This window comes from Meriones unguiculatus, chromosome 1, assembly GCF_030254825.1.
Source record: "Meriones unguiculatus strain TT.TT164.6M chromosome 1, Bangor_MerUng_6.1, whole genome shotgun sequence".
Classification (NCBI taxonomy): Eukaryota; Metazoa; Chordata; class Mammalia; order Rodentia; family Muridae; genus Meriones; species Meriones unguiculatus.
Genome location: NC_083349.1, coordinates 190134033 through 190278211, shown reverse-complemented (window position 1 = coordinate 190278211; position 144179 = coordinate 190134033). Strand labels below are relative to the sequence as shown.

The following is a 144179-nucleotide window of genomic DNA, read 5'->3' as shown; positions in this document are numbered from 1 at the left end:
ACCTGTGACCTTTCCGAAGTTGGTGTGAAGCTGAACACGTAATGGCATGCATACTTACCACATCCACCAACTGAGATATTGCAAGGCCAAACTTGATTTTTATTTTGTCACTCAGGCGTTCCACAGGACGAACCCACCTTTCATAGTCTTCAAACAAATCCTTAAACAAACTGTCTTCGTGTTTTGCAGCGGAGGACAGTTCAGGCAGTCCTGCATACATAACAAGATTTTAGAAATTAGTATGCTAGCTGCTCTCCCCTAAATACCCATACTCTAAGAAAATCAACATCGTTAATGATCCAATTAAAATTTAAGTTATTACTGTTTTGGCTTATTTGTTTGAAATAGGATATCATTTAGCCTAGGCTGGCTTTGAATTCCCTATGTAACCAAGTACAGCCTTGAATTCCTGGTCTTCCAGCCTCCACACCCAAGTACTAGGGTTATGGGTATCCACCACTGCATCCATCCAGCCAATTTTTTAAAAAGCATTCTAACTTCTCTCTCTCTCTCTCTCTTTAAGATTTATTTATTTATTATGTATACAATGTTCTGTCTGCATAAACACCCGCCCGCCAGAAGAGAGCACCAGATCTCATTATAGATGGTTGTGAGACACCTTGTGGTTGCTGGGAATTGAACTCAGGACCTCTGGAAGAGCAAACCAGTGCTCTTAACCTCTGAGCCATCTCCATCCCCATCCAGCCAATTTTTAAGACATATTTTTATTTTAAATTGTGCATGTGTCTGTCTGTCTGTCCGGGAGATAAGTGCACTCCATGACTGTAGGTGCCCATAGAGGTCCTGTGTGTGTGTGTGTGTGTCGGGTTTCTCCTGGAGCTGGAGCTATAGGTAATTGTGAGCTGCTTGATGGGGTGCTGGAACTGAACTCAGGTCTTCTTCAAGCACAGTACAAGCTCTTAACAGATGAGCCACCTCTTCATCCCCCTTGCGTGACTTTTTAAATGAAATAGTAATACAAAGACCATGGCCAAATTAGAGACACTCTGGTTCAAATATAACTCTTAGTTAATCAGATTGCTTAATGTTAATTTCTTAACTTTCAGTGTTTACTATGGAGTGACTACACATGTAAGTACCAGGGCTGAGGTTTATGTATGCATGCATCTATGTTTTTCCATGTACACTGTAAGAACTGGAATGCAGCTTTGGGCTTAACCCTCTCACTGCCAAACAAAACATGAACATACTTAATAAATTCTAACTTCACTTCACACAAAAAGCTATATTGAAGTAAAATTCATTTGTTAGCTAGAAATATAAAGACCTGTACTTTAGTTGGCCTGATTTTATATATAAAATATTATTTTATATTTGTATTATTCAGGTTGTTATTAGTAGTAGTATTTAGATTTGTATTGCTATATATTTGTATAAAACTTTAGGCCCTAAGGAAGCTCAGTAGTGGGGGTCCTGGCGTTCTACTCTATTATAGTCAGAACTCCACAAGATCACTCCCAAAGGCATAATCACAATCTTCCCCCAAATGGCCCTGTCAGTTTTCCCCATCACAGTGAGTGGGCCCATCATCTTTCCGGCTCTGTAGTCTAAAAACTATGAGTTACACTTGACACCACTTTCTCCCTCACTGCTATACATAATCTACCAGTCAAACAGACTTTGTCCCGAACAATCTCTAACAAACCTCAAATGCATGTATTTCCTACTTTCTCTACAGTCACCCACCTGCCACAGGCTACCTGAATCTTTCTCCAGAACCAGAGAAAGTCTACTGCTAGAAGCAGTCTCCATGGCTGGAGAGATGGTTCAGCTATTAAAAGCGCTTGTTGCTCTTACAGAAGACCCGGATTCAGTTCTCAGTACCCACTTGGTGGCTCACTACCACCCCTAACTCCAGTTCTGTAGGATCCCATGCCCCTCCTGACCTCCCAGGATGCCAGGCACACATGTGGAACATATACAAACATGCAACAAAACACTCATAAAGGTAACATACGATAAATCTAAAAATAACCAAACTGGTCTCTAAGTGATGCAAATGAGGGGATCTCCCCATGCCCTGGGGCACTGAGCAGGCATTAAGTGTTGTTAAAATCAGCTACCATTAGTTACGATAAGGTCTTTAAATGTACATTGTAAGCACCCATCTGCTATCATTGTCTAATAAATAAGCACACATTGAGGCATGGAGATAAGAGTCCCTAATTAGCAGCTCTTGGACTCTCCCTTGACCCTGTAGATGCCTGAAGCAAAAGAACTAATGGGTCTGACAGAGAGCCCGACTGCCCTGAACACTCCAGAGACCTCCAGAAAGATCTAGAGTGACTGCAGCTGATCACTTTGGCTCCTGAAGGGGCACCCTCAGGACTGTTCGAAACTATTTGTACCAGACTCTGTTTCCACAACCTCAGTGAACTCTAGACCACCCTGCAGCCATTTCCACTTTGGCCCGGAGGGGAGAGCACCCCTGTCACTTTGGCAGAGAGATTTCTGTGGCCGGTGAGAAGGCCAAGCATAATGACCTGAGCTCCATCCTTGGGTCCTGCATGGTGGAAGGAGAAGACGGACTCTCCAACACTGTTTTCCTGAGTAGCCCGTCCGAACACCCCAGTCACATTGGAGACAGGCACCCTGAATGGTTCCAGCAGTGGCTGATTGGGGCAGCCAAACAGTTCATGAGTGGTTGAGGAAAGGGGAGGGGAAGCATAAATAGAAACAACAAGAATATAGAAGGCTGAAATGAAGATCATAGGCTGTAAGGGGTCAGAACCTGCAGGTTCTGGTTGACGCAAAGTTCCAGAGGGCTATCAAGTCTTTGGGGCTCAGCCCCCAAGCCAAGAGCTGTAACCACAGCCACTGCCAAGGGCCAAGAGCCTGAGGGACCGGACGCTCAAGGATGTCACTTGACAACTGCTGCCTGATAGCAGCATTTGAGGAGTTTCCCTGCCTGCTGGGGAGAGAACCACGGGCCAGCTGAGCAGTGACACAGCCATCTGTGCAGCACCCTACCTGCTCAGTACGGCTTGGTTCTCAGCAAAGACCCAAATAACCTTTCAAAACATGGACTGACTGATGCTCCACATCAGCCTAACAGCCTCCTTTGGCTCTCCATGGGTCTGTCCCTAGCCTCTGCTGCTGTTGCTCTCCTTGGTTCCAACTGTACTGAAGGATTGGGTCTTCCGTACCACACAATCCCATCTGAGGCCCTGCCTTCCCATGCCCTGGTTAAGCCACTCATTCTTGGGATCTCGGGCAACACACCTTCCCTAAAACCTCTCTCCTGTTCCTCTGCATAAAGCTATGTTCCTCGTCTGTACTGTAGCTATACATTCTTAAGAGTATGCGATTAAAGTCTATCTTCCTCACTGTGTGTTTTTCTCATCACTGTCAAATAGTAGCCATTCAGTCTATTCACTGAATAAATATGTAACCGAATACGTGAATCAGTAATTACATATTGGCATACGCTAATCTTCATTTTTCTCTAGTGGCTCAGAATGCTACCTTTGGCTGTGGAACAACTGGCATGAGAGCTATGTTAATTTTCTCTTAAGTTCACTAGACTCACCTTCTTAAAATTATAGAGGCCTTTTCTTACTCAGGTTCGAACAGAAAGAACAATGTAACACCCTCAGTTCAAGAGTTCAGACTGGCATCGTAGTCTCAGATACTCAACAGAAAGAACAATGTAACACCCTCAGTTCAAGAGTTCAGACTGGCATCTAGTCTCAGATACTCAACAGAAAGAACAATGTAACACCCTCAGTTCAAGAGTTCAGACTGGCATCTAGTCTCAGATACTCAAGAGCAGTGGTTTTCAACCTCCTTAATGCTGCAACCCTTTAACACAGTGCCTCGTGCTGTGGTGACCCCCAACCAAAAAAATTTTGTTGCTGCTCCATAACTGTAATTTTGCTACTGTTATGACTCATAAGTATCTGATATGTAGGCTGTCAGATATGCAGCCCCTATGAAAGGATCATTCAACTCACAAAGGGGTCGTGACCCACATATTGAGATCTGCTGCTCAAGAGGCTGAGACAGGAGGATCACTTAAACCCAAGATTTAAGGCCACCAAGACCCCATCTCAAAAACAAAACTGGGGGAAGGGCAGCTAGAGAGATGGCTCTGTGGTTAAGAGCCCTGGCTGCTCTTCCAGAGGTCCTGAGTTCAATCCCTAGCAACCACATGGTGCCTCACAACCATCTGTACTAGAATCTGATTTCCTCTCCTGGTGTGCATGAAGACAAAGCACTCATATACATGAAATAAATAAGTTTTAGAAAGCAGACTTGGAATCTTAAAATACTCAGGCTAGACCCCATTCTGGTCCCTAATATTTACTATGTGACTTCATGACAAGTTACCTAACCTGTGTGCAAATGGACCTGTGTGTGAAGAACAGAACGTACTATAAAAGGCTGTTGTGAAGGCTAGAAGTTTGTGTGTAAGTGCCTCACCAGCTTGTTCTTATTCCACAAATAATTACTGCGGTAATAGAAAGCAATAGGCCTCTATACACAATTCTCCAAAAACTCGGCAGTAAAAGCGAGCCACTCCTGCAGACCCTATCTGACGCCTACCACTATCCAACCAAGGCGGTTTCCAGGCAGTCTAAGGCAACAGAACCTTGAAAAGATGCAGAGGAAAAAATGTGTTTGTGGCACAAGGCACCCTCAATGTGCTACGGTGACAAAGCTTCCTCCAAATCCTCCAAATTTGCGGGTGCTATTTTGGTTTTTTGTTTGTGACTGTGTTTGACTTTTGAGTCGGTGTCTACCTCTGCGCTTGCTGACTCTGCTGCCTAGGTGCTAGGGTTACAGGGATGTGCCGGCACACCTACCTTCAAGCCTCTAGTCGTTAACGCTAATCAGTGTATTATCAGTGTACTGATCGTGCGTAAATCACATATCCCAGGGAAAACAGGGAACCAAGTAGGTAAGCAGAGCAGGAGAAGAGCATAAACTCTCCTCAAGTCTTTGACAGTACAACAAAAGAAAGCTACGCTGAACAGCCAACTTGTGGAAATGCATCATCCGTAACGCCCTGAAAGAGTTCCACTGTGCTTTAACACATTCAGTTTGCATTCTGAATACCAACTGTCTCATGTCTGAAGAATGGGAATAATGACACTGAAAATTTTTTCATAAAACCAGGGATGGCAGCACCTGTATGGAACTGTACCATTCTGGTAGCTAAGGGGAGACTATCAAGACTTCCAGTCCAGCACAGGCTACGCAGCAGGTTCAAGGTCAGCTTGGCATGTCTAAAGACAAAAAAAATCAAAACCAAGTAATTTAGTAAAACTACATTTATTTTCAAAGAAATAATCTTGATCCTTAATTTTACTATGGTAAAGAAGAAAGAACACAGAACTGCAGAGCCAAAAACCTTCACTGAGTGCTTGCCATTCCCCCAAGCCTCCGACCTCTACAGGCTACAATTTCTAATCTATATAAAATTAGGAATATCCTATCAGCAAAATATAGTTGCTGTCGATGTGTGGCAAGAACTCTTAATCCACCATACTAGGCCTTCCCTCCTCTTCAAGCGCCACTCCGCAGGCACAGAGGACTGAACCTAAGGCCTTCTACCTGCTGGGCAAGTGTCTGTCTAGCACTAAGCCACATCCTCCACCCTCCTCTTGCTTTCAATAAATTACTCCAGTCTTAACTCACTCTGTAGCCCAGGCAGGCACAGAAACCATGACCTCCTGCCTCAGTTTCTCATTTAGCTGAATCTACTGGCCTAGGCTATGAGGACTGACTACCCTGGACCAATTTTTATATGTTTTAACTTTTCATTATAAAATACCAATAAACTATGTGATGATCCACACCTTTAACTCCAGAATGAGGGAGGCTGAGACATGAGGATCATGAGTTCAAGGCGAGCATGGGTAACAATGTACGATCCTGCATCTAAATAAATTTTAAAAACCCATTAATTTAAAAGAAAGATAACCTCTGCTTACCCGTTTTGGCGTCTTGCAAATCAAAACAAATTAAATAATGTTCTTGTGATATTGGGCAGTGTCTATGGAATATTTCTTTCTCTGTGCTTGCTCAAGAATACCTCTGTGACACATATGCCTGCAATGCTTGCAGAGGCCAGAAGAGGACCTCCGACCCCGGGAGATCTAAACCATTGACAGTTGTGAGCCTCCCTGTGGGTACCGGAAATCAAATCCCAGTCATCTGGAAGAGCAGTCAGTGCTCTTAGTCACTGAGCCATCTCTCCAGGTCCATGGCTAAGTAAATTCTTAAAATTAACATCTTCCCCACTATTGATCCTATATAGTCAAAAAAAGAAGTTAGGATTTGAAAAGCCACTTCTTGGAGTGCTTGACAGTATTCTCTACTGTCATTCTTCCATGAAGAATAATGATTGTCCTCATTGAAAAGTAGGGATTCTGGAGAAAGTCAGCATGTTCTGCAGCTAACTACGGATATTACCAGCCTTTTCCCAACTACAGGCAAAAATCAAGACAACACCTGCTGCACCATTCAGTTTCCTCCAAAAGTTCTTAAGTCTTCAGCACCTGCTACAACTTGGAAGCAGCCAGAACCCAAGATGGTACCTACTTCAGTGTATCCATCCATCAGCTTCTCAGATTCTGGATGGCTGTGACCACAGCAGCCTCTGCACCAGGAGCAGCACAGAACACAAGGGCATAGAACATGCCCTACCGGGATGAGAACTTATCCACATCGGGGTTAGACTTCTGTGGCCATGTGGAGGGCACAGTGAGAACGGTGCTTTCTGGCATTTTCCCAACACACAACCTATAAGCTTAAATATGGCTGCAGCCTTCTAATCTAAACATAAGATTTCTTGACTTGGCACTACAGACATTTTGAGTCCAGTGATTCTTTGTTGTGTGGGAGCTCTCACAGACTTGTTTTTTCCCCCTTCTATCCACCAGATACACTCTCTCTATGTAACAATCAAAAGTGCTTTTAAACACAGTCAAATAGGGGAGGGGCGTCAGGAAACGCTCCTCCCAAGAAGACTGCTCTAACAGCAGCAAATAAGAAGCAGAGGCCCCACTAGGTCCCAGCTTTGTTTTGTTTTATTTTTCTTCTAAATGACACATTCATTTAGACACAAAAATAAGGTATGGTCATTGTTACAATTCAAACCTAGAAGTTCCTTTAGTAGGGATTCTTCCTCTCTCTCTGTCTGTCTTTCTGACTCTAGGTTAACTATTGTTAGGTTTGAAGTGTACACATTTTAATTACAAACACACATGCATACCATATACGCGCAAAGGAAGAACAAATATTTCCCTTTTAAAGTTCTTTGGCTTTATTTTTTTCATTCAAAACTATGTTAGTGGTTATCCATCTAGCTCCTTTTTCTTCCTAACCATAAAGCAGTCTGTATTATGGGTACATGTCATACTTTAAGCTTTCATGGGTGGGCACCTATGTAGTGTTCATCCAAATTAGTCTCCAATAATGATACTGTGGAAAATGCTGTAACTAACATCCTGTACATCTCTCCTTCCCGTCTTCTACAGGGACTGAAGATGGGATGCTGAGTCAAGGGTATGAATGCTTTAAACTGTGCTAGGCACTGCCAAGAGCCTTCCCTAACTTCTTCAAGGCGACATAAGAATGAAATAAATCACGAACCTAAAAAAGATTTTCAAAAGTGATACATGTGCCATATTCTCGATCCATATTGAAGGCATCTGTGGAGTGGTTAATCTTCCCTTCCCCTCTAACTCTCCTTGTATCTTTTTTTTTTTAAGTTAACAAAAAAGGTGACTTTAATACCTTTAAAAAAATTCTCCTTGCTGCAGTCCTAGGAGAGCTATTTTAGGAGATGTCAAGATAAAGCAGGAAACATAACCATTTAGTTAATGCGGGGGAATAAATAGTACTAACTCAGCACTCTCAATGTGACAAATAAGGAAAGTGCGCTTACTAATCATTGTTTTAGTATTACGGATGAATGCAAGGGTGTTGTTTTCACTATTTTCTATTGATTTTTAACACAGAATTACAGGGCACAGTTACACTGCAAGTGCTGTTACTGAGCTCAATTCTACATCTTTCCCTGACTCTCAGAACACGAGGAGCAACACAATGACCTTAGGTGGTGTTAAATTTAGGCCCAGTCAATAGTTCTTGAGGAGTTAAAAAAAAAAAAAAAGTTTAAACATTATCAAATCAAATAAATGCAGAGTCCACTATTTTAATTTGACATTCAAGATCGTTTGATGGGTAATAAATACATATTTAAGCTAGTACATTTTGCAGTGCTGGGAAATAAAACGTCTAACGGCATAAGGAGCTGCAAAGCCTATATGACCTTGACAAGACTTGACAATTTCTTCCCCAAGAGCCAAGGTGGTAGCACACTCCTGCATCCCCGTGCTTAGACTGTGGAGGCAGGACAAGCAGGCGCTGAAGGTGATTCTTGGCTAGGCCTTGCCTCCAAAATATTTTTTTCAGAATTGTCCAGTTATGAACAAATAATGACTTAAAGAGATAGAGAAGGTTGAAGATAAGAATCAAGCATAGTGGCACACACCTATAATCCCAGTACTCAGGGGGCTGAGACAAGGAATTCCTCAGGGGTTCGCTGTTGCTAGAATTTAAATTTTTATGTGTATGAGTATCTTGCCTGCAAATATGTATATGCACCATATGAGAGCCTGGTCTCCGCAGGGCGGAAGAGAGAACTAGATCCCCTGGAAATGGAGTTTGGAGGTTGTGAGCCACCACGTGGGTGCTGGGAATTGAACCTAGGTCCTCTGCAAAATAAGTGTTCTTAACCAATGTACCATCTCTCCAGGCCCAAGCTTGAAGCCAATCTCATCTGCCCAGTGAGTTCAAGGGCAGCCTAGGCTACATAGTCACAGTGAGACCTTGTTTCCAGAAACAGGAAAGGCAAAAGGAGACAGAGAGTTGATTTGTGTGAATAAGGAAGTAATGCTTATTTTCTGGTTTCTATTAGTCTTTTTAGATTAAGAAAAGAATCTGTCTGTATGTGGATGTGACACACTGTGAGGGAACCTACTGAGGCCAGCAGAGAGCACTGGATTCTCTGGAGCTAGAGTTACAAGTGGTTTAACTGCCTGATGTGGGGGCTGAGAGCCATATTCAGGTCCTCTGGGCCAGCAGTAAGTACTTGTTGTTATTTTGGTTTTAGTTTTTTTTTTTTTTTCTGTGTCGCCCCTGGCTATCCTGGAACTCACTATGTAGACCAGGCTGGCCTTGAACTCATGTACAGACATGGCTGCCTCTGTCTCCCAAGTGCTGAGACTAAAGGCATGTGTCACCACACCCCGAGCAGCAAGTGCTCTTAAGCCTAAGCCGTCTCTCCAGCCCCAGGTTTCTATCAGTCTCATTTAGGCCAAACTTCACTACTTTCAGAGGATCCTGGGAATGACACTGATTGGCATGAATGGGCATTTATCTAGAAGCTTTCCTACTTAAAGTGTTTACTCTCAGCAACAGTGGCTACATGTGAAAATGACACCAACATGGCCTACATGAGACCCTGTCTCAAAAACAAGTGAGGAAGCAAACAAAACTTCAGTACAGCATGAGTTTCACAAACTTTCCTTCACTTCTTAGAGACATTCCAGCCTCAGGCCCTGCCTCTGACCTTCTGAATCTCCACACAGCCTTAACAAAACCCTAAAGGATCCCTTCACACAGCAAAGTATGAGAGGCTTTGCAACAAAACTGCAAGTGGGATCCTCATGAGTGAGGGGAGAACAATTCCTGTGGAGAAAATAATATCTGAACGCTCTGGAGACACTCTTCAGTGGGGCACTGGTGGTAGCTCACGAATAGAGGTCAGGAATGCTGTAACACACCAGATGGCCAGGACCCTTTCTTCCCAGCAACAAACCCTTCTCGAACCCAAATTTCAGAGACTGAGAAACTTTGACACAGAAGAAAAGTTCTGCCCAATTTATGTCACATCACTGACAAATTTTAAAGGGATTTTTTAAATCCAAAAGTTTATAATTTTCCTCTTGTCAGAACAACTGAACTCACATATGCTTTTCTTACTAAAATAGTTAGACCTTTCCTTCTCCTCAGTCCTACTTTATAAGAAAAGAACATGAGGTCAAATTAAAGATGTTAGAGAGATGATGTAACACACACACCGGCAAGCAGGCAGGGAAGCAGACATGCAGACACACACACACGTGCTTACACATAAAAGGTTTTTAAAATGATGCTCCATCACACTGCTTCTTCCAGCATGTCTACCTCAACTTGCTTATTTAATTTCAAACTAAAAATATCACCTAAAAGAATTTAACTCCAATTGTTACAAATGAAAAACGCTATCAGAAGAAAAATGCTATTCTGAAATTACTGTACTAGAACTCAGCCTAATTTTTTTAAATAGCTTGATAAATATAATTTGTAATTATGAATCAAAAGGAGCCCTCTATTCTGACAACCATATCAGAGTCCCATCCACAGGTACTTTAATAAACACAGGCAAAAGCACAGTGAAACACAGCTGCGATCCCAGCATTTGGAAAATAGAGCAAAGACGAGCAAGCATTCCAGGTCATGCTAGACCATACCTCAAGTTGAGGCCAACCTGGGCTACATGGAACCTGCCTCAACAAAGAAATAAACACTCAGGTCCAGCTGCACAGTCCAGAGAATTGTGACCCTACCTTGCAGGTGCTCACAACCTAGATCATAGGGCGTGTTCAGCATTTTCAAGAAAACAGCTATTTTTCCTTTTATAAGACAAGGCCTGCACAGTCCAAGTTGGTGGTGAACCTTACAAAGTTTTTGGTGGTGAACAGTCAGTGTGCATAGTGATGAGTTACATGCAAACATTTTTATTCAGGTGTATGACCATACTCATCCCCAAACCCTTTATTCCCCTCCCCTCCTGCTCGTCCCCTTCCTTCCCCCAATCTCATTTCTATTTTCATGCCTGTCCCACGGTTTTATGCAGTTCTCATCTACATAAAAATTAGAATCTAAAATGTGAGAAAGTATGGTATTTGTCTTTCGGAGTATACTTCAATATGCTCCTCAGTTGCATTCACTTGCCTGCAAATGACATAATTTCGTTTAAGACTGAAAAAAAAAAAACTCCATTGTTATGTGTGTATCACGTTTTCTTTATGCATTCATCTGTTGACTAAACACAGGCTGAATCCGTACCTCAGCTATTGGGAACAGTGGCAGAATACACATGGATGTTCACGTGTTTCTGTGCTATGTTGATGAGGGTCCTGTGGGTAAATACACAGGAGCAGCATATCTGGGTGGGATAGTAGTTCTACTTTTAGTTTTCTTGAGAAATGGCCACATTGATTTCCATACTCATTGGACTAATTTACATTCCCAAAAAGGTTCCTCCACCCTTCTTGACAACATTACAAGGTGTGTGTGTATGTGTGTGTGTACAGGTACCTGCAGAAGCCAGAAGAAACCATCATGTCCTTTGGCACTGGAGTCACAAGTGGTTGTGAGCCACTCAGTGTAAGTGCTGGAAACCAAACTATGCCCTCTGCAAAAGCAGCAAGAATTCTTAACTGCTGAGCCACCATTCCAGCATTCATTGTTTTAATGGCTTCCTTTCTGAACAGAAAGTGTCAGTGTAGTTTTAATTTGTATTTCTCTGATGGCTAGGGATGTGAAACATTTTTATATGTGTCCCGGCTATTTGTTGTTTTGAGAATTGTCTGATCATTGCACTAGCCCACTTATCAACAGGATTGAGTTTTTGTATTTAGGTTTTTTTTTAAATATTCTTTATATATGGCAGGCATTAATATTCTATAAGATGAAGAGCTAGCAAAGCTTTTCTTCTGTTCTCTATGGTCTTGAACTCCTCTTGCTTCTGCCTCCCAAGTTCTGGGGAGACAGGTGAGTATCTCCATACCTGGCCAAAATAATTTTTAATTTCAAAGAAAACTGTGTGAAAAGCTGGATTTTAGCTTATGCACAAAAAAGACTAAAGTGGCTTCCACCCTCGGCGCAGACCCAGCTAGGTTCCTTTCTGTGGGCCCTCTCCGCTTTCCCTTCTAGCTCATGCCCAACACTGGCTTGCCTGCATGATATATTGTGCCATGGTAGCACAAACATTGAGGAGTAACTAACCATCCTTTGACTGGATTTAAGGCTACACAAAGCCCATGCCTGACACTGTTCCTGCAGCCAAGAGCCTGAGGCTGGATAGGCCATGGGCCCAGAAGAAACATAGCAGCAAACCTTTGTGGGGTAGGGTGGGAGGGAGGACAGGGCTTCTCTGTGTAGCCTTGGCTGTCCTAGAACTCACTCTGTAGACCAGGCTGGCCTTGAACTCACAGAGATCCAACTGCTTCTGCCTCTAGTGCTGGGATCAAAGGTGTGCATCACTACTGCCTGACAAATAAAATGACTCCTAATGACATTCAGCTATATCTATAGTCAGTGTCTTGCTCAGCCATCAGAGAAACTTTTTTTTGCAGTAGATGGAAACTAACCCAGAGACCCACAGCTAGCCAGTGTACAGAGACAGAGATTTTGGAACACTCAATTCAAAATAGGATGTCATTATCCAACCACTCCCCTAAGGGCTCAGGGAACTACACAGAAGAGGCAGAAAGACTGAGAGAGTCAGAGGGGACAGATGACATCAAGAAAACACTGCCTTCCAGACACAATAGGACTGACACTCATATGAACTCACAGAGACTGTGGCAGTATGCACAGGGTCTGCACAAGCCAGTTAGTATCCCAGCACTGGGAGGGGGAGGTGGACACAGGCTCCCACTTATAACCGAGAAGGTACTTCAAATTGACAACCGCTTGTAAAGGCAAAAACTTCTCCAATGGAGTCTCACTGGGTATACAAATCACACTTAAGGGGAGGCCTCATGCCCAGCAGTTGATGTCATACTGTTTGCGTGCTTTTTTTTTTTCTTTCTGGTCTTACTGGTCTTTTGCTTGCACATTATGGTTTCTGATTTAGTGAGTTATTTAGTGAGTTGTTTGTAGTGCATGTTTGTATGTATATTGTATTTTTCTTTTTAAAAAAATTCTGGTTTGTTTGTTTGTTTGCCTGTTTGTTGTCTAGAGAGAGAGATTATTTCTCTCAAAGGGCACAGAGTTGGGTGGGAAGGGTAGGGATGATCTGGAAGGAGTTGAGATAAGCAGAAACCGTGATTACAATATATAGTATGAAAAAAAATCATTTTCACTCAAAGTATAAATTAACCCCCCAAAATTAAATACCTGGTTTGACTGTTCCATCTATGTTGGTTGATTGATTAAAATAGGAGGTGAGCTGAGAATGGTGATTAAAAGCAAAGCCCCAGTCAGATTCGTCAAGTTCAAATTCAGATTCTCTCATTTACTAGCTCTGGCCTAGACCAAATCACATAAATTACTGTATGTCAACCTCGCTGTCCGTTAAATCAGGCTCTAAAAAGGCAGAGCCTTTGTTTATTGTCAAATTACCAGCACCTAAAACCCTGACCTTTCCTAAATGAACGCCGAAGGGTAAGCCTGTGGGAATAGGAATTCATACACTGCGTATTGTTTTACAGGAGTTAAAACATACAAAGCCAGTGCACTGAAAGCATGCTCAATAAATGCCAATACTTTCTAAAAAAAAAAAAAAAACAAATGAATAAATTATAAAAGTGAAGTTGACAGCCACTTTGAATGTATTTCTATTAGTTTCTGAAAGTGTAAATAAAAACAGCTAAAGGTGAGAAGAAAAAACCTCCAAAGCTCGAATTTTCTATGAATTATTTTACCTTCCTTTGACTGAAGAACATATACTAAAAAGTTTCAACCATTTAAAATGTAGCACAGCTAAGAACTATACCTAACTAATGACCGTTTAATTTCCATAAATGTCCTTATCACAGGTCAGTTCAAAGACCTATACTATCTTAATGTACTCGTAAATTATATTTCACGGCAGACAAAATTGCCTTCCAGGCTACTTTCCACAGCTCTGTGACCTTCAGTCAGCCAAATAGGTACAGCTGCTGTCTGGGAATTGGTTCATAGGAAACCGTAAGAGATGAGAATCTAAGAGGAATACAAAACCAATAAGACATAAATATAGAATCAATTCTCTGAAAAACCTCTACCTCCACTCTAGCATCTTAAAGGGGAGGAGAGATAAGGCGTCAGCAAAGTTCACTGTGTACCAAACCCCACAGCCAGTTCACAGGTCTCTTGGCTACACACAGAACTTCAGCCACTGGGAATTCAAAGGTAGAACACAAAAGCATAGGAGTACTCATTTGAAAGAGTGCAGCGGCAGCGCTCTGAAACACTGTCTTCTTCACCGTGCTCAGTCAGAATGCACAGAGCTTAAGAAGCTGAGAGCTACACAGGGGATTATTTCAGGGCCGTGTCTTCGAACTGTCCGGGGTGACATTACTGTTCCGGTCGTTCAATTATAGACATTTACTAGTCTCCTATAATAAACTAGGCATTGGGGACACAAAGATAAACAGAAAAGAATGACAGCTCTTGTGGGCTGGGAGATGGCTCCTCTTCTTAAGTGCACGACCACAAGGACCTCAGTTTAACCCACAGCAAGTAAAGTGCCTAGCGAGGGGCCCAGTTTTAATCTGTAAAAAGTGCCTTTGTAATCCCACCACTAGGGAGGCAGAGACGGCAGATCCATGGAATTCCGCAGGACTGTCAACTAGCCTATCCTAATGCATGAGCCCCAGGTCGCAGTGAGAGGGAACAAAACGACAAAAACCAAGCACAGTGGATGGCTCTGAGGAACAACACCCACAGCTGACCTCTGGCCTCTACCAGCACATGTGCATAACCACACACAAGGGAATCGTGGATCTTCAGGAGCGCACACGGGACAGAGAAAGATCAGTAACAAAAGAGGGTTATTATTAAAGAAGTCCCAGTGAGTGGGAGCAGAAAGCAGCAGGCCATCAACTCTGGTCAAAACACCAAACCCTGCAAAGGAGTTGGCTAACTCACACCACTGAAGACCCCGCAACAACGATTTATCCTAATACAGAGAAACCTTTTAAAATTCCCAGCTCCACCAAAAGAGGCAGCCGCTACCATTTTCTAGGCTGTTGGGCACTGCCTAGCATTTTAGATGCAGCAATCAATCCTGAAAATAGCTGGGGAAAATAAGCTGTGTTGTCCTCATTTTTCAAAGGAGTGCAGAGAATTCTGTCCTAAGACAAGACACGCTGGAGACATAATCTGAGACAAGGACATGCCTTCCTTTCTCTAAACCATTAACACTCTCTGCAAAGATTCCACTGCTTCAGCAGACCCATCTTGTAATCGAAAATTCTAGTCTGCGAAGTTACCACTTTCTAAAAATTAAAAAGAAAAAAAAAAATCAGGACCCACAGTTTAAGAACCTTAACGAAAGAAAGACAAGGTCCTCCAGGCTTCCTCTTCTCGCTAAAACTGAGCTTCAGGTGCGGCGACCCTCGGATTATTGGTGGCACGCCCTCTCCGGCTTAAAACTCACCACAGGTGCTCCATAAACGGCAGCATTTTTCTCCAAAGTACTAAAAGGACTGGCTACAATATGCTAAAGCACTGGGGATCAGAGCCCTGGGCTCTTTTGTTCGTTTGCTTGTTTCTATCCCAATCCACAACCTTTTGAAACACTGACGGGGGCGAGGGCGTGCGCCAGCCACGCTCCAGAGGAGCGAGGAGCTGAGGTGCAAGCGATGGGTCCGTTAGCCGGGGCTGTGGACCGCCTCGCTTCAGCAGACGTCGGCGCCTTCCAGCAAAGGCGCTGTGGGAGCGACGGAGGCGGGCAGACTGCAGGGTCCGCGCCGCGAGCCTCCCGCGAGGCGGGAGCCGGAGGGCGGCCGCACGCTCTGGGAAAGTTGGACGGAGGCGCACCCCACACGGCCCAGCCGCCCCGACGGGGAGAGCCCGCGGACGAACGCCCTGACTGACCTCCTCTTCACGTCTGGATGGACGGGGCCGGTGCTAACCTGGAGCCTCGGCCCGACTTTCCAGAAGACAGGGAGACGCCGCGCTGCCCCGCGGCCCGCGGCCCCGCCCCGGCTCACCTCCCCGAGCGCCCCGCGCCGCCCCGGCCAGCAGCTGCACCACCAAGAGCAGCCGCAGCGCGCGCCGCCGCGCCCCCCGCGCCGCCATCGCCCGCCCGCCGACGGCCGCCTCGCGGGCAACGCTGGGCCCTGAGGGACCGAGCGCCCGGGCCGCCGCCGAACTCCCGCCGTTCCCTCCGGAGCCGCCCGCCGCTCGCTCTTCAGCTCCGGACCGCAGCCCACTCGCAGCACGGCGCAAGGCCCGCGGCGCCCGGGGGCGGAGCCGAGGCGTTTGGCCCCGCCCCTGTGGCCCGCAGCCCCCCCCTAGAGGCCGCACCCAGTCCCTTTAGGCTCCGCCCCTGGTCCAGCTTCATCCGCTGCTCGCTCCGCCTTTCCCACCTTAGCCCTGCTTTGCCAACCTGTCTCAGCCTCGGGGCGCGAATTCTGAAAGGTGCGAAGAACGTCCTGACTTTAGTTTTGGTACGATTTTGTTTTGTTTGGTGCTGTAGGTCAGTTTGGCTTCGAGCCCACGGCAATCCTCTTGCGGCAGCCTGTGGAACTCTGGATTTCCCGCACGAACCAACAAGACTGCCTCCCTGCCGCTGACTCTCATGCCCCTGTTGTAGATCCGTATCAGGAGAGCTATATTCTAGATCTGCAAGGCCACCCTGGTCAAATCCTCCTTCCTTTGTGGTCTGTTTTCTCTTCCTTTGAAACGAGATGGATAAACTAGAGGACTCTGAAAGGGCAGGTGTGACTGACAGCTCTGACATTCATTCAAGCCTTCCGCAGAAATGATAGGCAGCTGCTTCCAGGGTAGGCCATGCCCCCAGTGTTGCCGTCACTTAGCATTGTAAATATTAGTGCCTTCGACTGCCGCAGCCTCCTAAGAACTTTGATGGAGATCGATGCTGACTGCGTCCCAAATCCCTCTAGACCCTATGCTGTATCTCATTGCTTCTGTTCATAATTGATTAGAAAGCTTCATTTGGCTGAAGAGATCCAGGCAAATTATCTTTAAACTTCAGTGGCAAAGCATGCCAGATTTTTCACAGAAAATTATGGAGTTGGCACCTCTACAGTTCATTATAGGCAGAAATCTCACTCCAAGCTTCAGACTGCATAAATCTGTTAAACCTGGTGGCAAAAGAATATCAAAAGCAAAATTCACTTACGACTTTTTTTCCTGGCTCTAAGTATAACCAGGGAAATGGAAACACTGTCCAAAGAAGCTAGTGTGTTTAAGCAGGTAAGTGAAGGAGCCAGATGGGCAGTAATGGGCATAAAAATGTTATGGTGCTCACAAGGCCAGCCGTTAATTACACCTCTGCACAGGAGTGAGGCAGCGCTTAAGCCCCCTGCACAGCACACTTACACACTGAAGAAATTATAGGACTTACAGCCACTTGTACCCTTTGTCCTAGCCAGTGTTTGGGTGACTTTAAAGTGTTGCTCTGCTTTTACAGCTGAGGGGTTTGGAGGCAGGAGTTGAATAAGGGATTCAATGGCTGTTAGCTCAGCCACAGCGAGCATAACTGGAACTTCTGGACAACCCCCCCCCATGTGTTACATCTAAAGTCATGGGAAGATGGGTACCACATCACCCCTGCAGAACACCCCTGCCAGTTACCCTAAAGTAACTGAAGCATGTACTGTCTTGGGCATTTCCGAACCCAGGCAAATAATCACAGAACACAATGCATTTGTCTGAGATGCTTTCCCCTCGGGGATGGTGTGCTAATCCTTCACATTTTCCAGGTGAGTGTCTGCACCTAACAGTTAACAGGCATCTCCACATTGCTAGGAGATGCTGGCTGATCCAATGACAATGAAAGCTGCTGCTGCTGCAGCCACCACCGACGTCCTCCTGAGCAGCTTCTCCTCACTACATTTCTAAGGTTTAGCTAAAGGAGCTATTGTGCAGTTCATTTTTTGCTTTGTCCTGATTTTGCTTTTATTTATGTTTATCTGTTGTGTGAGTATATGTGCTTGTGCATACAGGTGCCTGAGGAGGCCAGCGTTAGGTCCCTTGGAGCTGGAGTAATGGGCAGTTGTGAGCTGGAATGGGGTTTGGTGCTGGGAATCGAAGTGTAGTCCTCTGAAAGGATAGCAAATGTTCTTAAGACCTGAGCTTCGATCCCAGCTGGGTGTGGCTGCAGAAACACTCCTAGAACTCCAGTACTAAGTGGGCCAGAGACAGGAGAGTTCCTGGGGCTTCCTGGCCTCTAGCCCGACTCCAGGTTCAGTGAGAGACTCTGTCTCAAAGGAGGAAGATGAAGGGTGACACAGCAGGACATTTGATATCCTTCTCTGGCCTCCGAACTTTCAAGCATTTGAATACATACTCATGTACATATACCCACACCCCAGAAAAATAAAGTAGAATGTAGTAATTATCATACTAATCTGGCTAAGCATGGAAATGTGATGTGTATTTTAAAATATGCAAGTTAACTTACTCTCAAGCAGCAATATTAGGGAGGTACTTTTATTTCCCCCATTTTTTGTCTTGACTAGATCTTCATCCGCTTGTATGCACCTCCCTTTCAGATGCCCACTGGCTTCAATAATCTTTTCCTTTTTCCTCTGTAAAGACCAACTACATGCTGGGTGGAGTGTGCATGACTGTAACCTTAGCACTCAGGAGAGGCTGAGGCACAGGCATCATGAGTTCCATGCTAGCTTAGGTTGCATAAGGAGATTATCACACACACACACACACACACACACACACACACACACACACACACACTATTCTTTCCTGTTAGCCTTACCATCACTGTCCAACAAATTACTCACACTCAAAGTCTGGATATCATCCCAGTCCCTCCCCCTTGCTTCACTTGGACTCAGTTATTCTCAACCTTAAGTGCAGGGGGCAGCGCCAGGAACCTCTGAGAAACCAAACCTTAAATTCTTGCCGTGAGTTCTGGGAAAATCCTGCCGCCTTTGATAATTCTGTATCACCATCTCATCCCATCCGCTCTTAGTTCCAGCCACACTGGCTCCTCCAGTTGACAGAGCAAGCAAACCAGTCCTGGCAGGGGATTTTCACTCTGCCGTTAACTCTGCCTAGACCTTTCTTCCTTCACTCTTCCTGTTCCCCACATTGTCCAATTCCTAGTCTAGCTCCAGCCCTGGCATTATCTATCTGTCCTCCCTGAAAGATAAGCCAACTTGTCTAAGTTGCATCTTCTGCTCCCTCTGGCTGGCAGTGTTCATCAAGGGTCCATTTCCATCCTTTACTACTGTATGAGTCAGACTGACATCCTTGTGGAAAGGAGAGAGAGAGAGAGAGAGAGAGAGAGAGAGAGAGAGAGAGAGAAGAAGAAGCCCAGCAGGAAAGAAGGAAGGTTTATTTTGGCTCATGGATTTCAGAGGCTTTGATCTTTACTTGGCCACGCTGCTTTGGGTCTGTGGCAGCACAGCACACCATGATGGGAGCAGGTGGAGGAAGAAAGCTGCTGAGCCCACAGTGGCTGCAAGCAAACAGGACAGAGAGGAAGGGGCCAGGATCCCAACACCCTCCTCCAAAGAAATGCCTTCAGTTACTTAGTGCCTTTAATTAGGTTCACCCTCTAAAACTTCCACACCCCTGTGGCAGTGTCGGATAGGGAGCAAGCTTTCCACACAAGAGTCTTTGGGGACATTTAGGATCCAAATCCTAACAACAATTTGTCATTCTCTCTAAACGCCTGAGCGTCTGATTTCCCCTGATAGGCAGCAGCTGTGCCTGGCTTATTTGCTAGTATGTTGAGCACACGCTAGATGCGCCAAATGGTTACTGGATGAATAAATGAATGCTAATTTGTTAACCCACTCTTTCAGAGCTGGTGAACCAGAATGTGAAGTAGCAATTCTGCTCCAGCTGACCTGACTTCAAAGGCGTCGCTGTTTGCTGAAGTGAACTCTCTCTCCCCACTTTAAGCCCTATTAGTAATCTTTAACATAGTCCCTCAAGACTTGCTGGGTGGGCAGTAAGGCTTGTAGAGTGTTCAGTCCAGCACCCGAAGGCTCAGGAGGTAGTAGCTAGAGCTACGTATGAGGTGATTCTTTTCAGATGGGCTTTTATACTTACCAAACTCCTAAGCAAAGGGAATTTGGTGCTTTGGAGTTAAAACACAGTGCATGGAAGTAAGAGGCTAAATAATTAAAAATAGACACTGTCATCTGCAAATGGTGTGACCTAATGAGTTGTCTTTTAAATTGATGCTGTTGACGGCATTTCCTCTCAGTAACAGGGTCATCTGGGCTAAATTCAGAGCTAAGCAGTGTCCTCAAATCTTCCATTCATCGCTTTCATTATAGCTTGGTGATAAATTTTGCTGTGAGCCTCTAAAATGAAAGCCAAGCTGAAAAGTTAATTAAAGATAAAAATGGATCCTATCAACTTTATTGCTGAAAGTAAAATGAGTTGTCACGGATTAGAGGAAAGAAAAGCAGGAGTGGATATTAAAATTCAACCCCTCCAAACGGATGCTCTAAGAAGCAAAGGTCCTTTTCAGGGTTTATTTCAATATTGCAATCAAAATGTAAAATTGCAAACACAGATACACGTAGAGAGCCTGGTTCTGTCACATTTATCCTTGGTTGTGTGTGTGTATTCACACAGAACGCATGAAACTCAGAGCACAATTTATGAGAGCCAGTCTGTGGGCCTTTCTTTTCCAGTATGTGGGTCCCAGGGATCAAACTTTACGCTTTTATTAGATTGCAAAATCTAAACTTAATTGTGTTTAATTAAATATGATGTATAAATATAAAATACATTTACGTCATATATAAATGAAGTCACTATATTTAAACATACATTTATATATAGACCATACATACAAGTCAGCTATCCTAATAGAGTAATCACATAATGTCGCATAATGTCACAGATCTGATTGCCAGTAGAGAAACAAGAGTTAACAAGCAAATGGTAATTCACTTACAAAGCAGTAAATTATAATGTATCCTGAACAAAAGACAGTTCTTGTTTAGAACGAAGATGCTGGGGTGGGGAGGTGGCTAGGTGGGTGAAGCACCCACTGTGTGAGCATGAGGAGCTGAGTTCAGATTCCCTGCACCCACACAAGAAGCTGCAGAGACAACAGGCAGAGACGGGCGCAGATAGCTGGGGCTCACTGGCCAGACAGTCTAGCCAAAATGTTGAGCTTGAGACAGTGAGAAACGGTGTCTCAAAAAAGAAATTGGAGAGAGGTGAAGGAAAGATACCTGACATGAACCGCTGGCCTGCATCATATAGTGAGCACAGCTGCACACACATGTAGCACACACACACAATGAAGATGATATTCTCACATTAGGAGGGTACAATGTAATATCCCAATATCCTCTAAGTGTGAAAGTCCATAAAGTTGGCAGTGATGAGTTGTGTTATGAACAAATTTTTTTCCTTTAAGACAAATCTGGATTTTTGTAGATGAAGCCGCTCAGCCTATCTGCAGTCACAGCCAGGCTTAACAACGGAGACCTGTTCCTGGAATTTGCTGTTATTGTGTGAACAGTATAGAGAGTGCTTTCACAAAGGCAGCCATGACACCAGTAACTGATGTCATCTTGAGGAATTAATATGTCACATGTGGAGTCCCTTAACAACAAGGACACTGCCTTATTTAAAGTAGAAATTGTGTACTATATAAGAGCTCGACATTTATGATGAATAAAGACAGTTTATTACAAATATTTTGTGTTCTACTCACATGTAAGTGGATATTAGCCATAGAATATAGGATAAACATACTAAAATCTACAGTCCTAAAGAAGCTAAACAACAAGGAGGACCCTAGGGAAGAGGCTTAATCCTCATTCAGAAGGGCAAATGGGATGGACATTGGAAGAGGGAGAAGACAGGGAACAGGATAAGAGCCCACCACAGAGGGCCTCTGAAAGACTCTACCCAGCAGGATATTAAAGCAGATGTTGAGACTCACAGTGAAATTTCAGGCAGAGTGCAGGGAATCTTATGGAAGAAGGGGGAGATAGAAAGACCTGGAGGGACAGGAGCTCCACAAGGAGACCAACAGAGCCAACAAATCAGGGCCCATGGGTGTCCTGCAGAGACTGATGCACCAACCAAGGACCTTGCATGAAGAGGACCTAGATCCTCTGCTCAGATGTAGCCAATAGGCAGTTCAGTCTTCATGTGGGTTCCCTAGTAAGTGGAGCAGGGGCCATCTCTGACATGGACTCTGTTGCCTACTCTTTGTTCACTTCCCCCTAGTGGGGGTCCATTGCCAGGCCACAGAGGAAGAAGATGCAGGCAATCCTGATGAGACTTGATAGGCTGGGGGCAGATGGTAGGAGAGGAGGGCTCCCCCTTTCTGAGAAATAGGGGGGAAGAGGGAGGGACTGGGAGGAGACGAGGGAGGGGGCTACAATCAGGGTGTAAAGTGAATAAATTATAACAAATAAATTTAAATTACAAAACAAAAAATTTTGTGTTAAATAATGGGTATCCATCTATGATACTGTTATAAATTTAAACAAAAGTATCAGGCCATTGTTCTAATCTGTATAAGATGAAATTGCTGCAATTGCAAATATGGAATTCTGTGCAAATGATAGAAATTAGGTCTTCTTTTAATTTGTTTAATTTTATTTTATGTGCATTAGTATGAAGGTGTCAGGTCCCTTTGAATTGGTGTTACAGACAGTTGTGAGCTGCCATGTGGGTGCTGGGAATTGAACCCTGGTCCTTTAGGAAGAGCAGACAGTGCTCTTAACCACTGAGCCATCTCTCCAGTCCAAAATTAAATATTCTTACCAAATGTATATTCTATCTCTTTCTCCATATTTATGTTCTAGATAGGGCATTTATCTACAGCTACTACTACATGTGTGAAAAGTGAATCCAAAGTAGTTATTACACTGCAGGTGTGACCACAGGTGTTCCGATGTTTGATGTCGCACACCAGACTCACCATCTCAGAATGTAATTCATTGAACCAGGCATGGTACTGCATGTCTGTAATCATCCATGGTAGGGAAGAAGATCAGGAGCTCAAAGTCATCCGCAGAGGCTTCAAGGCTAGCCTAGCTACCTGAGACCCTGTCCAAAATAAAAGACGACCTCCAAAATGGCTCAGTGGGTAAAGGCACAAGCCTGGGAACCTGAGACTGACCTCTGGAGCCACACCCGTGGGAAGGGCAGCCACAACGCTGTGTTCCGACTTCCACATGCACACATTTTAAATGAATTTAGTTGACTGCCAGTATAGTTGTTTCCGGGCATTCCCATGCTGATTTATTTATTGCTTACTTATTTACTAGTTGTTTTAATATTCATGGGGGGGGGGAGTGTAAACACACATGGGCCGTCACAGCACAGGCGTGGAGGTCAGAGGATGACTCTGAAGGGGAGGTTCCCTCCTTCCACCTTGTTTTGAGCTGGGTCTCTCCTGTTTCGGTTGTGCTGCCTGATTCTGTTTCTGTCTCCCATCTTGCGTAGGAGTTGCTGGATTTCTGTGGATACCACAGAAATGGGCTTTTTATGTGGGTTTGAGGGGTTGAACTCAGGTTGCTGACTTTGCTGGTTGGCCCTTTAGCTTGCTATCTCCCTGGCCCTAAAATCTTCAAAGGCCACAGAAGTCATTTGTATGGGTGAGGAGTAAACTGTTTTCTTTGTTGCTCCCATCATATACAGACCTGGAGCAACTGCGGGAAAGATTCAGTTGGGTCCATGAGACACAGTCCAGGACCAGGGAAAGCGTGGTTGCAGGCAGCCCCACCGCAGAGAGAACGCCTCACCCTCTCACTTTGCATCAGAACGGGAAACAGGGAGGGGCGAAGCCTGGTCCTCATCAGGTTTTCTCCTTTCCTCCATTTCATTTCTGGCTTCTGGCTTCTGGCTTCTGGCTTCTGGCTTCTGGCTTCTGGCTTCCAGTCCCTGGACCGGTGCCAGTCATGTTGACGGAGGTCTTCTGGACTCAGTTAAAGTTTCTGGGAAAGCCCTTGCAGAAGCTCTCAGAGATGTCTGCCAGGTGATTGTAAGTCCGGGCAGGAGGGTGAGGAAGTTACCATCACCTCACGCCTTCGCACTTCCAGGGAAGTCAAGATACAAGAGAACGCCAAAGGTGCTGCTTCCTTAAACGCTCTGAGCCTTCTTCTCTCATCCGCTCTTCTAAGCGGCTTACCAGCGTTCCCTTTCTCACCGAGCTTCATTTCCTGTGGAATAGTAATCAACCTCAGAAAGCAAAAGCTTCCTTGGAAGGTTAGAGTAACGAATGGTATTAATCATTCCGGAGAATCGATTGTCTTTAATCTAATTCAGCCACCTGATCCAACCATCCTAAAGCTGAAAATCATTTGGTAATTCCCAATCCTACAACCTCCTCATAAAAGACAGGCTCTTTTCTTGCTCCTCTGTAATAACACACCCAATTAATTTGAGATGTTTTATTATTTTTTATTTTTGAAAACTGAAAATTTCTTGAAATCACTTAGATGGAAAAGGCTACTTTAACCTTTGCTTTTATTTGGTCTTCTCAGTTGTTGGTGAATCAGAGCTCACACACACACATACACACACACCTGTATCTATATCTACCTGTCTGTTTACCTGTCTGCCTACCTAACCTTTCCAATACTCTATGGGATAATAGATTGATCATAACCAAACTTTGGGCAGAGTGCAGGGAATCATAAAAAAGAAGGGGGAGTTAATATGACCTGGAGAGGACAGGAGCTCCACAAGGACCAAATATATCTGGGCACAGGGGTCTTTTATGAGACTGTTTCTCTAACCAAGGACCATGTATGGATATAACCTAGAACCTCTGCTCGGATGTAGCCCATGGTAGCTCAGTATCCAAGTGGGTACCCTAATAAGGGGAACAGGGACTGTTTCTGACATGAACTCAATGGCGGGCTCTTTGACCTCCCCCCACCCCGAGGGAGGAGCAGCCCTGCTAGGCCACAGAGGAGGACTTACAGCCAGTCCTGAAGATACCTGATAAACCAGGGTCAGATGGAAGGGTAAGAGGTCCTCCCTTATCGGTGGACTTGGAAAGGAGCAGGGAGGAGATGAGGGAGGGAGGGTGGGTTTGGGAGGGAATGAGGGAGCAGGATACAGCAGGGATACAGAGTTAACAAACTGTAACTAATATTAAAAAAATAATAATAAAAAGATTGAAAAACATAACTTTCTTGGAATAGTAGGAACTGTGCAGCCTTTACTCTGGTGTCAGACAAACCTGAGTTTGAATTTTCACTCTCACTTTCTAGCTATTTATTCATTCAATAAACACTTGAGTATCCCCTTTATGACAAATTCAAAGGAGGGCACAAATAGAAAACGATGCTGTCTTCACAGGACTTATTGCTTAGGGGAAAACAAACATGGCAGTGTCCGAATCTGATAAGAAGTCCTGAGGAAATTCACAGAAAGTGCTGAAGGGAGAACGGTGCATGTGTGTGTATTTGGGGGTGAGGGACAGTCTACTAGAGATCGAAATTAAAAAAAGAAAAAAAAAAAAAAAGCCTTTCTGGCAAGGTGATCTATGCTAAAGCTAAAGATGGAGGCGGCCATACAGGACCCAGATGGAGGGGAAGGGAGAACTTGATATGAGGAAGGCATAGAGAGAAATCCATGCTATATGGTTGCAGGTTCCAGAAAGAAAGAAGAGAATGAGCTCCAGTCCAAGGACATTTGAGCACAGGGGCAGGTTCAGGTTTACACGGAAGCCTATATTATCTTGGAGGTGGTTCTTGGCACTTGTCTTGTTCCTTTGACAAAATCTCTGACCAAAGCACCTCAGGGAAGGAAGGACTGTGAGGAAGTCATTGTAAGCAGCAGGAGCAGGAGGCAGCCCACAGTCCTGAAGCAGAGATGAATACTGATATTTTCCTTTTTATTTGGAACCCAAGTCATGTAATGGTAGCACCCGTTTTTAGTGTGGGTGTCCCACCTCAATTTACCTGTTAATCCCCTATAGACACCGCCCAGAGATTTGTTTCTATAGTGACTCTAAATCCTGCCAAGATGACAAAATAAATCCCCACAAACTCTTTAAGTAAAATACAGCAATACAAACACAAAATTTCATGTGAAGTTTGATACTCACGTAAAATAAAAAAAGAACTCAGCAAATTAGACAACCTTTGTTTGTTGTTTTTGTTTTGTTTTCGTAAAGACAGTGTCTCACTAGCTAGCCCTGGCTGTCCTGGAACTCACTATGTAGACCATGCTGGCCTTCAACTCAGAGATTTTTCAGCCTTTACTTCCCAAGTGCTAAGACTAAAGGCATGTGCCACCACGCCTAGCAAAAATTTAGAAACTTTTAAAATACTGACAAATATCAGAACATCTAGGAAACTGAAGTTTGACTAATGGCCTGACATACTGTATGGTTCTCTCTGTCCCTACGTTTCTTGGTTGGTATCCTGGGAGCCAATTTTACATGGAGATGGATAGCAACAACCTCATTACACATAAAGACAACTGTGAGTAAATATATCCCATTTCACTGTGACCATGCCAGTATTTTATTTTGGTTTTTCCAGTCAGGGTTTCTCTGTGTAGCCCAGGCTGTCGTGAACTCCCTTTGTAGATCAGGCTGGTCTCAAACTCACTGAGGTCCACCTGCCTCTGCCTTCCAAGTGCTGGGATTAAAAGCATGTACCCACACACCCAGCTTTCAGATTTATTTATTTGTTATGTATAGTGTTGTCTGCATGCACACCTGCACACCAGAAGAGAGCACCAGATCTCATTATAGATGGTTGTGAGACACCATGAGGTTGCTGGGAATTGAACTCACCACCTCTGGAAAGCAGCAGTGTTCTTAACCACTGAGCCACCTCTCCAGTCCCCTGGTTTATGTCTTAAGACCATCATTCTGGCAGTTAAAAGAATTGGATGGAGAGTGAGTATGAAGTTTAGGGATGACAGTGATGGCTTGCACAGAAATGGTACCCCAGGAGCTGCAAAACATGGCAAAAATCACTCAATGTTTTTGAACTTTGGTTTTGTCAACCGCACCGTAGACCTGTGTGCACTCACTGAGTGCTAGGCAGGCTGTCAGTAACTGAACACTGCAGCTTTCATTCCTGGTCTACAAGGCTGTGTGAGAGTAAGTACTGAGGGTCTTGAAATGACTGGCATAGGCTGTTTACTCAGCAAATGGCAGCTTCACTGCCGTGTAGAGAAACAGGGCTTTCCAAAGAAGCAAAAGAAAAGAGCAAGAAAAAGAAAAATGTCCTTTAAATTCTCCTTCAAGATTAACTTTAAGACAGGTATGGTGGCACACCCACATTTTTAACCCTAGCACTTTGGAGACTGAGTTCAAGGTTAGTTTGGTCTACATACTGAGTTCCAGGCACTGCCTGTCTTAAAGAAGGGCTATGTTTTAAATGGCTTGCCTCCGATTAGCTGAAGGTTACCATTACTCCTTCTTGACACGGGCAGAAACTGGGCCAGTGAGATGGTATCCCTAGGTAAGATGCAACGGGTGATTTAAATTTTACTCACTGTGTATTTTCCAAAATGATCATGTCTTGTTGTTGTAATCAGAAGCAAAGTTAATTATTCTATTCTTCAAGACTTAGGAGCCACATCCCCTTGGATTCTCCCAGCTGCGTGCTTCCAAAATGTTCATTACATAAGGACCTGCCACTGAACTACACCTCCAGCTACACAAGGTTCTTAGGTGCAAAAGCGAAGACTTGGCTTCTCCTAGCGCTATGTATGCAGGGGCTTGGAAGGGTTCCTTCTGTCAGTGTGAAAGGAAGTGAGAACCCTCTCCAGACGTGAGAATACTTCACTGACAAAAATCTTAGACACTCAACCAACCAACCCACTTCCCAGTTTTACTGGGCTACTTTAGAAACAATAGGAGAACACAAACTCATAAACTGTAAACCTAATACGAGTGTAGGGTAGATTAAAAAGAAACCAAGACAGGCTGGACATGATGGCACGCACCTTTGATGCCAGCGCTTGGAAGGTGGAAGCAGGTAGATCTCTGTGAGTTCAAAGCCAGCCTGGACTACATAATGAGTTCCAGGATAGCCTGGGCTATCTTATGAGAAGAGACTCTATCTCAAAACAGAGAAATAAACAAACCAAGATGGACCTTTGAGATGGTTCAGCAGGTAAGGATGCCATCACCAAGCCTGATAACCTGATTTGCATCTCTGGGATGCACATGACAGGAGAGAGTGAATTCCCACAAGCTGTCCTCTAAGCTGCACGTGTTCACTGTGGCACATGTACAAACACACACAATATAAATTAAAATGTAATCAAAACATTATTAATATTAATGCCAAGATATGACTCCAAGGAATATTCTCCTAAAGAAATGAAACATGTCCACATAAAAACTTGTACATGACTCCATTTTTCTGAAATATCTAGAATGGACACATTTGTAGAGACAGACGGTAGAATTTGCTGTATTCTGCAGATGGTAGAAAGTAGGTTAGTATTTGTTCAGGGTGAGCAGGGACTTGGGATGGTGGGTACAAAGTTCTTTCTTCATTAAGGGAAACATTCTGAAGTTGGTTATGGTAATAATTATATAATTCTGTGTTGTGGTAAATAAAAAAGTGTTGAGCTATATAATGTTTATTATCAGCCCTAGGGTTATCACAGTGGTATTATTTAACCCGCTATCACAAATAATAAGACACAGATACCTGTTAGATTTTGTAATTGTATTTTGTATTTACACAGATGACAAAGGGTGTTCTTAAAAAGAACATTCAAGACTCTCTCTGACATGAACTGATTGGCCTGCTCTTTGATCACCCCCCCTGAGCGGGGAGCAGCCTTACCAGGCCACAGAGGAAGACAATGCAGCCACTCCTGATGAGATCTGATAGACTAGGATCAGAAGGAAAGAGAGGGGGACCTCCTCATCAGTGCACTTGGGAAGGGGCATAGGGAGAGAAGGGGAAGGGAGGGTGAGATTAGGAGGAGAGCTACAGGGGCGATACAAAGTAAATAAACAATAATTAATAAATATAAAAAAATAAATAAGTAAATAAAATAAAATACAATTAAAAAATAACACTTAAGAGCTAGAGAGATTGCTCAGAGGTTAAGAGCACTTAACATTCTTGCAGAGGACCTGGGTTCAATTTTCAGCACCTTCATGGCAGCTCACAACTGTCTGTAACTTTAAGATATGACACCCTCACACAGACACAGATGCAGGCAAAACACAAATGCACATAAAATAAGAATAAATTATTAGAAAAAAAAAAGAACACACAAATGGTGTTCATGGCAACAGCAGGCATCCTAAAACTGACAGGATAGAAGATTAGCATAGCCCTGCACATGGATGACATGCAAATCCATCAGGCCTTACATATTTCCATAAGGAAAATATGTTCCATATACACAACAGATTTTTTCAGCCATAAAAGAAAATGAAATGACATATGCAGGAAAATGGATGGAAAAGAACTAGGAAGTATTACGTTACACAAATTAAACCAGACTCAAAACAACAAATTCAGTGTGTTTTCTCTCGTATGTAGAATCTAGATTTAGGCATGTGTGTGCCTGTTCCTGAGACTGCAGACTAACAGAGGAGCAGCTATTACTCATCCACACACACCCCATCACCAAAAGTTAACCGGAAATGTTAACCGGAAATCATTCAGTTTTTCCCCAGGGTGAAATTTTTTTTCAAGATTTATTTTTTAGGGGCTGGCTCTGAGGTTAAGAACACTGGCTGTTCTTTCAAGGGTTCTGAGTTCAATTCCCAGCAAACACTTGGTGGCTCACAACCATCTATAGTGAGATCTGGTGCCCTCTTCTGGTGCACAGGCACACATGCCCAAAGAGCGCTGTATAAATAATAAATAAATGTAAGAAAAAAAAGTTAAAATTTTTATTTTATTTTATGTGGATATGTGCCTGCGTGTAGAAGCACGTGTGTGCAGTGGCCATGGGAACCGTGAGTCAGATCTCATGGAACTAGAGTTATGGGCTATAAGCCACCCCACCCATGTGGGTGCTGGGAATAGAACTTGAGTCCTCTGCAAGAGAAACAGTTGTTCTTAACCCCTGAGCCACCATCTTTGAAAGCTCAAGGGGATCTTTCCCCCTGTCTCCTCTCTCCTTCCCTCCCTCTGTCCACCTCTCTCCCTCTCTCTCTCTGTTAAGACAAAGCTTTAGAACTTTCAAAGTGCTAGACTGTAGAAATTCCAGAGATTCATTTCCGATTAAGATAACACCAGAAGTGAAATCACACACGGGAGCACACAATTTGCCCCCACACTTCTACTTTTAAAAGCATGATCTGAAGCTCTCTAAAGTGAAATCAAGAGCTTTGGTTTTAAAGTTTGACTCGGATCTTAAACCTGAGCTCTCTCTGGTTTCCTGTTTCTAGCAGAGGGCTGCAGAGGTGGGAGTGCCCTCTGAGAACCATCCACTTCTGCCCAGATAAGAGAACTCCGTGGTTGCTCTCGGGAAAGGCGCCTGTTTGGATGAGGGCAGCTAAGGCTACAACTGGGATGCATCAGACAGCACCCTAGAACCAAAAAGCCCTGTAACCGGGATAAAAATATGCCACAGAGCAGCTGAAAGGAGGTTGGCTGAGATCCTAGGCTAGCTAATGCCAAAGCAGGAAAAAGCAACTCACAATTACAGGTTAGCCTTGGCTGTCCTCACTACCCTTAACCTCCCACTGTAAAGATAATAAGAGACAGTGTGCTGAAAATTGGCCACTGTCCTCGCAAACTCTAAGACTGGTTTCTAATGTGGTGGCAAATACCCTGGGCTCTTTTTCTGCTAATCTCTGAGGTACCCTAACTTTTGGGGTGCGAAAGGGGTAGTCAGGACATGGAAAACCCACGAGTTCTACTAACCTAAATGGAAAAAGCGTTCTCAGAATTTTGCAGAGTATCAAGGAGGGACACTTTATCCAACACTTTATCCTTGAATGTGTCAGTTCCTGTTCATGGAAGTAGGATATGGCTGCTGAAAGAAAACAGTCCTTTCTCTGGAAACACAGTCCAGGTGATAGACAAGGAAGACAGCCAGTGAGAAGGGTTCCTTTTGTGTAGAGGAATTTTAATCCAGCACACCTTTAACCCCTCCAGCTGGAATGCAGACACACCCTTAGTACACACCTTTAATGTAAAAAAAAATGTAGGTAAGGTTAGTTTGTAGAAGGAAGCGGCCATGTTTGAAAGTGATGTCAAATTGAGGGGCACACAAAATGAGAAATCAGAGAAAGATTTGATAGAATGAGTCAGGATAAGATTTGCTCAACTCCCAGGAGAACAGAAAGGAAGAGAGGTGACTTAAGGGAGCAGCTCAGAGTGAGTCAGGTGGAGGACAGCTCAGTGGATGCAGTCAACTGAATTCAGAGAGTGTGTGTGTGTGCATTGGGAGTCAGTGCAGGAGGCAGTCAGTTTGTCAGTTGAGTGAGTGCAGTAGAATTTGTGAGTTCCCGCAGAGGCAGAATCCAGAGAATACGAAGAAGCCAGAAAATTAGAACATATTGCCATAGTTTGAGCCCAAACAGAGAAATTCAGTAAGCCAAGAGAGAAGCCAGACTGAATCAGTCAGCTTGGAGAAAAGTTGGGGCCAGAACTGCTAAGTTGAACCAGCCAGCCAGAGTCCAGAAAGAGCTAGAAAGGGCCACTTACCCTGCAGTAAGGTTCCAAGATGACAATTACATCAGGCAAGTAAAAGTTACTTTTACGGTTATGGAGAAAAACAGCAGGGCAACAGACTTAGAGAAGGGACAGCAGATTGCTCTTCTGTAGGAGTCAGATGAGAAATCATTTAATTAGAGATGAGGGAGCAGAGGCAGACACCCAGGGGAAGAGTGTCCCCAACGCAGAGAAATGGCAAGTATATGAACAAGAGATGAGAGCTAGTGTGCTAGTTCATTTAGATGAGGGCCAGAGTACAGGGTGCTTTCACAGGCCCATGTAAGGGGCTAAAGAGAGGCAGCTGGCTATGGGGAGACCAGTCCTGGGCCACTGAAGTTCACGTGAGATCGTGGTATCTCAGTGCAGCCCGTTCCTGACCCCCACACAGTACTAACTGGATGGATTCTGGGCATAAGCTGCAGAAGCGACCAAGACAGTTCAGGGAGTCACTTCTCTACCCACCATACTTTCAAGAGTAACAAGACTGAAGGATGATCACTAAAAGATGTATAGTCAATCCTAGTAAGATTTGGGGGCTTGTCTGTTCACAAGCACATGCTTGTGACCCCACTCAATGTGTATGGGACAGTTTTATGTCACCTTGACATAAGACAATCATTTGAAAGAGGGAAACCTCAATAGAGAAAAAGCTACCATAGGATCAGGCTGTAGACAAGCCTGGTGAGCATTTTCTTAGTGACTGATGTGGGCGGTCCCAGCCCATTGTGGGTGGTGGGACCCTGACTGGTGTTCTGAGTTCGCTAAGAAAACCATAGGGAACAGGACAGTAAGCAGCACCCCTCCATGGCTGCATCAGCTCCTGCTTCTAGGTTCCTGAACTGACTTCCCTCATTGAGAGACGTTATCTGAAAGTTTAAGATGAAATAAACCCTTTCTTCCAAGTTGCCTTTGGTGATGTTTTACCATCAAAATAGAAACCTAAGACAACAGTGCTTTTATTACTGTTGTACAGTATGCTTTGAGTAGTCTGAGGGGATATCTAACAAGGTGACCTTTGACCTGTCAGCTCTCAAACTGAACTTAATACCTATCTTGCAACATGTTTTCATGCACGAGTGCTGTTGCTTTTGGTTGAAAATGATCTTCAGGCATAGTGTACAGTGACAATTTTGGTTTCTTTAAGAACACAGAAACATAAGAATGTTTTTGTTTTAATCCCAAGTGTGGGCATATGGGGCCGCTTCTCAGCATGTCACTATGATTTGCCTCATGCTCTGGCAGGGGCATGATTTTGAGAGCTGCAGAAAGTTTCTGTGGACTTTCCAGAGGGTATAAAAATGCTACAGCCCCAAGAGTGGGGTTGTTGGTTCCTATTAGTTGCAGTTTGTTAAGTAGCTGCACACAAGGAAGAAACAAGAAGAAATGAGATATCTCGACAGCGAAGATCAAACTTGAACAGAAAAGCTCAACGCCCCTAATCAGCAGGAAGTGGTCTAATGGCAATGTGGTCCCCTTCCCAATCCCCAACTTTATTCAGGGATCTATTTCCTTTCCTCTCTATCCTTTTCTTCTCTCCTAACTAGTGTTAGGGGGTTGAAAGGGAATAGGAAAAGGGGTAGAGAATGGTGGAATAAAGAAAAACCATAAAGTGGCAAACAATGCCTACAATCGTGCTTGTTTAAAGGAAGGCTGTGATGTGCCTCGAGACAAATTCACCCCTAAAGCTGTGGTTGGGGCTCCTACAACTGTACAGTGCACACACCTGTTACTGTGCTATCTCAGCACTTAGAAAATTGGGGAAGGACTATGAGCTTCAGGCAAGCCTGGGAGGAAGAAAAGCTCTTACAAACCAAAACAAGCAATAAAAGGTGCCTTTTAAGTAGGTACAAACAGATGAATACACTATACACACTTGACTTTTGCTAAAAAGGTCAAAAGTGATAATCAGCTGTATAAACAACACAGTATTTCAGAAAAGTCATTAAAACACCTTGGGCTGGACAGCTCAACTCTTATAACAGCTTTTGCAGAGGAACTCAGTTCTAATTGGAATCATGTACTTGACAGACACCAGCTAAGGCAGCTGGCTCTTATTCAGCTGCCATGGAATAACCCAAGTTTTTTTTTTTTGTTGTTGTTGTTGTTTTAAGCCAGGCCAATGTCTGGGTCCCTTGCCAAATACCGAGCTAATTGGTATGGAGCCCAGCTTTATGCTCAACTTTGAAAAGCTGTGCAGGCAATTCTACTGCGCAAAACTTACCCCTCAAACTTTAGCAAGCATAAGACTCCCAATCTACGGCTTGTTAAAGCAGGGTGGAAATGCATCTTCATGCCCAGCTTGTCAGCTCACTGTGCTTGACTTGAGGTCCAGCGCCCGGGGGTGGAGGTGGAGGCAAGTTCCTGGACAACAGGATGAGACTGAGCTTCAACTCCAGAGATTTGAAGTCAGTAGGTCTGGGGTATGGTGCCCCACTTTCTATTCCTGTAACAGCTGACAGTGGTCCATGAACCACGTTTTAACAACTGCACTCCATTTTTCTCTCCAAACACAGAACCCCAAGTGGACAGGCTGAGCAACACCCAGCAAGAAGGCTCCTCCAGCCTCACTGGAGCTGCTTTCTTGTTCCCACTTCTCAGGCTGCAATTCCTCCAACACCATCTTCTATGAAGTTGGAGCTCCTGACTGTGGGCAGCCTCAGTCCGGGACTGAGGACTCAGGACTCTCAGTATTCTTTACAGAGACAGATACACACACCCACACACACACAGAGACATACACTCTTCTGGTTGTGCTTAGTCTGACTCTTCAGTCTCAAGACAGAGACAGACAGACAGACACATGTACACAGACAGAGATTCTTCTATCCCTGCTCAGTATGACTGAACAGTCTCAAGCCAATCCTGGAGAGCAGAGAGAGGAGGTGATGTGCCCACTTGGGTGAAGTCAGGGTATTTCAGGTATACACCACAGCATACACTTCTCACAAAAAGAAGGCAATGATCACCTCAGCAACCCTGGTATCTTTTTATTTGCTCATATTTCATTACGCATGTCTGTGTGTGGGTACTGGGAACTGAGTTCAGGTCCTCCGTAAGAGCAGTGTGCACTCACACCTGCTGAGCCATCACTCCAGCCCCAACTGTGCTATCTTTGACAATTATTGCTACAGAAAAATTTTTCCTTCACCATCACCAATCTTTCCAAGTTTTATTCCAAAAAATTATGTTGAAATTAAGATGTTTATAAAGATGTCCATCATTACAATAAAGCATCCAACTGGACAGACATGACAAGGACCCAATTCAGTATGTAATGTCCTATTTCCCCGATGGGCAAGTTAAAGAAGAAAAACCAAGAAAACCTTTCCGGGGTGGAAGGCCAGGACAGCTTCTAACTGAATTGGTTCCTCTAAGGAGTTATAAAATCCGTGATTTTGTCTATTTATCCTTTTCTTTCTGTTCTTTTTCCTTCTTTTCCCGTTCAGCTTTAGCCTCTTCCTCTTCGTGTTTTTTGATCAACTGTTCCACTTCCTTTTGCTTGAGGACTCTGATCACCGTCTTTCCACTCTCTCTTGTTAGTGTGGCGATTTCAACTAAAACACAAACATGCATTTGTACTCAGCCAACAAGTGTCAACATGGCTTACTCTGTTTCTGAGTCTTGGCTTTTTTCTTGCTCTCCCAAGTTTTTTTTTTTTTCCAAGTTTTACACTTAATGTCGCACCCACATTTTTATAGGAACAGAACACCTTTGATCTTGTGGTACCCTGACTTTTTCCCGAAGATCTTTTCTTCACCCGATGACTTCTCAGCCACCACCTGTGTCACTCCAAGTCCAGCTGGCAGTTGTTCTCACTGGCACACACAAGCTGTGCTGACCAGAAGGAACAAGACACAACACTCAAAGTAGCATTTCCTTACGGAATTTTCTCATTTCTTTTCAAAACAATGACCTAAGAAGCAGCTTTCACTGGCATGATGGTGCACACCTGTGATGCCAGCACTAGGGCGGCACAGGCGGGGGGGGGGGGGATCAATGCTAGTTTGAAGCCAGCTTTGGTCTAACAGTGAGTTCAAGGGCAGCCAGTGACACAGGACCCCCAACTAGGAGTTCTATTCAGGCTCAGGCCATTAAGCCTGCCCTATGGCGTAGGCCGCAGCTCTACAATTCATCAAGGCTGAACTTAGTCAAGGCATGGAGTCTTCAACGTCCCCTAAGCAGCAGCTTCACCGATCTAAACCTGTTAAAGACTTAAGGTTGGGACTACTCAATAAATCCCTCCACTCAACTGGACAAAGCAGGAGCACAGGGATTACCTTTTTCAGCTGACAGTTTACTAACATCCATTGTCTTATTCAGCACCTTGATAGCTAGAGCAAGCGCTGACTTCAGAGTCATTTCTCCTTCCTTGTAGTCTTGTTTCAACATTGACACAGCTGCCTAAAAAAAATAATCAACAGAGAATTTCCTTCAAATCTGTGCATTTGAGGGGGCGGAGTATAGACTGGTCCATAAGAATTAATGCCTGAATTCACACTAACAATTCTGACAGCAGGGAAGGTCAACAGGAGCTGGGGCAGGGGGAGAGGGAGCCAATGTTCTAGAGGATCTTTAATCTGGAGCCCCAGTCTCAACAGAGCTGTCCTCACAGTTCAGGCGCAAATTACATGTTCTGAAAACTTATAACTGAAAACTAGCATTTAGCTGCAAATGGCATCAACAAACTGCAGCACACGGCACTAGAACCACAGGTATTTTCCTTTACACTGAGGCTGCTATGAAACTGCTGCTATTAAATGCTACGTTAACTACCCTAACGCCCACTGCTTTTTCAACACTGCAGGTCTTCTTAACCTTCCCTGCATCTCAGTGTCACAGGAATACTCACAGCACTGTTGTTCCCAATGCATGTGGCTTTCCATCCCCCGTAATTCCCACTTGGGTCACTCTGATAAAGCTGAAAGCCGTAGTGCTTATCCCAGCCAATATACAGCAGAGAAACACCAAAGGGACGCTTTCCTTTAACAAAGAAAAATAAATAAATCAAAATCTCAATTTAAAAAACGAACAGTCTCAATGTAGAGCTATCAGCGGAGTGGCCCGACACGGCCCAAGCCTTTCTGTGAGGTTAAGCCTGAATAACTGCTTTGTGTTCTGGCCACCACAGATAAGCCCCGTCACAGATTCCACCCGTTTCTAGGGGCTGGACTCCAGCTGGGGAGAAAATGGACATAGAAGGCCAATGCTGAATTTCATTATAATGCAAAAATAATTTGTTTCCAGACTTGAAAATGTTACTTTGGCCTTGCAGTATCCTGCTGATGAAGCTGCCAACTAACATGTGGAGGCAGATTTGCTCACAAGGAAGTAGATTGCAGTGAAATCCAGAGAGGCTAGGCTACACTGTGTGATGTCTCCCAAACAAAACGAAGTGTAGAGAAAAAGAGACTTCAGAGTGCTCAGCCCTAAACAGGACATCATATCACTCCTCCAATGCTCAAGGATCACAGAAGGGACAGAGAGACTGTAAGCCAGAGGTGCTAGATGACAAGGAAAGCGTTTTCCAGGGCTGGAGAGATGGCTCAGAGGTTAAGAGCATTGGCTGCTCTTCCAGAGGTCCTGAGTTCAATTCCCAGCAACCACATCGTGACTCACAACCATCTAGATCTGGTGCCCTCTGCTGGTGCACAGGTGAACATGCAGACAGAACACTGTATGCATAATAAATAAATATTTTTTAAAAAGAAGGTGTTTTCCACATACGAGTTCACAGCAGTTGCGACATTTACAAGGCCTGCACCAGACAAAACCTCAGTACAACATCCCACCTCCAGCTGAGGAGTTACCAGCAATTGGTAGCTGCTGGGAGAGAAGGTCAGTTTTCTACACGGGTGTGAGCCCTGGCAGGGCGACAGTGTTCAGTGCAGGTCCCACACCCAAGAGTATTTGGATAGCACAATCAAAACTGAGGATTTAAAAGGGGGAGGGGACAGGAAAGAAAAGAACATGAAGTTGGGTGGGTTGAGAGGTGGGAAGATACCTGGCAGGAAATGATGGGTGAATATTATCAAATTCCACTGTATGAAATTCTCAAATAAAAATATTTTTCAAAATCTATTTTCTAAAACTCCAAAACCAAAAGAAATCTAGCAAAAACAAAATAACCACCTCAAAAAACCTTAATGCAGAACAAAACAAGTAAGTTTACTCTTCATAAAATATTTTCAGTTTTCAGAGTATTTCCAGAGAAACTCAATACCTCCAAACTGTGTATACGCCTGTTTGATATCACACAGTGCTGTAACCAGCTGCTCACACGGAATTGGCTCCTGGTACTGTAACAAATACCTAGGGTAAAGAGATTGACATAGTAACAGGCTTCTCTAAAACATACACAATGCAAGAAAATGCTCTCCGAAAAGAAATATATATATATTTTCCTAATATATATATATATATATATATATATATATATATATATATATATTAGGAAAAACTGCAGAGGTCACTTTAATTTGAATACGAATGAGAGGGCAAAAACATCCAACATCCTAATATTCTTATGTGTACACAGTATTTTGTAAGTTTGATTAGGAAGAATATTTTTCAAGTAATGGAAATAACTTTACACTTTGCAAAAGAAAGCTTTCCTTGGAGACACATCTGACTCACATGCTCTCTGTTACACCATTTCCGTCCATACCTTTGAGCAATGAGCCTCAGCTCGTTAGTCAGAACGTTAGCATCAGATGTTATGCCTGCCACACTGCAAGCCATGTCCCTTGAAGGAAAAAAAGAAAAAAGCCACTGTAAGCAGGGAAAGATGCTTGACTTGTAAGTGGTGAGAGGCACCTGCATCTGTTAGGGATTCACCAGCTCTACCCCACAGTGACTCCCTGCGGGGAAAAGGCTATCCAAGTATGATCTTCTTAGATGTTTACCTAATGTCACTTAGCATAAATGATATGTGAACACAGCCCAAATTCTCCCACAGATGTATTTATTCCTGTCCTCTAGAGACGGGGCAAGCGGAGGAACACTAAGCAGCTAAAGTAGAAACTGAAGAAAAAGGTTTTGTTGGGCAGATAACACACTCCCACTCTTCGGGGTGTAACTCTCAATGACCGGGCTGACAGGCTGGGGTGAGGGGACACGTGGGGGGGTTTCAGAAGTTGTCTAGGCATGCACTCCCTTTTCTGCCTGTTCCCCAAAGCCCTCCCTGGCTCTCTACAATCTAGACATCACTTTGATTATGCTGAAACAAGCCCACAGGCTGCTGAGTAAAGACTAAAGTGATTGTGGAGGTAAGTGTCAAGTGAGTGTACCAAAGGCCCCATGGGAGGTACCAAACCCATGCAGGGAGTACACTTCTATGGCTAATTAACCAGACACAGAACCCTTCTAAACTCCTCTACTGTTACAAAAATGGATTCCACCTTTAACCAGAGAAGCCTCAACTTACAATGAATGCTGTAAGTGCAAAGAATCGTGGTTGCCCATGATACAAAAATAAATGACAGTTGTGGGACATCCCTAAAGAAGTCGCTTAAACCACTCCCTCTCAAAGGCTTATGAACATTGGAAAGGGGCTGGCTACTATGTTAAGAGTACAAAGACAGAGTAAAGGGCTGCAAAGTACCATACTGTAGACCCTACAACTAAAATCATGAATTCACAACTGGTTTGGGCACAGACAAGAGCAGCCCTATTAAGAAGTGGTTCATAGGATCCTACTCTTTATATCAGAACTACTGGCTCTTGATAAAGTCTGGGAAAGACTCACTGTCCCTGGTTATGTACCCACTGCTGAGCCCAGCCGACTCTAACAGACAGCTCTCAACCCATGGTCACACAGAAGGCCCTGGTAATGTCACTGAATCAAAACAGACAGACTAAACCCAAGAGATTTGGGGAGAGAAGAAAGGGGAACGGAAATGGCAGTACAGGATATGTGAGTGGTCAGTCTGCACGGTGTAGATGTCCAAACTGTAACAAAGAGACAATGAAGCATGCAGTACCCCTGAAGGCGGTGTGCGGCAGTCAGGCCTCCCTAACAACAGAGTTCCGAGTACCAAACTGAACAGACATCAGATTGCACCGTGTGGCTGAGCTGAGCCCACATCTCCACGAGCCTTCTTCTTTGGTAAAGAGTCAGTACAAGTCTACAGAATTACTGCACAGTTCTAAACAATAACTTGAGGGCCTGCTTTATGCTAGGCTCTCACTCATTTTTTTTGTTTCATTAGATTTCCACAACCACTCTGAGTCCTCGAGATATTAAACAATAGGTACAACATCACACCTCGTATTGATGGACCACAAGTACCTATTTCGTCACTGCACAAAGCTATTTGGTGCTAAGTGCCTAGCTCTGCACTTAAAGTGAATTATACACACACTGAACATACTGAAAATAATGCAATAAATGGGCTTCAGTGAGGTTCCAAGCAAAATAAAGCAAACACACAAATTTGCACAAGAAAAAAACCCTGCTCACTTCATTTCTACCACCTCACATAAAAGACCTCTCCCTCCAATACGCAAATCCCACTTATGTTGAAAAGTGCGGCAGTTCAAAGCCTTCCCCAAGAGCTCACTTACTCATTAAGCTTATAAATTTTTTCAGAAAAAAAGACTTCATCAAGAAGCTTGTGGATGTTGCGTCTCTCTGCTGCAAGCAGGACTCCATCATTGGCGAGAATTCCCAAACAGGTGCCCGCATGGCCAATAGCTTCCATGGCGTATTCCACCTGGTATAAGCGCCCTACAAAACAGCGAAACACCAAGTTTCCTCTGTGTTCTTGCACCACTGACCCAAGAGAAATCAGTGTGGCACTATCGGGTAAAATCAACTGCCCTCCTTTTACTCAACAATGCATGACATTATCAGCCTGGTCACATAGTTAATTCAAAACTACATAAAGAATGAACTGTACTCCAAAATGTGTGTAGCTAAACAGCACACTGAACCCCAAGAATACAGGACTGAAACAAAACAAAACCAACAAACAAGCCCAACTGTCTTTGGAGCAGGTTAAACTTTCTAATTTACCTTCTGGAGAGAATATTGTGGTCCTGGAGTCATATCTTCGAGACTGCAATGGGAAAACAGAGAGATGATGCCTGCTCACTGAAAGCACCCACAAACCTTACACAAGGAAATCCTGGGCTGAGTTCGGTGGGAAGAAGGAAGACACCACTCGACTCCCCCTACCCGCTTCTGTTGCACTTTTCTCATGTTAGCCTCAAACAAGCCATAACATTCATCAGGCAAAAGTTAAATGAAACGTGTCATGAACTCACCATGGCTTCTGAACTTTATGTAATTCCTGTGGGGGGAAAAATGGGATCATTAAAATAAAAATCCTAACTTAAGAAGTAGCTTCTACTTTTTAGACCGTTTGATCCACACACCATCACTCAGCTAACACTAGCTGTGCACAGACAACTGTTGGAAACTATACCAGAAGATGGGACAGCACAACAAAGGGTCTGCTGCCGGCCTAGGCAGCCCAAGTCTGTCCCGAAGAGCTCAGAATACAGCAGCCAGATGAGAGGGACAGAGCTTATAAAGCAACATGGAAGGGGCACCGAGGGTGGGAAAACGGTATGGCCAGCAAGTAAGTTTTTGAGAAACCAAATCCAGAAAACGAGAGTAAACTGGAGATGGGAGAGGAAAATAAGTTGCAAAGTCTTAAGTCAAAGAGGAGGAACTGGGGAAGGGTGAAGGAAAGGACATTCCAAGTAGAACAGGCTGAGAATCTATAAAATTCAACAGATTAATTGCTTAAGTCAGATACGGTCCTCAATTTGGGGGTGTAGGGGAAGGCGGTAAACTTGGCCCTCGTTTCCGTTTCTTTGAAAGACAGCAATGGAAGCTCTGCCTTAGTAGGGGGAAAAATGGCACCTCTGGGTCCAATTCCTATGTTGCCAAATAATGGGAAATCAGGAATCGAGGCTGGAAAGCTGAACAGACATCTTAAGTGTCTGCTCGCCCAGGTGAGCGTCTCTCTCACTCAAGACGGCTCAATCGAAGGGCTGGGCGCAAAGACCACAGGAGCTGACAGTTTAGAAAAGTCAGGCCGAAGAGAGGCTGCGGGAAGGCTAACCTGCCGGGAGTCGGCTCCAACATGTAGGAGAAACAGAAAGGTGGCCCTGGGCACAACAGGCAGCAGGCCACGGCGGGTTTCGGATTCGACTGTGAACAAGGCTACCTCCACGCCTGGCGCCCGCGCCACAAGCTCTGGACCTTCCCCGCGGCTCCACTTTCCCGAATGGGCTCGCTGGGCCGCAAGCCGCCCCCACCCCTCGCACCGGCCCGGTGGGTCTCGGAGCCCGGGCTCGCCGTCCAGGCCGCGCGAGGATGCCCGACGGCGGCCGGTGGGGGCCAGTCCCTGGCAGGCCGGTCACCGAGGAGGCGGGTGCAAAGTCATCGTGCCCACGGCTCCTCGGTGGCGGCCGCGGGCCTGGGCCGTGGTCTCCACGCAGGTAGCCCCAGCCCGGGAGACGGCGACCTCGCCTCCGCGGGCCCTAAAAGACTGAGCCTCACCGGAGGAAGACAGCGAGGGTGCAGATCAGCGCCGCCTTAATCCGCAGGAGAAGAACCAACCCGGATGGCCAAGCATCCGCGGCGAATATGGCTTCCGCGCGTGCGCAGAACCACGAGGGGGCGGGGCGGCGGCGACGCGGAAGTCCTCCGGGAGCCGGGGCGGAGATAGGCAGCCCACGTGGACGCTGGAGAAGCACAGCCTTGGCTTAGGCTGGCGTTTGTGTTAAAGGAAGACTGGAGGAAGGAGGGAAGAGCCCGTCCTGCGCCAAGCGGAACCCAGATGCCTCCTACGCTTCGCGATTCACTTTCGCTTTCTCTCCATTCTAATGGAGGCCAGAGGAGCAGCTGCTGTATTCGCCTACTAGTCCAGCCTGGGCCCGGAATAGTTTCCTTCGTCCTGCCTCTTAGCCTCGTTTTCTCCTTTCTCAGATCCAACTGTTTAAGTGGGGTAACTTTCTTTTTAAGTTTAAGAATCCTCTTCGTCCATTTCTCCTTTCCAATCTTTCCTAGTTTTTGTCGCTATGTTGGGGTTTGAAGAGCTAGTGGGTTGACTGTGTTTGGCTTAATACTGTAGTCATTTCAGCCCACTGGACAGGGGCATTGTCTTCTGTGTAGGGTGCAAAATTATTGGATCTGGGTTTTTGAAAGGGGGAAGCTTAGAAATTAGTTGCATGTAGGCTGGACCTGGCCAGTACTCAGGGCCTGGTTTGCCCTGTGAATTCCAAGCCATAAGGAGATTTTCAAAATTGAGAAGAAGAAGAAAAAAAGACCAAGTAGTAAAATATCAATATAATTCAGTATATATTTAATGTCATAACAGAAATCAGCAATGTTTGCATTAGGAGTTTAGTGGAGAGAATCCCTGTTAGCAAAAACAATCGAGAAAAACCTGCAGGGTTTCATTGTATAACAGGATGAACACTGATCTGGAGTGAGTGAAACCAAAGTTTCAGCCCATTTTTCTGGTCCCCAGTTTCCTGATTAGCCAAGTTAAATAAAAACCTTAAGTGTGAGCATCCTAAGTGTTTCGTATGTGAATGATCTCATTTGTTCTGTCTGTCAATCTCTGTGTGCGTATGTGTGTCTTGGAAGAGGAAAGAAGAGGCAGAAGAAGTTTGAGATTCTGTACTGCTTAGGAACAGGTGTTACAGCCCAAAGACCTAATTTAAGATCTAAGCCTGGGCTTGCTTTTGAGTCAATTAATCCAGCTTTAAAAGGCTCTATTTCTTTATCTAAAAAATGGAGATTAATCATCAGAATATCTATGATTCTTTTCTGGATTAAATAAGGTAGTGCATGTAAGATGAGCACTGGGTTATAGCATATACTACTGAAAAATTAATGAAGCCACAAAGACAGACCTCCTCCAGGTTTGTTAACCTAATATCCTTGACTTGTGAAAGCAGCAGAGCTCAATGACTGAGTCTGAGAAAGCCAAGCAACATGTCATGTCTCACCAATATTTTTGAGCTTGGGTAACCTGGAATGTGATCCATTATTTAGTAACTATTATGCCTTTACTATGTGGCATAGTCCATGCTAAGAGGCTGCCATAGTCTCTTACAAAACCCTCACAATTAACTATCTGGGATAGGTACATCCATTATCTTGATCTTCCAAAAAAGAAACCAAGACACAGGAGTTAAAATGCCTAATTTGGGAAGTTTAGACAGCAGACGGGGAGATAAGGCAGGGAGGCAGACAGATAGGCTGTTACAGGATCAGGGCACACTTAGACAGAAAGATAGATACCTACTGTCAGGTGTTGACATGACTAGAGTTCTGGACCTGAGTGGTCTGTAGATGAATGTGCTGAGTGTGGTGTGCATGCTTATAGTCCCGGCTGCTTGGTTGCATGGGGCAGGATTATTACTTGAGCTCAGGAGTTTGACAGCTTGATTCCAGTATGGACAGCACAGTGGAATCCGATCTTAAAACAGGAAAAACAAAACAAAACACTTATACTAAAGAGACATGAAAATAAATTAGTAAAGGAAATACTGAGGTAAAATTTAAGCCAAATATGCAATGAGCTTCATTTCACTAATTTTACAGATTTCTATAAAGAGCAATCACAGGCTGGCATGGTGGCACATGCCCTTAATCCCAGTGGGATTCTAGAGAGGTGAGATCAATGAGGAGTTCCTAAGAGTTATGTGTATGTAGGCTAGGTATTTAAAATATGTGAATTATTTCAAATACATGAATTATTTCAAATATGTGAATATAGCTATATATCTATATTCTTTTCAGTTTTAAAGTCATTGATTTAAGGACTGGAATAGGCCTCCTGAGACTGATTACAAATCAAACATCATCACGTATGTTCCTGGTTTTTTTTGTTTTGTTTTGTTTTGTTTTCTTTCTTTCTTTCTGAGACAGAGTTTCTCTGTGTAGTCCTGGCTGTCCTGGAACTCACTCTGTAGCCCAGGCTAGTCTTGAACTCAGAAATCTGCCTGCCTTCTGACCATGGCCTGGCTATCATGTTTCTTATAAAAAGGCAAGCAAGACCTGCACAAAGACATGCTTAGTTGTGCCTGTGTCTTTCTTTTCTGTGGTGTTGAGGATGAGCCCAGGGCCTTCTGTGCTAGACAGGTGCTTCAGGTAGAACTTTCTTAAGTGTAAAAGATGGTCCTAAGATTGCTGTAAAAACCAGACCTTTCTTTGCCTCTTCATATTTAGAGTGGACCTGTTTTATCATTTTAGTTTTAACACTGCATGAAAATCCTTCATAAATTTGATCTGAGCCCGGCTGAGTTTTAATTGCCAAAGGAAATACAAACTTTTCTCTGGTCACATGGAGATCCCAGATTCATAGGACTTGGCAGTTTCAAACCAGATTTCTTCTATGGCTTTCTGGCCCATGTCAAACATCTGCTGTAAATGCTTCCATCCAGTTTTCGCTGTAATCATGAGGTATTCTTTGTTCTCTGGGTACAGCTGGCAAGTGTATGCGGCCATGACGAGGGACTGACTAAAACGACTACAAACCAGTAAAAACAAAACACTCCTCTCTACAGGGGTCAGAGGGATCACACTTTCAAACCCTGCAAGGATGTGCCCTCCCACTTGTATAGGGTCTGTGCTTTCAATCATCATGTACATGATGATGATGGCCACTTCAAACACGTAGTAGCCATAGCTCATGTCACCAAAGTCTAAGATGCCCGAGACTTGGTACACAGCATCTCCAGAGGCCGACTTGCTGAGGTCTACTAAAATGTTATGGTCATTAAGATCACCATGATTAATACCTGAAATCAGAAAAATCATGTAGAAAGTTATTTACAATGCCAACTCATTCTCTTTCTACCTTTCTTTTTTTTTAAAAAAACGAAGTCATTTTCTAAATAATTTGATGAGCAAGCAGACATAAAGGCACAAACTCTGTTTTCTTAAAATAAAGCCATTTTCCCTGCAAAGGACGAAGGCAGCGTCTTGGCTCTTTGTTCTTGCTTCTCACCTGTGCAGAGGTTAAGACGGAAACTGGAGTACTTGCAAACACCCTGATGGAGAACTGCTCAAAGCCAGAGATGTTTTAAAGGAACAGAATCACATTCATATCACTATAAGAAGCAGAGACTCACATGGACCACATGGACCTTTATTTATATCGAGGCTTTAAAAAAAAAAATCTCTGATAAGCCTGGTGTAGTGATGCACACCCTTAAAGCTAGACTCAGGAGGCAGAGGCAAATGGATCTCTCTGAGTTTAAGATCAGCCTGGTCTACACAGAGAGTTCCAGGCCAGACAGGGGGAGAGTGAGAAAGAGAGAGAAATTAAAAAATAAACTAGAAACTGAGAGTATTTAGAAAATGTTGTAAAACTTTGCCATCCATGGCCCTGCCTGTAGTCAGGGCACAGTGCACCTGGAGTTATATGTAGTGTAGTTAGCTGCATGTGGTACAAGCTATGAGCCAGGCATGCACAGTAGACCATGCATCAAATTGTAATATGTTGGGAGAAAATGAAACCCCAAACTTTTCTTTATCATAGGAAATTTCAAAAACAATGATTAAGCTACTGTCTAGAATTAAAACACTATTATTTTGTTCACAAGCATCAAAACCCTGGGAGTCCCACACCTTAAAATAACTAGGTGATACAGAATGTGTCTTTTTAACTTACAAACTTTTTTCATGAGGCAGGATCTGACTCTGTAGCCCAAACTGGCCTGTACTTCATGACAATCTTTCTTTCTGCCTCAGTCCCCATGGATAGGGATTAGAGGTGTGGGCCACCATGCTCAGCTCAATTTCTATATGATTAAGTTTATCTAAATTATGCTTAATTAAAATGTATCACAGTGAGTAATACAAATGAACATTATTGCAAACCATACATTTCAAATTTTACATTTCTTAAATAGGAATGTAGCATAGAATTAAGTCAAGATATATATATATAACAAAATTAGAAATGCAAGGAAAAAACAGAAAATCGACATCACAGAGATTGAAGTATGCTTTACTCAGCAATTATTAGAACAAACAGACAAAGGTGACCAATAAAAGACACAAGAAATTTCAATAATATGCTTGACAAACTTGATCTAAGAGGCACATACCCCAAAATTACAGATATACTTTAATTCTAATCACACATAGACTTTTGATAAAAATGTAACAAACATCACATCATAAAGATTTAAGTATTATGAAATAAATATGAAATCATATATATATATATATATATATATATATTCGTCTTGTTCAAACTCCTAGCCACTAACCACAGGTAGTCATTTCAATTCATAAAGATTTGAGGCTGGAGAGAAAGCTCGGGAGTTATGAGCTCTGGCTGCTCTTCTAGAGGACTGAGGTTCAATTCCCATAACCCACAAGGTGGGGTCATAGCTGTCTGTAACTCTAGTAATAGGGGATCCAACACTCTCTCATACAGACATATATGTAGACAAAATACCAATGCACATGAAATAAAAACAAATCATTAAAAATAAAGATTGGGGGGCTAGAGAGATGGCTCAGCAGAACACGAGCTGTTCTTCGAGAGGTCCTGAGTTCAATTCCTGGCACCCACATGGTGGCTCACAACTATCTATAATGTGATCTGATGGCCTCTTCTGGCATGCAGGTGTGCGTACAGATAGAGAACTCATAAATAAATCTTTAAAGAAAAAGAAAGTTGAAAAAATTGAATAATGTGGAACAGCCCACTTCCTGAACTGTTACACAAGTCATATTTCAAGTACTGACTAACCTGAGTTCCATCTCCAGAACTCACAAGGACAGACCAAACTCAAAAGTTTTCCTATGACATCCATTCAACCCACCCCAGCACATGCATGTCCAAAAACACATGCATGCACACATGTGCACATGCACAATGAATAAATAATTTAACCCTGAAAGAGTTTCCTGGGGTAGAAATGCAAGGATGCTTAGTGAGATAAAACAAATAAAAGGGCTGTCTCACCTGGCCTGGTTTTACACACTTGTAAACCCAGAATTTGATAGGCTAAAGCAAGAGGAATGTGGGTTCCAGGCCAGGCTGGTCTATATGGAAAGATGTACTCAAGGGGGGGGGGGGCATTTCTTCTTTTATAGAACATTTCAGATAATGTTGTTATACATATATAAGTTCTGAAGTATCTTGAGATAAGTTATTTAAATGATGTGTTTAATGTCAAGAGCCTAAGAGATAGATCAGTGGATAAAAGCACTTCCTGCTCTTCACAGGACCTGAGTTTGGTTCCCAGCACCCACACAGGGTGGGTGCTACAGCTACAGCTACAGGAGATCTGATAACTCCTATGGCCTCAATGGGTACCTGCATGCGGCACACATACACCACACACACACACACACACACACACACACACACACACCACACACACACACACACACACACACCACACACACACACACACATTTAAAATAAACTCTACGGATATGTTGGGAGCACAGCATGAAGTCCTTGTGCCCACAGATCTCCACTGAAACCAGGGATGTTAAGCATGCAGGATTGTCTTTCCAAGGAAAAGGATGTTAAACCTGTTCCTTCATTCTGAAAGCTGGGAATTGATAGCGATTAATAGCCTGGTGGTTTGCATTATCTTTTGGACCAGGCCACATCAAGGTACTAAACCAGGACGGGAAGTGGCTAGTAATCTAAATAACCCTTACAGCCAGGACCCCCATGCTCCCACAACCAGGATCAGAAGTAGCTAATAGCCCAGACAACAACAAAATCAAACTTCAAATATAGCAAACTTACAAGTAGCAAAGACATCATTCTTGTAAAAGTTATAAGAACAAATGATGAAATCTTATTACATCAGAAATCTAAGCTGTACCTCCATGTTTTCTTGACAATGTGAAATTTGCAACTTAAAGGTTGAGAAAAACACATACTTGATTGGGAAAATACTTACATTCTCGAAAATGACTTAATTTGGTCATTACTTCTTCCTTGAACAGCTGAATAACCTGTTCAACAATCTCCCGGTTTCGGCTCTGGCTCAGGGCACCCATGTAGTTCTCTAGAAGAGGAACATTTTTCAGATTCCAGATGAAGTTCTCTCGATGAAGAAGGTTTAACTTTGGGTGATGGAATTCCTAAGTGAAAAGCAAGAAACAGGGTAGGATGTAGCTTAGGCAGTACAGCGCTTGCTTAGAATGCACAGTGCCCTACCATTTGATCCCTGTGATAAAACTAAGCATGGCAGCGTATGTCTATAATCCCCAGCATTTGACAGGTGGGTACTGGCAAATTAGAAGTTCAAAGTCATCCTCGCCTCCATAGTGAGTCTGGACTTGCGTAAAAAAAAAAAAAAAAAGTAAAAATATATATTAAAGCAAGAAACAGCCTCTTGACATTTGAGTGGGCACTACAGCTACAAGGTATCTGATACCCTCTTATGGCCTCCATAAATGCCATGTTTTTAGTTTGCTTGTTTTGTGGTGCTGGATATTGAACAAAGGGTCTTCCACATGCTAGACAAGCACTCTGTTCCTGAGCTATGTCCTCAATCCAAAAGTTTCTTTGAATATTCAAAAAGATGGATTTTGTAGCTGATCATTCTGACTTTTCTAGCCCTTATTTCCTTTAGCTCCTTGCAACCCAATCTGAATTGCTGGCATTTTAACCAGTGCTGTTTGCTAATTCATGTTAGCCTATCTCCCAATTAGTGTCCTCACTCTTTCTCTTACCATTTCCTCTAGTACAGAGCTAGGCCACAGTCATATTCACAGAAAGCCCTATGCTTTCTTCTCCATACTTGAATCTCCTGAGCCAGACCAACAACCTATCTGTCAGTCAAGCTGCAACCAAATTCCAGACTGTCTTTGATGTCAGGGCTCCTGTCTCCTCTGGAACCCCCTGGCCTGGAAGCTGCTAGAATTTTCAGTGGACCAACTATATCCTTGGCAGATTATTCACAGCCTGTATCACAGGGACGGAACTGAAACAGCATACCTTTACAGTATCATAGACACTGCAGCTTTTACTACTTACAGGAAGGTTAAGGGATGCGGCCTGCCATGCGCGATGGAAGGTCAGTGAGGGCCTAAGCAGTGTGAATAAAGTAGGCCAGAAGGCACTGAAATACCAAGTGGAGAGTGGGTCTCTCTCCCCAGATCCCCCGTTCCCCATATGCCAACTTAAGAAAGGCTGCACAGCACAGCAGCAGTGACAGAACACCCAACATGTGCAGACGTCTCCTCTAAAACTGCATTCGCCATCTCTAGCAAAGAAAAAAGAGCTGAGGCTTTGGGAGGGGGAGGCATGGAGTGAAGCCCACAGGAGAAGGGTGTGAGAACCCACAGACAGGCTGGAAGGAGATATCAGTCAGTGATAAAGGAGTTGACAAAGGCCCTGCCAAAATCCCAATAGCATTCTTTGCAAAATTATGGGGGGAAACCACCTTAAGATCTGCATAAAACCATGAAAGATAGGGAGGGGGCTATGACTGGGATACAAAGTAAATAACCTGTGATTAATGTAAAAAAATAAAAATTAAAAAAAAGAAAGAACCATCTCTGAAAATGTGATTATGAATAGCGCTGTTTTCATTAGAGGTACAAATATTGACTTAAGTTTAAAAAATAAAATCATCTTTGCTTAGAAAAAAAAAACATGAAAGGCTCTAAGTACTCAGAGGGATTCTGAGGAGAACAGCAAAGTGGGAGGACTTTAATCAGATTTAAGATTATAGTACAACCAAAACAATATGAGTGCTGAGGATATACATCAGTGGTAGCTCATGTACTTAGCATGAAGGTTGCCCTGGGTTCAATGCCCAGCATGAGAAAACAAACAAAAGTAAAAAATAACATTTTACTAGTATAAAAGCAGGCAAAAGAACTAGTGGAACAGTGCAGAGAACCCGTAAATAACCTTAAGAGCACAGAACCAAGCAGTATTCAAGTAGGGCACCATAAAGACACCATGGGAAAGATTAAGGTTCCTTAATATAGTTCTGGGAAAACTGGATTTCAGCATGAAAAACAACGATCTTGGACATGTATCTTATACCATACACCAAAGTCAAACCCAAAATATAGACATGATCTGAAATCATAGAGCTCCTTGACAATGACTTTGTCAATGATTGCTTGTCTATCATACCCAGAGTAAAAATAAACAGATGGGATTATATTAAATTAAAAACATCTGCACAGAAAATCCAGCAGCACTGGGGCTGGGGAAATGGCTCAGAGCAGCAACGACAGGCACAGGCCTCTACTACCAACACTGGGGAATGGACAGAGGAGGATCCCCTGGGGCTTGCTGGCCAGCCACTGGAGTCAACTAGAAAGTTTCAGGCTTAGGAGAGAACTGTCTCAAAGGGTAAGCAGGAGGGCTAGAGAGCTGGCTTACCAGAAAAAGGCATTTGCCAAGCCTGGTGACTGGAGTTTGAGGCTCAGAACCCCGGTAGTAGGAGAGAACCGACTCCCGTAAGTTGTCCGTGCCTCAGACTTCTACACATGCACTATGGCACGGACACACACATGAACAAACACACACAATAAATACATAAGTGTGAAATTTAAAATTAATAACAAAAGATGGGTGCAATCAAGAAAGACCCCGACATCAACCTCTGGACATGCAAGTGCACACCCACACATCATGTACACATATGAATACATTCATACAGAAAGTCAACAATTTTAACCTGAATTGAGTCAGTGAAAAAAATGTAGAAAAATGCTAGTATGCAAGATTTGTAAAAACAAACAGACAAACAAAAACCCTAGTAAACCCAATAGCAATAGAAACAATGTAACTAAATTTTAAAATGAGCAAAAGACAAAATACAGTACATTTTCCCAAAGACAATACAAGAATGTCCAACGGGTACACAAAAAAGTGCTCACACCTAAATAAACATCAGGGAAACAAAAACTGGACGCACCATGAGATATCACCTCACACCTGTGAAGAAAGATGCTGTCGGATATATGAGTGATAACTAGAGCTGGAAGGGTATGGAAACAGAGAATCTGTGTATACTGTTGACAAGAATGTACGGTCACTTTACTAACTTTCCATAGCACGGAAAGTTATTTTAACATTTAAAACCAGAACTGCTATGTGACCCTTAAGTTGAGCCTTTTGGAGGCACATACCTAAGGAAAATGAAATATGTTAATTTTAATTGGTTACAATAGACAGGATAAAAAAAAAAAAAAGGTGTGTGGAAGCCAAAGGTTACACTGGAGCAAATATTTAGTAAAAGGCAAAATATTTACAGCCTCTGAAAAGAAGTGAGAGTAGCAAAGTAGTCAATATTTAAGACTAACAAGTTGATCATCTAACAACATGAATACCAAGGCTGCTAAGTGTCCTCAGTCAGCATTTTTTGCTAAGTGCATATGTGGGAGACAGGAAATAAAATACATGAGTTAATTGAGTGTCACCGGAAGAGCAAATGAGGCAATGTTCCACTGTAGCAGTTGTTTTGCTATATGTGTATCTTATAACATGTTTTATACCTTAAGTATATCACAATACATTAATTTTTTAATGGTAAAAGAGAAAGATATAAGAGAAACTTATTTAAAAAAGCATATTTGGAAGATATTTTGAGGATATTATAGACACAATATAGATATAATACAGAGCAGTGTAATCACTAAAAGGGTTTTTCTGAATAAAATTAACATATGAAAAAAACCTAAAAATATACTTAACCCAGGTATAGTGGCCTACACATGTAATCCCAGAACTCAGGAGGCAGAGACAGGAGAACTGCCACAAGTTCAAGGTCAACCCAGTCTAGACAGAGAATTCTGGGTCAGTCGGGGCTATGTAGCAAGACCCTAGAGTAGGGGCTGGACTGTGACTACGAGCCCTTGCTGCTGCTGCAGAAGACGGAGATTCTGTTCCCAACATTCACGTGCATTCACAACCATCCATCACTCTAGCTCTAGGGGTTCTGCCACCTTCTTCTGGCCTCCTTGGATACCTGTCACATGCAATACACTTACACAGACGCAGGCAGAACACCCATACACGTAAACAAATTGATCTTCTCCAGAAACACCCTGTCAAATGAAATAACTACTCAAACGAAAAGCACACTGATATTCTAAGTGGAGTGTGTGTGTGCGTGTGTGTGCGTGTGTACATGCTCATGTATGCATGGGTACACCTGAAGGCCAGTGGTCAACACGGGGCACCTTCCTCAGTTGCTCTTCATTTTATTTTACTTTTTCTTTCATAGTATTTACATGTGGCTGTGTGAGCACATGTATGTACGTGTGTGCTATGGCATTGGTGTGGTGGTCAGAGGAAAACTTCTGGGAGTCAGTTCTTTGCTTCCACCATGTGGGCCTTAAGCTTGGTGGTGAGAGTCTCACTGCTTGGCCACCTTGCCAGCCCCTCCATTTTTGTTTTTGGGATGAGGTCTCAGACTGGAGCTTGCCAGTTTGGCTAGACTGGCTGGCTAGGAAGCCCCAGGGAGCTTCTGTCTCTGCCTCCCCAAGGCTGGGAGATATTCTGCCATTCTTTTATGTTGGTGGTTGGTATTGGCGTCTGAACTAACATCTTTGTGTCTGTGTCAAAAATCTTTGCAGCCCCATAAATGGACATTTTAATAAACATCTACAAAAGAATGTGCTCAAACTTAATCAAAAGTTTTCTGATTGATGCTTAATGTGCTTACCACCCAAAGCTATATGAAGTACATTTTTTGTTGAATAAGTGAGCATAGTGCAGTATAGAAAAGGGTTATAAACGTTTATTGAACATTATTCCAGAAGATGAGATTACTGGAAACTTGTGGTTTTTCTTTGTATTTTTATTAGGTTTATTTTTTATTTTTTATTTTTTAAATAATGAGTCATAGAAGGGTTTTTGTTTAACCAGAAAAGAAATAGGTTATTTGTACTTGGGGATAGCAGGGTAAATTAATACTGTTTAGATGGTCACATTGCCTTGATGTTCTGGCCAAGACGAGTAACAGACTTGGTGTGCCCAGTTATAAAAGATAAACCACTGAAAACAATTTAAGTCACTGATATTAAGTAACAAAGACAGACAAGTAAACGAGTTTGTCCCCACCTTAACTGAGGACTCAGCAGAGAGGGAGGACCCAGGAAGAGCCCCTGAGCTCAATGAGTTGAAGAGATAGAGCTGAAAGTCCCGGAAGACAGAGGTGGCTAGAGTTTGCTGGACAGTCTCCCAAAGGTCAGAGCTGCAGAGAGAACAGCAAGTCCTCCTTGAGCATTTGATGGGTTGGCACATGACTCACGTGTTAAGTCTGAGGAAAGGACCACCTGAAAAGAATTAGATTAGGCACACATGCAAAGCTGGGAAGTGTCTGTGGCTACTGACCACCCTGGGAAACATCAGTTTGTAGGATATTGGGCGGAGAACTCAGAAGGGTTTTGAATTACATAATTTTTAGAGCAAACCTAGCTCTGGCTCTCCTATAGGAGGTTAAGAGTGAGACCCAAAAGAGTCACACGGCTTCCAATCAATATAACTGCATCTCCTCAAGGAAGTTCAGTGAATATGAAGCACAAGAGACAGGCAGGAGTTGGACATGCTCACCCACATCCCAGTGGAGGCGGGGGAAGTGGCCTGATTATATCAACTAAATGGCAAAGACTCTCGGTTTCTTTGTTTCTTTGTTCATGTGGCAGAACATAGCCAAAGCTGGGCTTAAATCTTTCATCAATTCTCCTTTCTGCCTTCGCCTCCTAAGTGCTGGGACTACAAGCATACGCCACCAAGCCTCATAAACACTGTCAGGTTGCATTCAAAACAAACAAACAAACAAACAAAAACAAAACAAACAAACAAGACCCTAAAAATTCTTCCTGGGCTGGAGAGATGGCTCAGTGGTTAAGAGCACTGTCTGGGGGCTGGAGAGATGGCTCAGTGGTTAAGAGTACTGTCTGCTCTTCCAAAGGACCCAGGTTCAATTCCCAGCACCCACATGGCAGCTCACAACTGTCTAACACAAATTCCAAGGGATCTCACACCTTCACACTAACGCACATAAAATGAAAATTAAATAAATTATTTAAAAAAAAAAAAGAGCACTGTCTGTTCTTCTGGGGTCCTGAGTTCAATTCCCAGCAAACACACACAGTAGCTCACAACCATCTATACTGGGATATGATGCCCTTTTCTGGCATGCAGATAGAGTACTCATATATGTAAAATAAATAAATAAGTCTTTTTCAGGCCTGGCAGCGCATTCCTGTGATCCCAGCACTCTAGGAGGCAGAGGCAGGTGGATTTCTGCCAGCCTGGTCTACAAAGAAAATCCAGGACAGCCAAGGCTACATAGAGAAACCCTGTCTCAAAAACCCAAATAATAATAATAATGATGATGATGATGATGATAATAATAATAATAATGCTAATAATATCCTTCCTATAAAAACATTTCAAGCATAAAGACTACCACATAAAGCAGTATTCTGTTTTACTTTTACTAATTTCTATCAGACTACAAATATGTTTCTGAGATTGAAAGAATTATCCTCATCTCGTTCATCTCTTATTAATTGCTTCTTGCTTTAGAATGAGACTGTACCCCAGTAAGTAGGTTTTGCATGCCCACACTTTTGTTCAGTCCTTCCCTAGTCACAAGCTTAACACTAAAACAATCACTAAAATGGAGTTGCATTATCTTCTAAACCTCCTGAAACTTTAAAATTTGTGTGTTTGTTTGTTTATTTTGAGACAGAATCTAGCTACATAGTCCCCACCTAGAACTCACCCTGTAGACCAGACTGGCTTTGAACTTGTGGTGATCCTCTTGCTGCCTCCCCAGTGCTGGAATTGAAGGTCTGCACCACCACATCCATCTTAAACCTTTCACTGATCTTTCCCTTAATCAGTTTTTACTAATTATTTATTATCTTACTACTGAATTCACTTCCTAGATGTTTTCCACCTTTCTGGACCTCAGATTGCTATAATTAGTAGGTTTTGTACATTAAGAAAAACCTCCCAGACTGCCTCCCAGTCAGAGGCAGAAGTATCACTGTGAGTTCGAGGCCAGCCTGGCCTACAGAGCGAGTCCAGGACAGCCAAGGCTACAGAGAGAAAGCCTGTCTCGAAAAGAAAAGGAAAAAAAGAAAAATCTCCCAAGGATCACTACTGCCTGTAAGATACAGTTCAAACTCCTTACTTTTGAGGGGTAGGAAGAAGGGTCTTACAATATGGTCTAGGCTGGCACAAACTGATGAGACTCCTGTATCAGCCTCCCAAGTGTTAGAAACAAATCAAGCCCTTACTGTGATAGAATGTATATCTTATAATCTGACTGCATCTTATACTTTCAATTCTATCTTTTGTTTGCCTTATGTATTGCAGCCACAATGAATCATCCAGAGGTTCCAGAACATTCTCATTCATTGTATTTAATGTGCTCTTTCCTTCCCCTGGAATGTCCTTTCTCTTTTTCTTTCTGACCAGTGCAGTCCTGAGTTTAGAATCCACTTGGTGCTACTTTTTAAAAATTAGGTCTTCCAATGTGTCAAATGGACAGTGCTATGCATTAAGGATAAAAGGTGAATAAATCCTTTGGTGTGTAGTTGGTAGAGGGCTTCACTATCCTGCACAAAGGTCAATCCCCAGTACCATATAAACTAGACACATGCTCATAATTTCAGTACCCAGGAGGTTAGAGGCAGGAGGATCAGACATTCAAGGTAGTCTTTGGCCACACAGTGAGTTTGAAGCCCACCCTGTACTGCATGAGACTTTGTCTAAGAAGAAAATGAATAAACAAAGCATAATGTTATTAAGCATCTCATTCTAGCCAGGCGTGGAAATGCACCCCTTTAACCCCAGCACTTTCAAGGCAGAGGCAGGAGGATCTCTTTGAAGTCAATATTAGTCTGGTATACACAGTGAGTTCCAGGCCAGCAAGGGCTACCTAGTGAGACTTTGTCTCAAAACAAATGAAAACAAAAACAACAACAACAAAAAAAGATAAATCAACAAAAATCCCTTACAAAGAAAATAAGACCCAATATCTTACCTCCAGTGTTTTATCCAATTGGGCAGCTAGCCTTCCTATTTCATATAATTGCTGGTGGCTGATGGCAATCTCAGCAATTGGTCTTCCTGGGAGGTAACTGAGCATTCTCACCAAGTAGCTTTTGATTTCAGATCCACTGTCTAGATTGAAGGAATGACACAGCCTGTCAGTAATTCTTGGAAAAACTAGAAAGCTTAAAAAAAAAAAAAAGAATTACTACTGAAAGGAAAAGAAGCTTCAGGATAAAAGGGAAAATGTACCAAGCTAAAACTACTTTGCAATGTTCTGTAAAGCAGGACTGTGGGGGTCAAAGGAAACAGAAAGATAAACATTTATACACTTCAAACAGCTTCAACCCTGTAAACCTTACAGGGTTTACTTGTAAACTGTCCAAGGAGACAGTTACTTTCTAGGTAAATGAATGCCTAAAACCCACATTTTTATATCCAGCTGCAATGAGAAACACAAGGCATAAAAAGGGGGACTGTTCCAGAAATCACAGCCTTCTCTGGGGCAAACTGAAGTGCATCTTGAACCTGTAATACAGCTCTGCCATCTATTCCTCGGGGACTGGAGTGGGCCTTGGTTGTTTGGAGCAACACAAATTAAGACATCATAGATGAACCAAAGAAGAGAAGATGGTAGAGACCTCACACTAAAAAAAAAATTCCAAGAAACTGCAGCTTGCTAAATTAGGCACATCTCAGAAGTCTTTGAAGGCAGAGGGGTCGACTCCAAGAGATGACCTGCAGCCTTGCCTTCAAGTGTTGTGCCTGAGGACTGTACATAGTAATGACAAACCAGGGTTTAAATGCTTGATTGCTAGTTTCATGCTCTTTCTGTTTCTACTACAATGCAGCATCAGCATATGCAGCTGGTCTAATAAATAGGAATACATCCTTGAGGCTGGAGAAGTGTCTTTGCTGAGTGCTCACTTGGCATGTGCAAGGGTCTAAATTCAATTCCTAAAACACATATAATCTTTCTGTGTTAAACAAGACTGGAACGTGTCCCTTAGTTATTTTCATGGGTCCCTTAGTTATTATTTGCCAGGACATTTTTAAACAGAAAATTTACACTAGATCTCAACTCAACCCATTTCCAAACTATATCTCCACTTGACACTGTGATTCTACCTGTAGCCAAAATGAGGTAGTATGAATGTATAGGAAATCCTTTACCAATGGACATTAGGGAGATCGTGTTGTCCCCTTTAGTTCGGCACACAGAGGCTGTTGGAAATCCAGCTGCTCTCAGAAACATGATGACATGGTTCTGCACTTCAATCAGGTCTGGAGTTTTGCTAGACTCTGTGTTGCTTATTTTGAGGACATATTCAACTGTGTCATCTGTGATGTCTTCGGTTCTTGAAATGTGAACATGAAAGTTTTGGTCATCATAGCTGGGGAGTGGCCGGATCTTAGAAACTTTGAACCCAAATACTGACTCGACCAGCGCAGAGGCTTGTACCTCAGTAAAAGTGGGCTTGGTGAGAGCCTGTGATTGCTGGCTGTCTCCACTTGACATCATGTCTAGGGGAAAAACAACAGCCAGACATATTACAATGACAGTTATTTGTTTGAGTGATTATTCTCAAGACAGATCACTGTTTCTCTATATTGAGTCTGTGCTTCTTGATTTTTTATTTATAAAGTTTAAGCAATGAAATTAGTGAATGAGATAAAGATTCAGATGTTCTGGAGCTAGAGCGATGGCTCCACAGTTAAGAGGACTTGTTACTCTGCAGAAGACCTGACTTTGGTCCCAGCACTCACACTGCGTGGCTTACATTCCCCTATAACATCAGTTCCAGCAGACTCTGACACCCTTTCCTGGACTCTGTAGGCATCTGCAGTCACACAACGGCATTTAAACATTAAATAATCTTTACAAGAAAAAGAAGTTGATGTTCTGTCAGGGCACAATGGCCCTTGCTGTTATAATCCCAGCACCTGGAAGGTACAATTGGATGGAAAAATGCAGGTCACAAGGACATTTTGTTATCCAATCCAATCTTTCCCCTTGTCTGCTAACCTTACACAGGAATATAGGAACAAGGACATTAAGATGTGTCCAAAACTAATATTAAATTCCATCGAGAACTCAGTTCTAGAGCCTGGGAAGAAGGCTCCCTGGGGAGGGTGACCAATATGTAAGCATGAAGACCGGAGTCTGGATCCACAGCAACTATATTAAAAGACAGGCTGGGCAGCACACACCTGCAACTCCAAGCTGTTGCATTCTTCTATGCTTGTTTTTTGGTTTCATGTAGCATAGGCTGGCCCTAAACTCATTGCACAGCCTTCAATTTCTGATCCTCCTGCCTCTACCTCCCATATGCTGAAATTAAATGCTTGACTTATTTAGTGCTGGGGATCAAACTCAGTCTCATGCATGTTAAGCCAGGCACTTTACCAAGCGAATCATGTGCTGAGGAGTTGTGTGTTTTTTTCTTTTCTTTCTTTCTTTCCTTTTGGTTTGTTTTTTGAGACAGGGTTTCTTTGTGTAGCCTTAGCTGTCTAGGAACTCACTCTGTAGACCAGGCTGGCCTCAAACTTACAGATCCTCCTGCCTCTGCCTCCTGAGTGCTGGTATTAAAGGTGTGCACCACTACAGCCCAGATAAATTGTTAACAAACACTTCTCATGTTTACCTTCTGACCATAGTATTTGCTTTCAGAAGCAAATTAAGCTCTTCAGGTTTGGTTCACTAAACATATTGTCACAAAGACTAAACAGGGTTTCAAAACAATCTTCGCACCTGAAACTTCTGAAAATGAATGCATCTGTTACACTGCTTTTGCCTTTAAGACTTTACAAGGAATTGTAGACATTTCTTCTGAATACAAATAAAATAAGGTCAGTGTTCAGAATGTAATGTGAACGGAAATATTATATCCAGGGTGAAACCCTCTCCACTCTGAAAGTATTAAAACAATGCTAGGCTTGACAGGAATTTGATAGGGAGCTGGGTGTGGTGGCTCATGTCTATTGTCCCACCGATCCAGAGACAGGGGCAGAAAGATTGCTGCTAGCTGAAGGCCAGTCCTGACTAGTTCCAATCTAGACCCAGTTACTGTGGGAGATTTTGTCTCAGAAAGAAAGAGTTCTCTTTTTAAAAATCAATTTATTTAATTATATTTTATATGCATTAGTATGAAAATGTCATATCCCTTGGAACCAGAGTTCCAGACAGCTGTGAGCTCCCATGTGCGTGCTGGGAAATGAACCCCGGTCCTTTGGAAGAACAGACAGTGCTCTTAACCACTGAGCCATCTCTCCAGCCCCAAGAAAAAGTTCTTAAAGTTGAAGACTGTTAAAGGGAATTAGTGAAGGCCAATCAATCTCCAGAAAATGTTGCCACGTCCTTAAATGGGTCTAGTTCAGCATCTCTTTGCAGAGTCCTGTTTGCTAAAGTAGGGCAAGGTATCTTCAGCATCCTGGCCACAACACGACCTGGTACGAAACTGGTGCTGAGCTTGAAAACGTGGTTCCAGCACCAGCCAGGCAACCAGCCTCTGAAACTTGAGCCACACTGCCTCTAAAGAGTTCAGCAACGTCGTCCCTAAAGGTCCCTTCTAGCGCCAATATCTAAGCTATTAAAAGTTCTCTTTTGAGCTTTTTTTTTTTTTTTTTTTTTTTTTTTTTTGCTGTATACACGAAGAATTCCACGTCCTGAAAGAAAACACACACATTGAAACCTGCTACTGAAAGTAAACACACATAAAGAAAAAAATTTTTATCAGAGATGTCCATTTTAACCTGGTGTTTGGAGAGGATGGAGGGCGAATCCAAATTCTATAGGGGTGCTGGTGTACTTCTTGCCAGCAATATTTAGCTCCTAAAAAAGAACCCGCTCAAACAGAAAGGGCTTCTAACCAGGAGGTTGGCACTGGACTCCATAATCTTCTGTTGCACGAGAGAGGAAGGTAGAGCAAGTGGACCTTCTACTTTGAACTTTGTGCAAGGCACACAAGGAAAAAAGAAAGACGCAGAACCCAGTCTTTCCTTTCACCCTCTGCTAAAGCGTTACGAAGTCCAGCGAACTCTACCTTAGCGCTTCTCCCTCGTTGGCCTTCAGAGCGACCCTTCTGCTACGAGCTTCCACGGTTGGACAGATGGCAATTGTACTCCCTGCGCTTATTCGGGAGCCGGCGGTTGCTGCCAATCACAGCTCCAGGCTGCAGGGTCTCGCTGCGGAGCGAAGGACAGCGGTAGGAGGGAGGAGGCCCACAGCCGGGCTCCCGGCCTTGTGTCCGTTATGTCGGGGGAGCCTTTGGGATCGCTTCCAGCCCGCGGCCCGCGGCCCGCGGGCCAGCGGAGGGTGGGAGCCTCGGGCTTGCGCTCTGCGCTTCAGCCCGGCTGGGGCTGGACAGGGCCCAGCCCGTCAGCGCGCTGCGCGCGTGAGGAACGCTAGGGTCGCCGCCCCGTCTCGGGGACGTACCTCAGGGGAAGCCCGGTCTCGCCTCAGCCTCCCCCACTTACTGTCAGCCGTCGCGACCTGGCGACCCGAAGCACAGCCGCTCTTCTCAGCGGGCGGGCAGCCGCGGTGCAGGAGGTGGGCCCGGCCCCCGCCCGGAGCCCCGCCCTCCCACGGGCCCCTCCCACAGCCCTGGCCCAGTCAGCGCAGAGCTGACAGCCCTGGCCCAGCCCTTTCCCGCCCGCAGAGTTGAGACACGGCTTCTGATTGGCTGTCTGCAGCCGGACTACCCCGTCAGTCTCCGGGCGCGGCTTGTTTCTGCTGGGTCCTCCAGTAGGCTTTGGGCGTTCGGCCGGCGCCTGTCAATTCTGGCCCGGTCGGCAGGAAGCTGCCCCAGGCTCGCTTCGGGGCTTTCTTTCCTCACGCCTTCCTGCTTTCTGGAAGCGGTTATCCGGGAGGCTGTCTCACGGGGCGCAGCTGGAGGTGCATTCTCCCCAGAGGGAATGCTGGTTCTGAAACTACAAGGGTGAGGAAACGGGGCGCGCTGTCCGGGTACTGGAATGTTCCGACGGCCCTAAGCTGTCTGTGCTGGCGGGAAAACCGAAGCCTACTGGGCGTAGAGCCGCAAGCAGACCGCGCTTGCCAACTCCCAGTGGCCGCAGTCCGGTTTTCAAGCGGGGTAACTGTACAATAGAGGGAGAGAGAAAGCAGCTGCAACTAGGTTGTTAGCGTCACAGTTCAGGCCTGGGGTGAAGGAGACACTTTTACACCGAGACAGCTGGCAGCTGGCAGCTGGGCTGGAACCCTTCAGGTAGTTAAGGAAAAAGTGCTCAAGAGTTTGCCTGGGACAAGGTTGTGGATGTCCTTCTCTGGCTAAGCAGGGCTTCTCCGAATGGCCCGAGCACTCTCTGGTGGGAGAGTCGAGTACACCCATCATCCAGGTTTGCAATTTGGGCTCATAATTGTGTGCACATTTCATTTGCCTGTTTTCCTGTCTTGGCACACCCATGGGTGCAATAATTACCCAGTTATTTGCAGAGGGATTTTAATCCAGCAATATGACTACTCTGGCTAGAATACAGACACACCCTAATTAAACACCTTTAATCCCAAACAACGAAGGTAAAGTTAGTCCGTAAAAAGAAGCAACCATGTTTGAAAGTGATTCTTTTTTGTTTTTCGAAACAGGGTTTCTCTATGTAGCCTCGGTTGTCCTGGAGCTCGCTCTGTAGAGCAGCAGGCTAGCTTCACAGAAATCTGCCTCCCAAACGCTCGGATTAAAGGTGTGTGCCGCCACCGCCTGGCTATACATATATATCGCCTCGAAGATGACAATTAGGTGAACAAAGTTACTTTGTTACTAACTTGGATGTTTTTTTCAATTCCCACCCATAATGAGACATTTCTCTTCCCTCTTTAGGCAAGGTTATCTTTTTCTTTTTTTTGAGACAGAGTTTCTGTTTCTCTATAGCCTTGGGTGTGCTGGAACTCATTCTGTAGACCAGGCAGGTCTCGAACTGCCACTGCCTCTGCCTCCAGAGTGCTCCGCATAGCATGTTTTGTTTTCTAATCTTCAAGTTGCAAGGGTGTCTTTGTGCACTTTAGGATGTCAATGACTTTGACCTGGATTTCCTGTAACCAGAAATAAAAACTGTTTGCTTTTTAAGGCCTGTCTACAATATATGAATTCTCCAAATCTCTCACTATTCTGAACATCACAGAACATATTTGATGAGAAATTTCTGGATAACATTTCATTTCTTTTTAAGTTATGCTTTATTCTGAGTTAATACAAAATACAACATGGGTCAAATGTGATAATACAATTTTCTTTATTAAAAATAATTTACAGCATCAATAACATATACACAATTTTATAACTGAACTTTACCTCCAATATATTTCTATACAATACTTAACATTATTGAACTTAAAACTGTTATGCTATTTTGTTGGCTTTAAATAACAATGATTTGTAGTTACGTAAGAGATATATATGGTTTTATAGTCACATATGATGCATAAAATAAAATTGATAAACAAAAACCACATCAGCACAGTCACCTTGAAGGGGGAAAAAACAGAAACAAACAAACAAAAAATGGAAAAAAGCCAAAATCCATTTGCTTTCCCCTTCCCCCAAATCAAACATAATATCATTAACTAGTATCTTAGTATCTTCTCCCTAAACTCACAGGCAAAAGGGGTTTTTCAACCCCTGACAAAAGTCAAAATTTGTCCTGTCACATACCACTGAGAACAGGAATGCACTCCAAACTATTGTGTTACTGTATCAGCAAACAACCGACTCTTTTTTAGTACAATCCCAGTGAAAAACCAGACTGGTGGAGATGCTGCTGCTTTCCATCTGAGTGCTAACACAGAGACAGAGGTACCTGCCATCTTGAGAACCTTAAAGGACTAACTAACAGCAGTAGTTCAGAGGCTGAACCTTCCTCTCCTCCATTTGTATAAGAAGCACAACTAAGGCACACAACAGCACGGAGCACACCATTCTTAAGAGACTAAACTGTTGCTGTTGGTAACTGTGCTACATTCACAACACTGATTTTTTTTTTCCTGTGTGTTCACTTTCTTTTCCCAAATATTGGTAATTTTCAGAAAATAACACAAAATACAAAAAAAAAAAAGTGAATAAAGAAAGTAACATAATAAAACCAGGTGCCACATTTTTGCATCATTTGGCTGGAGGCAGAATCTATATGCACTGGGACATGTGCTTAATTTCCCTCCCCGACTTAAAACCATGCTTACCGAGAGTTTAGTTCACCGTTTCTAGGCGAGGGATTAAAAGAACCTTGATTTTGTTCCTAAACATACTTTTTATGCCTTACCGGACTAGAAATGTTAATGTCTGATTCATAGCTGGGTTTATCATCTCTCAGACATTTATGTCCACACCTTTAGCTCAGACTACAGAGTATGCCTTCAAAATAAAAGCGTTTTTCCCCCCATATATACAATCTGGAATTACCATTTCTTTAAAGCATGTACCAGTATTTTAATACTCTACTTGTAATATCTCCATTCCTGACTCGGGTTTCCACACAGATTAACACACATGCAGTCAGATACATGGCACCTACCAGAACACAATAGGACTTCAAAGTAGCAAAGAAAACATTTAGTAAAGACTTTGTTTCATCGAACTCTAGTCCAACTAAGTATACATTTTGAAAAATATCTTCAAAAGACCGTATGACTGATGGTGTACAGTTCTCAGTGCTCTTTACCCACGGGTTCGTTAGTTCCTGAATTTTAGCATAAAACAAGTCCTTTTTATTGTGCCTAATGCACAAAAACAGATCAAATGAAGAAAACATTTTTTAAAAAAAATCACTATACTTTACTTTCTGCTGCTAAGTTTAACTTCTTAATTAAAAAGAAGTATAGGGCTTTCAAAAAATGAATTTCCAACCCTTTTAAAATGTTAAACATGGACAAAGGATGTGACATGGTGTAAAAGATACAAATGGAAACACATGACCTGCAGACAGCAGTGACCACCGAGTGTCACATCTTTGTCAGTTTTGATTTAAAAAAATCATAATGAAATTAACAAAGTGATGTATCCCAGATAAGATAAAGACTCAAAAAGCAAGAAGTCAACTTAAGAGACTGTAAGAAATAACATTAAGAAACAAACAAACAAACAAACCCTTAGAGGTACATATCCATATAATTTTGGGTGGATAATTTGTAAGTGTAGAGGAAATCTAGAATTTGATTCAAGTTGTTTCCAGCATTCATAAAAGGTGTGTGGAATGTCAGCTGGTGACACCTAATTGAGGTTACAGAAGTGATAGTAAAATGCGCAAAATCTAGTCCAAATTAATACACCAGCATTTTGAGATTGCCGGAGGGTCATAGTGGCTAATTACTGAAAAATTACAGGACTGTACCATAGGAAATATGTTTTTACTAATACATGGTACCATATTATCAGTTCCATTTTGTAGTCATTGATTGGTCAGAGGGACTGTGACCTGGGGCAGCTTTATCCCTTGCAGACACTGAGACTAAAAACAAATGACTTACATTACAAACTGGGAATGCCAACTGTGTCCAACTCAATTCTGGAAAGGAATACACTTAAAAATTTGTTTATAAATCAGGTAGCCATCTCCACAATTTTAGGGTCTAATCTGGATTCTTGTATTTCAACTTGCTATTCTTAAACCAACAAACAGTAGTCCAGTTTTATAGGTGCAAAACAAAAGAAACAGCTTCAGAAAGGCTACTCATATGAATCTCCAACACAAGTTCAAATTCTGTCTTTATTTACAAAAGTTCTCATAAAATATAACCCCATACTTACAGGTCTCTTCCACAACACACTTCACACGTTGATTTTAGCAATGTTAATAGCACCATTCGTATATTATTTAAAATCAAGATTTCATTTCAGTCACTACGTTGATTCATTATCATTTACATCCATGGATAAGTATACTGAAATTATCTGCAGCTCCACGGCAAAAATTCCTGGGTCCAGCACAAAAGGCTTTGCAGTTACCAGTCACGAAAGATACCACAATGAGTAGATACTATGAGAATTTTCGAGCCACAAAGTTTAATAAGCCTCCGTGTTTATACAAAGTTATTTCCACATCATTTTCAAATGATGCAATCACACTGAATTCTTTTCCAGTACTCGTCTTTAAACAAACAAAAAGATGTCGTGTGAGTCAAAGTGTCAGAGTACTATTTGGTTAAGATCATTTCACATTCACTAACTGCCTGATTTGCTGCCTCATTTTCCCGATTCTAATTTCGTACATCGTGAATGCCCAAAACCCTTCTGCTATCTGAAAAGTTCCCAATGAGCAAAGTAGAAAAACAGGGATTTTGATGTCTAATTCTAAAAAACAACTCTCAGACTCTGCAAGTCTACAGCATGGCTTAGCTTTTGCTTCCCTTGTCATCACTCATTGCTTACACTTACTATACAGTATGTATCTATTACATACAATATGTAACACCGTCCTTTCTTTTCTTCCCTTAGTTATAAAACCTTACTCTAACCCTGAAGGCTGAACTTTTGCTTCTCTTTGGAACTGACTATTGCCTAGGTCATGTTTAGAACAAAACAGAAAGAGCTGAAACCCTGGCACTTGTAACTGGAGCCTCAATTCTCTGCCAGGCACCTTTCTTCTAGACTGAAGAAAAGTTCCTTCTACTTTCCCTCAGACATGAGCTGTACTAAAAACACACAACAGGAAAGCTTCCGGGCACTGACATTAGCATGCAAGTAGAAAAAAATTTGACTACAGAGTACAAGATACCTTCATATTTAATGTAATTCGAGGAGAAAGTTCTTCAGGAAATGTTAAAGAAAATACTTCTCTTCCGGAGAGGCCCAAGGAATCTGCGTTTTCTCCAGGGAGGAACTCAAGTGGTGCTATGCCAATTCCAATCAAATGATCTTTGTGTATTTTTTCATAGCTTTCAGCCAGAACAGCCTTTACACCCTATAACAAATATGCATTTTATTTCTTTTTGATCACTTCTGAAAGCTGATATTGAGCTTTATCATTATTATTGCAACAGGATCTTGGTTTGTAACTTAAACTGGCTTCAAAATCATGGCAATGTTCCTGTTCTCTGACCCCAGGGTACTGAGCCTGCAGGATGGACTACCATGTCTGCCTTATGATGAGCATGTAAAGAGTAGTTCAAAGTAGTACTTTGGCAAATGTTTATTTTTATTTTTTTTTAAGTATAGTTTTTGTTTTATTTACATACTACTGTTTTTGAGAGGGTTTCTTTGTGTTACAGCTCAGGCTGTCCTAGATAGACCAGGCTGTCCTGTAAATCAGAGATGTGCCTGCCTCTGCTTGGATTTAGGGCATGCACCACCACCGCTGGGTAAATGTTAGTTTTCTAAAGAAAATGAGCTAGAGCAGCGGTTTTCAACCTGAGGGTTTGACCCCTGTGGTGAATGATCCTTTCATAGGGTTGCCTAAGACCAGGGAAAACATACATATTTACATTACAATTCATAACAATAGCAAAATTACAGTTAGGAGGCAGCAGCAAAAATAATTTTATGGTTGAGGGGTCACCACAAAATGAAGAACTATATTAAAGGGTCACAGCATTAGGAAGGTTAAGAACCACTGGACTAGAGGTTTCAGAGCTGGTTTCTCCACTTTAAAAAAATATACTGTCTTAGAAGCCTTTTGGGACATTTTTCCCCCATTAATCATACATTCTTCACCTGCACAAATATATGATACACTTGTTCAAGTACTATATGTTTACCCTGTACTTATACATAAATAACTTGTTTGAGACAGGGTATCTACATAGCCCTGGCTGGCCTGGAACTCACTTTGGAGATCAAGATCAGGCTGTCTTCAAACTCACAGAGATACTCCTGCCTCTGCCAACATGCACTATGATGCCTAGCTCAAGAATAAAAAACAATAACAACAAAAACAAAAACCACTTACCCAACTTTCTCTCCTTGGGAGTCCAAATCCCCTACTGAGAAGGGAGGACCTAAACTGAGGCACACTGGTATGTTGAGGGAGGAGGCACATGTGATATGAGACATGAGACAGGGGCAGCAGAAGGCCCAAGAAACCAGATTGTAAACAGGGATGGAGCTAGCCTGCACCTCCTGTGTACGCTACTGTCTTGAAGAAACTGAATAGCTACAGAGAAAATACAGACAGGTTTCTGATTTGGCCAAGGGGTGTGAAATTTGGCTACCTGAGTCTCTTGACAGAAATGAAGTGAAAGGGAGGTATTATACATGATAGTTTAAGGCAGACCTCTTTTTTCTCTTTACTGTTCCCATACAGACTTCCTTATGTAAAACAAAAACAAAGAAAAAAGAAACGAAATTTCATCAGAGTAGAAATATAAAATACCATCTAAGATCACTGAAAAACAAAACAAAAAACCCCAAATATATGAGATCCAAACATGAAAATCTAAATAATCCAAATAAACTTTGATACGTTACTGACAAAAGGGAATATTAAAAATTCTTTAATAGAAAATTTAGGCGGGCATGGTGGCGCACACCTGTAATTTCAGTGCTCAGGAAAGCAAAAGCAAGGCGAACCTCTTTAAATTCGAGGTCACCCTGGTCTACAAAGCTTGTCCAGGACAGCCAGGGCTACACTGAGAAATCCTGTCTTGAAAAAAAAAAAAAAAAGAAAACAAAAAGAATATATAATTTAAGAATCAGTACCAGCAAATAGGGTCCTTTGGCAGCCCAGTCTCTTGAATTTCCTGAACCATATTTCTTTCCTGCTAAAATTATCAGTGGAATACCTTCTTTCTGGTACAGTTCTGCAGCTTCAAATACATCGAGCTGTCGATTAAACAGACAAAAATATTTAATACAGAAGTTGATCCAGTGAGCAATGGTGGAGGCACCTTGTATACATCCTTACCATCTGTCCTGATGGAAAATGAATTGTTTTGGGAGCTGGCTTCCCGATAAACTTATTTAAAAGCTTGATGTTTGCAAATGTGCCTCTTGTCATCACAGCATCATTACCTCTTCGGGCTCCGTAAGAGTTGAACTCTCGAGGAGTTAGGCTACAAAAAAGTTATGAAAGACAGTTTTCATGCCAGATGAAAAATAATAACATTACTGAGTTGTAAAAGCTGCCAGAGGCTCTTGTCCATCCTCCCAACTTCAGAAGATCTCAAGCAAAAAGTACAAAAAGCAGAGAATTCAGCAATTATCGAGTTCATCAGTGATCTGTAAACTCAGTTTCTTAGATAACGGCCCTCAATAATCTGAAGCAAAATGGTAAGGTCTTAGGTATGGAGCCCAGGATGGTCTCAAACTTGCAATTCTCCAGCCTCAGCCTACCCTGCAAGCAGCCACCACTCCCAGCATTAGAGGACAGAAACTATTGAACAAAAATATCTCAATGATCAATAACCGATTTTCATCAGCCTTGTTTAATCTTTAGACAGAAGTATCAATTCCCTGAACAGTATGCTTAAAAAAAAAACACACACACAAAAACCTTTTACTACAGGATAGAATGGTAAAGACCCATTCTATACTTTCCTAATGCTGTAACCCTTTAAAACAGTTCTTCATGTTGTGGTGACCCCCCAACCATAAAATTATTTTGTTGCTACTTCATAACTCTAATTCTGCTACTGAAGTGAACTGCAATGGAAATATCTTACAGTGATAGATCCCTGTGAAAGGGTTGTTTGTCCCCCGAAAGGGTCACACACCACATGTTGAGAAATACTAGTATAGATTCTGGGTGTCTGTATTTTCAGAAAACTCTAAAATGATGAGAACTACTAGATTAAAATATTTAAAAAAAGTAGTAACTGATTTTTCTCTGTGGAAGATACATTACCATTATGACCAGAATGGAAATCATAATCAAAAATTATTTGGAGATATGCCAATAAGATGGTGGAGCAGGTAAAGGCACTTGCTTCCAAGCCCGACAACAAGCCTGACTAATGTGGCTTCCCAGGGCACACACAAACAGACTAAATAAAATTGCAGAAAAAAATATTAGGAGAAAATTTTGTAATAAAAGCTATAGTATGATTCTGCCAAATCAAGCATCACAGCCCCAATTTTTATGAAGTACTTCAAAGAAAAACCTTATCATTTGAATTGCTCAAGCAACAATGTTCAAAAACTAATCAACATTGGAAATAAACTTCCAGGTATCAAAATAGTTCTTTAGTGAGAGCATTTCCACATTATTACTCATATAAAAATGAAAAAAAAAAAAAAGCTTCCTAGTTTTAAATTTGGCTCAGTAGTTAAAATTACTTGCTGTTCTTCCAGGGGACCTGAGTTCAGTTTACAGAACCCATGTCAAGCAGCTTACAACTGCAGCTCACAATTGTTCATCTTTCTGGCTCCACAGGCAGTACATACATAATGCACATATACATAAGTAAGACATCTTTTAAAAAATTTATCTCCTATATAATAAGGATATCTATTCAAAGTTGGTCCTGTCAATATTCTTAGATATTGATACATATCAATTCTAGTTTCACTGACATAGCCCCAGGAAGCACACATTTGCTACATTTTAATGACAGGAAGCTGGTTAGAACCAAATGGTCAGGCTCCATTTGGTGTGTCAAACCAAGCTTGATTATTGCTTCTAATCAGTTATTTCTTTAGATTATAATGGCTCTCTCTCTCTTTTTTTTTTTTTTTTAAAGACAGGGTTTCTCTGTGTAGCCTTGGCTCTCCTGGACTCCCTTTGTAGACCAGGCTGGCCTTGAACTCACAGAGATCTGCCTGCTTCTGCCTCCCTGATGCAGATTTTTTTTTCTTTTTATAGTGGCTTTATTTACTTGATTGTTAGAATAAGGGCTCAATTAAAAATAGTGACTTCAATTTCTAAAAAGAGGGTCAACAGATGCCACTTTGTTCTTGCTGAAGACAAATGTACCAACAATGAAATTCCTATGAAATCATGTATTTACTGGCTATATGAATATGTCCAAAAGAACAGTCTTTTAATAACAGCCAGAGAAGGTAAAGCAACACCCTGGAACCAGACACATACATACCCTCTGTTTGTCAAATACTTAGCGGCAGCACTACTCCTGGCAATACTTCCAGCAGGTGATATGTGATCTGTAGTGACAGAGTCTCCCAAGTACAACAGAACGTGGGCATTTTCAATAGGCTGGAACACAGCTGGCTCTTTGGTCTAAAAAGAAAAACATTAAAAACGCTGAATTCTCTCTGATGTCTAATTTGAAAAGCTCAAACAGTACCCCAGTACTTACAAGTTTATCAAAAAATGAAGGGCATCTGATGTAAGTAGACTTCATGTCCCATGGAAACAGCACTGAGTCTGGTGCTTCTAAGGAATTCCACCTTTTATTTCCCAGCTGCAAATATGGTTTGGACAAGTGGATCAAAATAATTACTCAGAAAAAGTGACTTTAAAAAATATCCACAGTAATAAATGATACTTAGGTTAAGACTGAGAGGAAAGGAAACCTTATCCATTTGAAAAATCATGACATTTTTGTACAGAATAGACTTTCAACCCACCAAATTTTTAGGAGCAATTTTCAGTTAAATTACAATGTGAATAAATATAAAGACTTCATAGATCTACTTCAGCTTCAACGCAAGAACTCATAAAGACATACATGGGTATTCATGCACACACACAAAACAAAAAAAATTTAGTATGTAAAGTATGTTAACAACCTTTAGAACTTTAACAAAGAAACGTTTTATTTCTTGAACATATTTGCCCCATATTAGCACCCGTTAGTCTTGCATTTAAATGGTATTTTAAAAACAAACCTCATTTCTCATCAGTCTCCACTGCTACCTGATCCACTCCACAACACCTTTGACTATTAGACTTGAACTTTCTGATTCTACCCTTCCTTATCTAACTCCCTCCTTTCACAATAATAGGCTGGGAAGACTGGAGAGATGACTCAGTGCTTAAGGGAACTCATTAGGTGCTCTTTCAGAGAATCCAGGTTCAGTTCCAGGCACTCACATGGCATCCAATAACCACCTGTACCTCCAGTTCCAGGAGTTCTGAGCCCCAGCCTTCTGGCCTTTGCAAGCATGAGGCATACATGTGATGCACAAACATACACGAAGGCAAATATTCATACGTATAAAAACTAAATAAATGTCATCTTTTCAACCATCTTGTGTAAAACAGAATGTGAGCAGGACAGAGTAGGATATTCCAGCACTCAGGAAGATGACAAGTTACTAAATTTTATGCCAGACTAATGTACAAAATGAGGTTGACTTCCAAAACAAAACAAAACCCTCCAACATAGTCCCCCAAATTTGTACAACTAATCCTTCTTATCCTATTTTCCCTTTCTCTATATACATCTGCGTAATATTTTCTTCCTTCTTTTCTTTTTTTAGAGACAGAGTCTTGTTACGTAGTCTTGTCTGGCCTATAACTAACTTCCCAGTAGACCAGGATGGCCTCAAACTGACAGTGATCTACCTGTCTCTGGTTCCTCCAATGCTGTGATTAAAGGTGTATATCACTATACCCAGTCCCATAGTTTAGCTCAGGTTGGCCTGGAACTAACTCATGATATAGCCCAAACCAGCCTTGAACTTGTGACTATCCCGTTTCAGCTTCCTGAGTGTTGGGATTACAGGAATCTGCATAGCTGGCTCCTAATTATATTTCCACAGCTCACTACCTCTCGTCAAGAGAATTCTTTCCTTTGTTCAATGAAGAGTAGTTGCCACACAGTAAGGCATTTTCTGAATGCTAAAGTTTAGACATCACTTTGGACATAAAAACACACAGGCAAGTCTCAAAAAACCACAAAGTTGTAAAAACAACACTACTCCCTGTCCTAGAGTGGTAAAGCAATGACCAGGGGAAGCACGAGGAAGTGTTTACTGTTTGTTCTTACTGATTTTGAGTTTTGAACTATCTGAATGGGAATGACAAGCATTTCAGTAAGTAACTCAAAATAAATTAGAATATTCTAGGCCTTTTTCTTCATAATTAGAAATTCCAGATATAAAACAGCATTACAAACTATGAATTCACCAGAGATACTTGAATATCCATGCTTACTGAAACAACAGCAGCCAATTTATAGAAACAGCCTAGATGCCATCAACAGATGAAGAAAGTGCATTTTGTTTAACAGTAGTTTTTATTCAGGAATTTTTATTGCTATTTGTGGGAAAATGAATAAACATCATGTTATGTGAAATAAGCCAGGTTCAGAAACATCAATCTCAGCTGTGTCTCTCTCTTTGCACAGAGACAGGTTTCTCTGTGTAGCCTTGGCTGTACTGAACTCACTTTGTAGACGAGGCTGGCCTCAGACCCACAGAGGTCCTCCTTCCTCTGCCTGAGTGCTGGGATTAAAGGCGTGCCCCACCATGCCCCACCATGCCCAGATTTATTGTTTTCCCAGATGTTCTCTTACATGTAGAATATAGACTCAAATATAATAGTAAAAGAAGACCATGTGGAGGGAGGGATGAATACAAGATGATAATGAGAATAAAGATGCAGATAAACACCACACATGTAAAAGCTAGATTTAAATCATGTGTGTTCACAAGAGAAACTGACATTCTTAAGAAAATGGAGCTATATCAATAAGAATAAAAAATACCAATAATGTATTTTTTAAATGTGGAATACAGATTTCAAAGGCATGATGACATTTGGCCTAATTGAGAAGCTCATCAGACAGAAGGATCTGTTATAATGTCCATGTTTAAAGCTATAAAAGAGAAGGCAGAGATCAGGACAGGCTGCTGGATTAGTCGGTAAATCACTTGACACAATGTTTCCGAGTTTGGATCCCCAGAAGCCATATAAAGCAGGAAACGAGGCTGCAATCTCATCAGTTTTATGAATAAAATGGAGGTGGAGACAAGAGACTCCTTAGAGGCTTATGGATCGGCTAGGCTGGCAGAGGCAATGGCAAGAAAGAACCTTTCTCCAACATGGCAGAAAGTGAGTGCTTGTACCGAGGTTGTTCTCTGACCTCCATACATGCCATGGCATGCATAGTGCCAATTCACAGATAAACAAACGTGCACCATTCCCATATGAAGATTTTAAAATGTCAGCACAAACACACGTACATATGAAAGTATAGAAGGAATGCTATTTGGGAAGAGGAAAGAGAGTGTAGGAACATGAGAGAGTAATAAAGAAGTACAATAATACAAACATGAAAATGTCATAAGGAACGCCACCCCCTCAACCCCAAGAAGAGTCTTATGTACAGCCCAGGCTGGCCAGGAACTTAGAGCTCCCCCACTTTAGTCTCCTGAGTGCTGGGATTAAAGGCCATGACACAACCATTGTTCTTAATGGCTTTACATACACGCACGCACACAAGCTTTTTAAAAAACATTCAGCCACGAGGGAAGGGGGGCTCCCGTTTTCTCCAGGGAAAGGAACAGGGAAGGAGGAAGAAGGGGAAGTGGTAAGAGAGGGGGCATTCTTGGAATGTAAAGTAATTAAACTAACATAAAATTTAAAAAAACAAAAAAGCCATAAAAGCCATACATCCAAATCTAATTTTTTTTTTTGTTTAGAAAGCAAAACACATGGCGCATGTCTGTAATCCCAGCACTGAGAAAGCTAGATCGCTGAGTTCACAGGTTAGAGAGCTATAAGGAGTGAGTTCCCAGCCAGTATGAGCTACACTTGAGTCCTTACTTTAAAAGAAAGAACAAAACTAACAATGAACAAGTCCCAAGACTCTTACCTCTACCTTCTCTTTCAGTGCTTTAAACATAGACAATATAACGTGTTCTTCTTCTACCTGATGAACTTCTTCTCGACTAGGCCAAATGTCATGCAAGTAAATCTCCTTGCCCGTAGAGTCAGCTCCTGCTCAAGATTGGAGCATGGTGTTCAGTACACATAGTAAAACAACACAAAACCTACACCTCAAAGCATTCCTAACTTTTCAAAGATAAGTCAAGAAATTAAATAACTGATTTAATAACAGGGTATGCTTCAGGTTTAAGTACTGAGAACCAGTTACATCTATATATTAGGTTCTTCACATCAATATATTCATTAATAACAGAAGAATGGATGGTATAAAAAAGTAATAAGCTTCGCATGTTTTCTTTCATATTAAGACTGGTTTTAACAACTTCTGGGAGAACGTGTGCACAAGCATACACACAAACACATAGATAATATATAGGAAAACACACCTAAAGGCTCTGTCTGGAAATCTATATTCACTGTGCCTGCTATGGCATAAGCCACCACTAAGGGTGGAGAGGCAAGATAATTGGCACGAACACAATCACAAAGACGACCTTCAAAGTTTTTGTTTCCGGATAAAACTCCACAGGTAACCAAATCACCCTGAGGGGGGAAAACAGATATACTTGATTGATTTGAAAGCTTACATACACTTGCACAATTATAAAATTTGACTCAAACAATAAAGTTCTGAGAGCCAGTCAAATAAAAAACCATATCACTAAGTTTTAAGTACACAACTACAAATCTTACAAACATTGATGGTTCCTTATATTACTAAGGAGTTATTTTTAATACACAGAAGTACTTCTTTGTATTATTTTATGAGTTGCAAGTATAAATAGCAATACACACATCAATGGACACTTTCTGCAATTTACTAACAAGATACAGTTAAAACGAGTTGGGGTAATTCTCAAAGAAGTTTATATCCCTGCTCTTACATGTGTCGTGTTTTTTGTTTTTTAACCAGCACCTTGTTCTTCACCTTGGTGCTTAAGCAAGAGGTTATTTAAAAGCAAACAATAAAAACGCACTTAGATGTGCTAATCCACATTTTACCTGTTTTACTGCATTCAAAACTGCCTCTGATAAAGGTGCTGTATTTCCCACACATGTTGAACATCCATAGCCAACTATTTCAAATCTGCATTTAAAAAGTAAAACATGACTGCATAGCATATCATATTTGTAAAGAAAGAAAAAGTCCTAGCTCTTCATTTTCATTACTACAGTAAGATTACTCGTAAGAATTAACTGTCAACAGATTTTTGTTGTTGTTTCTTTTGGTTTTTCAAAACAGAGTTTCTCTGTGCAGCCCTGGCTCTCCTGGACTGGCTTTGTGGACCAGGCTGGCCTCAGCCTCACAGAGACCCGCCTGCCTCTGCCTCCGTGAGTGCTGGGTTACAGGCGTTCACCACTGCACCCAGCAACCGCCAACACATTAATTTCACAATTTTAAACATTACAGTCTCACTGTAAGCATGTTCTTTGTAGGAAATGTAAATCTTAAAAAAGTCCATTTATCTGCAGCTTCTGGACTAGATCAGAAATATTGATCACACAACACCAGAAGGCTCCTGTTATAACTACAACCATAACAGAACCACTTAAAAAATCTTGTTGTGTTTCCACTTGAAAGGGCTATTTAAAACTATAAAGCATCAGGATGACCTTACTATTACAGTTCATCAAAGGTTCCAAAACAGCAGTAAATTATTCAACTCTCAACCAATTACACCTAAGAATCCCCGACAGAACTCGAGTATAAGATTACAAACATAATCCCCTAAATTACTTTAGCCGCCGTTTTAAAAGCAAAGTAAAAAAATCTAAAATTTATGAGACTTTCAAAAGGACTGATAATTTATATATTATTTTCCAAAATTAAAACTATAAAAAAATTTTTTTAAACTATGAAAAAAAAAATGTAAAAGCTAAGTGTCTCTTAAGCTTCACAGATAAAGTATTGTGAATCCAATAAATTTGCAAAACCTGAATAAAGACAATCTGTTCAATACCTCCACCCCAAAAGGCTTCTTCTCTGTGTAGTCTTGGCAATCTTGGAACTCTCTCTGTAGACCAGGCTGGCCTCAAACTCACAGAGACCTCCCTGCCTCTGCCTCCCAAATGCTGGGACTAAAGATGTGCTCAATTAAATCAATGCAATTCATACCCTCAATGAGTATCTGCATGGTAGCTCAAGACTGTGTGATAATGGCAAGTGAAGGGCTTTAGCAGACCCAACCATTGCAAACACGGTTTCACCTTTCACCTTTCTTTCTCTCTTTTGTAAAACCCATTTGATTACATTCCAAAAAGTAGTTCCCCAAAGTCTATTTCCTTATTTGGCCACTGACTCAACTCATTCCTGAGACTAAAAAGGTAATACAATCAAAATTCATTATTTGTCTAACATATCCAATCAAGACTCACCAACTCATCGTAGCACAGATTCCCCCCTTTTCTCCTTAAAAACCCACTCCTAAAAAACACAAAACCAAACCACCCACCTAGTTGCTGGTGTCTTGCTGTTGCTGCTGCTTGCTGTCTGCCTTTGCAGGGCCCCTGCCTTGCCCTTCTAGGGGAAAAAAAAAATCTCCTTTGTGTCTGAGTGTGTCCTGTACTGACTCTGAGGGGGCTGTCCACCCTTACAAGTAGTATTTTTCCTCTTTATCTTCTTTCTGTTTACGAACAAATATGTCTAACACCTAGGTATAAATAACAGTAAGTGTCACTTACCCCAGCTTGCTAAGATAGGGTAACACTCCACTTGAGCTGAGGTAATGTGTAACCATCCCACTGCCCGGAGATAAACTTGTCCTTATATAAGGTTTAACTCGGAGACCAATTTCAACAGCCTTCTTAGCCAAAAGACCTGCAAAATCAACAATGACTATGACAATGTACCCTTACCTCCTTCACATCAGAATAAAAATCAAGAAAAGGGGATGTTTAATATCTTAGGCTGCAATTTATAGTAAAAAGCTCAAACTCATAAACTTACTATCATTACTCTGCATTTTACTCTACTGATTCAGTTCACTGAAGACAGACTGAGATTTTTTAGTTGAAGGCTAGAGAGATGGCTCAGCGGTTAAGGGTACCTTCTGTTCTTCCAGAGTTCCTGAGTTCAACTCCCAGCAACCACATGATGGCTCACAACCATCTATACTAGGATCTGATGCTCTCTTCTGACATGCAGGGGTGCATGCAGACAGAGCACTCACAGACGTAAAATAAATAAATCTTAAAGAAATTTTTAGTTGCTAAAGTAGTCATCATGATGCAAATTATTAGAGAGGCTGACACAATGGGATTACACAAGCAAAAGAATATTTATGTGTAACTACATTGATTGATCATAATTAAAGCAAACAAAGAGCAATTAAAATTGATTCAGTTTTATAAAAATCACTGTATACTTAAACTGACAATCCTTGTCAAGAATCCCTCACTTACGTAAATGGGACTTAGTATACTGTGATGGTAAACTGGTGAAAAAAAAAGCCAAGCAGCATCTGCTGATTAGTGGTACTTCTAAATTCACCCAAGAGACAGATACAACTTAAAATCCATAAATATGCAAATTAGTTTTTTCCTAAAGCTACCTTCTGTGTAATAAAAATACTATAAACCAAATTAAAAGTTCCTAACAACTAAAAATTTCAGTGTCTCAGTATGAAACACAAACATGGATATATCATCTAAGAAGAGAAATTAATAAAACAGGAAAGCATACAGTAACTTACAAGAGAGAATATGTGGTCATAAACAGCAACCTACCTGCAGCAAGCATGACAGATGGATTGCAATTATTGGTACAACTGATAACTGCAGCAATGACCACGGACCCATGAGAGAGCTTATACTCATTTCCATCGTAATGAATAGAGACAGTATCACTTTGTTTTTCTGCTGCAACTTGGAAGCCTTTAAATCCAACCTATAAATTTGCATGTACATATTACAACTTCACATATGACACTCAACAGTCAAGTTCTACTGTGACACCTAAGGGCCACCATTCCGACGGTCGGTTTCTTTTAAGGGTCTCACAAGAGGGGTCTAGTGCTGTCATAAGCAACACTTCATACAGTCCGTGATTACAGGCAACCACCAGAGTCCAGCTCTAACTCACACATTTCCTATTCAGGAATTCAAGACATGGCAGAAAATCTTCCTGCTCTGAAGATCTGCTCCACATGACTCAATTGTGTGAGTGCAGAAGAGAGGAACAAGATTTACTATGAGTTAGTAAGTGAAGTTGCCCAACAGGTACACAGCAGTTCATCAGACACCAACTTACTTCTGAATGAGTTTAGTATTTTCCAAATAAAAATTAACAAGACTCTTAAAAACAAGGTTTGGGAGACAAAGCCAACTCTGGCTTTTACTAACAGGACAGAGTGAGTGACAAAACTAAGGCCGTAACTTTCAAGACCAAACAAACAAACAAACAAACAAACAAAAAAAAAAAACCCCAAAGCCAAGGTTATGTAGTTTTTGTTGCTTCTGTCTAATTTCACAGAATAATTACACAAGTATAGTAACTTCTTCCTAGTAGTATGTCAAAGAAGCCTGTAATGGAGATGCCTAGTAAAATGTTCTTCAAGAATGCAGATGTTGTCTGTGCTGTCAGATCCAAGAGCAGGGCACGTGATGCTGATTAGCGCTCCAAAGAACACTGTGACTAAGAAACTTAACTTTATTAACTTTTGATTACTTTAAACAGATATAATCCAAACTCTGACCCTCACGAGGCTGCTGGCACATGCCATAATATATGGGGGGGAAAAGCAGTAATCAATCCCAAACTCTGTTGGCACGTTACCACTTAGCCGACATCAGAGAAGTAGCAAAGTATTTACCTTCTCATTTAAGCAAGCCTGAAAATCACTCTTCATGTCTGTTACAGCAACTCTATCCTGAGGCCTTTTTGGACCACTGACAGACGCAACTATTGAACTCAGATTAATCTGTATCACCTAAGAAAACAGTGGAGGAAGAGAGGAGATCAGAAAGACAACTTTTAAAAGCAGAATGAGTACACTTATTTTACACAACTTACAGAAACCATGGTTCCTCCTGGTTTTTCTCTACAAATACAGATATCATAGGGACTGGGGATGTAGCATGCATGAGGCCATGGGAATCACACACAATTAGCCCTGATGTAATCCAAGTAATCCAAAGGCAGAGACACGACAATTTTAAGTTCAGAGTCATTCTCAACTATACAGTAAGCCAGCCTGAGCTACACAAAGCTGTCTAAAACAACAACATTAACAACAAAATCAAAACCGCTGTCACAACAGATGCCTGCTCACTGCTTCTGAGTTCTAATTCTATCCATACCTTATTCTCAAGATCACAAAGTTAATGGTTAGTAAACACGTCTCCCCAGTTACCTCACATGTGAATCAGGGAACAGGCAGATTTTTTTTTTTTTATCTTACTGGCTAGGTTCCTATGAGCAAGTTTTTATTTCTTGCTTAAAAAGTCATTTTTGTTGAAATATCAGTTTCCAATTAGCTATTTTTTCCAAATATTTATCATTTCCTTTGCACATTTTATGTGGCTAGGCATAGCAAATTTGGTAATTCTTCATTACAGTCTCATCAATTCTTTAATAGCCAAAATTATTCTGAAGGATCCTACTCTATTAAATGGATTCAAGCAATCCTTGTCTTTGCCTTAAGTAAACACTGAAGGAATCTGTTATTATTTTTTTAAAGATTTAGCTTTATTTCTATGTATGACTATTTGCCTGCATTGTGTGTATGTGTACCACATGTGTGTTTGGTACAAAATAGTCATAAACTAAATGCAGACATCATAAAAATTGCGATTTGTATAGCGGTGGAAATATTACAGTGCTTATTCTGAATCAGAAAGAATTAGAATTTAGAGTTAAAGCTAGATGAGAAATGGTTTGGTGGTTAAGAGACATGCTGCTCTTTTATAGGATCCAAGCTCTGCTCCCAGAACTCATATAACTCTAGCTCCAGGGGATCTGATGCCTTCTTCTGGACCCTGTGGGCACCTGTACACATGGGTATACCCTGCTCCAATAATTCAATATAAATCAAAATGGCAGATTTCACAAAATGCTGCAAAATTTACTTCCACCAGAATCTATGTAAATGCTATTATAAAATTAAAATAATGGGTCACAAATGGAATTTCTTTCCTTCATTAATTTTTTGAGACAGAGTTTCTCTGTGTAGCCTTGGCTATCCTGGACTCACTTTATAGACCAGACTGACCTCAAACTGAGAAAGATCCGCCTGCCTCTGCCTCCCAGAGTGCTGAGATCACAGGGGTGCACTACCTCACCCAGGTACAAACGGAATTTTTATTAACAGCTATCACTCATTAAGTCACAAGTGGCATTTCTTATTAGCAGTTGCTCCTCACTGAGCACTGACTACATGGCTGGAATGTTCTACAGATTTGCATTTAATCCAAGAACTCTACTGGGTGCACTGCCTAAAGTTACCTAGCTAGTAAACACTTAGAACTAGGATTCAAACCTAAGGGGTCATGCACAAGCACTTATTCTTCTAAGTACTCCACGGTGAGTGACTTGCCACGTACCTGAGAATACTCAGGTTCTGAAGAAGTCTCATTTCGAAATAATTTCACAGCTTTAAGGTATTTTTCCATTGACTCAAGTTTGGTTTTGTCAAAACCTAAAAAAGAGAAACAGCAAAATAAAATGCAATAAAGATGGGTGAGATCTTGAAGACAGGGATGTGAAACTGCAGTGGTGGGCAGGAGCTAAGTTCCACTCATCTACACGTCTACTTACACTTGTCTGTTGCTCTACTCACCTTTGACAGGGCCACTCACCAGAGTGCCAAGGAACCCACCCACCCACCCACACACACACCCACACACACACACACACACACACCACATTGGCATGTATGAATGGGTGTACTGACAACCCTCCCCGAGTCCTTAGCTGACATTCAAGCGAGAATGTCTTCAGGATTCCAGCTTGTGAATTAAGGCCCTAGACACAAAGCAGCAACAAGCTTTTCCTGCTGTGCCCTAACTGAAATCATCGACCCTCTGAAGCCACGAGGCAACAAGTGCTTATTGTCTGTTTTTGATTGATCAGGACCTTGGGTGTAAGACAAGTGCTCTACCAGAGCTAAACAGCCTACCAGTATTTTGTAAGCCACTAAATTTTAGGCCAGTTTGCTAAGATTGTAAGACAAAAGAACAACAAAAGAAGAAAAACAAAAACAAACCCCACCAGTATCTTAACTCAGATTAATATGTAGGAAAATAAGGTGAAACAACTGGGGTTCAATAAAGACAGTTTAACAGACATAAGAGAAGAGCTCAGGGCTGGAGAGATGGCTCAGAGGTTAAGCGCACTGGCTGCTCTTCCAAAGGTCCTGAGTTCAATTCCCAGCTCCCACATGGTGGCTTACAACTATCTAAAATGAGATCCGTATACATAGAAAATAAATAAATCTTAGAGAGAAAGAGAAATGCTCATATGGAAAGACACACCTAAGAGCATGAGTGCTGGCTTCTCAAAAAGTACTTTTCCTCTTGAATGGTCTACCATCAAATGCATCTTTTCAAGGGTACCATCTAACCTGTCTATTTGCAAACTTAAGAACTTAGATCCCACCTCTCAAAATGTATCTTTAATTAGAGATTAAAGCTGCAACAAGGATTTCCTCATAAGAGAAAAAGATGTACTGTTAAAACAATAGTGGTTTCATGAAACACTAAGTATCATTTTGAGGGTGGCTACACAAAGATCTGGAATCTGGAACCCTACACTGCTTCTCACTCAACGAACTCTTATCTGGTAGCCCCTCTATTAAGTTCAGGTGGAAGGGTTCTCTGAAGGGGGGAAAGTGTATGATTATCAGTGGTTTGAGTCATTCCTTCAACATGTTGTCAGCCAATCACAAGAAACTAGGTTTTGAGGATTCGTTAAGGGACCTCTATTAAGATTAGAGACCCACTGTTTCATAAATATTCAATAGCCTATGTGACTTAGTAGTTTATTACAGACTACTCTCAAGCAGCTACAGTGGGAATACAATCATTTTATATCCTCTTACCTGTATGTTCTAAGTGTTGCAGCGTCACATTGTCAACAGGGAAAAAGCTGAGGATAGCACCATATTCTGGACACATGTTTGCTATGGTAGTTCGATCAACAATAGATAATTGCGAAACTCCACTTCCAAAAAACTCAACAAACTTTCCAGCCACTCCTACTTGTCTGAGGTGCTTTTAGGGATATGCAAAACAACACAGTATCAGCAAAAATAAAATTAGCATAGATTTCTAGAAAAGTAAAAAAAATTTTATAAAGATAAATTTTTAACCAATACTAATGAAAAGGTCTTTTATTGTATGAAACAAATTCATACTAGTTTTACTGGTATTTTAAGAAAAACAGTAAGCTGGGTGTGGTGGCACATGCCTGCAATCCCAGCATTCAGTGAAGCAGGGGCACGTGGATGTGAGTTCGAGGCTAGCCTTGTCTACACAGAGTCCAGGATAGCCAAGACTACACAGGAAACTCTGTCTCAAAAAAATAAAATAAAGTACAATTAGATTAAATTAAAAATAAAAAAGAAAAGAGAAACAGTTAATAAAAGAGTGAGCTTTTGGAAGAAGGAAGGAAGGAGGGAGGGAGAAAGGAGGAAGGGGGCAGGGGGGCTCACACCTTTAATCCCAGCACTTGGGAGGTAGCTCTGAACTGCCAGAGCTGCACAGTGAGGCACTATCCCCCAAAACAAAACAAACCCCTGAAGTACTCAGGAAAACAATCCTCATATTAATGTCTCTGGAATCAAAGAATATCTTAGATTCCTTGGAATGTCCACAAGCTAGCAGCCCATTTTCTTCATAACAGCACATAAAATAATGATTTTTTTAACAACTGTTGGCATTCTGTAGTTTATGAAATAATAATATACTTAAGAAACTATATATAATGTACTTAAAATTATATGCTGCTTTGCAAAACACTTCAAATTATTAGTATTAGCTCAAATATTTACAGCAACATTATTATAGGTAAATTCATTTTGGTCAAATTTAAAAAGCGAATTTCTCCAAAAATCATTCATTGCTACCAGGTAATTAAAACAACTTTTTTCCCCCTAAATTTTTATTTATTATTTATACAGCATTCTACCTAGCGCACCAGAATTGGGCATTAGATCACACAATAGATGGTTGTGAGCCACCATGTAGTTGCTGGGAATTGAACTCAGGACCTTTGGAGGAACAGCCAGTGTTCTTAACCTCTGAGCCATCTCTCCAGCCCTAAAACATCTTCTAAATGTTTGTTTTTTATGATTTATTTTTTCTTTATATGTATGGATGTTTTGCCTTATGAACCACATTCATGCCCATTGACTGCAGAAGCCAGAAGCGGAGGTTGGGTATCCTGGAACTGGATTCCAGGCCCCTGGTCTTAGTTTTTCAGGATAAAAAGACAAATAGGGGAGCTGGAGAGATGGGTCAGTGGTTAAGCGTATGTACTTCTCTTTTGCAGAAGAGCAGAGTTCAGCTCTCAGCACCCAAAAAGTGGTTCACCATGGCCTTTTAACTCCAACTCCAGAGACTCGACGCCTTTCTGGGCCAGTTTGGGTACCGTATTCATGAGCACAAATATAATACACACAGATACAAACACATATATAATTATAATATAAAAGTCTAAAGAAAACAGATTAGGCCTAGTGCTGCCTTAATCCAATTAATGAAGTGCCACAATATTTGTATTTGGAAAAATAACATTGTTAATCCTATAAAGACCATAAAAAGAACAGGACCTCAACAGAGACATAACATATCCAACAAATATTCATAAGAGGTAAAAATTCTCTCTCAATAAGATGTCAACCACACAAATAGTAATCCTGTTAAGAAAATCAGCCAGAAGGATCTGAAAGTAGTCTGATTTTAGGAAGTCTGAAGAACTAATTTCTTTAAAATCAAAATAGAGCTTCTCCTTCTTTAGGAGTAAATCATGCATTTCTCAATTTAACCTTGTGATCTTTGTTAACAAGCACTGAATTAATCATTTTCCTAAGATGCCAAGTGTTTTCCAGCTAGGGAAAAAGAAATCACTGTTACAGCTGAGAAGGTGGCACTATTGTTTTTACATTGTACAGAATCTCAAAGTCATCATACCAAAACTGCTGAGAAGTGACCCATACTAGAATTATGTGTGAAGCATGTTTCTAGTGCATGCTTTTTAAAACAGAACTTAAACTTAGTGAAAAATAGAAAAATTAAGACTGCAATATACAACTTATTACTCACTATATTAAACACACGTAGCCAGTACTTGTTTTTTCTTTTTTTTATAGGCATCAAGAAAGCTACATACTACCTCAGAGTAATGTTAAAGCTGACAAGGAAGAAGTCAGACACTGTCACCTTTCTACTGCTGATGTATTTTAAAGCAGTATCTAGTAATGGTTTTTAAAGAAAAGATTGGGGAGGAGTGTCAGGTGGCTCAGGGTGTTATGGTGCTTGCTATCAAACCTGGTAACCTGAGTTTGATCCCTGAGACCCACATGGTAGAGAAAACCAGCTTCTCAAAGCTGTCTTCATGACCTCCACATGCACCCAGACACAAAATAAATAAATAAATAAGCAGCAGTAAACTGTACAATTCTCAATTTAACTTTGTGATCTTTTAAAAACTGAGGGTAGGAACTGAAGAAATAATACAGTTGGTAAACTATTTCTTATAAGCACAAGGGCCTCAGCTTCATACCCAAAAAGTCAAACATGGCAGAACGTGTGGTGATCCCAACACTGGAAAGCCAGACAGGTGGACTCTTAGCTAGTACAGTTGACTTGAGAGGTCCTGACTAGGCCCAGGTCATTGAGAAATTCTGTCTCAAAACAAAGGCCAAAAACCAATAGAACAACTATGGGTGTTACCAGTCCTCTACCGGCACTTGCACACACATGAACATGGATATATACATACACATAAAAAAATTATTTTTTGATCCTCCCTATTGAGTGCTGGGATTATAGGCCCATGGCACCACACCTGACTTTTTTTTTTTTTTTTTTTTTTTTGTGGTCTTTGGTCATTTATTTTTTTTATTCTGATGTACATCTGGTGTCTGGCCTACATATGTCTGTATGAGGGAGCTGGATTCACAGGAATTTGAGTTACATACCAGACAGTTGTGAGCTGCCATGTAGGTGCTGGGAACTGAACCAGGGTCCTATATAAGAGTAACCAATGCTCTTAACTGCTGAGCCATCTCTCCAGCCCAACACCTGGCTTCTTAATTAAGTATGTTAAATATAATGTTGTTGTTTGTGTTTTGGGAGACAGGGTCTCTCTATGTAGTCCTAACTGTCCTGAAACTTGCTGTACAGAACAGGCCAGCCTCCAATTCAGAGAGATCTGCCTCCCGGCCTGCACCACCAACCCCAGCCTAAATGTAACATTCTTCTGTTTTATTTGTTTTTCAAGACAGGGCCTCTCTGAATAGCCTTGGCTGTCCTAGAATTCACTATGTATACTAAGCTAACCTCGAACTCACAGAGCTCCACCTGCCTCTGCATCTGGAGTACTGGGATTAAAGGCATTAATCACTTTTTTAAGTCCATATGGTCAACAAGTTATTTATTGAGGCAATGACATATAACCATTAAGTGCATGGCCTCCTGGGTCAGAAGCCTTGGGTGTATTCAGCTTTGTACTCCTTTGATAAATGACTTGGCTGCATGTATTTTCTTCTTAATTAAAATAATTACAATAGTAACTAACTCACAGGCTTGTAATGAGGTTATTTATGTGCTAACAGGTAACAAGTACACATTGACTTTTTTGTACTTAAAAGTACGTATTATATCTTACACTCATTATAATTACTATGATAATATTATGACATAGCTAATAATGTAAGAACCAAGGATGGAAGCATAAATCCCAAGTTTGAGCTCTTGTGAGGCTGCTCTGTTTACATAAAGATGTTAAACAAGTAAGTAACGGAACAACTATAATTTGAGCTTACCTTTGTAATGCCAAGGACAATATCTATGGATGTAACGAAAGCATTGGATGAGCCAGTTAGCTCACAGCCAACCACCTCTGGTAAAGTAAGAGTAACTGGCAGGCCAAGCATAACTGCCTCTGTCTCAATGCCTCCAACTCCTGTTGAGAAGGACAAGTGCATCAGCAAAGAACAGCTGACAATTTAAGTTAGCCAAGTACCATTCAAAACCCTCATGTGAGCTGGAGAGATGGCTCTGTAGTTAAGAACACTGTCTGCTTTTCCAGAGGTCCTGAGTTCAATTCCCATCAACCACATGGTGGCTCACAACCATCTATAATGAGATCTGATGCCCTCTTCGGGAATGCAAGTGATCTACAAGATAGAACAGTCATATGTAAAATAAATAATTCTTTAAAAATCTCCCGTGTTTCATGAATGTGACTTGCGTAGCATCTTACAAGGAGCACTCTTTCACTGTGGACTCTGAACCTGAACCTTTTAAAAAGAATGACTCCACTTATATAACTGAGAAAACAACCATTATAGATGGTTGTGAGCCACCATGCAGTTGCTGGGAATTGAACTCAGGACCTTTGGAAGAATGGCCAGTGCTCTTAACCTCTGAGCCACTTCTCCAGTCCATGCGGTACTCTTAAATTGATGAGAAGGATTAGGGATTTCAAGAAGTAACTGTGCTTAATCTTGAAACAGTTGTTTGTTCGTAATAGTGACATTTCAGAAATAGGGGTAGTAGGCAAGAGATGATCAACAACTGACTAAAATGATTTGGCAGATTTCAGATCTATACAGGCAGCAGGACGTGCAGAAGAATTCTCAGAATAACACCACAGCAATAGACCTCACCATCAGCTACTGTAGTAACTGCCTGGCAGGGGTGCTGTGAGGGCATTGTGCCAATTTTTTTCTTCATAAATCACTTTTACTACACAATTCACAAACTCTTAAGTCTGTTCCTCTGTTGCCAAGATAAGAAAGCAGCCTCAAAGAAGCACTATGTCCTCTGATGTTTACTTCTTCTTAAAAAGAAACCACATATACTTACTTACCCCACCCAAGAATCCCCAATCCATTCACCATAGTGATATGAGAGTCCGTGCCAACTACGCTGTCTGGGAAGAGCAGGTCCTTTTCTTCAAAAACGACTCTTGATAAATATTCTAAGTTCACTTGATGAGCCATTCCAGTTCCAGGAGGGATGACTGCCACATTCTTAAAAGCTCCTGAGCTCCACTGTATTTTGTTTGGATTGAAGAAACAGTGTTAGTGCATTGTATACCTCTGTATTCATAATCAAGACAGAAATAAACATTGAAACTAAACTGTTAGCCAAATGTTCAAAATGGCCAACTCCAAGTTTAAAATAAATACTAAAACCACACAGATAGTGAGCATATGGCATTGTGACAATCATTAAAAACAAATTAAGCTGGGCATAGTGGTATATACCTATAACCCCAGCACGTGGGAAGCTGGAGGCTGAGAAATCAGGTTGAGGCCATTCTCAACTACGTACCAAGCTCTGGCCAGGGCTGTGCTCTAAGACAGGAAAGCCAAGGAACAGGATTATCCACTGCTCACTTACCATACAGCCATGGTTCTCATTATTATTATTGTTGCTTAAATATGCCAAATATGAGGGCTAAAAGAAAGTTCCATGACTACAAAGCTGATCATAAATGTAAATATAAAAAGTGTACAGTATCAGTATTTTAGAAATATTAATCAAGAATTCACCAAATCATTTATACCTTGAAAAATTGAAGCCTCTCTCGATTTCTGCCAAATTCTACTTCTTGATTTTTTAACACTGTCTCAGGTCTAAAAGAGTGAAATGCTGAAATTAAATACAGGTATTATAAAAAAATCATTTCCTTTGTGTCTAAATCTTCACTCTTATACATTTAAAAAGTCCCCGGGAATGTTTTTTTTTCATAATTATTTTCTTTCTCAACAAGAAAGTTCTTTCTGCTTTACACTGCATGCAAGACAGCTATATAACTATTATTTTACTGAGTATATCAAGGCAGAGTCCACATCAGTGCTCAAAACTGCGCTCATACTGCTGTAAGCCAGCTGGACCATGATGAAAGGAAACTAAGCCCTGCTGGAAGGAAATGGGACAATGAGCCAATCAAATGAAAGTGTGCATGCACATTCTCACCCCTTGGCCTTTGGGCCAGTTAAAACAGGCAGATGGGAATTAACACTACTGACATAGGAATGTCACCTTATGGTTTAAAAAGATCTTTTCACAAGTCTTTTCTTCAACTCCACTGAAGCAGAAGCTTCTCTTTCATGTTTAAGTACATTACTTGGGTTATAAATAGAGCTTACATTAATTTATTTGAAGTGAAACAACATTCACCTTTAGGCAGTAAACAATAATACTTTTAGCAAACTAATTTAAAAATCTAACGGACATTTAAAAAAAAATTTCAAACTGCTTAAATCATTTACTTCAACCAGTAGCTAGTTTCCAGAGTTATCAATAAAACTTAATTTTTGTGTATCACCTGGGTTCTAAAAATTATAATTCTTTGTGACCTTTAAAAAAACAAAGCTTATTTTAATAATTTATGGCTAACTGAATTTTGCAGCCATAGCACACTGTAGAGGTTTTACTCAGTCCTTAGGAAACGGTACTCTAACGTCACTCCTATTATTTCACTTTCCACAGAGCTTGGTACTACAAAATATCTTTTGTGTGTTAGACCATAACATGACCTCAAATTAGACTGACTTCAGGGGCCAAATGTTAACTCTCAACTATCTAACTCCTCTAATTCTTCTTCAAATTAACAATTAACACTTTACTGATGCATTTACAAACAGACTCACTATTTTCACACAAGCTGAAACTATAAAGTAACATTCTGAAATTCACAATCAAAATGTAATTTAAATGCTATACTAGGCTGGGCACAGTGTGCACACCTGTGATCCCAGTACTCAGGAAGGCACAGGCAGACAGATCTCTGTCAATTCGAGTCCAGCCTGGTCTACAAAATGAGTCCAGAACAACCAAGGCTACACAGAGAAGCCCTGTCTCAAAAAAAGCAATGAAAAAAAAAATGTCATACCAGGTTACATCTTTAGAAATAAAAATACTGCAGTTAACACTTTATTCTGCGTTTATAAAGATGGCAATTAAAAAAAAAATCAGTAATTTGGCAAGGTGGTTGCGGCATACACCTTTCATGCCAGGACTGGGAAGGCAGAGGAAGGCAGGCCTCTGTGAATTTGAGCCTCCTCTCCAGAAAGACTTCTCGGACAGCCAAGGTTACACACAGAAACTGTCTTAAAAAAAAAAAAAAAAAAAAAAAAAAAAAACAAAATAAAGCTGGCTGATAGTGGAGCACGCCTTTAACCCCAGCACTTGGGAGGCAGAGGCAGGCAGATCCCTATGAGTTTGAGGCTAGCCTGTTCTACAGAGCCATTTCCAGGATAGCCAGAGTTATACTGAGAAACCCAGTCTCGAAAAACCAAAATCAGTAATTTATGAGGCTGGACAGCTCAGTACTTCAGACAACATACTGCCCTTAGCAAAGGAGCCAGGTTCAGTTCCCAGCACCGACATGGTTATCTTACAACCATCTGCAATTACAGTTCTAAGGAATCCGATATTTTCTGGCTTCTGAGGGCTCCTGCATGTGCATGGGGCATTTAAACTCAAGCAGGTAAATACATATTATATAAAAAAATAAAATAACATTTTCTTAAACAGTCATTCTGAATCAACGAGTATTGTCAGAATGTTACTTTGTATATATACTTCTTGTCTTGTGTATAATAGTGTTATTCTCTCAAGTCAAAGCACTCTTAAAAATTAGTGTTATTAACAATAAGGAGTTATTACATAAAATTATTCAAACTGTACAGCAAAGGAATCAGCATAATTAATCCTTATGAGAGGTATGGTTATCACTGTAACTTAAAGCTTTATAGAAACACTAAGCCAAGGTTTTAGAAATACAGTACTTGAAAGATTCACAGACAAAATTACTGCATCATTTGGCATTTATTATGCATATGTGAATATTTTCTTAGCTACTTAAAACCTTAAAGTTTTAATACTTCTTAAACAAAGGTAGATTTGTTCACTCTATGTTTTTATTTTATTTTTATGTGTTATGTACAGGAATATATGTATGCAGGAGCCTGCAGAGGTCAGAAGAGGTAGCTTATTCCCTGGAATCGGAAGCTACAATTGGTTGTGAGCTACCCTGGGTGCTGGGAACTCTACAAGAGAAACAAGTGTTCTTAACCATTAAACTATCTCTTCAGCCCTGTTCGCTAAAATTTTTACAAAGGGTAATTGACTAACAAAGAGGAAAACTTTGCAACTTTATAACAGGTAAGAATGGGTAGCACACATTTTAGCGACAACACCTGGAAGACTGAGGCAGGAAGACTGCCGCATTCCACACAGCCTGGCTACAGAGAGCAGGCAAGTCAGAATGTAAGTTGGGAAGGTAATGCAACAGTAACCAGACAGAAGAACTGATTTTCTTAACTGAAAAATAACCCGACACCAAAAATATTAACAATGTCATACTCAGGCACTGGTTGCAAATGAAAAGGACACAGGATGGGTGTATTCTCAATCTGTGAAGAAAACGTTCCTGAGTTTCGGCTTAGTTCTCCAGAATCACACGGTCCCCGGCAGGCTGTCTGGCCTCGGCATGGGAGCTTCTTGGGCTGCACTTTGAGTGGGGAGAGCTTGCCTGCTTTCTGTAGGTCACCACCTCCAGGATTTGGTGCATTCTGTATTGCACTATTATTTCAAAATGGAAACAAAGTAATAATTTACAAGTGACAGAAACTTTTGCTTTAAAAAAGTCACATCATCAACACTATCTGGAAATGAATGATGTTCAAAGGATATATACATTCAACTTGATGTTAAGAGTATTTCATATTACAAAAAAGAAAAAAATAAGGTAAGATAGTGGCACACACCTGTAATTCCAGTGCTTGGAAGGCAAGAGGACTGACAGGAATTCAAGGCTAACCTTGGCCATACAATAAGATAATATCTCAGCTCAAACACCCCAGATTTAAGTACTTTTCATTTACGGTGGTAAAAACCTAACAGTAAATAGCTCATAATCACACACCTCTCTCCCTACTATGCAGAGCAGCTTGGCCTTGAACTCAGAGATCCACCCTGCCTCTGCCTCCAGAGTGCCATGATTAAAGCCACACCTGGCATAATCATTTTTTATGTGCTCGACACCAATGTGAAAAACTTTGGGCATGTACAGTATATTTTTTCATATAAAAACTTAAAGAAAAGTTTAAATACACAGTACTGGGGCTGGAGAAATGGCTCAGTGGTTAAGAGCACTGTCTGATCTTTCAGAGGTCCTGAGTTCAATTCCCAGTAGCCACATGGTGGCTCACAACCATCTATATTGGAATCTGACGCCCTCTTCTGGCGTACAGGTGTACATGCAGATACAGCACTCCTATACATAAAATAAATAAATCTTAAAAAGAAAATACGCAGTACTGACTCTCATGATAAGTTAGGATAAATTTCAGTATTATTCCACTACTCCAAGGAATGTAAAAAGAAGACTGATGGCAGAAACCAGAAAGCTTCTCTAGTTTCCCCTTGGTCAAGTGGAAGGAAAATAAAGCTCTAATGGACTCAGCATTTTCTTTTATTTATTTTTTTGATTTGTTTTGGTTTTGTCTTTCAAGATAGGGTTTCTCTGTGTTGCGATGGCTGCCCTGGATTCGCTTTATAGATCAGGCTGGCCTCAAACTCACAGAGATCTACCTGCCTCTGTCTACCAGAGTACTGGGAGAACTCAGCATTTTCAATCACCAGTTAAAGACAAATCTCCAGATTCATTCTAAAAGTTAAGTAAACAAAAAATTAAAATGAAACTGTAGCTGGCTATGATGGTGCATGCCTGTAATCCCAGCACTTGGAAGTGGCAGGAGTTTGACAACAGCCTGGTTTATAAATAAGGTTCAAGGCCAGTCAGAACTTAACAGCAAAATCCTGACTCAAAAACTTAAAAAAAAAAAAAAGAGAGAGAGAGAGAGAGAGAGAGAAAACTCAGATACTCATCTCCAAAAGCAAATTATAAGCCTACTTCTATCAAACATGGTAGCAGAAATACAAATATGAAGATAGCTTTAGACTTAGAGTAAGCGCAGAAAATTACAATAATCCATGAACCCCTCCAGTCTTCTTTAATGAGCTTTACTCTGGCCACAGCTGCTCTCCCCGCCTCCACACCACCCGCTTCAGTTAGCTTGTACTACTGTCTTCACAGGCCTGTACTGCAGTACCATTTACTGAAGTCAATCTGTAAAGAATGGTCAACTGTGAGATCTGTTGGACAGGCAGGGTGGACTTTCTTAGGATCACCTCCGAGAGTTTTCACTGCCTCCCTCATAGCAGCAAAATCCACCATTGCCGGTATTCCACTAAAAAAAATAAAGAACAGTCAAATTACAGGCCGAATTGCTTAATTAATTACTTGTCTCCATTAAAAAAAAACAAACTATCATTTTATTTTTGATAATGTACTTATGATATAAAGTTAGATGTACCCCCTGGTTTAATGAGAATTAACACTTAATATTATCTAAGAACTTCAGTGCTCAGGAGCAAAACTGCCAAAAACAACATTGGATATATCAGTGAACACCAGAATTGGTTGTGCAATTCTCTCCTCTATACCCTTCCCCCACCCACCCCTGCATTATTCCCCCTCAAAGCCTTTACAATTTTACATTCAACCATCTGAATGTATGTGTATATAAAACAAACATGTACCAAATGTCAGTATTTTTTATACCGAGGATACAAGGCAACAGGACACATTAATGATTACAGAACAGTAACGTGCATTAAGCGACAACACACTGGAGATACCACACATCAGCGGTACACAAACTAGGCTTGTAGAAGCGGGTAAGGGGGATTTTTTCCTCCAACTTTTACTTTAAGATTCATACTTCCAATAAATAACCTATAAGCAGCCAGAACAGGAAGGGTCAGTCTTTCAGGGTCCTGTAAAGGATCTGAATTTTACTCTGTGATAGAAGGCTTAAGATTTCTAACCAATTCATCCTATACCAGAGATTCCACAAGCGGGAGTGAGATCATCAAGTTAGAGACTAGTGCACTTGCAATACAAGTAATTAATGTAAAATGATGCAGTCACTCACGTAAAATCTTGAAGAACAACACGGGCAGGGAAAAAGGGCACTTCAACATTGCTCTGTTTGGTTTTCCAATCCAAAATGTTCATAACATCTTCCTTTTTCATTAAAAAGCCATCACAATTTCGTACAGCAGCTTCCAATAGGACCCGTATTGAATAAGGCAGAATATCTGATTCAAGATAAAATATTACTATACAAGAGAACAGTCATATCTTCACACTACAAAAATTACAACAGCAAAATCCCCAGTATAAATACATATTGAAAAGCATGGAATGTCAACCAAAAACAACAATGGAGACAACTCTATTGTCCCAGTTAGTCTGAATTATGAACCTGACACAGCCTGGAGTATGTCAGGAATTGAGGAATTGCCTAGTTCTGATTAGCCTGTGGGAATACATGCTGAGGACTGTCTGGATTATCAATAGGCCAGGCCACAACGGGCAGTGCCATCTCCAGGCAGATAGTCTTGGGTTTGAGAAGAAAATGAGTCAGAGATCATCAGAAAGAAAGCAGCTTTCCTCGGCTTTTGCGTCAAGCTGCTGCTTAAGTTTCCGCCCTCAAATATGGGCTGTGACCTGGAAGAGGAAGATGGAATAAACCCTTTCCTCCTCTATGTAACTTTCGGGCATGGCATTTGCCACAGCAACAGAATAAAGTTAGAGCACCTATTAAAGCTTCAAATGCAGGCACCAGCACAAAGAGTGACCCGGGAGGTGAGGCTACAGAATCTCAAAGCCTGGCTCCAGTGACACACTTCCACCAGCAATGCTGTCCCACCTCTCTAAACAGAGGAAAACTGGGAACCAAGTGTTCAAATACCTGAGCCTATGGGAGACATTTCTCACTCCAACCACCACCACCATGCATTTATGAAATAACTACATAGATGCATTTTTTTAAAAATTGCAATGTCTGTAATCCATAAGCGCCAACAGGTAGGAGCCAAATCAACATAATTTGAACAGTATGAGTGCATACAGATGTCTGGTCATAAATAAGCAGACCAGCACCTAAAACGCATTAGCAACTAGGACCACTCCGGCTTTCTTGGTGGGCACAGTAGAAGCTGGACAACTACGCAGCAATGCGTCAAAATTCCAAGTCAAAATTATTTTCAGTCCTGAAATTTATACACAGGTGAACAATCAACTACATCTGTTTTATTCCTTTATTCCAAGTATCTTCCTTTCTTAAGAAGCACGTGGAAGTCATGTTCCAAACAAGAAAAAGAAAAAAGAAAACCATGGGATCAAGAAGTAGTCTCCAACACAAGTGGAAGGGTAGAGATTCGGGACAGTGGCTGAGAGACACAGCGTAACCAGTCTCACTCAACTGGGGCAGAGGTCTACATGGGTACTACTAAGAACAGGGGTCTGGGGAAAAATGACAAATGACTTGATTATCCCATCAGGAGTACAGACTTTTTGTAGACCGGGGATACTAGTTATGGGTAAGGACACAGAAAGTTAGGAAACTGAGAAAGGGAATCATTCATTAATTCCAGGCAAAATACCTCCCAGACACCTTTGTTCTTTCATTCTATCTAAAATAGCAGTCCTGATATTATATTATCTCAAAGCTGAAACACTGCCTCCCTGAAGGAAAACGGGACTGAAAAGAACTAGGAAGCTGATGAGACTTTCACCAAGCTTGGTCTACTGGGCGAGGCATGCAACCAAAGCAAAGCAGCCTAAGTCTGAGGCATACTTGGGAAAAATCTCAAGATGACTAGCTTTCTCTACATGTTATGGAGTATGCCTCTTTGATAAATGTGCTCTGAAAAAGTACAGGGATGCCCTGAAATGGCTGATCAACTACAGAATACCATGCAGCCCATGAAAATAGCTCATCTTGAGATGAGATCATAGGCAGGTTGCTGTAAGAGTCATCGGGCCTATGAATCTCAAGTTCAACGCCATGAAAGAACTTGACCACTGGTAAGAGGAACTTCAATTAAAAAAAAAAAAAAAGACACATAGATACTATTCTCCACATTAGCCAGATCTGACAGAAAAATTGGAAAAAAATGAAGGATGAGATGGATTGTTACCATGCCATTTCTTACAGCTGGCAAGTAGCACAAGAGAAGTAGAGTACAATTAAGATCTGTGCTAAAAAGAACCGTTTCTGGGATCCACAGCCTTTGAACCCACGGGAAGAATCAATGAGCCAGAGCAGAGGAAGAGAATGAGACAAATTAATAAGACTCCCTCCCACCCTGGGTCTGACCTTTACTGTAAAGAAAGAAAAACACATTATTCAATGTGCAGATAGTGGCCTTACTAGTGGCCCAGTAAAAGAAACTATGATAAAACAGGGAATACTTCACCTCTGAACTGCCTTGAATTAGAAAACTTTTTAGGAGCTGGACAGATGGTTCAGTGGTTAAGAGAGATGCAAATAAAAGAATTCCTCACAGCCTAGCTTGTGATGTTGTGGGACAAGGATGTGGATGGCGATGTGAGTAAAGCAGCAAAGAAGCTGAGCGATAAAAGTACTCCTCTGATCCTGAAACAAAAGCTGCATAAGCTGAGGCTCAAGCACGGTGGTCTCAACAGGCCCCACAGACCCGTGTGTCTGAGTTCTTGGCCTATAGGGAGTGGCATTATTAGCAGGTGTGTGCTAAAGTGTGTGGCTGTAGGGGTTGGCTTTGAGGTCCCCTATGTTCAAGCGGAACGCAGTGTGGTACACAGTCTCCTGCCTGAGAATCAAGATGTACAACTCCGTTTCTTCTTCAGCACGTCTGCCTGCACACTGCCATGCTTCCCACCACGATGATAATGGACTAAGCCTCTGAAACTGTAGGCCAGCCCCAATTAAATGTCCTTTCTAAGAGTTGCCTTAGTCACGGTGTCTCTTCACAGCAGTAAAACACAAACTAGACAGTAAGGAAAATCAGTCCCTGTTGGATTTATTAATATAACCCATGAAGGACACTGTGCAGCCCCATGCATAACAGTCCCTGAAGACAATAAAGGACAGCCATGACTGAGGGAACTCGACTAGTGAGCAGCAGTGTGTGATGCTCAGCTCACTGGGCCTGACAAAATTTTGCACACTGACAGTCAAGAAAAGAAGTTTTAGTGGCTTTGCTGAGCCCCATGGCAAGATGTGGTCTTTAGGAAACAGAAGAGCCTCTAGGGGAATCTAACTTAGAACATGCAAATCAGGTTTATAAAGTGCTAAAGCAACCAAAAGGGGATGAAAGAAGGATAAAGCAGATCAAACGGCCTCTCTAGGTATCTCAAAAGTGAATGTACTCGGCTTTGTACAGGGCTTGGCACAGGGGATAACTAACAAGAAGCCAAACAGTGTATATGAGCCTCTGTACCACTTTAAAACCAGAGCAACAATTTTTCAAGGGGCTGCAGTATACTTGAAAAGTTCGTCTTAGGAGGGGGCAGTTATTCTTCCCTACCCCAAGCATATATAAATTGTGTTTGGTTGTACAGTAAATTGGAGAGTGGAGACTGCTTGAGGGTCCAACTCTAACAGAAAGCTCAGCAGATAAGACTAAGCTCCACTCTTCCTTTCCCTGGGCAGGACAAACAGCTGAAGCAACATCATCAAGTGTGGGGACATACAGTAGCCCAATGGTGACATCCTAAGATGAGGCAGGAAGGCTCATCACTGGATCACAGAAAGCCAACCAAGGTAACTCTCAGCCATGATGCTATACCCAAGATCGCTGTTTGGAGGAAACAATAGATAGAAATGTGTTAAATAAATTGTTAATGTGTTTAGTGTCTCTTCAGCTGCTAAACCTCGAGCCAAACCGTTACTTTCTTGGAAAGATACAGGTACTCCTTCAGAGAACCTGTCCATGGTCAGTAATTTACATACATACATACACATATACACGTATGTCACACACACATCATTATATAATGCTAAGCGTCTCATAGTTTTGGAAAAGCATCAGAAAAAAACCCGTAAAATCAGCAGAGTTTGAAGAAACACTATGTGGATAGAAATATGCATGCCCAGAAGGCATTATTATTTAAAACTATGCCAAGAGAAGGTTACCTCTTTATAAGCTGCTAGTCAGACAGGCCCACACCATAAAAGCTATTACCACGGCTGTTGGTTACACACCAGAAGTAGATGAGAAGTCCTTGTTGCTGCCTTCACTGCAGGACGTGAAGAAATAAAACTGAAACAAACACTCCTTCCCTGAGCACTGTACAACCAATATGCCACTAGTAAATGGTGGCACCGAGTCACCGATTTGATTTAAAGCCCACTCCATAAGGGCCTGTGTTTGGTCTGTAAGCCAGGACAAAGACCTGTGGCTGCAGAGGCCATACTCCCTGGTGGGGAGGCTGTTGCTACTGCTTTTATGTCAAATTGCCTTCTAGACAAATTACTCCTGTATTTACTACTACTGTCAGTTGTAGAGGGCATGCACATTCTCACCTACACCTCTCCTTGTGCAAACCCTGCCTAAAAAATTACTCCTGTTTGACCAATAAAAAGCCGACCTAGCAGAACAAAGGTGAGGTAGGCAGAGCTAAGGTCCAAGGGCTAGGAGGACAGAGAGAATCTTGGGTAGGAGACAGACAGTAAGAGGAGGAAGCCACCAAGGGTGAGGGATTAAGGGCTCTGAGGGCAGCGAGGATGGAAAGGAGAGACCCAGATGAAGAATAAGCAAGTATTTATGGAATTATGGATAGGAGTTAGGCCAGATAGGAATGATTAAGGTGGATGGCAAGGGATGAGGGCTGGGATATATGAGAGAGTGTAGGTGGAATTATCTGCCCAACCCAAGGTGAAAAAAGGCAATCATAAAATCTAAATGGTGTGTTTCTATTTGATTGTGATAGCAGGCTAGATAATACCAACCTAATAATTACACAGCTAGTAATAAACATATTAGCCTGATACCGTTAATTTTCCACAACTCATCCCTTCTATATTATGTATCTTTTTTTTCCCCTCTAAGACAGGGCTTCTCTATGTAATAGCCCTGGCTGTCCTGAAACTCACTGTGTAGACCAGGCTTCTTGAACACAGAGATCCGCCTGCCTCTGCCTCCTGAGTGCTGGGATAAAAGTGGGCCACCACTGCATAACTTACATTAACTTTACTAATTTTCTTTTACTAAATGGCACTTTAGCTCAGCAACTGGCGGATATTTAGGTTGTATGGTTTTTAGCTCTATGAAATACTTCCCAAGATTATACCCTAGATACACCTATCTAGGTAAGAATACTATGTTCAGGGCTTGGCAGTTAAGAGTACTGGCTCCAGAGGAACTGAGTTCAATTCCTAGCACCCACAGACTATGGCTCACAACCATCTGTGACTCCAACTCCAAGGGATCCAACCCCCTCCTCTGGCCTTCACAAGCACCATACACACATTGTACACATCCATGGGTGCACATCCATGCATGCTTGTATGCATGCAAAAAATACATAAAACTTGAAAAAAAAAAAAAAAAGAAATATTGTGGGCTGGAGAGATAGCTCAGAGGTTAAGAGCACTGGCTGCTCTTCTAGAGGTCCTGAGTTCAATTCCCAGTAACCACATAGTGGCTCACAATCATCTATAGTGAAACCTGGTACCCTCTTCTGGCATGCAAGTGTACATGCAAACACAACCGTGTATATGAAATTAACAGAACTTAAAAAGAGAATATTGCATATATACAATAGCTAGGCCATACAATAAATTTATTATAACTATTTGTTCATGCATTCACTGGTGCTGACGGCTGAAACCTGGGGCTTGTGTGTACTAAGCAAACATGCTACCACTTTGGGAGCTACATTCCCAAACCCCTAACTTTTTAAGAAACAGTCCTACTATCTTCCAAATAGCCTCTCAGCAAGTCAACAAGGTTAACAGTTTCCTCCTTGAAGCCTTTTTTACAGACTTACTCAGCTCTCTGCAATTTTCTCCCTGGCAAGTTGCTTAAAGACAATTTTCTATGCCTTCTAAATGACTTGCCAAGAGGCACTAATTCCCTTTGTTTCAAGCTGTGCTCATGAAGATGTCTATACAGTGACTGGCTTTGAAAGACCCCATAGAGCAGCATTTCTCAACCTGTGGGTTGTGACCCCTCTCCAAAAATATTTACAATTCCTAACAGTAGCAAAAGTATAGTTATAGGGTTCTGATGAGATGACTCAGTTGTAGAATATATATGAAAGATCTTTGTCTTAGTCACTGTTCTATTGTTGTGAAGAGACACCACACATAAGGCAACTCACATAAAAGGAAACATTTAGTTGTAGGCTTGCTTACAATTTCAGGTTTTGTCCATTATCATCATGGCAGGGAGTATAGCAGCATGCAGGCAGTCATATTGCTGGAAAAGTAGCCAACAGTTATACATCCTGTAAAACAGAGAGACTGGGCCTGGCATGGGCTTTTGAAATCTTAAATCTCATCCTCAGTGACCTATTTCCTTCAACAAGGCCACAACTTCTAGGCCTCCTAATCCTTTCAAATAGTACCACTCCCTTGTGACTAAGCATTCAAATATATGAGCCTCTGGGGTCCATTCTTATTCAGACCACCACAATCTGCATAACTTCAACCATACATCTCAAACTTAAGTAACTGTAATGACCAGTGTAGCACTAGGTGTGTAATTTTGAAGCTTGGAAGACCAAATGTGGTCTGTAGAAAATATTTTAGGATTCTTGGTGGAGCGGAATGGGTTAGATCCCCACACTAGGGAGTGTGGTGTAGGTGGAGAGACAGAACCTGCAGGGAAAGCACTGATGTGTTAGAAGTCAGTCTAGGGAACAACTGCTGCATTGAAAGGTTGGCCGTGGTGTCTCCTCACAGCAACACAACAGTCACTAGGTAACAACTGCTGCATTGAAAGGTTGGTCCCGGTGTCTCCTCACGGCAATACAACAGTGACTAAGACAGAGATCTTCCAACTGTATTCTACAACTCATTAAAACAGCAACAAAAACAGCTGTCAACCTCACCAAGGTCTTCTCACAGTGGGAACTGCTACTCAAGGGCCTCAACATTGTGTCAGTCTGTGGATTAAGGAGGCCCAAGCCTCTTGTTCCCATGCTAGAGCCTAGACTCCACCTGGAAGGTACCTGGAGATAACATGTTAAGTACTGTTTTTTTCTTCAAATCCCTGTATGGCCCATGAGCTCTGAAAGGACTCTTGCCTCCACCATCACCTACTCTCCTAAGGCACACTCATATTGCTGACTGCTTGGTCATGTTCTTCACAGGGTAGACTACAGTCCAGTACAGTGGTTCTCAACCATCCCAATACTGCGACCCTTTAATACACTCATGTTGTGGTGACCCCCAGCCATAAAATTATTTTCATCACTACTTCATAACTGTGATTTTGCTACTGTTATGAACCATAATGTAAATATCTGTGTCCTCTGATGGTCTAAGGCAATCCCTGTGAAAAGGTCATTTGACCCCAAAAAGGGGTCACCACCCACAGGTTATGAACCACTGGTCTAGCACCTCCAGACCTGAAACAGTAGCTCATACAAGCAAACTTCTTAGCAACTGAATATATAGAACTCTATCTTCTTTAAAGAATTCTAAGTCTCTTCCAAGCTAGGCATTTCTCTTAACCTTAGGTCTCCATATAGTTTTCTGGTTTCTCTAATTAAAGTTACTTAAAATTTAATTAAAATTAACTCTCCTCTGGTTGTGCTTTTTACCTCTTGACTAAACCCAGACTGTTATTACATACTAATCCCCTTTCTCACTATTTCCCATAGAAAACTGTGCTCTCCTTAGCATATATGAAATATGAGTACTCAATAACTATAAGCTGGATGAATGACACTGGAACTTAAGAGAGAGACAGGCTTTGCTTCGGGGGATTTCTACAAGTCTATGAATCTAGAAAGTTAATCCTTTACAGATATTGGTAATTTAAACTAAGAAAGTATGCTAATCTGCCAGACTTCTGAAATAAATTCAGGAACCATAAACATCCTTGGGAGTAATAACGTAGGTCCAGCTCTGAAAGTCTGCTATCATATACGAGTGCAAGCTGATGAAAGACAAACCTAGGCTCCTCACAACACGGCTAAATGGCTGCTACAAGACTAAGCAATACAAGACTGAGGATGTGGCTCAGCTGTAGTTGACAGAATGTTTGCCTACCATACATAAATCTTGGGCTTGATTTCTCAAACCACATAAAAAGCATGCCTATAATCCTAGCACTCAGGAAGTGGAGGCAGGAAGTTGAGAAGTTCAAAGTCATCTTCAGCTAAATAAAGAGTTCAAGAGCAGGGTGGTGGTAGTGCACATCTTTAATGCCAGCAGAGGCAGGATGATCTCTGAGTTCCAGGCCAGCCTGGTCTACAGAACTAGTACAGCCAGGGATACACAAGAGATAAACAAACAAATAAAACAAAACAGGAGTTCAAGGCCAGGGCTGAGTAAAAACTATCCTAGGAAGGAACAAAAACAACGACAACAAAAACCCGTAACCTAAGGACTGAAGTTTCTTATTTGGGATTTGGAGCTATTTACAAAGTAAGAAGACACAGAATAGAGGCTTGTTTTCAATCAAGTGACTTGAGTAGAAGGGAAAGAAACATGAAGTCCCTGGAAGAGAAAACAAAGCACACCATCAGTACTGGCCCACTGCCTATTTTCTTGAGCCACAACCAGAATTGGAGGTTGTATACCATCACAATATATTCTACTCTGGCTAAGCTAGTGTCACTTCTTATAATCAAGGAGTCTAATCAGGAACAGAAAACGAAAGGCAAAAGATGAAGTCTTAATGTACCAGGTTAAATGTAGAATTTACCTGGGATCTACAGACTCACATTAGGTCATCTTTAGAAGGAAACTATGTCTAAACTATGTATGTGCACTGCATGTAAGTAAACTCCTTCACTGCTTACCCAACCCACCATTTCCAGAGTCCAAGGAAGAAAAGAGATTACAGAATACATACTTAACCCTTTCCAGAAGGATAGCTGGATCAGCAAAGTAAAACGACAAATTCAGTTAAAGTAATAGGTGAAAAAGTCACCTACAGAGAGATAAACAAAGAACAGTTGAGTGGTCATTCTGGGAATGATTCAAAGTTAATACAGTGAGTTATACACACAGAAGCCTCAGGTAGACAGTAAAAACCGAAGGGAAACAACAAGACCAGGCAGCCTTCAAACGGCAAACAGCTCTGACTGTTTTCCTCTGCTATCTTTGTGTGTCTGAAAACTATCATATTTTCTATTGAAGTTTTTGTTCTTTATAGCCCATGGTAAAGACTGGGACAGCATACATCAATAGCATAAAAATAAAAGTGTGTGATGGAGGTAGAACACCATACTTTCAATAAAATAATACTACGTATCAATAGCTTGGTGTGTGTATGTTAGAAGCCAGGGATGTACACCAATGGTATCCCATTTGCTTCATATGTATGAAGGCCTTGAGTTCCAACTGCTGGGGGTTGGGAGAAATACAATAGAGAAAGCTGGTAACAACTTTACTGTGTAGCTATTACATGCTGGGGCAAAGTTACAGCCAGCCTTTCTACTGGAACTCATGCTCCCTGACTCAGACACCAGGCAGACTCAGATATCAGGAATACTTGTATTGAATGACATGGAAAGATGTACATAATATATTAAGTGAAAAAAAAAAAAGGTCAGAACAGAATACCCACTGTAAGAATATTCATGCTTTAAACATACACATAAAAATGTGACTTTTTGCCAGGCATGGTGGCACAGGCCTTTAATCCCAACACTTGGGAGGCAGAAGCAGGAGGATCTCAGTGAGTTAGGGTAACTTAGTTACAGAGTTCTAGGACAGCCAGCACTGTTACACAGGGAAAATCTGGGGTGAACTGGGGGAAGGGATTGGGGAGTGACTTTCTATTTATCTGTAAAGACGACCTTATCTTGTTTGCAATTTTTCCCCCTCCTTGAGTGCTGGGATGAAAGGTGAGGGTCATCATGCCTGGCTTTTGTTTTCACGTCTTATAAAACACACCCCCACACACCCAAGGCCTCCCCTAAAACGTAAGTATAGATTCCTCAGAGACTGCAATGTAGAAGGAGCTTGTTTTCTTTCTCTTTTTTTCCTCCCTAGTGCTAGGGATCCAATCCAGGGCTGTGTGCATGCTCTACCACTGAGCTGCCTTCTCTGCCCTTGGTATCTGGGGACGGAATCTGAGTATGTAGTTCAGGTTGGCCTTAAACCCATGATCTCTTGACACTAAGCAACAGACATATACCACCACGCCAGGTGAACAAGACAAGGTACAAACACAGTGCTGGCTGTATTTCTAATTACTATAGCTAAGAAAGTAAGTAGTCAGGAAGAAAAAAGGAAAACATAATGAGATGATCTAAAACAAAGGGTCTCAGGCTCCATACTAACTAAAAAATGCATCTTTTACCCTAGCCAGCCTTTCCACTGTCTTCCCTATTAGTAACAAGTGCATTCATGCTTTTATAATGCTGCTCACTTTAATTCTCTGAGCTTAACTGCCATCCACAAGCTCTTGGTTCAATAGCAATTCAACTGCTTCAGACTCTATTACAAGCAACAGAGTCTGTTCTCTGCCTTGGGATATGTATATTTTTAAATTCAGAAGACTGTCACCAAGATTTCTTAAGTTTCTAAAAAGTCAGCATACTAAAAGGTACCAAAGAGGCGACTCAGAACTTTAAAAGAGCAATTTTCCAGAAGGGAGATTGTGTCAGATCGAATTGGGTCAATGTCTCACGTGTGTTCACTTCCCAACCCTGATGGGAAGACGGCTGGAGAGAGGTTCACCTCTGTGACTGAGGCTACTACGGTCTACACAGTGCGTTACAGGACAGCAATGGTTACGTACAGAGACCCTGTCTCAAAAATTAAATACATTTTAAAAAAGATAAAATGGCACTAAGGGGCGGCAGAGATAAATTGTGTTATGCCTTGCCTAAGGACTAAAAAAGGACATTAGGGTAACAAAGCAGATGGTATGGGCTGGCTTATCATCCATTCTCAACCAATTCTACCTGTTTTTCTTCACCAAGAAAACTTAAACTGTTTTTGAAGCTATTTTATTTATTATAATAAATATAATGCTGGTAATTCAGAGAAAATGTTACATATAGATGTCCATAACAGCTTATTGCCCATCAGTGATAAATTAACTTTTATATTATTAATCACCTCCTTTCATGTTACGATTGCTCTTTGATTCTCTGATTCTGTGTTTATCTGTGTATTTATTCTGTGGCCATCTTCAAGTGGGCATTTTTCCATAAGTTATCCAAAAAATATATAGTTTTTTAGTTTTTTGTACTTATGCTCAAGTATGCATGTGGTTTGTTCAAGGAGATGGGTTGTGTACTCTGTATTCAGATGCTAATTTTTGTTTGCCCCTCCCCTATCTGGTTACAGTCAGAGTCTATGAAGAATCTCCTGTATCAATATTGTATAAAAAAGGCCAAGGTAAGGTAAGTGGCTGAGAGGTAGCCATACTAGCATAATTGGATTAGAATACATGAACGACTGCCGAGTTATAAAGCTTTATAGCTTGCTGAATAAATATAATAGGTCTCCGTCAATTACTTGGAAGCAAGGGTGGGTACTGAAAAGGCCCCTACTGTTACCATAATCAACAGCGGATGAAGGTGTAACGTAGTTGGTAAAGTGCTTGCTTAGCATGCAAGAAGCCCTGGGTTTGACCCCTAGCACTACCTAAACAATATGTGGGCAGCACACATCTCAGTACTTGAGAGATGGAGACAGGACAATCATAATTTTGATTCTGGGCTACATATGAGTTCTGGAATAGGCTGGGCTACATATGACTATCTCAACAAAACAAAACAAAACAAATCAAATCAAACCCAAAATCCTTTGAGGCCAGTGTGGTGGCTTAAATGAGAATGGGCCCCATAGACTCCCCCACAGTGGAACTGTTTGGGAAGAACTGGCAGCTGTGGCCTTGTTGGGGGTGATATGTCACTGGGGACAAGTTTCCAGGTTTCAAAAGCCTGGAGCCAGCCTCAGCGCTTAATTGTGGTTTTGTCTCAGGATGTTGAGCTTCTCAGCTGCTGCACCAACACTATGACTGCCTGTCTGCTGCCATGTTCCCCGTCGTGGTGGTCATGGAATCTAAACCTCTCAGCTTAAGCCCCAAATAAACTTTCTGTAAGTTGTCTTGGTCATGGTATCTTATCACAGCAACAGAACCAAGTTATTTTGAAGAAAAGAATTTATGAAAAACCTATTGTGTATGTGTGTATAGTAAGTGTGTGGGAGAGACACATGCCTGTCTGTGCATGTGTGTACAGCAGAGATCAATGCTGGATGCCTGTCACTATTGCTTCCCATTTTATTTTCTAGAGAGACAGGGCCTCTCGCCTAGAGTTTGCCATTTTGGATAGATTGACTGGGCAAGTGAGCCAAGGACCTTCCTGTCTCTGCCTCCACAGAGCTGGAATCACAGATATACATGGCTACGCTGAGCTTTCTAAGTGCTACAGATCTGAACCCAAGTCCTCATTCCTATGTGGCAAGCACTTTCCCCACCAAACCATCGCCCCATGGCCAAAGACTCCTCTCCATTTTTTGGTAAACAATTTTCTAAAACCAATACAAAATCATCAGTTAAGGGATAAAATAAGTGAAAGACATAAAGTACAAGAAAAGAACCAATCTCTCCTATCAATACAAATCACTACAACAGAAGGCTACTGGTGTCACTCTAGGAAATGTTACTTTTCAAGAGCAATCTGATTCTAAGACAGGGATCTTCTAAGACACCAATATCTATACTGTCTCACAATGCACAGACACACTGTACACAACAGTCTAGAATGTTTAAATTCATAAAACACCTACATTGCTCATAAAGGAGGAATAAAACAGGATTAAAGAAAAACTTTCTCCAGACCGTATAAGGCTGGGCATGTCCTTTTTAATAAAGCTTTAACTGAAAAGTTTGCCAACAACCATCTTCTTTGGTCTTTGGTCTGGTTGGGAAAGTTACTCAGCTGTCAACTAAGAGCTGAGACTGCTGGGGCATTCTCTCCATTCCAGTACTTGGGAGGCTGAGACAGGAATGACGGACAGTTCAGGCCAACCCCGGCTACTTGTGAAACCGTCTTAAAACAAAAGAGGACTAAAAATCAAAGTTAAGACTCTATCCACCCAATGGCCAAGAGGTAACCACATTCATTCTTCTGAGGACCCAGGGAAAGGTCTGCCCCTGGTGAGGAATGTGGAAATGTTTGTCGACGTGTCAGAGAACGGGTAGTGGCCTAGTAGTGATGAACAATGCCAAACAGTAGGCTCAGTTGATGACCCTGTTTAGAGACGCAGTGAAGAATATCAGAGGCTCTGGGTAGTGGTGGTTCATGCCTTTGCTCTTAGCACTTGGGAGGCAAAGCAGGTGGATCTCTCTGTTTGAGGCCAGCCTATTCTACAGTGTCAAGACAGCCAAGTTCTACAGAAGAAAAACAAAACAAACAAACAAAGAGGCACTGACCACTTGAAAAAGTTAATAAACACATTAAATCACTCCAGAATATTCTTATGTTTTCTTTTTCTTTGGGGGATGGAGAGGAAGACTACATAATTACAAGTTGTAAAGAAGAAATCAAGGTATGGGTTTCCATTTTCCTCAACCAGAAGTCCCAAAGGAAGTTTTGTGAATCTGAAACACGGGTTTACCTGTTGCTACATGGTGGAAATAAACTTAAAATATCTTCAGCTCAGCTTGACCAATGCATTATAATTACTAAAAACTAAAGCCCAAGGAAAATGTAAAGCTACATTACCATACTTGGTGCCTCCAAGTTTAGGTACATTGAAGAACTTCTTTTGTGAATTGCCACTTAATGTTTCAATAAGGTACTCAAAGGTGTATCCTGGGGGTGGGAGGGAGAAAGAGCAAACCTTTCATTAAATACAGTTACCAAGTTATGTTATTCAAGGAAAAAAACACCCAAAAATTTGGTCAGCAGACCTTTGTGCAGTGATGGAAATGTACACTGTAAGGCAGCACAAGTGGCTATTAAGCCCTTGAACTGTGGCTGCAGTGATGAGGTGATGGAGTGTTCCACATTACAGATTCAAGCTTAGCCTCCACCACAGTGGGACAGTAATTCTAAGCTGTGACTCTTGTCAAGTAGAAAACCAGTAAGATAATTTACTACTTTGCCCACTGAGACAGGGTGTGCCACTGTAGCCCAGATTGGACTTAAAAACTCACAGGGCAACTCAGGAGGGCCTCCTACTAGAGGTAATCATCCTCTGACTCCTGAATGCTGGGATTACAGACATGAGCCACCATGTTCACCTAGTGGCTTTTCAATCTTAAAAATGTTAAATGTCTGGAAGGAGACAGGAATGATTTAAATGTGGTGCAAGCATTCAAAAAAACATGCCCTGAAAATTGTCTAAGTACAGGGAGAATGATTTAAGAAAACCATTTTTTTAGGTTTTCAAAAAAAGACAATTAACAATCCAATGATAGAACACTAACAAGATAAAAAAAAAAAACCGTGGCCATCAAAGTATCTACATAAAATGTTACAGCCTAACAGACATGCCCATATGGTTATGCACCAATTGATTATGGCCCCACTCTCAGTGTAGTGGGAAAGGGTGAGGCAACCTTGGAGTTGAAAAGATTTCATTGTGCAGACTCATTATGTGGATGGGCGGGACCCCTAAACACTGCTAAGATCTTCCTCCAAAACAAGAAAAGATAAGCACGGTCCACTTGGAATGGAGAGTGTTTTTCTTTTGTGAAGGGAGGTGGATGGGGGAGGAGACTGCAATAAATAATCTGGGAACCGGCTAATGTTCAGCCTCGACAGCCCATCACTCCACTTCCAGAAGCAAATAAAGAGGGAGAGACTCCAGGCTATTGAGTGCAAAGAACAACGGGCGGCGTGAAGCCCAAACAAGGGGACCCAGGTCTTCCCAAACCTCAATGCTCACAAAAGGGGGGCGGGGAGAGGAAGACGTGGGCTTGTCCCTGCCCTAGGAGTTACTCCCTGGGGCCTGCAGGCTGCCGACACCAAGCAGCGGGCCCCGGCCAGTGGCGGAATTAGGGCCCAGCTAGAGAGCAGGACGCGGGCGAGAAGGCCTGGCTTTGGCGGCCTCGGGCCCAGGGTTGGGGAGAACGGCCAAGCCCTGAGGGCCCGGGGCGACCCCCGGTGTGACCGTAAGAAAAGAAAAGCAAGGGCCACGGCGGACGGCAGCGCACGCCTCCAGCCGCCAGCGCTCAGGCGGCGGCCAGGAACTGACCTGCACTTGGGGAGTCCATCGCCGGAGACCATATTATCCCCGCGGGGAGGGGGCCGGCAGGGGAAGGAGGGGGCGGCCAGGCCGGGGAGACAGGGAGGAAGGCTGGCGGACTGGCAGGGGAAGGAGGAAGGAAGCGGTCTCGTGCAAACACCGCGAGAGCTGCAGAGCCGGCCCCGGGTCCGTGCTCACGGGATTTGCCGGCTAGCTCTCGCGAGATCTTCGGACCGGCGAAACAAAGAAAGAGAGGGGCCGAGCCAGCTGGTAGGCGGGTCTCTGCGCAGTCAGCTGCTCGCTGGAGCTGGGGTGGGACGGTTGGGCGGAGCCTTGGGAGGTAGGTTTGAAGGTAGGACGCCAGAAGTTCCGTTAGGTCGTTCTAGCCCAGAAGTGTTTGATGAGGTTTGAGGTCCGGAGAGGTCTGCAGGGTATCTTTAGGATGAAAGCGCCAGGATTGGAACTCATTATCCCCGCCTGGTAAAGCCTGTTTTAAGCCGCCGCCTTCTCCAGAGATGTGCGGGCTGATGGGACACACAGGCAATCAACTAATTGAATGAATTAAAAATCCCATAGTCTCCTATAACTTCAGCCTTTCTCTTTCCAGTAGCAGTTAATCGTGATGGTGTCTTAAGTCCCTCTGCCCAGCCAGGGAGAATCCTTATATTTTCCCTGTCTGCTGCTGTCTCTTGGTTAGCAGACTCTGGAGTTGCCTGCATTCACCCTCTTCCCCACTCCCATTCCTTCACAGACTGGTTTCCACTTCCAAAAATACCTGTGATCAAGGTAGACATAACTGTTTGCTAGAATGCTCCCCAGATCTTGCTTTAGCTGCTCTTTTCCTTTGTTAAGACATCTCCACCAGCTTTCATAACTTCAATCTATTCTGTACTTCCTGCCTGAAAGCCTGCTTCTACTCAGTCTCCTCTGCCAGGGTCTCTCTCTCTGGACAGCCATTAAATGTACTGGCATTAACTCTATCTCATGACATAAGTTTTGCACCAGATTTCACTTTCTCGCTTCACGTCACCTCTCTCTTGGTTTCAGTTATTTGTTCATATAACTGACGCTTCCTAACCTCCCTGTAACTCAAACCCATCTCCTAAGCTTAGAGGAATACATTCTAACCCTCTCCAAAACGACCACCACCCAAGCCAGTGATTCCTTTTGTGTTGCCTGCACCAGTGAATGCCACTGCCCAAGCACAAACCAGCACACTGTTCTCCCTCTTCCATTATTGTTTGATAGAAGTCAACTTGATCTATTTACTTTCTGATTATTTCCCTTGCTACCACCTCGGTCTTGACAACTGTGGCAATCTTCTCAAAAAGTCTCTAGGGCATGACTATTCTAAGCATCTTCATGAAACAAACTTAAGAAAGACACAAATACCAAGAAACTGACTCGAGTTTTGAAATCCATTCAGATGGAAACAAGTGCTCATGTTTGAGATATCCACAAGGCTGAATTGCCTATTACCTCTAGAATATCTGTTTCTTTTTATATGGAACATTTCTGAGCACTGTCGGGATGTCCCTTACTCATTCTTCAAGACTCAGGTTTTCGTTTTTTAAAGATGCATTCATGTGCATGTTTGTGCAGGCCATGTGTGTGCAGATGCTCAGGGAGGCCAGAAGAGGGTGTCGGATCACCTGGATCTGGAGTTACAAACAGCTGTGAGCAGCAAGTGCCTTCACTGCCAACCAGTCTCTCAAATCCCATGGTTTTTATTATTTAGTTTGGGCTTTCAAAATTTTTGTTTGTTGTGGTCCTGGAGATTGAACTGAGGTCTTCTACAAGAGCAGCAAGAGCTAGTAATTGCTGAGCTGTCTCTCCAGCTTCCCCAGGACAGTCTCTTAAACAACCACACTACAACAATTAATTAATTAGTTAATTAGTAACTTAATTAACATTGATACAGTGCTATTAATACTTATATTTCATGCATTTGAATAATGAAACCCTATCAATATTCTATAATCAAACATTGACATTATTTTCAACTAAATTCACAAATTTTGCCAGTTTCATTTTTATTCTGTTTATTTGGTTTGAGATCAGTCTTGCTATGTAGCACGACTACATAGCTGATCTCTCCTTTAGCCTGCTGAGCATGGCAAACATGGCTTTGGCAGGCCTTGCCCTTCTCCCCCATGCCCTCTGCCTCGCTAAAACCCATTAGATCACACTCCACCAAGGTCTGTTCCCTTATGTGGCCACTTCCTCCTCCTGAGGCTGACCACCAAGGTCCAGTTACCAAAGAATGGAAGTCCAGCAATCAAAAGCCTCCTTTAGCTCACCTATTAACATGCCCAATTAAAATTAAAACACCTCATCCTAACACAAGGTTTCCTGTTGTACCTTTAATACCACCATGTCTGCTGCTCTCTGTCCAAAGGCTGTTCTTTGTTGTGTCCTCCCAGCCCCTGCCAAAAATCCCCCTTCCCAGGGTCCCTCATCCCTTTTGTCCCCTTCCTTTCTCTTCTCCTTCTTCCTGTATCTCCTGTATTTGTCCCTTATCCCTGCCCTCTGTCCCTCTGGGGCAAATAAATCTCCTTTATACTGAGAACTTGGTCTTGGGATGTCTTGAGCTGACTCAGAGGGTCCCTACAAGCCAAAGCTAGCCTCAAACTCAGAGCAGTCTTCCTGCCTCAACTACCCAAGTACTGAGATTACAGACATCTTCTACCATGCCTAGATAATACTAAAATCTAATCCTGTCTAGTCTGTACTTAGACAGTATCCAAGCTGCTTATTTTCCTTGGCACTATTGGTGTTTTTATAAAGCACACAGTTCTTTTGCAAAATGTTCATTAATTGGAGCTTGCCTAATTGTTTCCTCATGATAAGGTTTATCAGGTGGGTCCAACCTTTCAATATTGCATCACAGTGTTGTCCTCTGCCAAGCTCATGAAAGCTTATGCAATCAAGTCAACAAAAAATTGCTTTATTCATTTACAATTTTTAAGCTTTATAATGACAAAGAATATAAACTGGCACCACCACTTGAAGCCACTGGAACCTCATTTTTTAAGTGTGTCTCCGTGGCTGGCTCTTTGACCACCTCCGAGAGCAGCTTTACCAGGCCACAGAGGAGTACAATGCAGCCAGCCTTGATGAGACCTGATAAGCTAGGATCAGATGGAAGGGGAGGAAGACTGCCCCTATCAGTGGACTTGGAGAGGGGCATGGGAGGAGATGAGGAAAGGAGGGTGGGATTGGGAGGGAATGAAGGAGGGGGCTACAACTGGGATACAAAGTGAATAAACTCTAATTAATATAAAAAATAAAAAAGTGTGTCTAATAATGCCACTTTAGGTGACTTTAGGTGCATATGGAGATGCATGCAGGACAACACTAGATTACCACTTCCTCTGAAATCATCCCCAACATGTCTCTCTCCTATTTTCATCCTTCCCTTTCATAACTCAGTGGGTTTAGTTCTGTTGCGTGTATGTTCACGGTGTGGGGTCTGTACAGCACCATGGGCGTTGTTCCCATGGCTATACCCCTGAAGAAAAATAACCCCCCTCCCCCCCAGCAGCTGTTACTCATAATTTAAGTGACGTTGCAGTTTTGTGTTGGGCCACATTCATAGCCATCCTTAGCCACATGTGGCCCATAGGGATTCACGTGATAGATGAAGCATTTGGGGCAGGAATGCTTTGTAAATGATGCTGTGTATTTCCAGTGCATTGTATCAGGAGACACCTGACTTTACTTAGCTCTTTTTCTGTTCATAACCAAGTTGTCTCTTGGAGTGGGGGTAGGGAGACACAAGGACATTTATGACTTCACTCCGCAGCCCAAGCTGGCCTGGAACTTGCACTCTTCCTGACTTATCACATGTATACACCACCATATCTGACTTATCCTTGACTCAAAACCAGAACAGAGTTTTAAGTTCAAGTCCACAGGACTCTAGAGCCACTGTTTGCCCTTCCACACCCCAGAGGTAAGATGAGGTCTCAAGTTTAGTAGGGGTGAGGCTAGAAGCTCTCTCGGCCTTTGGAAATCTTAGTATGACCTTAGTGCCTAAGGCCTGAGGTCTGCCTTGTTCAGCCAATGTGTAGTTTAATTACATTGACAAAGCCTGTTTGATTGTTGATGTTTCCAAAATAAATAGCATATAGTAAGGAGACAAAAAACATGATAAGCACAAGTGCCTGCCATTCTGTGGATCACTTTTGAAGCCACTGCTGAATCTGACCATGAGTAAGGTAAGAGCAATTGGTTGCCAGCCCTTGATATGTGAAACCAAGGAGAACCTTTGTGCAGACAAAATAGGGCACTGTGTGTCCTGCCAGTCTAGCCAAAGAAATGGCAGTTAAGGGTTTTTTCTTTTCTTTCTTCACCAGTAATAATATATATATATGGAAAATACAAATGAAATTATTAAGCTTTTAGAAATGAAGCTTGTTAAGATTACACTTGGAAGGCTGAGGCAGGAAGATTGGCCTGAGCTCCAGGTTACCCTGAGCTATGGAGTGAGAATTTTTCTTTAAAAAACAGTTTTGTCTTTCTGAATGAGGATTTATCATCTTACCCAGGGTCCTCCTCCTAGCTTAGCTTCTTTAGGTGTACAGATTTTAGTATGTTTATCCTATATTCTATTTCTAATATCCACTCACGATATTTCTGCTTCCCACTGTTTGCATACAGATTTCATGTTTGCATGCAGATTTCATGATTTTCCTTTTTTTTTTAATTGCTGAGTAGTATTCCATTGTGTAAATGTACCACAATTTCTGTATCAATTCTTCAACTGAGGGACATCTGGGTTGTTTCCAGATTCTGGCTATCACAAATAAAGCTGCTACGAACATGGTTGAGCAAATGTCCTTGTTGTATATTTGAGCATCTTTTGGATACATGCCTAGGAGTGGTATAGCTGGATCTTGAGGTAGCACGATTTGATTTCCAAAGTGGTTGTACAAGTTTACATTCCCAAGGCAAATGGGATGGACATCAGAAGAGGTAGAAAACAGGGAACAGAACAGGAGCCTACTACAGAGGGCTTCTGAAAGACTCTACCCAGCAGGGTATTAAAGCAAATGCTGAGATTCATATACTTTGGGCAGAGTGCAGGGAATCTCAGGAAAGAAGGGGAGATGAAAGACCTGGAGGGGACAGGAGCTCCATACAGAGAGCAACGAGCCAAAAAAATCTGGGCACAGGGGTCTTTTCTGAGACTGATACTCCAACCAAGGACCATTCATGGAGATAACCTAGAACCCCTGCACAGATGTAGCCCATGGCAGCTCAGTGTTCAAGTGGGTTCCCTAGTGAGGGGAACAGGGGCTGTCTCTGACATGAACTCAGTGGCTGGCTCTTTGATCACCTCCCCCTGACGGGGGAGCAGCCTTACCAGGCCATAGAGGAAAACAATGCAGCCAGCCCTGATGAAACCTGATAGACTAGGGTCAGGTGGAAGGGGAGGAGGACCACTCCTATCAGTGACTGGGGAAGGGACATGAGAGGAGAAGAGGGAGGAAGGGTGGGGTTGGGAGGGGATGAGGGAGGGGGCTACAGCTGGGATACAAAGTAAATAAATTGTAATTAGTAAAAAATTAATTATTTAAAAAGTTTTGTAAGCCTGGCATGGTGGAACTTGCCTATAATCCCAGCACTCAAGGAACGCAGAGGCAGGTGGGTTGCTGTGAGTTCGAGGCCAGCCTGGTTTACAAATTGAGTCCAGGGCAGCTAAGGCTACACAGAGAAACCTTGTCTCAAAAACAAAACACAAAACAAAACAAAACAAAACAAAACAAAAAAACAGTTTTGTAAAGTCCCTGTAATCACTGCTGAGAGCAGGTATGGAAGAATGTTGATTTAGGTTTACATTAAAGAATTCCTTCCTTGGAAGTGTGCTAAGATAACAAAACAAAAGCAAAAACAGAGCTGGAGAGATGGCTCAGTGGTTAGGAAACATTGGCTGCTCTTCCAGAGGTCCTGAGTTCATTTCCCAGCAACTGCATGGTGGCTCACAATCATATATCATGGGATCTGATTCCCTCTTCTGTGCATGAAGACAGAGGAAAAAGTGTGTGTGTGTGTGTATGTGTGTGTGTGTGTATGAGAATTTAAAAGAAAATAGTAAAACAAAAATTAGAAGATATTATTCCCCAGGTTCTTATGGCTCTTACTCTTCTTTCTAAGAGAAAACAAAACAAAACAGACCTGCCCTTAATAAAAAGAACAAGAACTTAAGGTTCCAAAGTACTGCTATGAAAACAAGTATCTGGGGGCATGGCTCTGTTGCTAGAGTGTTTGCCTAGCATGCACCGGGTTCAATTCTTAGCATCTTATGAATCAGGCATGGTCGCACACACCTGTAATCCTAGGACTAAGGCACATGTGCTCTGCACATGGGCCTAGCTTTTATCTGCTCTTTAGTCTTTTTTTTTTTTTCTTAGCACACAGGAGTGTGTGTGTGTGTGTGTGTGTGTGTGTGTGTGTAGACAGGGTTTCATGTATCCCAAACTGGCCTCCAACCTGCTATGTAGCTGAGAATAGCCTTGAGCTTCTGATTTTTCTGCCCCTGTTTTCCTAGTGTTGGGATTAAAGACATATGTCATTATGCCTAATTTTTCTAGTCTTACTATTGTCACAAGCCTCTTTTTCCTTCCCCTGTTTCCTCTCTCCCTTCTTCCTTCCTTCCTTTGTTGACAAGGTCTCATTCTGTGGCCCAGGCTGCCCTCTAACTCATAGCAATCCTCCTGCTTAAACCTTCAGAGTGCTGAGATTACAGGCACAGGCCATCATGCTTGCTACAAACCCTATTCTTGTCCAGTAGTATGACACAGTTTTGGACTTAGGCCCTGGCTTGAGGATTCCCAAAAGACTCCTCCTAGCCAAATATCACCAGATAAACAGTAAACTGAAATTCCCAGAAAAAAAAAGCCACACCTCTGTGAAAGATTCTAATGGCCAACTGACTGGGCCAAACTTCATGATTATTCAAAGTTGGATTGCTGTAAATCCAGAGCTAGTTTTTGTCTCCCTAACAACTACCCATTGCCTACTCTATTCGACCTAATAATATCTCTTGGAGTATCAGATCAAATATCTAGAATATATTCTCAGCAGACAACTAACTTCCACTAACCCAAAAGCAAAGAGTCTTCCCTGCTCTGCTGTAGCCCACCTGCTTGAGCTCCCTGTCAGTTTATTTGGTAAGTGCCTTGATTCATGACTCCTTTGCTCTATAAAAAGGTCATAAAACCACTTCCACATTGGAACATATTATTCAGGACAATCTGAATCCATTCTCCTGAGCTGTGGTCACTCATATTTGGCTGAGAGTTCCTTCTGAGATGAGATTTGAGTTTCTGCGGTGATACATCACTACTGATGAAAGCAGAGACAGGGGATCTAATTAATCATTGTAGTCATATTGGGCAGGAAAGATTAAAAGATTCAGGGGCCCTAGGTCCTTAACTTTAGGGCACTGGTATGAGCTTTAGGTTTAGATATTGGAGTAATTGGGGCAAGAGAGAGCTATGCCTAATAAACAGGCTTGGTCTGGTTACTGAAGTTCTAGTTCTGCTTGGCTTCCCAAGACATTGCTTTCCACTTGCGGGAAAGCAAGCTGATTCTCATAAGATCATTAGTCCTGCTTGAGGCTGGAGCCTCACCATCATAGATTAAAGCTATGTCAGCCATTGCTTGGGCGGCAGGTTCAACCCTTATCATAGAGGTGCCCATTAGTCCTGTTGTTCCTGGAATCTAAGGTGAATGTAGGTCTAGGACAATGACCTGAGACATTTAGGATCTTTTGGGAAGTCTGTAAAAAGATGTAAAAGTCCGTAAGAAGCTGTGAAATGTCCTAGCAGGCATAAAGATGCTCTACAGAGACCCCTGTGCGGCTTCCTTTGACTATCAGATTTTTGAAACAATGGAAATTTCCCCAGGAGTCTCATTCTGGAAGAGTGAAAAGGCAGAAGTCTGATGCCAGCCAGGGAGGAGCTTGTCTCTTGGAAAGGGTTTACATAATTACTTGTCAGACTACCTTGCCAGAGAGCCTGAAACAAAGACAAGGATGGGTCACTGGTGGCTGGGACATACCTAGGCCAAGACTGCTTGCTTGGTTGTGCATACGTCTCACCATCTATTATAAACCTAAACTTCATATCAGAACCAAAGATAGACCCAAAAGGTGTGACAATTACTGTTAATTGTGAACTTGATCTGGAATTACCTAACCTCTGGGCACATCTATGAGGGAGGGCATGCCTGTAGGGATGACCTTGATTAGGTTCACCAAGATGTCCACTCATTGTGCATGGCACCGTTCCCTGGGGTGGGATCCTGGACTATACACAAAGGAGAAAGTGGTGAGCTGAGCAGGAAACACTCACCTTCTGCTTCCGGACTGTGGATTCAGGATGGCCAGCTGCTTTAGGCTCCTGCTACCATGACCTCCCGCCATTGTTAAAGTGAGCTCTTCAACAACAAACTGAAATAAACCCTTTGTCCTCAGAGTTGCTTTGGTCAGGGTATTTTATCATAGCAGTATCAAAACAAAGACATGAAAACAAGGGGACCATTTGGTCTCTATGTTTGTTTGTCCCAATGTGGCCACATTGAATAAATTACTTTTCTCTACTTTTTTTTTACCATTATCTATTTATGGGTGGCCCAATCTAGTTTTTTTGGGCATCTGTGGCCTTAAGATAACTAAAGGAGACAGGTACAAAATGGAGGCAGAAGCAACAGACTTTCAGCCACTTTTGGAACAGGTACTTAAAGTTGCTTCAGCTAAGAAAGCATTGTCTCCTAGCTTGGACCCTAAGGGTAATAAAGGCAAGGTGAAAACCAGACATTTCTGTTTTAATTTTGTATCTGCTCTATTTTGGCTGAAGGCATGGGGATAAATAATTGTTCTAAATGGACATTGGGTTCCAAATAGAACAAAGCCCAAGAGAACTACCACCTCCCACTCCCCAAGTAGCTGGAGGAAGCACTGTGGAGTAGAAGGAACCTCTTCCTGAGAGTCACCTCGTCCTTCAAGCAATAAGGACTTCCTCCGCCCACCTTTCAGAACGAGAGCTGAGGCCACCAGTGATGCCTGTGACCAAGCCTTGACCAAGGCCACTTATTTATGCAAATGTCTTCTCCATGCCCCAGTTCCAGCTCTAAAACTCATGTCAGTGTCTGAGAGATGAACTTATTATGGTCACTGTGCCATCGTGGCCTTCATCTAGACTGGTTCCCTAGGGCCTGGTTCCCTAGTCTTTGTGATTGCCATCAAAACAACAGAATATGAAACACGTAGGAAAGTAGAGTGAAAGACAGTTTACTAAAAACTGGACTGGAGCACCCTACAGTCCAGGTGAGAAGGACCAAATGGCTAAACAGAACAGCATGTAACCAACATCTTCTTATTTCGAAGGCCTCTGAACCAGAAGAACATTTCCTTGACCAGCTGATTGACAAGTCCACTTGGGTTTACTCTTGGGGTAAGGGATGGACAAAAATGGTATGTCTTTGTTCTTTATTAGGAAGCCTCGGGCTAGACGGTAACCTTATCATAGCCTCCTGTGTTGAGGTAATCTTTTGTACACTGTGTGAAGGGTGTCTCTGTATATTCAGTTGATTGCTAAACAGGCAGAGAGCTGAGTACTGTCCGGACTTACGGCTCATCACCTGCTTCATATTTGTAAACACATTCTTGCTCCCTCATCTTTTGATTGGCTTAATAAAGATCTGACAGCTAATATCTATAAAGGAGCGGAAAGGCAAGACATCAGGCTGAGATGGTCTCTGGGGGAAGACTCAGACCCAGGGGGTTTTGACAGCATGACACAGTAAGGAACAGGTGCCAGGACAGAGTAAGAGAAAGGTAATGGAACACATGGTGGAGCATAGGCCAGGGTTTGTCAGGTTAGAACAGCTGAAAATCTGCCCAACTATAGTGCCTAAGCTTTTATAAATATTAATGAGTCTCCATGTCTTATTTAACTGCTGGCAGATCCTAGAGAAAGTCCTGCTATACTCCTGGGCAGTTCAGAACACTGTGTCTCTATACAGGGCCAGACACACTTAATTCTGACCAGTAATCAGAGACTTGCAGTCTGACTTCCTGATTTCACAAGCTGCTGATGGTGAGGGAGGGGTGACCTTCAACCCTGCTAATACCTAAATAGGTACCAAACATCCAGCCTTCAAGACCCTTTGATCATTTTTCAGGCATGTCCAACCTGCATTGTACCAGACAGGAGATGGGTGTTGAGTTAATCTGACTACTTCTGGTTGAAATGGGGTAGAGAAAGTTTCAGGATCTTCACTCTTACTAACTTCAAGGCCTCAGGTGTTGATCAAAGGGGCCAAGACAGATGGGGTTAAGCTGCCTTCTACCCTCCTACTCAGCTAAGTACATAAAGTTCAAAGAATAATAGGATCACAATCCACCTCAGCCACAGACATAGCACACTGTGGTGGAGCACGCTCTGTCTCTCTGTCTCTGTCTCTCTCTGTCTCTCTCTGTCTCTCTCTCTCTCTCTCACACACACACACACACACACACACACACACACACACACACACCCCTTTGGCTTCCTTTCTGTAGATCCTGGCTGTAGAAAACAGATTTTGCTCTATGTATTAGGCCATCAAGGGGAGCTTCGGGTCCTCGTAACAGATTTTGCAACTTCCTGATATCAGGAACAAATTGGGTGATCATTTGTCCCAGAATATTGTACCTCTAAAAGCAAAGGAATCAGTTAGAGTGGACATTTGTATGAGTTGCTATAAAAAGGCAGTTGGATGATTATTAGGTGCCTGGTCAATAGTTGCCAGCTTGGCATGACTCACAGGTTGTACTTTAGCCCCTCAAGCTCACAGATATGGAAATGAAAGCATTCCCAGACACCGGGGATACCAGGTGTGGTACTCTATCTCGGGGAATCCACGAGGATTGCCTCAGTACTCAGAGGCCTCTTAGCCTCTATCATGCATAACTCATTGTGTATTACCTCCCTGTAAATCATAACTATCTCAGACACACAGATAAGCTCAAAGTCGCCTACTGAGCTGATGCATGTTTTCCTAAAGGCATCTCAATGAAAGATGTTAAAGACATTGAATGAAGTGTGCTTGCTCAGGGCCACAATGATCTTTAACCTTGAGCTTTTAGTACTCTCATCCTTAAATCTAAATGACACATTTCATAAATCTACCCCATAACATTGTGTGTGGGGTGTGTAAATATGCACCTGTGAAGGCCAGAGGTTTCTTTCCCACATTATCTCTCTCCACATTATTGTTGTTGTCCTAAGACAGGGTCTGCACTTGGCGCTCACTGATTGCCAGACTGGCTGGCTAGCCCCGGGAGGCCTCTCTTTTCCACCTCCTGTATTGGGACGGCAGTAACCACTGCCTCTCAGTCCTTCCTACTCTCACAGCACGTTACCCACTGAGCGCTCTCCACGGCCTCACAAAGGAAACTTCTCCAACCTTTACTCCCTGCTGTAAATTCCACCCTCTGAGGAAGGTAACTTAGAAAGCCACGGGCCCGCACACTGCCATTTTAAAGATGAGAAGGCACAGCTTTCCCTTTGGAAGGCCATACCCATGTGCGGGGGTGTCTTATTCTTTCCCTGAGCATTTCTATTTACCCTTCTGTTTAGGATTCATGTTGAAGTGTCTGTTAGTAAACCCTGGCTCTGCTGTATACTGGGTAACCTTGAGAGTCCTTTCTACAAGAATCCTGGCCTTGCTTTAATGGCAGCCCTTCAGGGGAACAGGAGTTCTCCAGGCTGCTGTGGGTGATACTCTGGAACTGTGTTGTGCTTCTGCCCTTGCCACTGCTCACAAACATACCACATGAGGTGGGCTAACGGGTCGTACGGCTTTAATCCAACAAAAGAAACACTTCAGCAGTGGAGACACATGAAAAATATTACGTGAATATAGTTATCCTCCTTTTGATAAAGACCCCTGGCTTAGGCTAGCCAGGATGTGGCAGGAGATTGGCATACATACATACATACACACGAGGAGCAAGGGGAGGTGACCTGGGGCATATGATTCTGAAAACAAGGAAGATCTCGTCGTCAAAGGAAGTTGTACGTGTAAAGGAGCAGGAGATTCCACGGTCTAAACCCAGAGAGGGGGAAGTCCTCGGCTTATCCTGATGGAGATGAAGAGAATATCACTGCAAGCAAGCAGGAGCATCAGATGTTAGATTACTTAAGGCAGCTAGCTGTACAGAGACAGACGGAGGGCAGACAGAGAGGTTTGCTTTGGCCTTAGGCAGGCCCACATTCATTCACAGCAAGGGGGCACACTGTTACCCATTCGTGAGAATGAGCAGCACGCTTACATGATGGGACACAGCCCTAACAGGGGCAGAAAGTACCACCACGTGACGTCCACCCCTGCAGCCCCTCCTTTCGGGAGCTGCCTTGCCTGGCCACAGGGAAAGCTGTCTTTTAGCAAACGCAATCTTTTAGCAGGAAACTGTTTGAACACAGCAAAATCTCAAGGGTGTTATAGCTGTTTTCTACTGAAGAGGGTTTTTGTCAGAGGTGGCAGTTTGGGGTCTGCTGAAAAGAAATCCTCTACTCATGTAGCAAAGGGGAGTCCGAATGTGATCAGCTGCACTGCTGGGTCAGGCGATTGCCACCCTGTGTTCTGGAAGAGACTTGTAAAATAATTATTAGAGGGCTGTAAGCAGATGATTTGGTTATAGAGTAAAACCCAAGAGATTCCCCAGGAAAGCTGAGGAAGAGGAAGGAGCAGAGGCGGAGAGAGAGAGAGGGTGGAGAGAGAGGAAGTGGGCACAGAGTTGATTCAGGGTGACAGTGACTGGCCCCATTGCCAGCTACACCTGAATGAGCCAGCAGAAGTGGCAGGGAGCTGCAGAGCATCAAAGGAAGGGAACAGGAGAGAACAGGGAACTAATATAAAGAATTGTATCTCGCCTGGGATAAAAGAAATGAAGGTCCCTTTTAGCCAGAGTTTCTCCACAGCATCTGAAAGGTCTTTTGGCAGATGTATCAGCAAGAAATGGAGTTGTTGGGGTGAGAACTACTGGGAGAGCTTGTGTGAAGCATCCTGTTTGGGTATGGAGTGAAGTGAGTACTGAGTAAAGTACTTAAAAGATGGGGTGGAAAGGATAATAAGGAGGAGTGAAATGATCAAGGGGAGGCGCAGAGTCCGAGGGAACCAGAGGCCCATATACAAGGAGGCTTGTGGCTGAATTCTGTCTGGCTCCTGTCTCTAAGCATCATCTCAAACCGATTAGGATTTGTTGGGGGGGCTAGAGAGATGGCTCAGAGGTTAAGGATTTGTTGGCATGACAGTAGTATTGTTCACAGAGAAGGGCACAAATCTTGGAGTGCCACAACAGTCAAGGAGTCAAGCTGGCCATGAAGGATGTTAAGTTGATTTGAGCTGGTGAGATGGGTTAATTTATGCAAAAGAGAGTCAGTCTAGCTGTCTCAGTTCTGAGTCCCCAAAACGATGTCCAGAGTGGCAAGAAGAGGGGTGAGTTGGATGGCCCATGGCCTATTAGCCCCCTTTTAGAGGTCACTTGAGCTGCTTTTCGGGGTTTGAAGGTGTTGATCACTTGGTCCCTGCCTCATGCTGACAGAAGGGCAGACAGAGAGAAGCAGCAGTGAGAGTGCGTCCATCCAATTGTGCCACTGGCTGGACCATGTGCCAGCGCTCTGTGGAGGGACAAGGTGACCGTCAGTAGCTGATCATGACATCAGACTCCTGCCGAAGGCACGGGCACCCGGAAGCTGTGTCAAAGAAGTCAGGGAGAGTCAGCATCCAAGGATGAAAATGAACACAAAGTGTCTAAGTGATATTCCTTGCTTTTGCAGAGCATGAACTTTGAGCATTTGTTTCAAATATTAACAATACCAGCTGTTGTTTAATGAACAAAAATAGAGTATCTCAAGTAAAACACAATTTTTAATTAGAAACAATTTGATAAGGTAAAAAAATAAAATAAATTGGGACTACTGCCTTAAATGACCATATCTAAAATTTGAAAACATGACAATGTATATTTTCTATGTATTCTGTTAAATTGCTATACTTATATTCCAGGATTATACTGTAGATATATTTTATATTAACAAGCTATAGAAAGAGACAGTTCAATTCTAAATTGTATCGCCCCACAATAAATGATTTTTAATTTTCAATTAAATAAATATTCTCGCAGAGGCAGTGTCTGCCTTGCTTCTTCCTCAGTGTATAATTCTCTAGAACACTTTATGACACTCTATGATTCACTGACCACCGTATCAAGAGTAAATGATTCATTTTACAGGGCTTTCTAAAATTAATCCTATTGACAGACCTTTTTAATTTCTTTCTACATTTTCATTCCATGCACTCAACCAACAGTTGAATGATGAAAGCAGTCAGTCCTGTCAAATCTGTAGAAAATAGTTACCAGGTAACATCGACTGAATTAACAAAAAAGACTAAAGCCGACTCTCCAAATCTCCAGGTCACCACATACAGACAGCAGTAAGCATATTTCTTAGCATCATTCTATGTAAAAAGAGCTGGCCATTTAGAGGCATAAATTAAATTAAAGCAAATTAAATGAGTTTTAACAAATGCTGGCTTTTGGAATTTCTTAGAAAACATCCACATGCTTAGCTCAACTCCCGAAGAACCACCACGTCTCTTTTTGACTCAGACGCTTTCAGTGCAGTGACCCCAGACTTTATATTAAAGTACTGGCTTAAACCAACATCTGCTTCACTGCCAAAGCCCTTAGACTCCTGCAGGCTTCAAGATCAGAGTGCAGGCACTGGCCCTGGAGATCTGCGTCTAGGCAGAGGCTAGGCTGTGTTCCCAAAGCCACAGGTGATCCCAGGTTGGAGAGAATCTCCTCCATCTAAGGCCTCTCCTCCTTAATAGAACCATTTGTTGACTCTGCCGATACAAAACCAACTGTCAGAGACACAGCTCAGGGGTTCTGAGTAACCTTCCAAAGCTGTGAGTTTGATGTACTCCTCTAACACGGATGGCTAGAATGCGGATCTGGAATCAGCTTGTGTTTAGAGAAATGACTGAACGCCAGGGTAAGGGACGTGAACAGTTGAACTAGCATGAAGGTCCTCTACCAATCAGATGGTAGCTTAAGTACAAGGTCGCCTTGTTCAACAGCAGCCTCATATGTCGCCTCAGGAGACACTGAAGGCAGAATGATTGTTATTTGCCTCTCTGTTGTTTGAGACATTTAGGGTACAGACTCTGAAGTCCTCTGCTGGGCAAGAGAATCCATCACTCTTTCGTGAAGAATAATTCATCTTCTCTGTAGATGAGGCAGGAGGACTTTCTTCTGGCTTAGCCTACAAAGCCAGAGCTGGTGAGGCCTATGCAGCCTGAGCTAGGAAGCCTACACAACTGGAGGCAAAACAGCAGATTCCCACCAGCTCTTATATCCCATGCATCCCAGTTCTGTAATGAGGATAGTGGGCTTGTGCTCCATCCAAGAAGAGAACTATGTGGACCTGGAGACATCCTTGTCATGCCAATATATTGTAAGTTTAGGCCATTTTAATCAAGGGCTCAATCTTTTACAACCATTTTTAAAAATATACCTGAGTTTTAATGTTATTTTACATAAACTTTAAATTTAATCTTGTTTTTCTTTTCTTTTCAGGCTTAAGCTTGACAATATATACAGAATACTATAGGATGTAAGATAAAAACTGGTCTCACCCTCCAACCTTGTCTCTGTAAATAAATTATATCTGTACTGATTATGACTACAAACATAGTTCTGAGCACATTAAATAATTTGATCACTTACAAGGTGACTGACCATTAACTTGTATATCTCCGTTATCTTTAACAGCTTATAATAAATTAGTAAATTTTATAAAATTAATTTTATTCCTATTAAATTGAACCTTAAAAACACTGGGATTAACAACGTTAGCAAAGAGCCTGAATGGACTGTTATAACCTGAGAAATTCATAAACTCTAATCATCAAACACATTGCATAGACCTTGTTCATGGTTTTGTTCTCATCTGTTATTTTTCACTTTCAGGGAAAGAAGCCATCCCAACTCAAAATATCTTGAGATCTGCTGTTGTCTCCTAGATATAGGGAAAATGAAATAAAACAAACCATCTTGAAGGCCTGGTTGACTTATTAGTCTAAAAAAAAAAAAAAGGTGATACAATGATAAGAGACTAACAGTTTTATGGGTGCTGCTTTAGTTGGGTTATACCATGAGGTCACCTTAACTAAGATGGCAGTGAAGTCACACGGCACGCCTTCCTTACCAAAGACTGTGGCAGAGCCACTTGGCTGCTGGCCCATCAGCCAAGATGGTGGTAAGCCACATGGTTGCTAACCAATTTCCCCACTTTTACATCTATTTTCCTAAACAAGAGTTAAATCCAGGTTACATAAATGGCATGCTACAATAAATTAAGATTAACTTTTCATAAACTTTTAACTATCAACCCTTTTTTGTTACAGATTTTAAGCTAACTTTTTCTGCTTGGAATTTTACAGCCTTTTAAAACCACACTTTCAGTCTGGGGTAAATTTCATACTTAATCGAAAGTTCTAGAGAGGGAGTATTTAGAGAACTAAACACCTGTGAATATAATTAAACCTAAAAAAATTGAGGAAAAAGACCAAATCCATGACTGCTACACTAACTCCAGAAACCGTCTGTGTAACATAAAAATGTGTTATGCAAGCATAAAATTATGCAAACAGATGAGAAGACATGTTTCCTACGGAAATCAGCTTCCTGGAAGTCCCTAGCAAGAACCCTAACATGGCCATCTAAGCCAAAAGATGTATTCTAAGTCCCACGCTTACTTAGTTGCAGGATTAAATTGATGAGCTTTTTTGCTGTTTCTCTATGATTCTTGAAACAGTACAATTAACTAGTCAAGGAAACATTTCTAATAGATCACTAAAAGCTTTAGCAAATAAGAGTAGAAGGAAAATAAAATTTTAGGAGAGGTAAATCAGATTCAGCATCAGGAATTGCTTGTGGAAAAACCAAACATTGTAGGTAGTAAAAGGACAGAGTTTTAGGGCATTCTAAAGAAAATGTTTAATCGGGATCTGTTAGGATAAATGCTCTGGATATTCCCACTGCAGTAAAGCTACTACAAAACAATTACCTAACACAGGTATTTATGATGAGGCAGAAAGAAAATAGGCAAACATAGGAGGTCAAAAAGTTTTGTATTATACTATAAGTTTTAGGGACAGGCTAGCTCAAGTATCTTATCTCTAAGGAAAGATTGTAAATCCTTAGCAAGCCAAACAGGAGGAATTCTCCTAGTGCTTACCTCCAGGGGGGTTGTATATCTTTAGCCGACCTAGTTCGGAGGATTATTAACTCCTAATTAACTAACAATAAACTACGTAAACAGACCACAAGTTTAACAAGCCCCTGGCCCTCTACTCGCTAAATTGGTAAACAATGTCACTAGTTCTATGTTTGCTCTGCTTAAGAGGCTGTTAGGCCAAGATTTTTTTGTAGACACTGCCTTTTACCAGATCGCCTTCAGTTGAAATATAAACTTTGTAAACGTTCCGGGGGATATGTCAACTTTCAGGTGCTTCTTAGTAAGATTACTATAACAGTGTTGGCTTGACTTCAGTAAAGCGCAGAAGATCCAAACCAACATTACGTGGTGCGGTCTCTGTCATTTCGCCTATCTGTGCCTTCCTGATATCCGAATTCTCTGATTTTCCCGCGGACGCGGGGCACCCGACGGGGTTGTTCTGTGGCACATGACTGTCTGACTAAAGCAAGCTTTATTTTAGAGGTGCATCTAGGACTGGAGAGCCAACTGTCTTACCCTGTCAGGATTTTAAAAGGCAGCCCCCAATATGAGGAAGACAAGGTTTTTATATAGATTAGGGGTAGGGAGCTTCCAAGCGGGGGGAGGGGGGGTGTTGGCTGGCAATATAAGTGGAATTACAGGAGCAGAATATAAGCATAACAAGTTAGTTATAATACTCTCTTGAAACAAAGACATGGTTGCCATTCCTGGAACAGGCAGTCCAGAACCATGTGTAGTTAAGGCCACAGGTGGGGCATAGCCCAGTCCTTGAGAAGCAGAGGTTTAATCACAAATAGAATGAACCTAGTTTGTCTTTACTATAAGATGGCCTTTAAGCCTAATATGGAGGCAGGCTAGTTCTTCAACAGGTTGTCATTTTTTTTTTTTTTTAGAGACAGTAAACAAAACCAAGAAAAGGAGTGAGAAAATCAGCAGCGATCCCTACTGAAAATAGTTTACCTTCAAGCTGTTTTTAAGAAAACAGTGTTTTTATCTGGGCTGTTCTGTTTGCTCTCCTTTTCTGTCAAGAGTCATTGTTGATCCCACTGGGTGAGAATGAGACCACTACCATAATTTTAAGTGAATTTTGAAGCCAGCTTTATTTTATTTGGGTTCACCAGAAAGCTGGCCAACAATTGCCTCCTAAGTTGAGTCAAAGAGAGCAGGGCTCTTTTAAGGAGCCAAATCGCAAGTAGTTGCAGAGCAGGTTTACAGACGTGAGGATGTTGGGATGATCTTTTTGTGCACTGTGTGAAGGTTGTCTTTGTATTTTTCAAATGCTGATTTCTGTACTGGCAGAGATCTGAATACAGACCAGAGTTTGGTATTATTATTCTTTTTTTTAAATATTGATTTATTTTTATTTTATGTGCATTGGTGTTTTTGTCTGTATGTATGTCTATGTGAGGGTGTTAGATCTTGGAGTTACAGACAGTAGTGAACTGCCATGTTGGTGCTGGGAATTGAATCTGGGTCCTCTGAAAGAGCAGTCACTGTTTTTAACCACTGAGCCATCTCTCCAGCCCGGTATTGTTATTCTTATGGCTATATCATATTTTGTAAACACTCTCTCCGACACCTTCTGATTGGTTTAATAAAGAGCCAAAAGGCCAAGAGGTGAGGCAGGAGATGATAGGTGGGACATCAAGGCAGAGAGAGGAACTCTGGGAAAGAAGCCAAGGTAGAGATCATCAGCCAGATGTGGAATAAGAAACAGGTGCCGGGACTGAGACGAGGTAATGAGCCACGTGGCAGAATACAGACTAGTAGAAAGGGTTTAATTTAAGTTATAAGAGCTAGTTGGGAACAAGCCGAAACTCAGGCCAACCTTTCATAACAATAAAAGGGCTCCATGTCGTTATTCAGGTCCAAGAAAGTCTCATTATAATTGGCACCCAACGTTTATATGAGACAATGGGGCAGTTAGGAAGTACAGAAAAAATCTCAGCGACAATAACAATAATCATCGTGTAGTCACTAATAAGGGAGCATCAGGGCATTCTCAAAACAAGTCAAGGTCATGATTTGGGGCAGGTCAGATTTCAGGAAACAAACTTAAAAACAGAAACTCGGCTCTTATAGCGTATGGCAACTTATTTTTAACAATACAACAAAATGGCTACTTCCTTAAAAACGAAGTCAGGCAGGTTCCTCATCAGGTGGCCCGCCTGACCCAGGAAGGAGACTTTGGAAGAAACTTTTAAACAAGAATGCTTGGGTCTGGAGAAGGAAAGCCAAAGCCCAGCTCCAGAGTCAGCCCTTTTAATACGCTAAAACAGCACATGACAATTTTTAATATTTTCCATACCCAAAAGGTATTTTAATCTCTGTAAGACTAAACTCTGTGATCTTCATACCCATAACCAGTTTGTGTGTGTCTGCAGATGGGGGCAGAAAGCCAGAAATGCTTTTTTGTCTTAACTGTTAAAGATACCAGCAGGATTTCCCAGGCTTGGGGAGGCAGAAACACACGTAGGCCTAAAGCATAAGGGAAAAGAGGTGTAAGGCAAAGGAGTTCTATGCTATCATGAGAATTATAAAGAATTGAGTTTGGAGACTCAGCAGACACAGTGAGTATTTGCACTGGCTGTAAGCCAGGCCTTGAGAAAGAGGTGAACTGGGAGTTTTATTGGGAAGGGAGCCTCAGGCCACAATATCACTCTGTCTTATGTAGCAATTTAAGTCAATTTACATATTAAATATCAAAAGTTCTGAATTTGGTCCCTCAGCGGCCATTTGTCCAACTTATATTGAGGCCAGATTTGGACCAAGAACTGAACAAGTAAACTCAGTATGAGCTTGGATTAGCCTGAAGCCAGGCTGAGGATATGTACTTTGGAATGGAGATTTTGGAACCCCTGGTGGGCCTGGGACCAAGGTAAAAATTGGGGTCAAATCCAGACACCTGGAATTCCTCCCATGTCTGAGATTTGACCCAACAAGGATGAAACAAGTGAGGGGCAGGGGTGGGCAGCTCCACCCCTCCAAATTCCAGGTTTAAGAGGCTGCACAGCAGGTGAAAGATTCTTAGAACTTTCCATGTGGACCAGTGGAAAATTCCAGGAACTCTCCAACCCTAGCCAGTGGAATGTTCTCGGTGAGAGACCAAAGAATTGAAAATTGTTTTTTTAGGTATTAGTTGAGGGGTTTGGAGAGGCCTGGGTGAAGGCCAGCCAGGTGTAGACATGTCCAGCCACCTGCAGAAAGTAACTAGCTTTACGGCATTCTTTTCCTGCCCACTAGAGATAGAGTTGCTAGGAAACCGGCCCAGATGGCCAGGCCAGAACAGCTTATGGTCTTGATACCTAAAGTAAACCAATCATTTCAAAAGTCAATTTCCCGTACACAATCATGTAACACCAAGGCATGTAACTCCCTGCTTGCATTTTTTTTTCCCTTTAAAAACCTTGTTCCCTTAGACTGCGGGTCCACACTCCTCTTCAGCCAGGGAGAATGCTGTGACCCAGAATCAAGCTTGTAATAAAAGATCCTCATGTATTTGCAGTGGAGTTGATTCCTGGTGGTCTTTGGGGGCCTCACAAATTGGGAATAACACTGGAATCTGTTGCCAAGTAAGTCTCAGTATGGATGGGGCTCCAGTGAACCCAAACCTAATAGGGGCACCTCCAAAGTAAAGTCTAATGGATTACCTTCTTCTGGTATTTTGTCATGTTACATGCATGTTCTGGGCAAATGCAGCATGGCCTCCTCCCTGAAGGGTCAGACTATGTCAGGGTGAGACATAGGAAAGTGTGAGGAAAACGCAGAGACAGAGTAAAAAGAAAGGGCTGTCTGGGAGAAAAAAGTTGCCCTGCCTGGCCTTCTTGGCAGGGGTTGAGAGTGTATGAAAGCCAACGAGGTTTGTCTGTGAGTAGGCTCAAGCTTCTAGTTGCTGGCTGATTTTCCATTCCAGGTGTGGTGGTTTAAATGATAACAGCCCCCATATGCTCACAGTAAGTGGCATTATTAGGAGGTGTGGCCTTGTGGGAGTAGGTGTGGTCTCGTTGGAAGAAGTATGTCACATTTGGCTCTGGCTTTGAGGTGTCAGAACCATAAGCCAGGCCCAGTGTCATTCTCTCTTCTTTCTTTCTCTCTTTCTCTCTCTTTCTCTCTTTCTTTCTCTTTCCTTCTTTCTCATTCTTTCTTTCTCTTTCTTTTTCCCTTCTTTCTCTTTCTTTCCTTTCTCTTTCCTTCCTTCCTTCTTTCTTTTTTCTTTCTTTCTTTTTCTTTCCTTCTTTCTCTTTCTTTCTCCTTCTTTCTTTCTCTTTTTTTCCTTCTTTTTCTTTCTTTCCTTCTTTCTCCTTCTTTCTTTCTTTCTTTCTTTCTTTCTTTCTTTCTTTCTTTTTCTTTCTTGTTTTTGAGACAGGGTTTATCTGTGTAACCTTGGCTGTCCCGAACTCTCTATGTAGACCAGGCTGCTCTTAATCTCAGAGATCCACCTACCTCAACCTCCCAAGTGCTGGGATTAAAGGTGTGCATTGCCACATCCAGATATTGTTTTTTCTTGCTGCCTGCCAATCCAAATGTAGAACTCTCAGCCTCTTCTCTAGCACCATATCTGCCTGAATGCCACCATGCTTCCTTGTCATGCTCACAATAAACCAAACCTCTCAACTGTAAGCCAGTACATGTTTTCCTTTATAAGAGTTACCGTGGTCATGGTGTCTCTTCATAGCAATAAAAACCCTAACTCAGACACTAGGTTTTGGCACCATTATGTTATTTAAGACAGCTGTGGAGAAACAGATGGAGGAAAGAAAAGCTTGTCTACCCTTAGGCAGGATCATGTTTAAACATGCCAAGGGGGTATGTTGTCATCCACATGTATGAATGACCACAATGCCTACCGAAGAAGGTAATTTTCAGGCCCTCTTAGGAGCAGAAATGACTTCCACATGTACATTATATTCCTTTCAGTCGTTCTTCCCTTCCAGAGCTGCCTTGCTTGGCTGCATGGGAAGCTGGGAAGTGTAGTCTTTTGGAAGGAAGCTATCACCAGAAGATGTCACTGGAACTGTGTGGTGGCACAGGCCTACAATCCCAGCACTGATAAAGCTGGGATCTACTGATAAAGAAGGATCTAGGGCTGAAAGACAGCCAGAGCCACATAGTAAAACTTTATCTCAAGCAAAAAGCCAAAACAAAACAAAACTCAAAAACAACAACAACAAACCCACAAAAGAAAGATGTCATCAGGCTCTTATTTGGCTTCGCTCAGCTCCAGGAATCTCCATCAAAAGATTCTGATGAGCTACAGAAGGTAGTGTAGAAGACAGGTGTGGCTTACCACAAAGAAAAGTGGAACACTTTCTAGGAGTAAGAGCGCACAGTGGCTAAAGGGACAATTGTGCTGGTATGTGCATTATGCAGGCTTTATACTGTTTTTACAGTCTCTAGAACAGGTAGCTTTTTGAGGAGCGTTTTTCTGTCTGGGTAACTGACAGGTGTCGTGTGGTATCCACCACAGAAGACGTAAGCCAATAGAGTCTTTATTACGTGCCTGGTGACTACACTGGGTGCTCGGTAGCATCAAGCCTTTCTAAGGGAGAACATTTTTAGGGGAGGGGGTTGGGGTGGGTTCGAGACAGGGTTTCTCTGTGTAGCCCTGGCTGTCTGGACTTTGTAGACCAGGCCAGTCTCCAACTCACAGAGATCCACCTGCCTCTGCCTCCCAAGTGCTGGGATTAAAGGCATGTGCCACAGGGCCCGGCCTTTTAATTGCGTAACACACACACACACACACACACACACACACACACACACTCTCTGGGTTGACTACTTTAGTTAAAAAGAACAGTTAGTCAGAAGTGGAACTACAGAAGCCAGAAAGCAAGGTTAGTACATTTAGAGTCTTTCCAGAAACTATGGACTTGATGGATTAGGTCTTTGTTTTAGTTTTGGCAGGTAGTACTGTCTACAAGCTGAGTTTTATGGCCTGAACTGTTCTTCCATCATGGAGTCAATTGTGCTAAGGTCTGGGGCTTACTAAGGTGTGGAGACCTGTTATAACAGGAACATCAGAGGGAGGGAGAGGCAGGCTGATCTTTGTGAGTTCCAGGCCAGCCTGGTTTACAAAGTGAATGCAGGATAGCCAGAGAAATTTGGTCTCAAAAAGCCAAAACCAACCAAACAAAACCAAACAGGCACATCTGTGGAACATCTGGCTTAATCTTAAAAGCCAGACCAAGGACTCAAATCCCTTTCTTTTGGCCAATAATCAGAGGCTTGAGTTTCAGCTCCTAATTATGAGGGAAGGGTCTGTTAATCCCACTGGGCAAGAATAAAGGCACTATCACAATTTTTGAAGCAAGCTTTATTAATTACTGGCCAGGACAAGGGACACTGGCCAGGCCCATGCCTGGGATTCCCAGAGCATGGAACCAAATTACATTAGCTAGGGGCTTATAAAGGTAAAATCCACAAGGCTAAGTACTTCCTGCCTTCATCCAATCATGAGCAAGTATACATTCTGACATCTTTCCTGCTTATGTGCCTTCTACCTAGGTCTGATCAAGCACATTCTGTGCAGTTGGGTAACCAGGCTTGTTTACAGAAGCAAGAACATGTGGCTTGCTCTCTTGCATGAGCAACAGCACCCAGCATTCCAGGAAGTTATCCATCCTTGGGCAAGAGTGTTTACAGGTTGGAGGCATTTTTGTTTTATAGATCTCCTAAGCACAGTAATTTAAACTTAAAACTAACTTCAGCCATTACAGGGGTCCACCTGCAGTGACCTCCAGGCCTGTTAATATCTAACTAACTAGATACTGAACAACTGGGCTTAATCTGTTTCCAGAGTGGCCAAGTTCAATCAATCTCCATTTGTAAACATCCCAGTAGGAATGAAGATATTCTAAAAGACACTTATGCCCCTCCCCTTGGTTGTTTGGCTGTTGCAACAATGGGCCCCAAGAAATTAAAATTGCTCCACGAATGAATCTCATGCTAGGAGAAAGAAAAAGCTAAAGCCTGCTGTTAGCCAAAAGGGAGCCCGTCTCCTAAAAAGACATTTCACACAGTTCTGACTTTTGACATTGTTTGACAACTTGTAGGAAAGACCATAGCCTAGGCAGCCACGGTGGGCAGGACCACACTTTAACTGTTTGGTTATGCATACATCTTGCTCTCTATTTAAGCCTTAACCTCATGTAAAGACCTCAGAGATGAACTTGAGAAGGGGTAAGAAATACCAGATTTGAATCTTTTCTATCAAATGCTATAAAACTTGTGTTAGGATAAGGACTTAGATTTTTTTTTTTAATCTTCCCCACCTTGTAAGACTTTTATGTAAATGTTTTAATCCTCTTACCCAGTAAAATATTTGTTTACACAAAGATCCACTGCTCTAGTCTAGGAATTTGATGGCCTGGAGCAGTGATCTTCCCCTTCCTCCTTCATCTCCCATGCACCAGATATTTTCAGACTGGCCAACTGAATAAGATTGTGAGGTCAGACCTCAACTAATGAGGAAAGACACATCTAGCACCTGCGTTAGAATAAAAACCAAATGCACTTCCTGCACACAGTCTGTTTCTCTTCCTGAGCACATGTTTTGATAAACATTTCATGAACCTCCCCCATCTTGTGAAACTCTTGTTTACATGACTGTCTGCCCAAACCCTGACCGTTCCTGAGGTTTGACTCTATTACATCTTAGTGCTTTGCACATATTATGAATTAGCCAATTGTGTCAGATGGCGAGGCCCAGCCCTTCCACTAAGATAACATAGTCACCACCATGTTCAAATAAACTAAGTCAGCATTCTGCCCCAGCAAGTTTGCTTTCTTTCTTTGGGGCAGCTTCACACCCTCCTGCACAGGAATAAATCGTCTTGCCAAGTCACTTTTGCTTTATTCACGTGTTTCTTTGTGCAACGTGGGAACTATCCTTTTCTGGCACTTTTGAACATAAATGTCTTGAATTTTAAAAATTCCACAGACAGGGCCAAGCATGATGGGCCATACCCATAATCCCACATTGGGAGGCTACTTTAATAAACTCAGGTACAAGCCAAGCATGTGGTACATGGGTGTGATCTCAGCACCTAGCAGACAGAGGCTGGAGGTTCAGAAGCGCAAGGCCAGCCATGGCTACGTACTGAGTTTGAGGCCTGTTTTGGTGACAGGAGAGTATGTCTCAAGCTAAAACTTAGAGTCTATGCAGTAGAGTGCCTTGGCCAAGGAATGCCAAAGAGGTCACACCATACGACAGATCCCATTTGTTAGGGGGTTGGTGCGGTGGGAGGGAAGGCCACTTCAGAGTGGGACAAGAGAGGCAGAGACAGACAGACAAAGCAAGAGAGCAGTAACTGTGATGGTAAGGGCTTTTAAAAGGGTACATGTGTTGCATTTGATGGCAATCTGTGGCACTGAGTTATTGAAGGTGGGCTGTTTATTGTAATAGGTGAGCAAATAGAAAGGGTGTTGGTAAGGCAGGAATGGGGGTGCCATGCTCTTTAGACTGCTTCCTGTTGTCTGGGAGTGTTGACATCCAAGAAAGCTCGGATGCTGGGGCTAGTCCTGGGGCTAGCCTCTCTGAAGTTGTCAAGGATTCAGATTTTGAGGGAACACTTGGAACTGGCAGGTTGCTGGAATAGATAAGGAGTTTAGGGGAAATTTTTATTTTGGGGGTACATTTGAAACTTCCAGGCACATACTCCTGGTAGTTTGGGGAGGGGAATCCCAAAACCAAGGAGAGAAGGGGAGGAGGGGGAGATGGAGAAAGATCCCACCCTCTGGAATAGGCAGAAGGCAGGAAACCAGGCTGTTGGTTGACAGGGGTACATAGCTGGAGTCTGTTTGGCTTGTGAGAGGTGAATCCAAGTTGATTCCCTGAAGCTTACATGATTCTTTTTTAAATTAAAAAAAATAAAAGGCAAAAATTTCAGATATGTTAGCATTACCACTGCTTGCAATCTGTACTGATACCCACATTGTGGAAAAGGTAATAGACTCATGCCTTTGAGTCACAGTAAAAGCTTGAGAGCCCAAAAATTATTCTGGGTTGAGAGCATGAACACATTTTCCTCTGTCCAGAAAGCCGGGTGTATGTAGACTGGACAGAGATGTTTTTAACACAAGGAGAAGTGTTTTCCATATTTAGAAGACAACCAAAGGAAATTTAAAATTTTGAGCTTGTGACTAATAGCAGTCAGTGCTTAATAACAGCAGAGAGAAGGAATGAAATCTGTACTTTATTTTTTATGTACCTGAAATGCCACTTTTAAAGCTTTATAAACTACATTTACATATCTTGAAACATCTTAGACACTTATTATTATTCGTTTGGTTCTGGGAAAGGGTTTCTCTGTGTAGCCTTGGCTGTCCTAGAACTCACTCTGTCGACCAGGCTGGCCTTGAACTCAGAGATCTGCCTGTAGCTGCCTGTTCTGGGATTAAAGGCAGCGCCACCATTGCCAGGTTCTTGGACTTGAGAAATAACTTAATAACCTGCATAAAATTTAAACTTTTTATGCAGTTATTCAACATGAGACACTGGTGGTTGATAATTGAGACCAGTCACTGTAAAGCAAATTCCTTTAAATAATAAAGGAATAGTAAAAGTTTGAAACCTGATTTTTGAGTTTTTCTCTTTTTAGATTCAGGGAGAAAGTAAACTGTCTGTATTGGCTGGAGGCCTAGGAAAGTGAGGCCTGCGGCCTGATTTTTACATATGAAGGGAACTGAGAAGGCAGCTGAAGCCTTGGGAGAGAAAGTGGTATGCTTGCTGGTCTTAAAGCTACAGTTAGCCAACATCCTGAAGGACCAGAGAAGGCTAACTTACAGCTGGAAGTATAATCTAAATGTCCAATGTAGCCATTAAAATGACAGACTTCCCCAGGACCTAGCACAGGCTACCTTGGGCTCCGGTGGTCACCGTAGCTTTGTTGGGGGCAAAAGCTGCAGGTCTTCAGCTGTCGTACAGAGCAGCATGGCTTTTGACTGTCAGACCCTGGTCTGAGATTTTCCTGTAGAGGAACTTGGGAAACTTTTGACCAAAGTAGGGAAATTGATCCAAAAGTGCAGTTTGAGCAATGCCCTGGGGGCAGGCGAGGCATGAGGCAGTTTTGCCCAGTAGTTAGCATTACCACAGTTCGTCACCACATCTGTCTTCTTTGGAGACCATCAGGTTCCCATTAGGAAAAGGCATGGGAACCTTAAACATTTTAAGTGCCGTATTCAGCAGATCTCTGAAGAGTCTGAGGACCATTTATTGATCTATTAAGTGTACTGTAGTTTAGGCTTAGCCTTGAAAACACACACAGGAGGCTGAATTGCTACTAAATGAACAGCTTGTAAATTAGTAGCTTAAGTAAGGTGAGGACTTTTACAGCTTTATCCCTGTCAAGTTTGAGCTTTAAAATCTGAGTTAAAGATTTAATTGAAGATCCTTTAGTATCAAAATAAACCTTAATCAGTAAAAAAACATTTTTTGTAGTGCACCAGTATAGAATATTATAGTTTCTTGTATGTCTTAGTTTATCCAAATAGCTAAAGTTTAAGGAAATGAACAAAGATAAAGAAGCTAGACAAATGTTACTGTGAACCTAAGTAGACCTTAGGAATTTATAAACCTTGATTATCAAATATCTTGTTTATCAAACATGTTACTTATCTAAATTTTTCTTTCTTTATTGCTTGTTTTGACAGGGTTTCTCTATGTAGCCTTGGTTATCCTGGACTCACTTTGTAGTTCAGGCTGCTTATCTAAATTTTCTAAAAGCATGGTGTTGAACAGTTAGCAAAGACATATGTAGTTAGACATATTCTTTCTTCCAAAGGTCGAGTTCAGTTCCCAGCAGTGGTACCTAGCAGGAGCAGGGAAAGCAAAGGAGCAGGCCAGCTGCGGATGCTCATACCAGCTCACACCTGTTCTCCCCTGTAGCGTCTGCTCTAAACCAAGCTGTTCCTCTACCCCTTAGACAGACAGACAGACACACACACACACGGTATGTGCGGATCATTTGCTTGTGAATTTGATTCCATTTTCTAGAGTCTGATTCTTCAGCTGCTGCGTCCCTCTGGCAGAACCCAGATGGGTGGATTTGCAGGATCCCAATCTGGATGGGCATGTGGGGAAAGGGGGGGCGGGGCTTCTCCAAAGATTTTAGTGTTACAGCTCTCCTACACGACATTCAGCGAAACAGCTTGTGTATTTTATTCGGGATGACCAAAGGCTATATGAACCTTAGGGAATGGGAAGGGGTTTTCAGGGTGGGTGGACGTCACTGGCTGGGGCTGTGGATGGTTTATTTGCATGGAGAGGAATGCCAGGTGCGAGGCTACATGACTGCTTCAAGAATTACAGGGCTGGGGGTCTCGAGACTGTGTGCACCGGACATGCAGGCACAGAACAGCAAACCTTACTCCTGCAGGTTTCAAGACTGAGATTTTTCAGGGTTTGGACTGCTCCATCTCACGCTAGCTCCAGTTACACAGTCCAAGACTTGAGTCCATGACTCAAGACTCAGATTTCATTTATTTATTTATTTATTTATTTATCCAAGGACTCAGATTTTATTACTACAGCCTGGCCTCAGTACAGATCAGTGGCCCCAAATTGGCACACTTGACTTCCAAATTCCTGCAGATTGTAACAACTTTGGCCACCACAAATGATCTAGGTTCTACTTCCCACTCTTAAAAATCTATTACCTATACGATTTCTCTGTACTGTGCTCTCAAAATTAAAAACAAAACAAAACAAAACTTAAAATTATATAGTAAACTCTATCCCAGGATTTGTAAATTCATTGAATATGGTTAAGAAACTATAAAATCTGTAACAAAATTTGGCTCTTTAAAGTTACAGCAAAAGGCTTATAATTAAAATCTATGCATAGGTAATTTTAATTTGCTACAGCATACTGTAAATTCAATTCAACTTTTGCCTAGAACATATTGCATATGTAACTTAGATTCAACTGTTTTTTAAGAAAATCAGCTGTTTCTCCACAACCATAACTTAAAGACAGGAAGGACCTTTATATCCCGGGTGGATGGGGCTTTTCCTTCCCCCATTGCTCTGTCACATTTGGATTGATTATCTAAGGGGTATTGAGGCCAGATTTGACTGTAAATGCTGGATTCGTTTACAGGCCCCTTTAGTTGGGCGCTAGGTGTAGGGGTTGGAGGTTCTCCAAGAGGTAAACCAAAGGAGAGCCGGGAGGTACAGACACGGGGAGGTCCAAGGCCTTTAGTCCAAGGGACTGAATGAGGAAGGCACAGCGGTCAAATGGTTGTTACCTCACCGCATGGCTTAGCCTGGCTAAGCTCAAGGAGAGGCGTAGTGCCTGGTACCAGGACTTATGAGTGGAGCCAAAAGGTGAAAACTGAGCTAAAAAATGACACCTTACCCAAGGTCAAGAGCGGGTACCACCCACCTTCCAGAGTACCAGAGACTCGGGGAAGAGGTTAGGCCGCCTGAGAGGGATCACCAATTGACTGTGATGGAAGGAGGGCCGAGTGATGGCGGCGGGAAGGGGGGAACGGGGTGGGGGGGGACGGGGGACTGAGTCTGCTGCAGTCAGACCTGAGATAAGGGATAGGGTCCCATGTGGCTTAGACCCTCCAAGTGGGAGCACACAGGTGCTGAGATATTCCGAGTCACAGGTACCATTGCTAGGGTCTATGCAGCAGGGTACCTTGGCAGGTTGGGCCAAGGTCAGGTTGCAGCGACCACACCACACAACAGATCCCACCCACACAAGAGATTTATGGGGGCGGGGGGGGGGGGACAAAGGCCCACTTCAGAAAGAGGCAAGAGAGAGAGCAAGACAGAGACAGAGAGAGATACAGACATAGGGATCAAGAGAGTGGACCACGATGGCGAGAATTTTATTTGTTTGTTTGTCGAGATAGGGTTTCTCTGTTTTAGCCCCGGCTGTCCTGGAACTCACAGGGATCATCCGCCGCTGCCTCCCCAAGTGCTGGGATTACAGGCATTTCCACCACACCACACCTTTTAAAGGGTACAGGTGTTGTACTTGGCAGCTGGTGATGATGCAGCTTCCACCGCTGAGTCCCCGAAGGCTGGTTGGAGCTAGCAAAAACAAAATAAAATTCAGCGGATGGATACTTGACTCTTGTGAGGTGGTAATCTTGACATTTTGGGTTGAATCATTTTATTTATTATCTACAACTATCATGAGCGTCCGTCGTCAGAAACAGATTGTGTCCTTCTGTAATATCAGAATTTACTGAATAACAACAAATTCATAAAATCCCGAGATCTTGTTGGCAGCATTTTGCCAAGAAGTACCTCTTTTCTTGATACTGGGCAGATCATAGTTTTACTCCTTAGTTACTAACGTTAACCCGTGGGTATCTTACATACCACACAGCACATAACTCTGTACGGCAATCCAGATGGAGGTTACTGAGTGCTCACTAAGAGTTAAAGAGGCCAACACAGAATTCAAGGCGGTTCAAACGCTAGAAGCTGGGAAGCTGATAGAAATGCGAAACAAAACCCCAGCTGGAGGGCTGCCAGAGCCGGGGGTTGTAGGTCCGGTGGTATCTAGCCACGGAGCTCAGCTGCAGAAGCAAGGTGCAGCAAGGTGCCCATAGAGGTGGACTAGCCTCATAGAGGACTGGGCCTAGGCAATCAAATGGGCACATGGGTGGATAGCAGGTCCAGAGGGACCAACAGGTGGCCAGATGGGTGGTAATTTGATAGGCCGTGTCAACAGTGGAGACAGAGCCAAAATGAAGCCCCTGGGACAGTCATGAGTTCTCTGCTTGTCCGTCTCCTCACACATAGCGGGTGTCAGATAGGGGCCGTCACCATCCCAGTGATGGGGTCTCTTTCCTTTAGAGATACAGGTGAAGCACGTCTTCCTTCACCCAGATTGGTTCTTTGGCCTGGTTTTTCGGAGATGGTTTTAGTACAGTTTGCTCTGATAAACATATAGGGTGGTGCCCGTCCCACTTTTAAGAACACAGTGTCAACAGTCTGTGCTGTTAACGGGTGCGCCGACAGCCTGGGCTGATGAAGGATGGTGTTCCGTATCCACCAAGGTGCACACCCATCCTCCAGTTTCAAAATGGAATAAAAAGCTCCTTGTAAAATGGAATCTCTCAGGGCAAGGCACAGCCTGAAGACTCACCATTTTACACGGTTTGGGATAATCTGGGGCAGGGTCCAGCATGACCTAAGTAACAGTCTAGAACAGGGAGGAGAATCACTGACGCCCCCGAAGAGCTCCGAAGTAAATGAGGGGTGTATATGCTAATCAACATAACAGCAAATAGCTGTTAAACCTCATTAAGTACTATAACCACTATCTCATTGAAAGTCTTGCTTTTAAAGGCGTCATACCCTGTTAGGATGTTTTCAGCTGCAAAAACAAACAACAGCAACATGCAATTATGGGCTGGAGACATGGCTCATGGCTCACTGATTAAGAGCACTTGATGTTCAGTTCCCAGGATCCACAACTCTCTAACTCCAGTCCCAGGGGATCCAACGCCATCTGTGTCCTCTGCAGGCCCTAGGCAAGCATGCAATGTACGCACATGCAGGAAAACCAACACCACAAATATGCAACATTGGGCATGGGGGCACAGGACTGTGATTCCAGGGATGCGGGAGGCTGAGGCAAGTTACCAAAGAGTAAGGTCAAGGCCAGCCTAGGCAACTTAGTGAGACCCTGTCTTAAAAGGTAAAGGGGGAGAGAGTGAGCAGGGCTGAGTGACAGAGTGATTGCCGAGAGTAATTCAAGCCACTGACTGTGCCAACTGAAGGACGGTCAGCCTCCATACCCAGAGACTGAAATTATCTGGGGAAAATTACATTTGTATTAAACATGTACATCTTTCTCTTACCTTATTGGCTTACTGGCATGTTTGTGAATGTTTGCTATCCAGTTCTCCATGTTTCCTGCCCAAACTCCTTTGTAACTTGAGTTCAGACCCTTCTCCACTTCTCACTCACAGGTCCACTATCAAGACATGTGTTGGTGTAGTTTTTAAAAACTTTTATTTTATCTTTTTATCTTTTTCTTTTATCTTTTTCTCCTTACTCCACCCCAATCCCTTCCAACACGCCAGTACCAGGTAGGAGAGAGAAAGGGTTAGTGGGAGAGGGGGCACAGTTCTCTTAGCTGCTTCCTGCTGGTTAGGGTTGTCAGGTTCCTTGGAGCCAGTCCAGTCCCTGTTTCAGGAGATCTCCAACTTCTTGTCTCACAACAGCAACCAGGAGCAGCAAGTGGGAAGCAGCAGCAGCTTTGTTCTTTCTTCACACTCTCCGGGCTCTGGCATTTATTCTCTCTCCAGAGTCCTCAGATTTAAACAATCTGCAGCTGGCAAAGAGCTCCTCTCAGAGCCCGCACAAAGCTAATAGTCTGCTGCTGTGGACCGTCTGAATCAGTCCTGCATCCCACCCGTGGGAACAAAATGAAAACATGTTCATATCCACAACAGACATGGGCTTTAGCTCAGGAATTGGGGCTATAACCTCAGCACATGCAACAAGTTGTGACAAAGCCCACCGAGGCTGCTGGGAAAGGGGCGAATGCCTGCTTCCTCAGCGGAGGGGACTGGAACCTAAGGCCTTTGGCTTCTGAATCCAGCCTCACGCTTTCTCTGTAAAAGCTTCATCTTGCGATATGAGCAAACTCTCTTTACACTGTACCTTGAGGGGGCTCAGCAGGTACAGGCACTTGCTGCCTAACCCTTGACCCGAGTTTGATTCCCAGAACCCACAGGGTGGAAGGAGAGGATGAACTCCTGTAGGTTGTCCTGTGACCTCCACATGTGGGCCAGGGCATGCTTTTGTGTTCACACACACATAAGTAAATATGTAATAGTGATAACAATAGCTGTGTGAGACCACTGGCTCAGGCTCTGCACCATGCTTAACAGACCAAACCAAAGTGACGTTGCTCCCAGTGAAGCTCCAGAGCAACCCTCCAAAGCTAAGTTATTTGAACATCTAAAAAATCAGGCTATGGGGAGAGGTAGCAAAAGCCCCAAAAGGCCGGTTTCGGTTGTCATGGTGAGAAGAATCCCCTCAGCTTTGAGTTTATAAGGAAAGCACGTCTTTCGCTGTCTTCAGCCGTCTATAAAGCTGACAGGGTCTACTTAAGCCATCAAAACATTCATTTGTTGTTGTTTGTTTGTTTGTTTGTTTGTTTTTGGGACAGGGTCTCTCTACATAACTCTAGCCATCCTGAAACTCACTATGTAGACCAGGGTAGCCTCAAATTTACCTGCCTTGCCTCCTGAGTGCTGGAACTAAAGGCATGCACCACCACCCACGCTTGGCTCATTTTATTTTTAAAGAATGAGGTATTGCCAAATTGTTCTAGAATTGCAAACATACTTACTGTAGAAGAGTCATTTAGGTCTTTAAAAGTGCTGCCAAAATTATGTTTGACAACAGTGTAAGCTAGTTTGTGTCCTTTCTTCTCTTCCTTCCCTTTCTTCCTTCTTTTCTTATAGCCTGTGCTGGCATTGAAATCACAGTGATCCTCCTGCCTCCACCATTCAAATGCTGGGATTACAATGCCTGGCTCAGTTTGAAAGTATGTCTGCATGAGACTGTGTGTGTGTGTGTGTGTGTGTGTGTGTGTGTGGTGTGTAAGAGTGTGTGAGTGTGTGTGCTTTTGGTGTGAGGGATTGAACTAAAGGCCTTGCCTTGTGTATGCTAGTTGAATGCTCTACTATTGAGCTACATCCTGACCCCTGAGTTTTGTTTGTTGTAATTTGCATAAAAAGAATGTAACTGACCAGCGATGACCCAGCGGTTAAGAGCACTGGCCGCTCTAACAGAGGACCCAGGTTTAACTCCCAGCACCTACATGCTGTGGTTTCTAACCATTTGTAATTCCAGTGCCAGGGGAGCCGATACTTCTTTAACATGTGGGAACTGCATGCATGTGATTCACAGAAATACATGCAGTCAAATGTCTCTACACATAAAAAAATTGAAAGAATGTAACTGATAGGTTTAATAATTCCTGCCGGTCACTGAGTTTGTTTTTGTATTATTTGTTTTAATAATTCCCTGAGTCACTGTCTGGAGCAGCGGTTCTCAACCTTCCTGATGTTACAGCCCCTAAATACAGTTCCTCACGTTGTGGTGACCCCAACCATAAGATTATTTTTCATTGCTACTTTATAACTGTAATTTTGCTACTTTTATGAATTATAATGTAATACTTTTAGAGGCAGAGTGTGCCAAAGGGGTCACAACCCATAGGTTGAGAACTGTTTTGGGCAAACATCTAGACCAGCATCCTTCACATAACCTTAAAGACAAATGCGATTATTAGCCAACATACGCGGTTAACAGCTCATGAGTCTTAATGAAATCCGAAGAAAACTAAAGCCCCAACAGTCAGTGCCTGAAGGCCCGGGAGGCCCAGGAAAGGCCTCAAATTGTGGTTTTCCAGGATTTTCAGAGGACTGTGCCTGGGCACCAAGGCAGGATACTTGGTGGAGAAAGAGAAATCTGGAAGAATCTGGGGTGATATGGGAGCCATGCTCAACACAATTTATAGATTTCATAAAGGCTTGAAAATGTCATCACACAGAGAGGCTGTAGCAGCAGGAATGGTGGGACATGCCTGGGATTCCAACGCCACAGAGCTGGTGGCTGAAGGGTCGTCATGAGTTTGAAGCCAGTCTGGGTTGTGTAGGGAATGCCAGCTAACTACAACTATGGAGAAGGACCATGCCTAAAAAAGAAGACAGAATGGAGAGAACCATCTCATCTCCCTGGGTGCTCTGCATATTGGTCTGTCTGGCGTCCCCTTCCCCCAGTCCCAGAGTCACCCCCGGAAAAATAGGAAGGGGAGGCTGGACGGCCCAGCCCACGTTGTCTTTGGGAGTGCAGGCCAGCGGTCCAGGTTTGGCAGAGGCTGAGTATTCTCAGTTCTCTAGGGTTTTCTGCAGGCCAGAGCCAAGTTCAGGAGTTACAGCGTGGGCTGCTAGTAGGCAAATGGCCTCTAGGGGGCAGAAGAATAAAACATTTGCCTTCGGAGAGCTGTAGCCGACAGGTATCGTGTGTAGCCTAGACCTCAGCATTGAATGCAATAAACACTCGGGAAACAATACCGGCGTGAAGTTCTCAGCTAGACCTTCTGGAATTTCAGGAAATTCAAGTATTCCTTTCAAACATACTGCCCAGACCCAGCCCGGTGA

At 42.5% G+C, this 144179-nt stretch overlaps 5 protein-coding genes and 1 long non-coding RNA gene across 11 annotated transcripts in view; 2 read left to right on the top strand and 4 right to left on the bottom strand.

Annotated features, from left to right (window-relative positions):
* Chrna5 (cholinergic receptor nicotinic alpha 5 subunit) overlaps positions 1-16225 on the bottom strand; it is a 25274-nt gene extending 9049 nt beyond the window's left edge. The window contains exons 1-2 of the mRNA XM_021642968.2: positions 16005-16225; positions 59-210 (exon numbers count right to left, since the gene is read on the bottom strand). Of these exons, the coding sequence (XP_021498643.1) occupies positions 59-210; positions 16005-16092 (240 nt within the window). The 5' untranslated portion in view covers positions 16093-16225. The remainder of the gene's footprint in view (positions 1-58; positions 211-16004) is intronic.
* Positions 16226-34569: 18344 nt separating this feature from the next.
* Positions 34570-42232, bottom strand: Psma4 (proteasome 20S subunit alpha 4). Of its 2 annotated transcripts, none has more exons than XM_021642996.2 (9): positions 42118-42232; positions 40872-40897; positions 40621-40663; positions 40170-40332; positions 38272-38349; positions 37828-37916; positions 36457-36587; positions 35885-36008; positions 34570-35161 (listed from the first exon to the last, which is right to left on the bottom strand). In XM_021642996.2, exons 2-9 carry the CDS (start codon positions 40872-40874, stop codon positions 35007-35009), a joined length of 786 nt encoding a protein of 261 aa, XP_021498671.1. In that variant the 5' UTR covers positions 40875-40897; positions 42118-42232; the 3' UTR covers positions 34570-35006. The 2 variants fall into 2 exon arrangements, with proteins under 2 accessions (XP_021498671.1, XP_060230104.1); XM_060374121.1 differs by lacking the exon at positions 42118-42232 and adding an exon at positions 41678-41823.
* Positions 42233-42901: 669 nt separating this feature from the next.
* Positions 42902-61192, bottom strand: Hykk (hydroxylysine kinase). Of its 5 annotated transcripts, XM_060374082.1 has the most exons (7): positions 61073-61192; positions 60640-60781; positions 57770-58120; positions 56589-56728; positions 48513-48696; positions 44901-45371; positions 43915-44047 (listed from the first exon to the last, which is right to left on the bottom strand). In XM_060374082.1, exons 3-6 carry the CDS (start codon positions 58116-58118, stop codon positions 44911-44913), a joined length of 1134 nt encoding a protein of 377 aa, XP_060230065.1. In that variant the 5' UTR covers positions 58119-58120; positions 60640-60781; positions 61073-61192; the 3' UTR covers positions 43915-44047; positions 44901-44910. The 5 variants fall into 5 exon arrangements, with proteins under 5 accessions (XP_021498704.1, XP_060230065.1, XP_021498686.1 ...); XM_021643029.2 differs by lacking the exon at positions 44901-45371 and having other exon boundaries at positions 42902-44047; XM_021643011.2 differs by lacking the exon at positions 43915-44047 and having other exon boundaries at positions 44361-45371.
* On the top strand, positions 60706-62673 carry LOC132654629 (uncharacterized). Its single transcript, XM_060385083.1, has 3 exons — positions 60706-60943; positions 60996-61533; positions 62196-62673. The coding sequence occupies exons 1-3, from the start codon at positions 60706-60708 to the stop codon at positions 62344-62346; spliced, it is 927 nt and encodes a 308-aa protein (XP_060241066.1). The 3' UTR covers positions 62347-62673.
* A 142-nt stretch (positions 62674-62815) lies between these two features.
* On the bottom strand, positions 62816-108899 carry Ireb2 (iron responsive element binding protein 2). Its single transcript, XM_021643040.2, has 22 exons — positions 108742-108899; positions 107265-107354; positions 93505-93670; positions 92620-92757; positions 90869-91087; positions 88062-88131; positions 87360-87543; positions 86311-86450; positions 82363-82534; positions 80867-80961; positions 79138-79254; positions 78053-78212; positions 77009-77144; positions 75329-75413; positions 74713-74869; positions 74253-74377; positions 70788-70892; positions 70566-70708; positions 68438-68585; positions 68233-68355; positions 66314-66499; positions 62816-65686 (listed from the first exon to the last, which is right to left on the bottom strand). Exons 1-22 carry the CDS (start codon positions 108758-108760, stop codon positions 65576-65578), a joined length of 2889 nt encoding a protein of 962 aa, XP_021498715.1. The 5' UTR covers positions 108761-108899; the 3' UTR covers positions 62816-65575.
* Positions 97065-106032, top strand: LOC132649751 (uncharacterized). Its single transcript, XR_009588279.1, has 3 exons — positions 97065-97161; positions 104878-104928; positions 105517-106032. It is a non-coding gene; the product is annotated as an uncharacterized LOC132649751 (long non-coding RNA).
* Positions 108900-144179: the final 35280 nt, after the last annotated feature.

Bases quoted from the DNA above. Each gene is read 5' to 3' on its own strand.
- Ireb2 (XM_021643040.2), bottom strand. The intron at 74,870-75,328 runs GTAAAATGTGGA...TTCCCCCCTCAG, and splicing joins TTTTGAATGCAGTAAAACAG to GGTGATTTGGTTACCTGTGG. The intron at 70,893-74,252 runs GTAAGAGTCTTG...CCATATTTGCAG, and splicing joins CACTGAAAGAGAAGGTAGAG to CTGGGAAATAAAAGGTGGAA.
- LOC132654629 (XM_060385083.1), top strand. From the start codon at position 60,706: ATGGCAATTGTACTCCCTGCGCTTATTCGGGAGCCGGCGGTTGCTGCC. The intron at 60,944-60,995 runs GCCCGGCTGGGG...TGCGCGCGTGAG, and splicing joins GGCTTGCGCTCTGCGCTTCA to GAACGCTAGGGTCGCCGCCC. The intron at 61,534-62,195 runs GTGAGGAAACGG...TTTTCGAAACAG, and splicing joins CTGGTTCTGAAACTACAAGG to GGTTTCTCTATGTAGCCTCG.
- Hykk (XM_060374082.1), bottom strand. From the start codon at position 58,118: ATGATGTCAAGTGGAGACAGCCAGCAATCACAGGCTCTCACCAAGCCC. The intron at 56,729-57,769 runs GTAAAGGATTTC...CCTTCAATCTAG, and splicing joins GATCTCCCTAATGTCCATTG to ACAGTGGATCTGAAATCAAA. The intron at 48,697-56,588 runs GTAAGATATTGG...CTTTTCACTTAG, and splicing joins AATTGGATAAAACACTGGAG to GAATTCCATCACCCAAAGTT.
- Psma4 (XM_021642996.2), bottom strand. The intron at 37,917-38,271 runs GTATGGACGGAA...TCTTTACCCTAG, and splicing joins CTGAGGCTCATTGCTCAAAG to GTATTTGTTACAGTACCAGG. The intron at 36,009-36,456 runs GTGAGTATTCCT...TATTTTTTTTAG, and splicing joins GCATTGGGAACAACAGTGCT to GCAGCTGTGTCAATGTTGAA.